The 144,179-nt window shown below is 38.3% G+C and overlaps 2 pseudogenes; both read right to left on the bottom strand.

Annotated features, from left to right (window-relative positions):
- Positions 1-37,852: 37,852 nt before the first annotated feature.
- On the bottom strand, positions 37,853-113,706 carry LOC147998301 (uncharacterized; annotated as a pseudogene).
- Positions 113,707-117,871: 4,165 nt separating this feature from the next.
- On the bottom strand, positions 117,872-119,140 carry LOC134484195 (igE-binding protein-like; annotated as a pseudogene).
- Positions 119,141-144,179: the final 25,039 nt, after the last annotated feature.

Below are 144,179 nucleotides of genomic sequence, written 5' to 3'. Positions count from 1 at the left end.
GGAATCAAGAATCATTGGTCCTTAACATCCCTTAAGATGAATATAATCAACATACCAATAAAAAGACATAAAGTAGGCACTTCCTGTGTTTACCGGAAGTCCCACACCCGCGGATCCTGGGATCGCGAATCCGGCACACACTGCCCACCCCTGCCCACATTCCTGGCCCAAGAGGAAACTGTATAAGGCTTATGGGTTCCCGTAGGGGAGGGCCCAGGAGCGGCAGGACCCCTGCGCCTGAGACACCGCTGGAACCTGAAGGAAACAGACAGGATAAACAGTTCTCTGCACCCAAAACCCGTGGAAGGGAAAGCTAAACCTACAGAGAGGCAGACACGCCTGGGAAACCAGAATAGACTGCACTCTGCACACATCCAGACGCCAGAGGAAAACACCAAACGCCATCTGGAACCCTGGTGCACGGAGGCTCCCGGAAAGAGTGGCGCAGATCTTCCCGGTTGCTGCCTCCGCAGAGAGAACTTAGGCAGTACCCCACGAGCAAACTTGACCCTCGGAACCACTGGTAAGACCAACTTTTACGCTGCAAGAAACCTCCCTGGTGAACTCAGGACACACAGAGGCAAAATTCCTCTAGGACCAGGCACTTCCTGTGTTTACCAGAAGTCCCACACCCACGGATCCCGGCCCGCAGCAGCTCTCTGCTCCCAAACCCCGTGGGAGAGAGACCTCACCGCCTGGTCAGGTGGGCACTCCCGAGGCTGCAGAGCGGAGGAGACCCCCAACACTGCCCACCTCTGCCCACATCCCTGGCCCAAGAGGAAACTGAATAAGGCCTATGGGTTCCCGTAGGGGAGGGCCCAGGAGTGGCAGGACCCCTGCCTGAGACACCGCCGGAACCTGAAGGAAACAGACTGGATAAACAGTTCTCTGCACCCAAATCCCGTGGGAGGGAGAGCTAAACCTTCAGAGAGGTAGACACGCCTGGGAAACCAGAAGAGACTGCACTCTGCACACACATCTCAGACGCCAGAGGAAAACACCAAAAGCCATCTGGAACCCTAGTGCACTGAAGCTCCCGGAAAGGGCGACGCAGATCTTCCTGGTTGCTGCCTCCGCAGAGAGCTCGTGGGCAGCACCCCGTGAGCAAACTTGAGCCTCAGTACCACAGGTAAGACCAACTTTTCTGCTGCAAGTGACCTGCCTGGTGAACTCAAGACACAGGCCCACAGGAACAGCTGAAGACCAGTAGAGAGGAAAAACGACATGCCCGAAGCAGAACACTCAACACGCCCGAAGCAGAACTCTCTGTCCCCATAACTGGCTGAAAGTAAACAGGAAAACAGGTCTACAGCACTCTTGACACACAGGCTTATAGGACAGTCTCACCACTGTCAGAAATAGCAGAACAAAGTAACACTAGAGATAATCTGATGGTGAGAGGCAAGTGCAGGAACACAAGCAACAGAAACCAAGACTATATGGCATCATCGGAGCCCAATTCTCCCACCAAAATGAACAAGGAATATCCAAACACACCAGAAAAGCAATATCTAGTTTCAAAATCATATTTGATCATGATGCTGGAGGACTTCAAGAAAGATGTGAAGAACTCCCTTAGAGAACAAGTAGAAGCCTACAGAGAGGAATCGCAAAAATCCCTAAAAGAATTCCAGGAAAACATAAATAAACAAGTAGAAACCCATAGAGAGGAGACACAAAAAACCCTGAAAGAATTCCAGGAAAACACAATCAAACAGTTGAAGGAATTAAAAATTGAAATGGAAGCATTCATGAAAGAACACATGGAAACAACCCTGGATATAGAAAATCAAAAGAAGAGACAAGGAGATGTAGATACAAGCTTCACCACCAGAATACAAGAGATGGAAAAGAGAATCTAGGGAGCAGAAGATTCCATAGAAATCATTGACTCAACTGTCAAAGATAATGTAAAGCAGAAAAAGCTACTGGTCCAAAACATACAGGAAATCCAGGACTCAATGAGAAGATCAAACCTAAGGATAATAGGTATAGAAAAGAGTGAAGAGTCCCAGCTCAAAGGACCAGTAAATATCTTCAACAAAATCATAGAAGAAAACTTCCCTAACCTAAAAAAAGAGATACCCATAGGCATACAAGAAGCCACAGAACTCCAAATAGATTGGAACAGAAAAGAAACACCTCCCGTCAATAATAGTCAAAACACCAAACGCACAAAATAAAGAAAGAATATTAAAAGCAGTAAGGGAAAAAGGTCATGTAACATGTAAAGGCAGACCTATCAGAATCACACCAGATTTTCGCCAGAAACTATGAAGGCCAGAAGATCCTGGACAGATGTCATACAGACCGTAAGAGAACACTAAGGCCAGCCCAGGTTACTATATCCTGCAAAACTCTCAATTAACATAGATGGAGAAACCAAGATATTCCATGACAAAACCAAATTTACACAATATCTTTCTTCAAATCCAGCACTACAAATGATAATAGAGGGTCAAACCCAACATAAAGAGGCAAGCTATACCCTAGAAGAAGCAAGAAACTAATCGTCTTGGCAACAAATCATAGAGGAGAAAAGCACACAAACATAACCTCACATCCAAATATGAATATAACAGGAAGCAATAATCACTATTCCTTAATATCTCTCAACATCAATGGCCTCAACTCCCCAATAAAAAGACATAGATTAGCAAACTGGATACGCAACGAGGACCCTGCATTCTGCTGCCTACAGGAAACACACCTCAGAGACAAAGACAGACACTACCTCAGAGTGAAAGGCTGGAAAACAACTTTCCAAGCAAATCGTCAGAAGAAGCAAGCTGGAGTAGCCATTCTAATATCAAATAAAATCAATTTCCAACTAAAAGTCATCAAAAAAGATAAGAAAGGACACTTCATATTCATCAAAGGAAAAATCCACCAAGATGAACTCTCAATCCTAAATATCTATGCCCCAAATACAAGGGCACCTACATACGTAAAATAAACCTTACTAAAGCTCAAAACACACATTGCACCACACAATAATAGTGGGACATTTCAACACCCTACTCTCATCAATGGACAGATCAGGGAAACAGAAATTAAACAGAGACGTGGACAGACTAAGAGAAGTCATGAGCCAAATGGACTTAACAGATATTTATAGAACATTCTATCCTAAAGCAAAAGGATATACCTTCTTCTCAGCTCCTCATGGTACTATCTCCAAAATTGACCATATAGTTGGTTAAAAAACAGGCCTCAACAGGTAAAGAAAGATAGAAATAATCCCATTCATGCTATCAGACCACCATGGACTAAAACTGGTCTTCAATAACAATAAGGGAAATATGCCCACATATACGTGGAAATTGAACAATGCTCTACTCAGTGATAACCTAGTCAAGGAAGAAATAAAGAAAGAAATTAAAAACTTTTTAGAATTTAATGAAAATGAAGGTACAACATACCAAAACTTATGGGACACAATGAAAGATGTGCTAAGAGGAAAACTCATAGCGCTGAGTGCCTGCAAAAAGAAACAGGAAAGAGCATATGTCAGCAGCTTGACAGCACACCTAAAAGCTCTAGAGCAAAAAGAAGCAAATACACCCAGGAGGAGTAGAAGGCAGGAAATAATCAAACTCAGAGCTGAAATCAACCAAGTAGAAACAAAAAGGACCATAGAAAGAATCAACAGAACCAAAAGTTGGTTCTTTGAGAAAATCAACAAGATAGATAAACCCTTAGCCAGACTAACGAGAGGACTCAGAGAGTGCGTCCAAATTAACAAATCAGAAATGAAAAGGGAGACATAATTACAGATTCAGAGGAAATTCAAAATATCATCAGATCTTACTATAAAAACCTATATTCAACAAAACTTGAAAATCTACAGGAAATGGACAATTTCCTAGACAAATACCAGGTACCAAAGTTAAATAAGGAACAGATAAACCAGTTAAACAACCCCATAACTCCTAAGGAAATAGAAGCAGTAATTAAAGGTCTCCCAACCGAAAAGATCCCAGGTCCAGACGGATTTAGTGCAGAATTCTATCAGACCTTCATAGAAGACCTCATACCAATATTGTCTAAACTATTCCACAAAATTGAAAGAGATGGATCACTCCCAAATTCCTTCTATGAAGCCACAATTACTTTTATACCTAAACCACACAAAGACCCAACAAAGAAAGAGAACTTCAGACCAATTTCCCTTATGAATATCGATGCAAAAATACTCAATAAAATTCTGGCAAACTGAATCCAAGAGCACCTCAAAACAATCATCCACCATGATCAAGTAGTCTTCATCCCAGGCATGCAGGGATGGTTTAATATACAGAAAACCATCAACGTGAAACATTATATAAACAAACTGAAAAAACAAAACCACATGATCATTTCATTAGATGCTGAGAAAGCATTTGACAAAATTCAACACCCCTTCATGATAAAAGTCCTGGAAAGAATAGGAATTCAAGGCCCATAACTAAAGATAGTAAAAGCCATATACAGCAAACCAGGTGCTAACATTAAACTAAATGGAGAGAAACTTGAAGGAATTCCACTAAAATCAGGGACTAGACAAGGCTGCCCACTCTCTCCCTACTTATTCAATAGAGTTCTTGAAGTTCTAGCCAGAGCAATCAGACAACAAAAGGAGGTCAAGGGGATACAGATCGGAAAAGAAGAACTCAAAATATCACTATTTGCAGATGATATGATAGTTTATTTAAGTGATCCCAAAAGTTCCACCAGAGAACTACTAAAGCTGATAAACAACTTCAGCAAAGTGGCTGGGTATAAAATTAACTCAAATAAACCAGTAGCCTTCCTCTACACAAAAGAGAAACAAGCCGAGAAAGAAATTAGGGAAACGACACCCTTCATAATAGACCCAAATAATATAAAGTAACTCGGTGTGACTGTAACCAAGCAAGTAAAATATCTGTACAATAAGAACTTAAAGACACTGAAGAAAGAAGATGAAGAAGACCTCAGAAGATGGAAAGATCTCCCATGCTCATGGATTGGCAGGATTAATATAGTAAAAATGGCCATTTTACCAAAAGCGATCAACAGATTCAATGCAATCCCCATCAAAATACCAATCCAATTCTTCAAGAGTTAGACAGAACAATTTGCAAATTCATCTGGAATAACAAAAAACCCAGGATAGCTAAAGCTATCCTCAACAATAAAAGGACTTCAGGGGGAATCACTATCCCTGAACTCAAGCAGTATTACAGAGCAATAGTGATAAAAACTGCATGGTATTGGTACAGAGACAGACAGATAGACCAATGGAATAGAATTGAAGACCCAGAAATGAACCCACACACCTATGGTCACTTGATTTTTGACAAAGGAGCCAAAACCATCCAATGGAAAACAGATAGCATTTTCAGCAAATGGTGCTGGTTCAACTGGAGGGCAACATGTAGAAGAATGCAGATCGATCCTTGCTTATCACCCTGTACAAAGCTTAAGTCCAAGTGGATCAAGGACCTCCACATCAAACCTGATACACTCAAACTAATAGAAGAAAAACTAGAGAAGCATCTGGAACACATGGGCACTGGAAAAAATTTCCTGAACAAAACACCAATGACTTATGCTCTAAGATCAAGAATCGACAAATGGTATTTCATAAAACTGCAAAGCTTCTGTAAGGGAAAGGACACTCTGGTTAGGACAAAACGGCAAACAACAGATTGGGAAAAGATCTTTACCAATCCTACAACAGATAGAGGCCTTATATCCAAAATATACAAACAACTCAAGAAGTTAGACCACAGGGAGACAAATAACCCTATTAAAAAATGGGGTTCAGAGCTAAACAAAGAATTCACAGCTGAGGAATGCCGAATGGCTGAGAGACACCTAAAGAAATGTTCAACAGCTTTAGTCATAAGGGAAATGCAAATCAAAACAACCCTGAGATTTCACCTCACACCAGTGAGAATGGCTAAGATCAAAAACTCAGGTGACAGCAGATGCTGGCGAGGATGCGGAGAAAGAGGAACACTCCTCCATTGTTGGTGGGATTGCAAACTGGCACAACCATTCTGGAAATCAGTCTGGAGGTTCCTCAGAAAATTGGACATTGAACTGCCTGAGGATCCAGCTATACCTCTCTTGGGCATATACACAAAAGATGCCCCAACATATAAAAAAGGCACGTGCTCCTCTATGTTCATCGCAGCCGTATTTATAATAGCCAGAAGCTGGAAAGAACCGAGATGCCCTTCAACAGAGGAATGGATACAGAAAATGTGGTACATCTACACAATGGAATATTACTCACCTATCAAAAACAAGGGCTTTATGAAATTCGTAGGCAAATGGTTGGAACTGGAAAATATCATCCTGAGTGAGCTAACCCAATCACAGAAAGACATACATGGTATGCACTCACTGATAAGTGGCTATTAGCCCAAATGCTTGAATTACCCTAGATGCCTAGAACTAATGAAACTCAAGACGGATGATCAAAATGTGAATGCTTCACTCCTTCTCTAAAAGGGGAACAAGAATACCCTTGGCAGGGAAGAGAGAGGCAAAGATTAAAACAGACACAGAAGGAACACCCATTCAGAGCCTGCCCCACATGTGGCCCATACATATACAGCCACCAATTAGACAAGATGGATGAAGCAAAGAAATGCAGAATGACAGGAGCCGGATGTAGATCGCTCCTGAGAGATACAGCCAGAATACAGCAAATACAGAGGCGAATGCCAGCAGCAAACCACTGAACTGAGAATAGGACCCCCGTTGAAGGAATCAGAGAAAGAACTGGAAGAGCTTGAAGGGGCTCGAGACCCCATATGTACAACAACTTCAAGCAACCAGCGCCCAGGGACTAAGCCACTACCTAAAGGCTATACATGGACTGACCCTGCACTCTGACCTCATAGGTAGCAATGAATATCCTAGTAAGAGCACCAGTGGAAGGGGAAGCCCTGGGTCCTGCTAAGACTGAACCCCCAGTGAACTAGACTCTTGGGGGGAGGGCGGCAATGGTGGGAGGGTTGGGAGGGGAACACCCATAAGGAAGGGGACGGGGGAGGGGGATGTTTGCCCGGAAACCAAAGAATTATTTTAAGTATTAAATAAATTTAAAAAAAAAGAAAAAAAAGACATAAAGTAACAGACTGGATATAAAAAGAATCCAGGATATTTCTGCATACAGGAAACACACCTAAGTGACAAAGAGAGACAGCAATTCAAAATAAAAGACTTAAAATAATATGTCGTAGCAAATGGTCCCGAGAAACAACCTGGAGTAACTGTTCTACTATCCAATAAAATAACCTGTAAACCAAAAGCTATCAACAAAGATGGGGAAAAAGACTGCACACTCATCAAAGGATAAATTCAAAAAGATGAATGCTCAATTCTGAACACATATGCCCCAAATGCAGAGGCACCCACATAGGTAGAAGAAACATTGCTTAGCTTAAAACACACATTAAATCTCACAGAATAATTTTGGGAGACTTTGACACTCCATTCTCATGGAAACAGAAACAAAAGAGAGACATAGTGAAACTAACAGAAGTTATAAAACAAATGTATTTAACAGATACCTATAAAACATTTCTCCTAAAAACAAAAAATATATACCTTCTTCACAGCACGTCATGGTACCTTCTCCAAAATTGACCATATAATCAGTCACAAAATAGACCACAACACATACAATAAAACTGTAAGTAAGACATAATCCAACTCTGTTTACATATTTCCTGCATTTCTTGCGAAAATACCAGCTGACAGTTTCAACATCAATTGGAAAACTGAGTGATTTATATAGAATATTTAAATGCCTTGGATAATTAAAGCAATGTTGATAATGAAGAGCAATGTTAGGGGGTTCATGCTTTCTTATTTCAATAATTATTATACATTGAAGTGATAAATAGGATATCGAGTGCCATATAAGAATGTTCTTTTAGGTCAATAGAATGTCTTAAAATATGTGTTCAGATTTATGTTCAATGATTTTTTTTCTATAGGAACATCCAGATAATTCATTTAGAGATAAAGAGTTCTCAACAAATACTTCAGCATCAACTAGACTTTTACACGCATAAGAATGAAGTTGTATACCTCACGGATACTGTGTACAAAAAAAGAATGATTGATAAATGAATCAAAACTGTACATGAAACACAAATGTATGTCTCAGATAAAAACAGAATAATAAATCTTTGTGACCTTCAGTAAGACAGAAGCCACTTAATTTGTTAGGAAAATTACACAGTATAAAGGGAAAAATTTAGAAATAAATGAGATCTCAAGAAGATAAAGCATTTTACTGGAAAAATGCATTCATTGAAAAGGTAGCTAACACAATAAGAAAAAATATAATAAATACACACACATACATATATAATGATTTATAATTTTATTATATAAGAACAATACTTTTAGGAAGGCTAGGCATACTACTGAAGGAAAATGAAATAAATCAATCTGAATCTAAATATATTAAATGATTACCTAAGAAAAGATACAATGTTAAAATTATAACATTCTAAAATACACAGAAAATACATCAAAATCCCTGTGAAAAACCATATATTTTATATTTAAGAATTAAAAAAGCTAAGCCTAAAATTTATGTATATACACAAGGTACAAGTTTGCCAAAAAGGAAAATTCAGAAATAAAATATTCGTTACTCATATCACATAATTTAAAATATGTAGTCATAATGTAATAATTTATAGTGTTCACAATATACGTGTAATTTTTTTATGAGTAGATGTTCCACAATTGTCCTCAAACAATTCTATTAGGGGAAAAGTTCTACTATTCAACAAGTATTGCTAGGAAAACCGGCCATTTAAGTAAATTTTTTGGAATCAGAATTGCCAATTTTCTTGTATATAAATAACAAGAATGAATAAACTGGGTAGTATAAAAATCTATGCCATTCATGCTTTAGCAGATGCCATAAGAAAGTACAAATGACCTCTTTTACGTCATTTTGTGAAAATTTGTAAAATGTGCATGTGATAGAGTATTTTGTTTCAGAATATATAGTTTTGTGAATGAATTATAGAGGAACAACATAATTAAATACTGGTCAAAGAATATGACTAGATATTTTAACAAAGATGATAGTCAAACGAATAATAGGCAAATGAAAAAACATTGAGTACATATTTAGTAACTTATAAAATAACATTTGATAACTTTATGAAATGCAATTTAATAGAAGATGCTATGAGAGTAAAGAAATTCATATATTCTATTTTTCATCTATATTAACTTGAGTATTCCTTATTTACATTTTGATTGTTATTCCCCTTCCTTGTTTCCTGGCCAACATCCCCCTAACCCATCTCCCTCCCCTTCTCTATGGGTGTTCCCCTCCTCATCCTCCCCAATTACCGCCCTCCCCCCAACAAAGATGTAGAACATTTTTTTAAGTGTTTCTCAGCCATTCGGCATTCCCCAGCTGTAAATTATTTGTTTCGCTCTGAACCACATTTTTAATAGGGTTATTTGTCTCCCTGCGGTCTAACTTCTTGAGTTCTTTGTATATTTTGGATAAAAGCCCTCTATCTGTTGTAGGATTGGTAAAGATCTTTTCCCAATCTGTTGGTGCTGCTTTTGAGCTCTCCTTGAGGGCAGCAAGCTGGAGTGCCTGCACCTCCTTTTCCCGGGGGCCCCCATGCACGTTAGGTGTTTTCCTCTGGAGTCAGAAATGTGGGCAGAGTGTAGTCTCTTCTGGCTTCCCAGCCATGTCTGCCCCTCTGAAGGTTTAGCTCTCCCTCCTACCGGATTTGGGTGCAGAGAACTGTTGACTGATTCCATTCAGTTCCGGGCAGTGTCTGGACTGCAGGGGACCTGCCGCTTGAGTGCCCCTATCTTCAGGTTCCCAGAGGTCCTATACAGTTTCCTCTTGGGCCAGGGATGTGGGCAGGGTTGGGGAGTATTGGAGGTCTCTCCCGCTCTGCAGTCTCAGGAGTCCCCACCTGTCCAGGTGGTGAGCTCTCTCTCCCAAGAGGTTTGGGAGCAGGAAACTGTGAGGTTGGCCAAATTCATATTTTCTTGAGATATGGTCTAACTATGCAACCTTGTCCATCATGTAATTCACTCTGTAGCTCAAGCTGGCCTCAATTTACCTGCCTCTGCCTTCTAAATACTTGGATTAAAGGAGCTACCACCATCGCTCAGCTCCAAAATTACACTTTAAAATCATTAGTAAGGAAGTAGAAAAATTGGAAATCTCATAAATGGAGTGACAAGTTTAGAAAACAGTTGTAAAAATCTCCATTATTTTAATATTGTTCTATTACTGTGATAAACTTCATGTCCCAAAGCAACTTGTAGAATAAATGCTTAGTTACAGCATCTATTTTTAGGTTACAGTTCATCACTAAAGCAACTCAGAGCAATAATTTAAGCAGTACCTGAATCAGAAACCATAAAGGGACAATTCTAACTTGCTTTGTTTCTGGCTTGTGCTCAATTACTATTCTGATATAGCCCTGGTCCACCTACTCAGTGGACACAGTAGACTGAGCTCTCCCATATCAATCATAAATCAAGACAATTTCTCAAAGATATAGCTATAGACCAATCTGACCTGGAAATTTTCCAATTGTGATTCCCCCAGATGATTTTCAGGTGTAAAACAGACTGATGAAACAATCTATGACACAATATCTATTAATATTTCCTAATCAAATAATTGAAGTAACCAGCCACTTTTTGACTTGAAATCTATTCATTGAGATAGAAATGATACCTGATACTGCTAAAGTAGTTAAGAATATGAGACTAAATAAGCTATGGGCCTAAGGGTACATAAAATACTACCATTTGTTAAGGAACACTGAAACAAAATTATTTGTAATGACATTGGTATATCCATAGATCTCTACCCTCAAAACACAAGCTTCTTCTTACTGCATACAGGCTATAGCATAGAGCTCCACAACTGGACAATATGTAGAGAATGAAAGCCCTTGGACCTTTCACTCCTAAATGAGATATCATCCCCGAATCCCTACTCCCAGGGCTCAAGAGTCTATGTGGAAGAACAGGTTGAAAGATTCATTCATTTTTATTCAAACTATCACACTTTGCTTATTTGGTACTGATACTTATTTTATCTATAAGTTCTTATACTATGTCTTCTGCTTGAGTCATTCTATACGTACAGTTTTTCTTTGAGTTTTCCAGTTGATATATTTGGTTTTGCAAATTTATCTTCATTTCAGATTTTGTCCTTTGTAATACTTTTATCTCTTCATTGAAATCAATTCTGAAGTCCTTCATTGCCCTTGTAATTTCCATAAACCTCATGTTCATGTTTTCTGGACATCCATCCACACATCTAGCCCCACCTCACCCACTCCAGCATCTCTCTTTCCTGGGGTATCAAATCTCTACAGGATTAGGTATATCCTCTCCCACTGAGACCAGACAAGGCAGTTCTCTACAACAGAGTAACTTTATTCATAAAAGCCAAAAGCTGGAAGAAAAAGGAGGTTCCTCAACTGAAGAATCAATACAGCAAAAGTGGTATGTTTACACAATGAAGTGGAATACTGTTCAGCTATTAAAAATGAGAAGATAATGAACTTTATAGGGATATGGGAGGGACTAGAAAATATCATCCCAAGCAAGGTAACCCAGACCCAAAAGGACACACATTGCATTCAACAATGAATGTATATTAGCCAAAAATCTATAAAATACCTAGGATATAAACCATGGACCATGGACCATGGACAAGAAGGAAGGCCCAAGTGAGGATGGTTAAATCAAACTTATAAGGGGAACAAAATAATTAGGGGAGGCAGATGGAAAAGGGAGCCTGGGTGGGAGAGGGGCAGGGAGGAAGGAAGGGGGCAGTATCAGATATGGAGGGAAACAAGAAAGAAGCCCAGAGGGCCAGGATATTAATGTAAATGAAGCTATGGAGAGTAGGCATCAGGGAGAATTTCTAGAAAGTCCCAGAGACCTAGGATGTGAGAAACTCCTATGATTCAAAGGGCACAACCTTAGCTGAAATGCCCAACAGAGGGGAGATGGAAGCAAAAGAGACTAATTCTAGTTGATAAACATGTACCCCAGTAGAGGGATAGGGACACACCCCTACCTTCCAAATTTTTAGCCCAGGTTTGTTCTGAAGTTGTTTTTTTTTTTTTTTTTTTTTTTAATCCTAAGTTTTCAGTAGGATGCAGTCATGATATTGCTCTGGTGGTTACTTGTCCTGTTGCTGATCCCATTTTAGGGATTCTTGTCTTAATTAAAGAACAAAATCCAACTAAAACTTGGAAAGAGAACAAAATCAAGGGTCATAGTTTGGAGAACCTAACCAAACAAAGCAAGAGCAGGTTAGACAAGGTATAAATTTGGACAGCCAGTGGGTGATGTAGATTCAAAAAGTCATGCATTTTGTGTCCAGGAAAATGTATAGAACCAACAGTGTGGGTCTCTAAACACCTATATAGGAGAAAGACATTTGAGGATAATTGTTTCTCATATCTCATTTGCATGTCTCCAGGTATTATGTGACATTATATCTGAAGATGTCGGTGCCTGCGTAGCCACGGTTCCGAGAACTGAGAGTAGACATGCAAGGTTTAAGAAAAAAACACATACTCGGGTCATTTGTATTATGAGAATGAAAAAATCTTTAACTTGATTCACCGAATATATACCCCAAGTTCATTGTGACAATAATCTATTTGTATATATATATATATATATATATATATATATATATATATATATTCATATAGGTTGAGAAAATTTTAAATGACAATCAAAAATAACCAGAACATTCAAAAAGGGAAAAAAAGGAAAGAAAAAGAAAATAGTGAATGTAAATAAAATTACTTTGGCTTAAGATGTCAAAAACATGAATGCTCTCTCAAGAAAATGATGTGCTCTTTAGCCTTTTTTTTGAAGAGCTTTTCCTTTTGTTTAACTTTTACAAGACTAATTCCAGGCATTCCACACCAATGAGATTCATATCATTGAATGGGGAGTTCTTCCTATTTTGAACAGAACACAGAAAGTCATGTAATTTAGTATATAAATCAATTATGCATAATCAATAAATGAATGGAGGATGAAAAACATCATGTCAAGAGTGTGGGTCTTATGATATTTTCTGATGACTATAGACTAATTTTAATCTTGTAACATGAAAGGCCTGGCACAGAATTACATCCAAAGACTTTCTTAGTCTCTGTGATCGTGATCTGTTTGAGAATACATTTATGTCTTCACAACACACCTTATATCCCTCTGTCAGGAATACAGACATATATCATTAGTACATACTTTTAATCCCTAATGCTGAAGAACTGATAATTTTGTAGAAGGAATTAGTCTTTACTTGAAAGTAATTTCTATTTGAGGAATTAAAAATCTGATGAATCAGAGAAAAAAATTGATAGAATGGGTAAGAGATACTCTTCTAACTGTTGGACTTACTACTTCCACATTGTTGTATCCCAGATTCTTGCTGTTTCTCTTGGAAACATGCAAATAGTTCATCTCCCTTCACAGTGGCTTCCTCCTCTCCCTCCTTATTCCTCTTCATCCTGGTCTCTCCTCTCTCCTTTCTTTTATCCAACCCCAACCAGGTAATTCAAAACCCATCTACCTCTAATTTCTACCATAATTGTATCCAATTTTATTTAACCAATAGTTTTATATCAAGGAACAATGAAAGTTTGCATAAAAAACCTTGTAAATGTGAGAATTCACTCATAGGCCTAAACCTAAATGTATGGAATTTAGCATATCTATACATAGCAAAAGACCAAACCTTAACAAAGAAAGTCCACTGAAGTTGCAGAAAGTAGAAAACTTCAGAGAGCTATATACTGAATAATCATACGGTCATCAAATTTATCTGCTGTCTTAAATCAGGAAATTGACTTTAAGAAATTTTTTCATGATATTAACAACTTTAGGCCTATTATTAGTTTCTATAATTATAACATTTTGCCTTATGGGTCAAATTTTTCACAAAGAGTGAGCACAGTCTATAAGCTGTTATTCGTGACTCTTTAATACACTTAAGATCCTGTATTTTAATAGGATTCCATGCTAGCCATTCATTTGGTGAATTTTCACTCTGTTCTGGCACTGTGACTGAGTAACTGGGAAAGCTAAAGGGGGTGGTCTTCTTTTTTCTCAATTTTGTTAAGAGGTGGCACCATAGGTTCAATGGACTGTCTTGGTCCTTCATTCTACCAAGTAACATAAGTTCCTACTTTGACATACCCTATTCTTTTACTTCCTCTGTCTCTTGTCTCTGTAACTTTTGTACTATCAAAGCTAATTTTTCTTGTTGTATAACTACATTTTTGTTGTACAAGCATATTTTGTTGTTATACAGTTAATTTTTCAGCCTTTTTGAGATTTTATCCTGTTGTACAGTTATTATTTTAACATTTTTGAGAATAAATATACAAAGATTGCATTGAAAATAAGAAGGGCTTTGTCTGGTGGTCACAGTTGCAATAAGTACTGAAATGGCTTTTTCAGGTAATATTTCTATCCTCTCATCTCTTACACTTTGACTTAAGGGATATGGAATAAAATTTCCCATTTTTTAAATTTTGAAAAATTCTAGAAGATAAATAAAACTGTCTTTTTGGGTGGATACCTATAATGATAATATATGCATTGTGCAAAGATATTTCTGTGTTCAGCCTTGCCTGCATAAGACAATTATTGGTTAAAATTAAAAGCATATGGCTTACAGAAAAAGACAGGATAGAAGGTGGGATATCTGGGAGAGAACTGTTGAAACAAATTAGGCACCAGAAGATTCACCACTGTGATAGCAAAAAAATTTGATATATGAAACTGAAGTTTGGTAATTTGCCATGTGCCAGAATTTAGATTAGTATTAATGGGTTAATGTAAACTAACAGCTAGTTGGTGTGCATGCCTAAGCTAAGGCCATAAGCATTGTAAAAATAAATAAACCTCTGTGTCATTATTCAGGAACTGAGGTACATATGAAAAAGCCATGAGGTTACAATTACTTTGATTTTCTCTCCCAGCGGCTCCTGCATCCTTTCTTGCTCTGGGCTTAAGGCTCATACAGCTTCAGAATCTTATATTCTTTCTGGGTATCCAGCCAACCTTGAAGAACTTATATTTCCTTTGCAGAGGATTCCAGGTGAATTTCTCTCTGCAGCTTTCTCTCAGATGTCTCCTGTTGTCAGCAATGTTCTCTCAGAAGTTTTTTACTTTCTGAAACTTTGGTGGGCTTTCTTTGTTGAGGTTGGGTCTTTTTCTTTGTATTTAAATGCTGAATTCTATACCTTAAGGTTTAGGCCTATGAGTGAATTCTCACATATATAAGCTTTTTTTATGCAAACCTTCCTTTTCCATTGATTTAAAATTACTGGTTAAATAAAATTGGATACCAACAATTAGTGGAGAGGTGAGAGGTAGATGGATTTTGAGTTACCTGTTTGGGGGTGGAGAAGAAAAAGGAGTGAGGAAAGACTAGGGGGAGGAAGAAGAGGATAGAAAACGAAGCTACCCTAAGGGGAGATGGACCATTTGCATGTGGCCAGGAGAAACTGCAAGTGTCCGAGGTACAGCACTGAGGAGATAGCCAACCCAACAGTTAGAAGAGTCTCTCTTACATGTTCTGTCATATCTTTCTCTAATTCATCACTTTATCTTCCCCTCAAATAGAAATTACATTCAAATAAGACTAATTTCTTCAAGAAAATAATAATACCTTCAAATTTATGGATTCAAATGTGTATTAATAAAGTCACATGTACCTTCCATTTTGAATTTGTGCCAGGAGCTGTCTCTGGGCTCTGGCTATACACCCAACCTGCCCACAGCCCACACCCGGAGGCAACTTCATCCCCCGAAGCTCTGACATACTCAGGATCTCAGGTGGGGCTCCAACCCACACCCAGATCCCTAGCATAACTTAGAAAACCTAGGATCCATGGAACATAGGAAGCCCTGACCAGCATAATGTATATGTAATTTCTGGTTTGTACCTGGACCAAGGAGCAAACCCTGGTCTTTGGTTCTCCACCCACAGCAGAGGCAGCTTGACTGCCAGGAGCTCTGACATACCCAGTATCTCCAGATCACAGGACCACTGATATAGCTGGACCGCCAGGAATTCTGATAAAACTAGGATCACAGGAATACAGGCTAAAAGGAGGGACAGGATCTAGTCAACAATAGCAAGGCCAGTTAATAGAACAGAAATGAACAAAACTTGGCAACATCAAAACCCAGCTTCCCCTCTACAACAAGCACTGGTTACCCCAAAATATATGAAAAGCAAGATTCATATATAAAATCCCATCTCAAAGAGATATAGGATGTTAAGAAGCACATAAATAACTCTCTTAAAGAAATACAGGAGAACACAGGTAAACAAGTAGAAGCCCTTATAAAGCAAACACATAGATCTCTTTAAAAATACAAGAAAATATAATCAAACAGATGGACATGAACAAAACCAATATAGATTAAGAGATTGGATACATAAACATAACCCAGCATATTGCTGCATAGGAAACACATTTCTGTGACAAAAACAAGAAATACCACAAAGTAAAAGGCTGGAAAAAAATTCCAAGCAAGTGGTCCCAAGGAACAAGCTTGAATAGCAATACTAATATCCATTGAAATAAACATTCAACAAAAGTTATCAATAAAAGATGGGGAGGTACACTACATACTCAGGAAAAGAAAAATCCTCCACGATGAACTCTCAGTTTTGAACATCTATGACCCAAATGCACACACATTTGTAAAAGAAATGGTACTAAAGCACAAAGCACACATTGAACCTCATACAGTAATATTGAGAGACTACAAAGAAGCAAATACTGGCAAGAGGAGTAAACTGCAATAAATAATCAAACTCAGGGCTGAAATCAACCAAGAACAAACAAAAGAGAACTATACTAAGAATCAGCAAAAATCCCTGAAAGAATTACAGGAAAACACAATCAAAGAGATAAAGGAATTGAAAATTGAAAGGAAAACAAAAAAGAAAAAGCAGAAAAGAGACAAGCCTGGATACAGAAAAACCAAGGAAGACACAAGGAAAAGTAGATACAAGCATCACGAACAGAATACAAGAGATAGAAGAGAGACTCCCAGGAGGAGAAGATTCCATAGAAAGCATCGACAAAACTGTCAAAGATAATGTAAAACGGAAAAAGCTACTGGCCCAAAGCATACAGGAAATTCAGGACACAAAGACAAGATCAAACCTAAGTATAATAGCTATATAAGAAAGTGAATACTCCCAACTCAAAGGACCAGTAAATATCTTCAACAAAATCATAGAAGAAAACTTCCCTAACCTAAAGAAAGAGAGGCCCATAAACAGTCAAGAAGTCTACAAAACTCCAAATAGATTGGACTAGAAAAGAAACTAGTCCTGTCACATAATAGTCAAAACACCAAATGCACGAAATGAAGAATACTAAAAGCAGTAAGGGAAAAAGGTCAAGTAACATATAAAGGCAGACCTCTCAGAATTACACCAGACTTCTCACCAGAGACTATGAAAGCCAGAAGATCCTGGACAGATGTTATACAGACCCTACAAGAACACAAATGCCAGCCCATGTTACTATATTCAGGAAAACTCTCAATTAACATAGATGGAGAAACCAAGATATTCGCCGACAATACCAAATTTACACAATATCTTTCTACAAATCCAGTCCTACACAGGATAATAAATGGTAAAGTAAACGTGAAGAGGCAAGCTACACATTAGACAAAGCACAAAATTAATCAATTTGCAAGAAAACAAAACAAAGAGAAGACAAGCAGAAAAACATAATCTTACCTCCAAATACGAAGATAACAGGAAGCAACGATCACTATTCCTTAATATCTCTCAACATCAATAGACTTAACTCCCCAATAAAAAGACATAGATTAACAAACTGGATATGCAATGAGGACCTTGCATTCTGCTGCCTACATGAAACACACCTCAGAGACAAAGACAGACACTACCTGAGAGTGAAAGGCTGGAAAACCACTTTCCAATCAAATGGTCAGAAGAAGCAAGCTGGAGTAGCCATTCTAATATCAAATAAAATAAATTTTCCATTAAAAGTCATCAAAAAAGATAAGGAAGGACACTTGATATTCATCAGAGGAATAATCCACCAAGATGAATTCTCAGTACTAAATATCTATGCCCCAAATACAAGGGCAACTACATACATAAAAGAAACCTTACTAAAGCTCAAAGCACACATTGTGCCTCACACAATAAGAGGAGATTTTAACACCCCATTCTCATCAATGGACAGATCATGGAAACAGAAATTAAACAGAGACATAGACAGACTAAGAGAAGTCATGAACCAAATGGACTTAACAAGTATTTATAGAACATTCTATCCTAAAACAAAAGGATATACCTTCTTCTCACCACCTCATGGTACTTTCTCCAAAATTGACCATATAATTGGGCATAAAACAGGCCTCAATAGATACAGAAAGATAGAAATAATCCCTTGAATCCTATCAGACCACCACGAGATGAAGCTGGGCTTCAACAACAATAAGGGAAGAATTCCCACATATACATGGAATAATGCTTTACTCAATGATAACCTGGTCAGGGAAGAAATTAAGATAGAAATTAAAGACTTGTTAGAATTTAATGAAAATGAAGGTACAACATACCCAAACTTATGGGATACGATGAAAGCTGTTCTAAGAGGATACTTCATAGCTCTGAGTGCCTGCAGAAAGAAACAGAGAGAGCTTATATCAGCGGCTTGACAGCACACCTAAAAGTTCTAGAATAAGAAGAAGCAAATACACCCAGGAGGAGTAAAAGGCAGGAAATAATGAAACTCAGAGCTGAAATCAACCAATTAGAAACAAAAGATCTAAACAAATAATCGACAGAACCAAAAGCTGGTTCTTTGAGAAAATCAAAAAGATAGATAAACTCATAGCCAAACTAACCAGAGGACAGAGATGTTTGTCCAAAGTAACAAAATCAGAAATAAAAAGGGATACATAACAACAGAATCAGAAGAAATTCAAAAAATCACCTGATACTACTACAAAAGCCTATCGTTGATAAAACTTGAAAATAGTGAGGAAATGGACAATTTTCTAGACAGATATCAGGTACAGAAGTTAACTCAGGAACAGATAAACCATTTAAACAACCTCATAAATCCTAAAGAAACAGAAGCAGTCATAAAAAGACTCCAAACCAAAAAGAGCCCAGGTCCAGATGGGTTCAGTGCAGAATTATACCAGACCTTCACAGAAGACCTCATACCAATACTATCCAAACTATTCCACAAAATTGAAACAGACAAAACACAACTGAATTCCTTCTATGAAGCCACAATTACACTTATATCTAAACCACACAAAGACCCAACAGAGAAAGAGAACTTCAGAACAATTTCCTTTACGAATATCAATGCAAAAATACTCAAAAAATTCTGGCTAGCCAAATCTGAGAACACATCAAAACAATTATCCATCATGATCAAGTAGGTTTCATCCCAGGCAGGTCTGCAGGGAAGGTTTAATATATGGAAAAATATGAACATAATCCACTATATAAACAAACTGAAAGATAAAAACCACATGATCATTTCATTAGATGCTGAGAAAGCATTTGACAAAATTCAACACCTCTTCATGATAAAAGTCCTGGAAAGAACAGGAATTCAACCTAAACATAGTAAAAACCATATACAGCAAACCAGTCGCTAATATTAAATAAAATAAATGGGGAAAAATGGAAGCAATCCCACTACAATCAGGGACTAGACAAGTCTGCCCACTCTCTCCCTACTTATTCAATATAGTACTCAAAGTCCCACCCAGAGCAATCCAACAGAAAAAGGAGATCAGAGAGATACTGAAAAGGAAGAAGTCGAAATATCACTATTTGCAGATAATATGATAGTATATTTAAGTGATCCCAAAAGTTCCATCAGAGAGATACTAAACCTGATAAACACCTTCAGCAAAGTGGCTGGTTATAAAATTAAAACAAATAAATCAGTAGCCTTCCTCTACACAAAAGAGAAATAAGCTGAGAAAGAAATTAGGGAAACGGCACACTTCCTAATAATCCCAAATAATAGACTTTAACCAAGCAAGTGAAAGATCTGTATGATAAGAACTTCAAGCCTCTGAAAAAAGAAATTGAAGAAGATCTCAGAAGATGGAAAGATCTCCCATGCTCATGGATTGGCAGGATTAATACAGTAAAAATGGCCATTTTACCAAAAGCAATCTACAGATTCAATGCAATCCCTATCAAAATTTCAATCCAATTCTTCACAGAGCTAGACAGAACAATTTGCAAATTCATCTGGAATAACAAAACACCCAGGATAACTAAAGCTATCCTCAATAATAAAAGGACTTCCATGGGAATCACAATCCCTGAAGACAAGCAGTATTACAGAGCAATTGTGATAAAAACTGTATGGTATTGGTACAGAGACACTGGCAGATAGACCAGTGGAATAGAATTGAAGACCCAGAAATAACGCCACCCCTATAGTCACATGATCTTTGATAAAGGAGCCAAAACCATCCAATGGAAAAAAGTCAGCATTTTCAGCAAATGGTGCTGGTTCAACTGGAGTTCAGCATGTAGAAGAATGCAGATCAATCCATGCTTATCTCCCTGTACAAAGCTTAAGTCCAAGTGGAACAACGACCTCCACATTAAACCAGATACACTCAAACTAATAGAAGAAAAAGTGTGGACACTGAACACTGGAGAAAATTTCCTGAACAAAACACAAATGGCTTATGCTCTAAGATCAAGCATCAACAAATGGGATCTCATAAAACTGTGAAGCTTCTGTAAGGAAAAGAGCAGTGTTGTTAGGACAAAATGACAACCAACAGATTGGGAAAAGATCTTTACCAATCCTACAACTGATAGAGGGCTTATATTGAAAATATACGAAGAACTCATGAAGTTAGACTGCAGGGAGACAGGTAACCCTATTAAAAATGGGCTTCAGAGCTAAACAAAGAATTCACTGCTGAGGAATATCAAATGGCTGAGGAGAACCTAAGAAAATGTTCAACATCTTTAGTCATAACAGAAACGCAAATCCAAAGAGCCCTGTGATTACTCCTCACACCAGTCAAAATGGCTAAGTTCAAAAACTCTGGTGACAGCATGTGTTGGCAAGGATATGGAGAAATAGGAACACTCCTGCATTGTTGGTGGCATTGCAGACTGGTACAACCATTCTGGAAATCAGTCTGGAGGTTCCTCAGAAAATTGGACATTGAACTACCTGAGGATCCAGCTATACCTCTCTTGGGAATATACCCAAAAGATGCTCCAAAATATAACAAAGACACATGTTTCACCATGTCCATAGAAGCCTTATATTTAATAGCCAGAAGCTGGAAAGAACCCAGATGCCCTTCAACAGAGGAATGAATACAGGTAATGTGGTGCATCTACACAATGGAATACTACTCAGCTATCAAAAACAATGACTTTTGAAATTCATCGGCAAGTAGATAGAACTGGAAAATATCATTTTGAGTCATGTAACCCAGTAACAGAAAAACACACATGGTATGCACTCATTGATAAGTGGATATTAGCCCAAATGCTCGAATTACCCTAGATGCACAGAACACATGAAACTCAAGAAAGATGACCAAAATGCAGATGCTTCACTCCTTCTTTAAAAGGGGAGCAAGAATACTCTTAGGCGGTGATAGAGAGGCAAAGTTTAGAACAGAGTCTGAAGGAACGCCCAATCGGAGCCTGCCCCACATGTGGCCCATTCATATACAGCCACCAAACAAATAAGATGGATGAAGCAAAGAAGTGCAGGCTGACAGGAACCGGATGTAGATCTTCCCCGAGAGACACAGCCAGAATATGGCAAATACATACGTGAATGTCATCAGCAAAGCACTGTACTGAGTACAGGACCCTTGTTGAATGAATCAGAGAATGGACTGAAAGAGGTGAAGGTGCTTGAGACCACATATGAACAACAATGCCAAACAACCAGACCTTCCAGGGACTAAGGCACTACCCAAAGAGTATACATGGATTGACCCTGGGCTCCAACCTCATAGGTAGTAATCAATAGCCTAGTAAGAGCACCAGTGGAAGGGGAAGCCCTTGGTCCTGCCAAGACTGAACCCCCAGTGAATGTGATTGTCAGGGGGAGGGAGGTAATGGGGGAGGATGGAATGGGGAACACCCATAGAGAAGGGGAGGGGGAGGAGTTAGGGGGATGTTGGCCCAGAAACCGGGAATGGGAATAGCAATAGAAATGTAAATAAGAAACACTCACGTTAATAATGATTAAAAAAAAAAAAAACAGCCTGAGTGAGGTAATCTAGACACATAAGAACACACATGGTATTTACTCACTGATAAGTGAATATTAGCCCAAAACTCAGGATATAACCCACAAACCATATGGAGTTCAAGAAGAAGGAAGACCAAAGTGTAACTGCTTTAATCCAAAAAAGAATGTGGAACAAAACGTACAAAACAGGAGGTGGAGGGAAGGAGGGTTATGGGATAGAGAGAAGAGGGGAAGGGGAAAAAGGTGAGTTGGCTCAGGTATTGGAAAAGACAGGATAGAAGTACAGAGGGTCAGGAAAATGAACAGAGTTCTGTAGCAGTGCGGGATGGGGAACAAGGGGGTAGAGACTAGAAAGTCCCATACTCCAGGGAAATGAGAGGCTCATAAGACCCAAAAATGATGACTTTAGCAAACATACCAGACAAAGGTGAGATACAACTTTTAGAGAACACTTCCAGTAGATATGTTTTGGACACTCCAGGGTCCCGTACAGTGTTTGACCCCTACAGTAAAGCCCTGCTTGTGCAGGTAGAAGACTTGTTCCTAACAAAGGAACATCCTGGCCCTGAAGCGACAAACCTGGGTGGTACACCTGGGCCATAATTGGTTCCTGTCTTTTGTTCCTCTTTCTTTGGTCCTGAGGGTGTAAGCCGGTTTTTCCACTGCACTTCCTGGATTTTTCCACCAGGTGAACTTGGAGTATATATTCAGTGAACAAAGTAAAAGACTTGCATTCTCGTTAACATGAATGACCCGAATATGTGTGATTTTTCTTAAACCTCAGAAGCCTACGCCTGGCTTTAGGTACTGTGGTAGTGTAGGCATGGACATATAGGTACAGCCTCTAGGTGAGGGATGGAACTACCCACACATCTCAACATTTGTAAAACAAAACTGTTCCTGTCCAAAGGAAAGAGAGGGACAAGAAAAATGAAACAGAGACTGAAGGAAAGGCCATCTAGATACCATACCTAGAGATCCATTCCATCTGTAGGTTGACATCATTAGGCAAGTGAAGGCAGGTACAGGATAGAAAGAGGCCTGTCATTGGATGAGAAGGAAGGTTGGGTGGGAGAAAAGTTTTAGCGAAGCAGAGGAGACTGGAGCTAGGAGTAGGCGGCTGAACGAATATGATGGTGAATGATTTCTCTCTGTACATTTTACAGGTTGTTATGACTATTCTTAAGGGATGGAAGTGTACAGGATTTTGTGTTATCTAGATGGGCAAATTATATCTTATCTACGTGGGTGGTTTATAACCCTTTCAATTGGTTGTAAATTTATTTTGTGGATATATTGTAGATGGAGAATTTAACATGTAAATCTGATTGTTGGGTTATAGCTTGTTGAGTCTTGATTTTACTGAGTGGCTAGAACCAGAGAGTTGTGACTAGAAGAGAGCCACCAGGAGAGATACTTATCTCAGATAAATTAGTGCTAGTTCCAATGACCCTTTGGAGCCAAAACTAAGAACTGCCAGGTATGCATGAGAACCAGCTCCTATGCTTTTATATTTTTACCGCAACAACATCTGCAGACACCAAACCCCCACACTATTGCTGACACCAAGAAATCCTCTGCTGACAAGAATCTTGTATTGCTCTTCCCTGAGAGTTTTTATCAGCACCTGACCAATACAGATGCTGATACTCACCATCAACCATTGAATTGAGCCTAGGGTCCCTAGTGAAAGAGCTAGGAGAAGGATTGAAGGAGCACAAGATCATTTCAACACCATAAGAACAATATCAACTAACTGGACAACCCAGAGCTCCCAGGGACTAAACCACCTACTAAACAGTATACATGGAGGCATCCATGGCTGCAGCTATGTATGTAGCAGAGGATGGCCTCATCTGATATCAATGGGAGGGGAAGTCATTGGTCCTGTGGATGCTTGATGCCCTAGAGTAGGGGGATGCTAGAGCAGTGAGGTAGGAGTGGGTGAAAGGGTGAAGGTATAGAGGCAAAGGGCAGGAGAGAGAAGGAGGAATGGTAATGGGGGATTTGTGGAGGGTTAACCAGAAAGGGGGATATCATTTGAAATGTAAATGAATAAATTGGTTTTTATATGGGAAAAAGTGTAATAATTATGTATCTGTACTCCTGCCTGATGGATTAAATGTATATATTAAGTACATGTCTGTATTCCCAGCCACATCACAGATACCAAGAAGGACTTTGGATGTGATTCATTGCCAGACCTGCCATGTCGCTGGATTAAAATTCCTCTACAGTCTTAAGAAAACATGAAAAGACCCACACTATTGACAAGATGCTTTTCCTTCTCCATTCATTTATTCATTATGCATAATTGACTTATATATAAAATTACTTATCTTTTAGTGTTCTGTTCAAAAATTGCCCCAGTGTAGGGGAATGTCAGGGAAGGGAAGTGGGAAGGAGTGAATGGGTGGGTGAGGAAGTACCCTCATAGAAGCAGGGTAGGAGGGGGATGAGATATCGGGTTTCTGGAGGGAAAGCCAGGAAAGAGGACAACATTTAAAATGTAGGTAAAAAAGGCAATAATAGGAAAAAATAAAAGATAAGAAAAACAAACAAAAACTTGCAAGAATTCCCGTTCAATGAAATAAGTCTCATTCATTCATATGAAATGTATGGAGCAGGTTTGTAAAATTCAGCAAAAGAAAAGCTCTTCATGAGTCTGAAGGTTAAAAAACACATTAGTTTCTTGAGAGGGTATATTCTTATTTATTTACCATGGCATTCACTATAGTTTTTTTCTTCATCTCTTTCTCTCTTTTTTCAATGTTCCAGGTAGTTTTGATATGTCATTTAAAATTTTCTGGTTCTATATTTTAAGACGAAAGTGTATAATGCTCTTTCTTTTGAATTTATACTTAGAATATATATATATATATATATATATATATATATATATATATATATATATATGATTATAGACACTAAGTCAATGTGATAGGTGAAAATTCTACAGTCAAGGAAATTTATTCTAATTTATTAAAATGATAATAATGGATCAACTAGTTAAAAAAAATGAAGTGTTTTAAGTGCTGTGTGGAATACTAAGCAGGCTGAATTGTCCCGTAAGTTAGCATCCTCTCATATGTAAGACATCTGGGTTTCTTTGAATAAACTATCACCTCATTTGACAATTCTTTTGCTTATATTTGGCCCAGAAACATTTCTGGTTCAGATATAAAAGACAAGATAAAAGTTTGTCTTCATTGATTTATTAAGGTAAAGATACAAGCAAGAGAAAGTAATGTAAACATAAGTAAACAACATGGTATTCTATGAGTTAATGTCTTAATTTTCCTATAATTCTACTTCCCTACCAAAGAGGCTACTTTGACAGACCATACTGTTAGACATAACACCATTAGTTTTGCTGATCTCCACAACTTATTTAATCATTAGATTGCATTAGTGTCTCAACAATAATAGTTGGGCATTGAATCCAAAAGTGATTTATACTTTTTGTACACAAGTGATAAGTTTCTGGATTGCTCAATTAGACCTTGGTCACACAACACCATGTGCTCAACTGAAAAGTATATACCTGACCATGAAAATACATTAACGTCTAATAACAAAGTAAAGGTTATATATATATAGAACTCAGTGAGGCCATGGTTCAAGTTAACAACTGCAAGTCCAGAAAATCAGTTTGTAAGTGGCTAGTTCCTTCAATTTAGAGACTGAATGTTTATTTTGTATTTATCTTAACTTAATACTAGATGCTCTCTTGACTAACAGAAGGATCTTATCTATGAATTTGTCCATTTTCACTTATATGAAAAAAATTAGACATGTTTATTGACACTTGACAAATTCGAGGATTATATAAAAATCCAGATAAAGATATTAATGAACATCTTCCATTTTAGAAGTCATTTCAATAAACAATCAACATAGTGATTTTTTTCTTGATTATTTTCCACATATATGTGAAAATTTTGCCTTAGTTAGGACTTAATTGCTATGAAGAGACACCATCACAAAGGCAACTCATAAAGAATTGGGTGTGTATTAAGATTGCAGCGGTTATGGATTATCATCATGGTGGGAATCATGACAGCTTGCAAGCACATGTGGGACTGGAGGGGCCAAGAATTCTACATCTCAATCTGTAGGAAGCAGAATCAGACTGTATCACTGGGTATAGCTCACACAGAGGAAAACTCAAAAGGTTACCTATACAGTGACACACAAGGCCACACCTACTCCAGCAAAGCCATGGCTTCTAATAGTGTCACTCCCTCTTGGACAAGCATTCATGCATGAGTCTATGGAAACCATTCCTATTCAAACCACTCAAGTGGGCATATACCTCAATGCCTCAATGATAAGTGACACAAACTATCTATTGGCCTTGACAAAATATCTACTACTTACTCAATATATAACAAATTACACACACACACACACACACACACACACACACACACACACACACACACATATGAAGCAATTTTACAAATGGATTTAAAAATAACAAAACAGTTCTAATTAACTCCCTATTTCTGTGGAAACAGATTATTTAACCTCAGTATCCATACCTAATTCTAATGCAATTTTTTTATAATCCAATGAATAAGTACTTTTACAAGAGTTTTCTGTTGTATCAAGCCTAATTCTGTTTGTGACTAGATATTGAAGGTTAAAATATATCTAGTCTTATAATTTTTAGTGAGAAAACTAACAGACTGTTAGTCTGTATTTTAGTGCCCCCAAAAGAATATAATTTACATATAGACAAGCACATACAAATGAAGATAGTCAAGAAATGTGAAAATATGTATACTGATATGACTAATAAACAAATTGAAATGTAGTAAATATCATATCAGTGGAAAGAAGGAAGATAAATAACTCAGGGACAGTACTTTCTATATAATGTGTTCAAAGTCAGATTGGACTATATGAATACTGATATTAAAAAGACCAATCAACAGACCAGCAACCCTTACCACCAAAAATCCCCATACAGAAAAGCAAAGCAAAATAAAGTGAAACAAAACGTGAAGGAAAAAGTAGAATTCAACTATCACTGCATAACTTTTGGGTGTGTCTTTCTAATCAATGTTCTTTTCTAGGATTACCATCTTACATAGTTACTATAAAGTGAATAACCGATGGCCAGAAGTCCACCAAAATTGCAATTATTTTCTCTTCCCAAGAAACCAATTTTGTGACTTGCCCAATTTGATACTGTTTACTTTCTTGCCTTTTCTTTGGTTGTATCACAGTGCGGAACCATGGACATTACTGAATCAAAATTCCTGTTACCATGTTAGTTTTCAAAAAACACACAATTATATAGCATAATGCTCATGCCGTTTCACTTAGCAATCAAAATCATGGGTGAAAAAATTCTGCATATAATTGCTTTGTTTGGATGCTTTGTACTTTTCACATAATACAAATTAATATAATTCAGTCACAAATAGTCTTCAAAATTTTTATCCAAATTATATGAATACTGGCTAAAGTGTTTCTTCTTTGTAGCATGTAGACCATGTCATCATGTGGTTTGCTGAATCTACAAATCTTGCTGTAACTTGTAGCTTCCATCTCATTTCTCTCACTATTCTGCTAAGCTTTGCTTCCTGGCAGTAATTAGAACCTTCTGAAACTATTGATAATGGTGAAACCATCAAATGCCTTTTCTCATTTAGCATGATTTTGACCACAACTATTACATACCAAGACATTCTGTCTCCAAAGATTCCTTCATTTTTGATCCAAAAGTTGAAAATTAATTGTAATTGCCAAAACCATTGGGACATCTACTGGTAGCATTCCTTCTAGGCTCCACACAACAGTTACCTAGCAACAGTCCCATAGGACTGGTTTGCTATAACAGGGACTCTTTGGTTTCTCCATCTGTCTACCCCTTTTCTTAATCTGATACCCCTTACACTCTCTGAGCCTCTCTCCCTCTCCCCTTTCCCCCTGCCCTGTTCCCTCCAAGTGTTTCTTGCTGGCCTCTTCTCTTCTCTTCTCTTCTCTTCTCTTGTCTTCTCTTCCCTCTCCCCTTCCTCCCTCCATCCATCCCTCCCCCTTCTCTCTCTCCCTCCCTCCTCTCTTTCTCTGCCTCTATACATGCCCTGCACAACTCCCTTTTTCCATGCTCCCAAATAAACTCTATTCTGTACTCTATTGATCATATAGCTACTACCTCAGGGGTGATAGAGATGTCTTGGCATGGGCCTCTTGAGGTACCCCCTGCCACCTCATAATAGGAAGGTCTACAAAACATATTCTTGGATTTACAAAATGCTTCATTTAGAGCTGAGACTTGAATTTATAAACTGGCAGGTTCACATTATCCACCGTTCCCACATGGACTTTCCAGCCATCAGATCACTAGACCTCACCATCCAATCACTAGCAAATTGGTAAGCTTCCCCCAAACCCACTAGTCAGTGTAAATGGCCCTTGGTCACAAATGAGGGCTGGCCACCCTCTAGTATCCTCAGGGTTCAAGGTATCCACAGTTTTTATGACTGGCCTTTCTCTCTGACTCCTTGTCTTAGGAACTCTACCATTGAATGAGCTATTTCTCTTCTTGATATGGTTTCCCTCTCGCTTACACTGCTGGAAAATCCTAGGCCTAGGTAGACCATTCAGCAGCTTGAGCACTCACCCCACAACTCAGCTCCTAGGTTACCTCATGAAGACCTGGTATTCTAGGCTTGCTGTCTTCTACTTGTTATTAATTTATCTTCAGGTAGCAGCAAGTGGTAAGATTAATAACTTCTACTTTCACTCAAAGGGAATATTTTCACTGCTATTTTAATGCTCCCTACTGGCATGCCTCTTGGTCTTAAAGGATTCTAAATTCACACACCAAATTTAGGCCCAATAACCAGTATATAATAACTCTAAGTGGCCACCAACCTTCACTTGATTCAACTAGCTTGCTCTTCACTCTTTCTCTCTGCTCCCCAGTACTGTCTCCCTACTCCTTCAGACTTAACTCATTTTCCCATTCCCCAACTCCTGGTACCATATTCTGCCGATCCCCCACTGTCAGCAATTTGCTGCAGTAGGCATCTTACATTTCTACTTCCTGTGACATTTTTATCTCAGATTTATTTCCATTCTGCTGTGCACCAGCTTTAAGCTAGCTGTGGTGGATAAAGGGATTCTTTGCACCTTCTGCCACTATCCTGAGACCTGATGGCAGCAGAGGCTGTTTGCAGCACAGTGAGAGATCTTTCACAGGAATATAATGATAGGCCTGCCAGGCAACATGTGTCTATTTGTCTCTTTGTTTATCTGTCTCTGCTGATTCATAGTCATGTTTCTAAAGATAAATGTGATTCTATTCTAGGGAATAACAAACAGCTCACTTTCCTCCATAGGCAGAGCTATCACTTCAGAATGGTTTTTATCTAAGCATGGTCACATGGCAGTAGCTGCAGTACTCTCTTGGTTAAAGGCATTCTCATGACTATCCACCATCACTGTAATGGAAAGTCCCCACTTCACTGCTGTCTGTAGGAGAAAAGCCTGATAGATGTTTCCAAAGATACTCTTCTATTAAGATAAAGATTTCATATAGTTTCTAGCCTGCCTCCATAACTAATACATTAATTTAATAAAGATTTACAACAGTAAAAAAAGGTTAAAGATTACTGCCTTAAAAATGTTTAGCCTTGTTTTTGATAATGTTACTACTGTCATTAAGCTACAATGTACTCCCTTTTTTGCTAGATACACTCTAGACCAAATAATTGAAAACAGACACACATTGTCTAACTCAGATATCATTAATAGATAATAGCTCTGAATCTTTTTAGAAATCTACTAAGTGTAACGTTAAATGTTTAAGCTTTTCATTTCAGATAGAGACTCCTAAGTCCTAACAGTGACATCCCAAGGTCTCCAAGAAGATATGGTCACATTGACAAAGGAGTCTACCTGGAGCATGATACAATATCTACTAAGAAAAATGGCTCTATTTCCTTGCCCCCTGCCAGGACTTGGCCTAAACTGTGGACAAACAGAGGTCATCCAGAGAATTAAATATCCCATCTTACATAAGAAAAGGTGAGTCACTTCTTCTATGTTCCTCTTTCACAGGAAAAAGCTTCTCATTTCTGGTCCTGTTGGTCAGACTACCTTTGCCTGAGTTGCGATGGAGACCACAGGGGCCTGGCGAATCAGTATAGGTAGTGGACTATAGACTAACCTATGTCATTTTAATTAATGTATCACATCTAGATAATAATGTATTCTTCCCAGATTTCTGATTACAGACAGCCAAGCTAAGTACAGCTTGAGGATTAGAAAGAAGACCTCTAGCTCCTTAACCCAAGGTAAGCCACCAACATATTAGCTCAATTAGTTAATTAGGTAAGGCTACCACATCTCTTATCTAAAAGACACAGAGGTTTGCATTGCTCAAATCTTCATAATAACAAGTTCAGATGTAACCTTTCTCAGATGTAAGCTTTCTCTACTTTCTCATCTTAACTAAATTTCCAGTGACTAAATGTTTCATATTTCCTCCCCTTGCTATTCCAATGCTATATTGAGACCTCAAGAGTTTAAAATACTAACATCAACCAATGGAATTATTATAAATTAGCTGAACTCCAATAAAATATTCTACTATATGATTCAACTTTTATAATCATAAGTTTAGTTTCTTTTATTTGTATTTAACGATAGATTTAAGGTGTTTCTCATGTTAAACTATATGATAAGCTATAATATTCTCAAGGTCATCAAGAATTTTGAGTTTCCTTTTATTGTCTTTTAAATGTAAATTTAAAAATGTTTCTCATTATGCTTAATTCATGTATGTTCAGTCTCCTAAAGAGAAGAAAAAGGTCTTTCTTTTCCCTTCTGCTCCACAAAAGGTTTTGTCTTTCCTAAGCTCACCTTAAAGACTGTTCATACTGTTAACAAATTTGTCTATTCTAAACTTATAAGCTTCAGAAAACACATTCAGATCTATCTTTCATGGACCAAACATGCTTTCCCTGGATAAGTAACCTGCCAATCAATAGTCTAAGTTTCTATCTGTTACCTATTTTAGAGGGTGGGATTACTTTCCTGTTCTCTGGTTTCAGGTCTCCCCTCAACAACCAAGACCTAACGGTTTTAAAGTTTTCTTTCAAATATTCTTAACTTTATTTTCTGCCTCTAATGTGTATATATGTTTCAGCATCTTGTCAAGTCCAGAAGTTTAGTCAAAAATCTACATCCGTAACAGCTCCAGAGAAGAAACCCACGGATGCTCCAGACTACTCTCACAGACAAGGATGCTTCTTCTGAAATTGCATCTTTCAACTCACAAATGGTTCCATAGGCCCCAGAGAGGGAAGAAATAACTAAAAGGATTTCCTAAGACTTGACCAACATAATCATCTCCATTTTATTAGGTTTTCCAGAGACATACCCTGCCAAAGTCATCAGGAAGCAACTAAAGATCATGACGACCCTGTTCCTGTTTCATCATCACCTCTCTAGTTTTTCCTTTTTATTTATAAATAAAAACCAAAATGGAAGAATGTTAGTATTTCTTCTAGGCTCCACCCATCAGTTGCCTAGCAACAGCCAGATAATGCCTGACTTGCTATAAAATGGACTGTTTGGCCTTTCCCTCTACCCTTGTCTCTACCCCTTTTCTCTTTCTCTAACCCATTTTGCTATCTCTGACCCATCACTACCAACCCCCATGTGATCCTAGCTGGTCTCTTCTCTTTCTCTCTTTTTCTCTCTTTCCTCTTCTCTTTCTCTCTTTTTCTCTCTCTCTCCCGACTTTCTTTGCCTCTACTCCCTTCACAACCCTCTTTACACTGCACCATACCACACTCTACAAAATGTATCCCTGTATTTACAAAACACATCATCTATCTTCTCAACAACTGTGTACCTCATTACTAAATTAATTATGTCTTTTCCCACTGTCACCATACCTATTACTATCATAGCTTGCCACTAACGCCAAGACCATTAAAGTCTTCATTAACTAAATTATTACTGTTACTAAAATGAACTCCATAACTACCACCAATGTTCTCAGAAGCACTTTGATTACATGAAACAGAGCCATCTTACTTTCACAAGACTTTTCACAGATGTAGCAATTTATATTATGGAAACAATGGATCTATTATTGATGAGATCTTAGTCATCATAATACAAAAAATATAGAACTTCTCTTCCCTGTCTCATTTTGTCATGATTTAATTAATCAAAATTTCTCATACTATGCAACATAGTCTCATAAATGATTTGTTTCAGTGTCTTCTTTAAAATCAACAACCAAGATATTTTCTCACAGATAAGTAGGCATGTGGTCTTTGAGAACCTTCTCTTTATATAGTTCTTTGTTCCACAACTCCACTGAATACTTGGCATAGACCAACACTCATAACTACATGTAGCTCCTCCAAGGAAGTAATAACCCCAAACCATTTGATTTCTCATTACTACTGTTGTTGATTTTTCTCCATTGCTCAAAATGGTTCTTTAGATTTTCATCAATGAGTTTTATTTTCTATCTTTTTAACTCAACATTTTTCTTTCTGTTTTTTTTTTTTTTCATATAATATATTTTGGTCCAATTCTTTGCCTTCCTCCAACTCCTCCAAGGTCATCAGTCCTTTTTAAATTCAAAGCCCTGATGAAAAACTTCCACAACTATTCACACACCTTTGTAAATTGATGTAAATATGACAAGAGAGAGATGAGAGTCTTCTTACACTACCAACAGGCAGAATGGAAGCTGGTAAAAGACATGCCCAAGGTATTATTTCTACTTTATTTTCAACCAATAGCTACACAATAAGATTATCCTTATCTAAAAATATTTCACTAAGGATTCTTTTATTTGTATATGTTTCCATATTCTATAATCTGATGCAATTTTGGTTTCTTTATTTCTTTTCTTTCTTTTTTTTTTGTTTTTTTGGTTTTTTTTGTTTTGTTTTGTTTTCTTGATACTGTACTTATGATGCAGTTCAATGTTGGCCAAAGACTGTCAGTTAGAGTCAGAGATAGATGCAGTTCTAATAGAAAAGAGCTTTGCTGGTATTGTCTTCTTTATCAGAAGCTCATACATTTTTCACACTTAAAATTATCAGGATATTTTGATGTTCTTTGGGTAGATTTTCTGGGTGATACACATAAATTTTAATTTTACTAATCTTTTAGTGTTGATAATCTGTACTAATTTTATAAAAAGGCATGCTTTTGTTACTTTGCTTTTTAACTCCATAATTGTTATGTCAAAAATAAACAATAATTGATTTTTTTACAATTTTTTATAACTTTCAAATAATTAATTTTTATGTTTTATTTTTTGAGAAAGTTGAAATTATTTCAATATTATTATGAAACTATACATAAATGAATTTAATAATCTAAATGTGCTTTGATTTTTATGTTTAGGAAGGCTCTGAGTGTACATTGTTTGTCCACTGGATCCTGTTCATGTTAGCTCTTATATCTTTTTGACCTGATCTTCACCAACTTTTTCATGGCTTCATACTATATGACATGTCACAGTGTTTTAGGAGAAATTTATATATTCTGTTACATACTTAGCATTATTGTTAAGATAATGTCTTCGTCTGTTTTACTTTGCTTAGCATAAAAATTTCCAGGAGTAATAAAGATTAAACACAGCAGTCTGCACTGGCACAATGGAAAGGAAATCTTAAGAACAGGTCACAGTTTTTGAAGGTTACAGCTCATAAAACAGCAAATTCATTTGTTCTTGACTAAATATTTTTTTCTTAGAGTAGGCTACCTCTTAGATTCATTCCATTAGGAATATGGCAAAAAGAGCTTGGCATACTTTTGCTAAAATTCTGTACATGGCAAAGATTTAAACATCTAACCTTCCTCCCACAGTCTGTAGACATGTTACCAAAGTTAACCTGGGAAACAAAGGGATTTATTTAAGATTTCTTACAGAGCAATGGGTAATAGGATATTAACAGGAACATCTGTGTCCTTAAAGTAGCTACAAAAGACAGTCTGCACCTAGCATGACTGATGACTCCCCCAGTAGCTCTGTAGATGGAGCTTCTTCCCCTTGCATTGTCCATACTGATACACTATAACTTTTCTCTATTATTTCAAGGCCATGTGTAATTAGAGCAGAATTACATAAAACTGCTTCAGAGTGGTGGCTGTATACCCAGGTGAGGATCTCATAATCTCATCTGAGATAACCTCAAAAGACCGTGACCCAGCCATGACAATATTTTGAGATGGAACCTTGCTTAACTCCATAACATGGATGCAGTGTAGCTTAGAAGATAGTCATGTACAACAGCTACAACTCATAAAACAACTTTTTGGCATTGTCTATATGATGCTGATACTGGCAGCATGCAGCATGCAGCATGCAAGATGCAAACGGTGTGTGTATGTGTGTGTGTGTGTGTGTGTGTGTGTGTGTGTGTGCATATGTTAAAGGGATCCATTAGACAGGCAAAATATGTTTGAGAAGAAGGGAAGGGGAAATAAAGGTGCATCTCTCAGAGTGACAGGGACAAAGTAAGCTGAAACTTATCAGTATAATTCTTGAGCTACTTCTAGCAAAGGAAACACATTTAGGTAAACTGACAGAAGAGTTTAATGAAGCACTCATTAAACAACAAAAATTGAAGGAGTAGACCAGGTCAGATATTTCTCATTTTTTACTGAAGAGCTACTTTCTATTCTTCCTTGCCGAATATTGTGCCCTAAAGAAATAAAATGAGCAATGTACCTACAGTGAATTGTCTACTTTGATTTGGATCCATATTTAGGTTGTAGAAACGGGTACCAATGTCAAGAAGCATACACTATACACACACACAAACACACACTATACACACACACAAACACACACACAGACACACACACACACACACACACAGACACACACACACACACACACACACACACACACACACACAGAAGATAGGGACATTCGGTTCTTGTTTTGCCACTTTTATTTACCTACTACATGTTTAGAAAGCTAAGTTTGACAAGTGCTCCGTTCATCTGACTAGAACTGCTAGTTATCACTCTTTGTATGTCTTTTATACCTGGTTATTCTGGTTGAAATCAGATGGGGAGCTCTTGGGTGAAAGAAGGGGACTAGGAGTGTTACCAGAGTAATTTCATTCAGAAATTGGACCATGACATCCCTCACAATCTAGGTTTAGCCATCAATATTCAATAGATTATATAGTTAGACAAGTAATAGTTCAAGAGAGAGGAATCACATTTATTCATTGTGTAAAGAAATAATGATGTCCAAACATACCCCCAAACCTATTTCTAGGTTCATAAAGTAAAATTTAGTTTTAAATGAAGAACGTGACATGCATAAGCATGAAGTAGAGGTCAAGGTGTGTTTCCTCCCACCAATAATTGACCATTAGTCTCTAGTCTCTTTTATGCATTAGTCTAAGTTCATAGAACAGTGTGAACTTTCCAGGAAACAAGCATCTCTGGTTTGAACCAAATCCCCAGAGTTTTCTTTTTCCTATTACAATTTCCCAAAGGAAACTTGATTTTCTTGAGGATTTTCCTTCATATAATCTGTTAACCAACTGGAAAGAAACAAATGTCTATTTACAGTATGTTCATTTCAATCATGGAAGTTCTACATTGGCCTTTTGAGGGTTCATCAAGTTAGTTACAGTGGAAGAGCAGAACATGAGTGGGAGAAGTAATAAAGAACCACAAATAAATAATATACTGCTTTCTTTGAGTTGTGCATTCACTATGTCAGAAAAATTGATGACCATGTTTGTGTTTTTTTTATGAGTTTAAACTATGTGCAAAAGAAATAATTTCTTGAGGTTTGTTGGTTTCACTGCCTGCAGTTTTCCATGTAGGCTATGTTCCACTAATACTTACACATTGGCAAAATCATTTCTTTATGCCAATATTTATTAATATTAATGATTATTTCATTCACTTTCAATCAAACAACATATAGAGTCTAAAGAAGGACTACAAATGGATAAAAATGCTATAACAAGAGTTGAAAGAATTCAAGAGGCCTTACTGAAGAGAAGAGAAGGAAAATGCAGATGAAAAGAGAATAACAACAAGGGTTGAATGTGTTAGACAGTAACTTCCTTTAAGCTAATCTTCAACATATCAGTCTTGAAGTGGACCTCATAGTTGTAGAAGCAAGATATATTCCAATAAATGGCATAGAAGTGAGGTACTGGACCACAAGACAATGGAACCAAGGTATAGAAGATGGTGTGGGCAGACAAATAGATGAAGTAGAAGTGATAAGTTGAGTAGGCAATGTCAGCAGTGAGGACTCCATGGAAATAAAGTGAGAGAGATTATTCAGAATTCTCTGTATGTCACTTCCTTAGCAAAATCTTGTCAAAAAGTAGGTAGCTGGAGGCTAATGTTATGTGTTTTCTTTATGGAGCTTAGGGAAGCATGTTCTTGTTGTACTCTTAGTCTCCTATGTACTACAGGTTCTATAGATTGATTTTTCTCATTCAATTTAAATATACCCATGTGTTGATATTAGGCCAATGTTCTCTGACAAGTGGTAGTAGTTGCTTTTCTACTGTTATGATTAAAAAACATAATAAACAGGGTAACATAGTTTTTAAAAATGAAGTGATTTTATCTTGTTTGTTTAGAAACGTAGGGCGGAGGCAGCAGGCATGGAGGTAGGAAGAAGAATTTGAGGTTTCATATCTTGAAGAAGTACAAAATGGAAAACATAAATTGGAAGTCAGCAAGCAGGTTGTCCCCTAGTAACATACTTTCTAAGCAAGTTTACAACTCTGTAACTTCCCCACACAGTGTCATCATCAACTAGGAACCAAATGATCAAATAACTGAGAGTATAAGGGATATTTCTAATTAAACAAATATATTTTACTGCATGATACTCACAGGCTCATGAGCATAACATAAAGTAATACATATTTGCTGTCATTGCATAAATCCACATAGTCATAAAACTTCAAAGCCAAAATTACTTTGAGACCCAAATAATCTTTTTCTAAGGTCCAGGTGTTTATTTCCCTTACAAGTAGGATGGTTCACAAACACAATACAAGGGGTTCAGCAGTGTCTGGGAGAGAAGTATCCCAGGCCTCTTAGAGTAAGAGGATCTTGGCCTTAATGTATACTGAAATTCAGTAGGTCTTGGGAGTGAAGCTGGATCCAAGGCCATCTAAGGGACAGGCCAAAGTGACATGAAGCCTACATCTTGGGGCCCAGCCATGAGTTTCCATGCCAAACCAATGGAAGGTATTTTCCCTTGTCAGGGCCCAAAGAGACAGACAGTTCTATTCTTTCTCTTCCTCAGGGAGCTACTTTGGTGACATATTTGATTCTAACCATTTTAAGTGGTAACCGGATTGGCCTGGTTCCAACCAATATGGGAAGGTGTAAAAGGCTCAGGAAGGTACAGTATGGATTAGGTGACAAGATGGGGTAGATGATGTCATCAGAAGCATGTTACTGGTGGGAATAGTTACTAAACTTCTAGGCAACCTAGTCCAGACTATGCAGGCAGGTAGGGGGGTGAGCAGTGATTATTGTTTGGCATTGATGATGTCCACAAATTCAATGTGAGACATTGTACTGAGAGATGTACCGCCCATGAGGAAGACATCCACATCAGGCCAGCTTGCCAGCCATTTGCAGGTTGCTCCAGTCACAGAACCTCTTTAAATGATCAGGGTGCACTGAGTCACCCCATCAGAGACATGGATTTCAGCCATCCCTGGAGCTTCTCATGTACTTCCCAGGCCTTTTGAGGGGTTGCAGTCTTGCCAGTCCCAATGGCCCATACAGGTTCATAGGCCAGGACCATCTTGTTCCAGTCCCTCACATTATCTGCAATGACCTTGGTTTGCTTGAAAACATTTTTAGTGATGCCAGTTTCCCTTTCCCCTAAATTCCTCAAATGCAGGAAATCACTCCAAGTGATTTCTGCCCAATCAACTCGTCTGTTTCCCCAAAGACGTGCTGTTTTTCCGAGTGCCCCAGCACCACCCAGGTGTCTCCTAAGTCTTTGAATCATTCCAGAGCTGATTTCCACAACCAAGGTTGCATTGGCCACTTTGTAGGAGTTCTATGCAGCCACAGCAATTTTGCGATCCAGTTAGTACCTAGCAAAGTTGATGTAGGTCTTGGTTGTGCATAAATCACCTCGGTGTCTACTAGCACATTGACTGTGTTCAGGGTGCGGATGAGTTCTCTCAGGTACTTCTTCCTCCCATTCATCTTCCAGTTACCCTTCACGAAGAACTTCCTGGAAGGTGAAGTTCCAATAAGCTCAAGACTCAGAATGTCTATATGCCAAGTAACCTTTTAACTGTAACCCCTTATAAAAATCAAAATGCAAATTACATATTTCAAACACAAAATGATGAATAACATACATTTCAATTACAAAAGGGAGGAATCAGATACATTGTGGCGAAATACTAAATCAAGGCAAGATTGAAAACCATCAAAGTTAACACCAAATTAAGTTTCCATGTTCAGTACTAGGGACTTGAATTTTTAAGATCTTAGATGACTCTGCCATACTAGTTTTATGACTTGACTTATGTGTCCTTCACTGCATGATTTCTACTCCTTTTACATAGCTCTCTTTGTCAGATACCTCATTGTCATTACATAACCAAACGATATCTTTGTACATTCGCTGCAAGGGTTCATCTTCGCAGCTGCATAGAGTAAGTGTTCACTAGCTATTACCTTCTTAGAGATATAAATTAAGGATTTGATTGCCACCTGTCACCTGGACTCATTAGCTTCTTGAAGCCACAGAGGAAGAATAAACAGCCCCTGCACTCTTACATTCTTCCTGTCACCAAATCCAGACTGACATAGAAAATACTGCTAACTTTTGCTGACTGGTAGGAATGGACCCTTTTTATTTCATGTAAGCTGGGGGGGGGCTTCTTACCTTGAGAAGATACTTGAATTTGCTCAGATGCTATTCAGGAGACCTTTTGTTAATGATGCTAATACCTTTCTTTTCACACAAGTCTCTGTAAGAGTTTGATGTCCTATTTCTTATTGAACTATATATTTTGTATTTCTTTCTGTTCCACAAGGATTTTTTGCAGACCCTCCTAACATTAATTAATAATAATTACATCACAGATTCAATATTTCATTACCTTAAAAAAGCCTCTTTCCATTCAGATTTCCTTTTGTTCCCTGGGGATAACCCAGTACCTCAGCTCTTCATACCCAAATCCCACCAGGAAAGAGCTGGTCTCCCAAAAGTGCTGACACACCCAAGATTCCTGTTTCACAGTCTCAGGGGAGAGACAAGCTCCAGTCAGAGACATCAAAACCAGTTAACACCAGAGTCATGAGAGGCAAGCACAAGAATCAAAGCAACAGAAACCAAGGATACTTGGGATCGGCAAAACCTAGTTTTCCCACCAGAGCAAACCCTGGATACACAAACACACCTGAAGAGCAAGATTCTGATTTAAAATCACATCTCGTCATGATGATACAGGACTTTAAGATATAAATAACTACCTTAAAGAAATATAGAAGAACACAGGTAAACAGATAGAAGCACTTAAAGAGGAAACACATAAATCCCTTAAAGAAATACAGAAAAATACAACCAAACAGGTAAAGGAATTGAACAAAACCATCCAGGATCTAAAAATAGAAGAAGAAACAATAAAGAAATCACAAAAGGAGGTAATCCTGGAGATAGAAAATCTAGGAAAGAGATCAGGAGTCATCAACAACAGAATGCAAGAGATAAAAGAGTGAATCACAGGTGCAGAAGATATCATAGAAAACATTGATGCAACAGTCAAAGAAAATGCAAAATGCAAAAAGCTCCTAACCCAAAACTTCTAGGAAATCCAGGACGCAATGAGAGGACCAAATCCAAGGACAGTATGTATAGAAGAGAATGAAGATTCCCAACTCAAATGGTCAGTAAATATCTTCAACAAAATTATAGAAGAATACTTCCACAACCCACAGAAAGAAATGCCTGTAAAATATACAAAAAGCCAATAGAACCCCCATTGGGGTAAATAAAAAAAATGGATTCTTTTATCACACACTCGTGCCAGCACAGTAGGGCCACATGGCATCTGAGGGATATTTTCATCTGTCAGCACAGCATCTCACCAGCTAGCTAAGCTCCATCCCATATCACAGTGTGACTGCTTCTCTCTGAGCCCCACAGAAATCTCTTTACCCATCTAGTTCCCAAGGCAGGTTGCTGCCATGCCAGTTCCATAGAAATTTCAATTCCATGATGGGCCTACTGCATCCCACCACCACATACTCTCTTTAACTCAATTAAGTTGCCCAATGAAAGAATATAACACACAATAACCTCTGATCTAATTGATAAGATATAATCTGCCCATTTAGACAGCACAAAATTTTCACACCCATCCCTTAAAAATGATCATAACAACCTGTATCTATGCCAGAGAAGAATCTTAAATTTGCAACTTTGTTCTCCCAGCTTCTCCAGCTCTGTCTTTCCTTTCTAAAACGTATCTCCCACCCATCCTTCCTTCTCATACAATGACAGACCTCAATCTATCCTGTACCTGCCTTCTTGCATAAAGAAATCAACCTAAAAACCCCAAAAGCATGGGACCAGGAAAGAAGTTTTTCTCATCACATGATAATCAAGACACCTAATGCACAAAACAAAGAATATTAAAAGCAGTAAGGGAAAAAGGTCAAGTAACATATAAAGGCAGACTTATCAGAATTACACCAGACTTCTCACCAGACAGCATGAAAGCCAGATGATCCTGGACAGATGTCACACAGACTCTAAGATAACACAAATGCCAGTCCAGGCTCCTACATCCACCAAAACTCTCAATTACCATAGATGGAGAAACCAAAATATTCCATGACAAAAACAAATTTACAAAACCCAAAAGAAGATAGCCACATAAACATAATTCGATCTCAAACAACAAGTAAAGGAAGCAACAATCTCTGGTCCTTAATATCTCTTAACATCAAATGACTCAATTCCCTAATAAAAAGACACAGACTAACAGACTGGATGCTTAAACAGGACTCGGGATTTTGATGCATACAGGAAATGCACAACAATGAAATCTAGGAAAAATCTACATAGATGAAAGCTCAATTCTGAACATCTATGCTCCAAATGCAAGGACACCCACATTCATAAAGGAATCTTTGCTAAAGCTCAAAGCACACAATGTTCCTCACACAATAGTGGTAGATTTCAATACCACAATCTCATCAATAGAAACATGATCGTGGAAACAGAAACTAACGTAGAGACAGTGAAGCTAGCAGAAGTTATGAATCAAATTGATTTAATAGATATCTTTAGAACATGTCATCCTAAAATAAAAGACTGTACTTCTTCTCAGCACAGCATGGTACCTTCTCTATAATTGACCATATAATTGGTCACTAAATAGGCCTCAACAGATACAAGAAGATTGAAAAAATTCCATGCATTCTATCAGATTACCATGGACTAAGGCTGGTCTTTAATAACAACAACAAAGAGAAAGTCCATATGCACATGGAAGCTGAAAAATCCTCTACACAATGATTACAAGGAAGAAATAAAGAAATGAAGGACATTTTAGAATTTAACAAAAATGAAGACACCACATACCCAAATTTTCGGAACACAATGAAAGCAGTGCTAAGAGGAAAACTCAAAGCTCTGAATGTCTCCAAAAATAAACTGGAAAGGATATACACTAGCCACTTGTGTAGCTTTTAGCACATCTAAAATCTATAGAACAAAAATAAGCAAATACACTCAAGAGAAGTAGATGGCAGGAAATAATCAAGTTCAGGACTGAAATCAACCAAGTAGAACCAAAGAGAAGTATACAAAGAAGCAAAAAAAAAAAAAAAAAAAACAAAAACAAAACTAGGAGCTGATTCTTGGAAAAATCAACAAGATAGATGAACCCTTAGCCAGACTAACCAGAGGGCACAGAGAGAGTAGCCAAATTAACAAAATCAGAAATGAAAAGGAAGAAATAATAACAGAAACTAAAGAAACCCAAAAATTCATTGATCTGGCTATGAAAGCCTATACTTAACAAAATCGAACATCTGAATGAAATGGACAATTTTCTAGACAGACCACTGGTCCTTGTACAATACTCAAGTCCAAGTGAATCAAGGACCTCCACATGAAACCAGATACACTGAAACTAATAGAGGAAAGATAAGGAAGAGTCTCAAACACATGGTCAATGGGGAAAATTTTCAGAACAGGACACAAATGGCTTATGCTCTTAGATTAGCAATCAACACTTGGTTACTCATAAATTTGAAAAGCTTTTGGAAAGTTAAAGGACACTGTCAATAGGACAAAAGGGCAACCAACAGATTAGGGAAAGAACAACCAAATAACCCTATTAAAAATGAGATACAGAGCTAAACAAAGAGTTCTCAACTAAGGGATATCAAAGGGCGGAGAAATACCTAAAGAAGAGTTTGACATCCCTAGTCTTCAGGGAAATGCAAATCAAAATGATCCTGAGATTCCACCTCACACCAATCAGAATGCCTAAGATAAAAAACTTAGGTGATAGCAGATACTGGTGAAGATATGGAGAATGATGAACACTCCTCCATTGTTTATGGGATTGCAATGGTACTATCAATCTGGAATCAGTTTGGAGGTTTCTCAGAAAATTGGACATAATACTACCTGAGAACCCAGATATACAACTCCTGGGCATATACACAATGATGCTCCAACATATAACAAACACACATGTTCCACTATGTTCATAATAGCCTCATTTATAACAAGTAAAATCTGGAAAGAACCCAGATGTCCCTCAATGGAAGAATGGAAACAGAAAATGTGATACAGTTACACAATGGTATACTGCTCAGCTATTAAAAACAATGAATTCATGAAATTTGCAGGCAAATGGTTGGAACTATTAAATATCATCCTGAGTGAGGTAACCCAGTCACAAAAGAACACACATGATATGTACTCACTGATAGATGGATATTAGGCAATAAGTTTGGGATACTCAAGAAAAAATTCACAGACCATATGAAGCTCAAGGTGATGGAAGACAAAAGTGTTGATGCCTCAGACCTTCTTAGAAGGGAGAACAAAATTACCCACAGGAGGTAGAGGGTTGCAGGAATTTTGGAGGAAGAGCTTTGTGTGAGGGGTAAGTGGTGGAGGATGGGATCAGATATGGGTGGTGATGAGGATGATATACAGAGGGTTTGGAATTTGAACAGAGGTGCGTGGTAAAAGGGGATGGGGAACTGGTGGTAACCATCACAAAGTCCCAGATGGTAGGAAAGCAATAGGCTCCCAGGACCCTACAGGGATGAGATTAGCTGAAATGCCCAACAAAGGGGAGAGAGAACCTGCAAAAAAATATCCAGAGGTTTGGCATAGGTCCCCAACTGGGGAACGGGAACACTCACTCCTCTCCAAAGTTTAGCCCAGAATTGCTCCTGTCTAAAGGTAGTACAAGGACAAAGTGTAGAGCAGAAACTGAAGGAAAAATCATCCAGAGACTGCCCCACCTGAGTATCCATTACATATATAGACAGTAAACCCAGCCACTACTATGGATGCTAAGAAGTGCAGGCTGACAGAAGCCTGATACAGCTCTCTCCTGAGAGGCTCTGCTAGAGCCCTACTGATACAGATGAGAATGTTTGCAGCTAACCATTGAACTGAGCATGAGGATTACAGTGGAGGAGTTGGGAAATGACAGAAAGACCTGAAGGGGTTTGTAACCATATAGTAAAAACAACAATATCAACCAATCAGACCACCCAGAACTCACAGGAACTAAACCACCAAAGAGAACACACAGAGTGACCCTTAACTCTAGCCATATATATAGCAGAGGATGGCCTTATCTGGCATCAATGGGAGGGGAGGCCCTTGGTCTTGTGAAGGCCAGATGCCCCAGTTTAGGGGAATGCCAGGGTCATGAGATATGAGTGTGTGGGTGTATATGGAAACACCCTCATAGAAGAAGGGGGATGGGGAATGGGATAGGGATCTTGTGGGTGGCAAATGGAAAAAGGAGTCATTTGAAATGTAAATAAATAAAATATCCAACAAGAGCAACAACAAGAAGCAGGGACTTTAAGACCGAAGACGCTCATAGTTTTATAGGGTCATATCACTTACAAGGGAATCCACAATCTTTTCTGGAATGATTCTGGGGCATTGGAACATCATGTGATAGCCAGACATCTGTCTTCAAGTATGAACTTGCAACATTAGCCTAGACAATCATCACAAAAATAAGAATAAGAAAAGAAACAAAAAGGTCACTTTCATTGAAAACAGTAGATTGCTTTTAAATTTAGTCTCAGACAAATCCCCATGACAATAGAAGACAGCCAGATTCTGTGCTAAACTATAACTAGAATAACCCCTAGTCTAGTTGCTAATATTGTTCCCCTGTAAAGGGATAGGGCTTCATAGTTCCCAGTTTTCTCAACACTACTATCTTCCAAGCCCATATTAGGATTGAGCTGTTTCTTTTCTTTCTTTCTTTCTTTTTTTTTGCGTTTCATATCTTGCATATTCCTCCAAAAACATTGTGGTTGATTTCTTCATAACAACATACTTGCCTTCTGGTACTAGTTACTTATGTGTTTTTCTTATAAAATTCCAGGACCAAGGCAACCTCTAGGGAAAAGTGTTTACCTTCAATTGTGGTTCCAGAGGTTTAGCTTCTATAATTATGTGGCAGAGAAAGCAAGCAAGAGGCAAGACATGAAATGCAAGAAGGTCAGAGCAATCTTGATCAATAAACTTGAAGCATAGTGGGAAAATTGAAAGTCAGGTGACATCTGAAACTCTCAAAGCCTGCCTCAACTTGCATACTTCCTCCAGGAAGACTAGGTATCTTATAAATCCCCAAAGAGTTATAGCAACTTAGATCCAAGTGTGCATATGCCTGAAACTATGAGTGATATGGATATTCCTTGCAATCTCACAAAGAATGTTTTTACCATCTACATTCCCATAAGGAATTTAGACTTCTGAGCTACTAATGTAATGTATCACTGCCTTCATATAGTACTCTTGTGATGCTCTTGTCCGAAGTTCCAAAATCTTCAATAGTTTCTCTCAAACTACCTGAATAAATCCCCAAATATCATGGTAAAATTAATAAATGTATTCCAAGTTTTTGTTACCATATTCTCTATTAGTTACCTTCCTGACTTTCTTGTCACTCTGACCTAATTCTAAGAAGTTAAGAGAGTAAGGAATTATTTTGCCTCACTGATTTAGGCCATGTATTACTTCCTGGGAGAGAAGAAATGCTGATAGACAGCTCCATAGCACTATATACATACAAATCCTGAAAGTGAGAGAAAGGCCTGGCCTATGACACTCATAACTCACTATCACTGACTTAGTTTCTCCAGACATATATTATCATATATAATTGTCAAAATCTCTTAAAGGGTGTCACCAGCTGAGAACCAAGTATTTAAACACATAATCATATGGAGCATAGATATTCAATGAATTGAATAATGATTTCTCACATTAAGAAGGACAATACAATCTATTTTCTTCTATATATTAATTTATGTATTATTACACAAAAGAAATTATAGACTAGATTTAATCTGTATAAGCTATATTCCACAGAAACTGAGTTGTTCATTTCACATTCATATCTACTGGTTATGTTTATTTAGCAGAATAATAGCACTTGATTTTTTGGGGGCCCATGACCTCTCTAATCTCAAATTATTCTTATCATTAAGAATATAAGGCATGTGTTCCATCTTAATGGAGTTGCTATTAAACCAGTCAAAAAGTGGTAGGTTATTTCCCTAATATTCATACTACTGTTGCTTAAATGGGACTATCATACAGACAGGCCATTATATATCACACAGTCATTGTTGTATTATACTGATGATTACTCTGCTCCTCTGACAGCAACTGTCCCTTTTTTTTTAAAATACTAGTCAGTAGAAGTGAAGATTCTAGCTTTATACCAGCCTGATTTCTTCATGTTTGATAATGAAAGTATATGGTATCTTCAGTAATAGGGTCACATTCATGCTGTCAAGGAGAGTCTACAGTTTTGGTGGTATCTTTGGTTAATGACTCAAAATATGCAACTTATTGCTGGTAGTTGGAGTTTTGATGGCAGAGGAGGGGCGGGTTGATTGATGGTTTACTATGGGAAGTGTCTTCCACAATATGGTGTGTCTCCACTTATATTACTTTTATATGTGTTTATATTTTAGGCAGATTCTACAATAGTAAGCATTCATATGTTTTTTCAAAAGGCATTTATTAGGGATTGGGGATTTAGCTCAGTGGTAGAGCGCTTGCCTAGGAAGCGCAAGGCCCTGGGTTCGGTCCCCAGCTCCGAAAAAAAGAACCAAAAAAAAAAAAAAAGGCATTTATTGTTAGTTGTCATACCCATCTTCCCTCTCTATGCTTCTTTCCCATCCCACATTCCCTTTAATCCTCCTATACTTCCTTGCTCCTTATTCTTTTAAAACACTAAATTCTATATCTTCCTTCATTGGAAGATCCATCCTTACACTTGGTTATTTACTATCCAATATCGGTTGAGATTCTAAATAAACTACAGATATTTAAAGAACCAAGACCAACATTCACATATTAAAGAAAATGAAATTTTGGTATTTCTGTGATTGAGTTACCACCCTCAGGTTGAACGTTTCTAACTCTACCCTGTACATTTAACGATTTTACATTTCTTAACTGCTGAATAATATCCCATGGCATACATGTACCACATTTTTATTTTAAATTCATTTGTTGGTGGATATCTAAACTATTTCCAACGTCTGGCTATTATGGATAATGAAGCAATGTTCATAACAGAGGAAGTATCTCTGTTTCAGGATGCAGAGTTCTAAAAAGAAGATAGGAAAAAATATTGGCCAATTTCTCAAAACTTCTATTTTAACTGGAAGATTTTATATTATTCTATTTTTCAGGAATTGGACTTGTATTGAATTATGATAATTACTTATTTTTCCATTTCACAGGTTATATGTAGAGAAATGTCTCCAGTACTATGAAGAGATTTGGGCTTTGAACATTTCTCATATTCCTTGATAAAATCCTTTTTTTTTTATTAACTTCAGTATTTCTTATTTACATTTCAAATGTTATTCCCTTTCCCAGTTTCCGGGCAAACATCCCCCTAATCGCTCCCACTCCCCTTCTTTATGGGTGTTCCCCTCCCCAACCTCCCCCCATTGCCGCCCTGCCCCCAACAATCTAGTTCACTGGGGGTTCAGTCTTAATAGGACCAAGGGCTTCCCCTTCCACTGGTGATCTTACTCGGATATTCATTGCTACCTATGAGGTCAGAGTACAGGGTCAGTCCATGTACAGTGTTTAGGTAGTGGCTTAGTCCCTGGAAGATCTAATTGCTTGGCATTGTCGTTCATAAGGGATCTCGAGGCCCTTCAAGCTCTTCCAGTTCTTTCTCTGATTCCTTCAACGGGGGTCCTATTCTCAGTTCAATGATTTGCTGCTGGCATTCGCCTCTGTATTTGCTGTTTTCTGGCTGTGTCTCTCAGGAGAGATCTACATCGGCTTCCTGTCGGCCTGCACTTCTTTGCTTCATCCATCTTGTCTAATTGGGTGGCTGTATATGTATGGTCCACATGTGGGGCAGGCTCTGAATGGGTGTTCCTTCTGTCTCTGTTTTAATCTTTGCCACTCTATTCCCTGCAAAGGGTATTCTTCTTCCCCCTTTTGAAGAAGGAGTGAAACATTCACATTTTGATCATCTGTCTTGAGTTTCATGTGTTCTATGCATCTAGGGTAATTCAAGCATTTGAGCTAATAGCCACTTATCAATGAGTGCATACCATGTGTGTTTTTCTGTGATTGGGTTACCTCACTCATGATGATATTTTCCAGTTCCAACCATTTGCATATGAATTTCATAAAGTCATTGTTTTTGATAGCTGAGTAATATGCCATTGTGTAGATGTACCACATTTTCTGTATCCATTCCTCTGTTGAAGGGCATCTGGGTTCTTTCCAGCTTCTGGCTATTATAAATAAGGTTGTTATGAACATAGTGGAACACGTGTCTTTTTTATATGTTGAGGCATCTTTTGGGTATATGCCCAAGAGCGGTATAGCTGGATCCTCAGGTAGTTCATGTCCAATTTTCTGAGGATCCTCCAGACTGATTTCCAGAATGGTTGTACCAGTCTGCAATCCCACCAACAATGGAGGAGTATTCCTCTTTCTCCACATCCTTGCCAGCATTTGTTGTCACCTGAGATTTTGATCTTAGCCATTCTCACTGGTGTGAGGTGAAATCTCACGGTTGTTTTGATTTGCATTTCCCTTATGACTAAAGATGTTCAACATTTCTTTAGGTGTTTCTCAGTCATTCGGCATTCCTCAGCTGTGACTTCTTTGTTTAGTTCTGAACCCCATTTTTAATAAGGTTATTTGTCTCCCTGCAGTCTAACTTCTTGAGTTCTTTGTATATTTTGGATATAAGCCCTCTATCTGTTGTAGGATTGGTAAAGATCTTTTCCCAATCTGTTGGTTGCCGTTTTGTCCTAACCACAGTGTCCTTGGCCTTACAGAAGCTTTGCAGTTTTATGAGATTCCATTTGTCGATTCTTGATCTTAGAGCATAAGCCATTGATGTTTTGTTCAGGAAATTTTTTCCAGTGCCCATGTGTTGCAGATGCTGCCCTATTTTTTCTTCTATTAGTTTGAGTGTATATGGTTTGATGTGGAGGTCCTTGATCCACTTGGACTTAAGCTTTGTACAGGGTGATAAGCATGGATCAATTTGCATTCTTCTACATGTTGACCTCCAGTTCAACAAGCACCAATTGCTGAAATGCTATCATTTTTCCATTGAATGGTTTTGGCTCAATGTCAAAAATCAGGTGCCCATAGGTGTGTGGTTTCATTTCTGGGTCTTCAATTCGGTTCCATTGGTCTATCTGTCTGTCTCTATACCAATACCATGCAGTTTTCATCACTATTGCTCTGTAATATTGCTTGAGTCCAGGGATAGGGATTCCCCTTGAAATCCTTTTACTGTTAAGAATAGTTTTAGCTATCCTGTTTTTTTTTTTTTTTTGTTATTCCAGATGAATTTGCAAATTGTTCTGTCTAACTCTTTGAAGAATTGGATTGGTATTTTGATGGGGATTTCATTGAATCTGTAGATTGCTTTTGGTAAAATGGCCATTTTTACTATATTAATCCTGCCAATCCATGAGCATGGGAGATCTTTCCATCTTCTGAGGTCTTCTTCAATTTCTTTCTTCAGAGTCTTGAAGTTCTTATTGTATAGATCTTTTACTTGCTTGGTTGAAGTCACAGCAAGGTACTTTATATTGTTTGGGTCTCTTATGAAGGGTGTTGTTTCACTAATTTCTTTCTCGGCTTGTTTCTCTTATGTGTAGAGGAAGGCTACTGATGTATTGGAGTTAATTTTATACCTAGCCACTTTGCTGAAGTTTTTTATCAGCTTTAGTAATTCTCGGGTGGAACTTTAGGGATCACTTAAATATACTATCATATCATCTGCAAATAGTGATATTTTGACTTTTTCTTTACCCATCTGTATCCCCTTGATTTCCTTTTGTTGTCTGATTGCTCTGTCTAAAACTTCAAGGACTATATTGAATAAGTAGGGAGAGAGTGGGTAGCATTGTCTAGCCCCTGATTTTAGTGAGATTGCTTCAAGGTTCCCTCCATTTAGTTTAATGTTAGCAACTGGTTTGCTGTATATGGCTTTTACTATGTTTAGGTATGGGCCTTGAATTCCTATTCTTTCCAGGACTTTTATGATGAAGGGGTGTTGAATTTTGCCAAATGCTTTCTCAGCGTCTATTGAAATGATCATGTGGTTTTGTTCTTTCAGTTTGTTTATATAATGGATCATGTAGATGGTTTTCCGTATAATAAACCATCCCTGCATGCCTGGGATGAAGCCTACTTGATCATGGTGGATGATTGTTTTGATGTGCTCTTGGATTCGGTTTGCCAGAATTTTATTGAGTATTTTTGCGTCGATATTCATAAGGGAAATTGGTCTGAAGTTCTCTTTCTTTGTTGGGTCTTTGTGTGGTATAGGTATAAGAGAAATTGTGGCTTCATAGAAGGAATTCGGTAGTGCTCCATCTGTTTCAATTTTATGGAATAGTTTGGATATTATTGGTATGAGGTCTTCTATTAAGGTCTGATAGAATTCTGCACTAAACCCGTCCGGACCTGGGCTCTTTTTGGTTGGGAGACCTTTAATGACTGCTTCTATTTCCTTAGGAGTTATGGGGTTGTTTAACTGGTTTATCTGTTCCTGATTTAACTTCGATACCTGGTATCTGTCTAGGAAATTGTCCATTTCCTGAAGATTTTCAAATTTTGTTGAATATAGTCTTTTATAGTAAGATCTGATGATTTTTTGAATTTCCTCTGAATCTGTGGTTATGTCTCCCTTTTCATTTTTGATTTTGTTAATTTGGAAACACTCTCTGTGTCCTCTCATTAGTCTGGCTAAGGATTTATCTATCTTGTTGATTTTCTCAAAGAACCAAATTTTGGTTTTGTTGATTCTTTCTATGGTCCTATTTGTTTCTACTTGGTTGATTTCAGCTCTGAGTTTGATTATTTCCTGTCTTCTACTCCACCTGGGTGTATTTGCTTCTTTTTATTCTAGAGCCTTCAGGTGTGCTGTCGAGCTGCTGACATATGCTCTCTCCTGTTTCTTTCTGCAGGCACTCAGAGCTACGAGTTTTCCTCTTAGCACAGCTTTCATTGTGTCCCATAAGTTTGAGTATGTTGTACCTTCATTTTCATTAAATTCTAAGAAGTCTTTAATTTCTTTTTTTATTTCTTCCTTGACCAGATTATCATTAAGTAGAGCATTTGTCCAACTTCAACATATATGTGGGTGTTCTTCCCTTATTGTTACTGAAAACCAGTTTTCGGTCGTGGTGGTCTGATAGCACACATGGGATTATTTCTATCATCCTGTTCCTGTTGAGGCCCGTTTTTTTTGACCAATTATATGGTCACTTTTGGATAAAGTACCATGAGGAGCTGAGAAGAAAGTATATCCTTTTGCTTTAGGATAAAATGTTCTATAAATATCTGTTAAGTCCATTTGGTTAATGACTTCTCTTAGTCTGTCTACGTCTCTGTTTAATTTCTGTTTCCATGATCTGTCCATTGATGAGAGTGGGGTGTTGAAATCTCCTACTATTATTGTGTGAGGTGCAATGTGTGTTTTGAGCTTTAGTAAGTTTTCTTTTATGTATGTAGGTGCCCTTGTATTTGGGGCATAGATATTTAGGATTGAGAGTTCATCTTGGTGGATTTTTCCTTTGATGAATATGAAGTGTCCTTCTTTATCTTTTTTGATGACTTTTATTTGAAAATTGATTTTATTTGATATTACAATGGCTACTTCAGCTTGCTTCTTCCGACCATTTGCTTGGAAAGTTGTTTTCCAGCCTTTCACTCTGAGGTAGTGTCTGTCTTTGTCTCTGAGGTGTGTTTTCTGTAGGAAGCAGAATGCAGGGTCCCTTTGCGTATCCAGTTTGTTAATCTATGTCTTTTCATTGGGGAGTTGAGGCCATTGATGTTGAGAGATATTAAGGAATAGTGATTATTGCTTCCTGTTATATTCATATTTGGATATGAAGTTATGTCTGTGTGCTTTTCTTTGTTTTGTTGCCAAGATGATTAGTTTCTTGCTTCTTTTAGGTTATAGCTTTCCTCCTTTGTTGGACTTTACCATTTATTATCCTTTGTAGTGCTGGATTTGTAGAAAGATATAGGGTAAATTTGGTTTTGCCATGGAATATCTTGGTTTCTCCATCTATGTTAATTGAGAGTTTGCAGGATACAGTAACCTGGGCTGGCATTTGTGTTCTCTTAGGGTCTGTATGATATCTGTCCAGGATCTTCTGGCATTCATAGTTTCTGGCGAAAAGTCTGGTGTGATTCTGATAGGTCTGCCTTTATATGTTACTTGACCTTTTTCCCTTACTGCTTTTAATATTCTTTCTTTATTTTGTATGTTTGGTGTTTTGACAATTATGTGACTGGAGGAGTTTCTTTTCTTGTCCAATCTATATGGAGTTCTGTAGGCTTCTTGTATGCTTATGGGTATCTCTTTCTTTAGGTTAGGGAAGTTTTCTTCTCTAATTTTGTTGAAGATTATTTACTGGTCCTTTGAGCTGAGAGTCTTCACTCTCTTCTATACCTATTATCCTTAGTTTGATATTCTCATTGAGTCCTGGATTTCCTGTATGTTTTGGACCAGTAGCTTTTTCCGCTTTACATTATCTTTGACAGTTGAGTCGATGATTTCTATGGAATCTTCTGCTCCCGAGATTCTCTCTTCCGTCTCTTGTATTCTGTTGGTGACGCTGGTATCTACAGCTCCCTGTCTCTTCTTTTGGTTTTCTATATCCAGGGTTGTTTCCATGTGTTCTTTCTTGATTGCTTCTATTTCCATTTTTAATACCTTCAACTGTTTGATTGTGTTTTCCTGGAATTCTTTCAGGGATTTTTGTGACTCCTCTCTATGGGCTTCTTCTTGTTTATTTATGCTTTCCTGGAATTCTTTTAGGGATTTTTGTGATTCCTCTCTGTAGGCTTCTCCTTGTCCTCTAAGGGAGTTCTTCACATCTTTCTTGAAGTCCTCCAGCATCATGATCAAATGTGATTTTGAAACTAGATCTTGCTTTTCTGGTGTGTTTGGATAGTCTGTGTTTGCTTTGGTGGGAGAATTGGGCTCCGATGATGCCATGTAATCTTGCTTTCTTTTGCTTGGGTTCCTGCGCTTGCCTCTCGCCATCAGATTATCTCTAGTGTTACTTTGTTCTGCTATTTCTGACATTGGCTAGACTGTCCTATAAGCCTGTGTTTCAGGAGTGCTGTAGACCTGTTTTCCTGTTTTCTTTCAGCCAGTTATGTGGACAGAGTGTTCTGCTTTCCGGCGTGTAGTTTTTCCTATCTACAGGTCTTCAGCTGTTCCTGTGGGCCTGTGTCTTGAGTTCACCAGGCAGGTTGCTTCCAGCAGAAATGTTGGTCTTACCTGTGGTCCCAAGACTCAAGTTTGCTCATGGGGTGTTGCTTATGAGCTCTCGGCGGTGACACCAACCAGGAAGTTCTGTGCCGCCCTTTCCGGGAGCTTCCGTGCACCAGGGTTCCAGATGGCATTTTGTGTTTTCCTCTGGAGTCAGAGATGTGGGCCAAGTGTAGACTCTTCTGGTTTCCCAGGCATGTCTGCCTCTCTGAAGGTTTAGCTCTCCCTCCCACGGGATTTGGGTGCAGAGAACTGTTTATCTGGTCGGTCTCTTCAGGTTCTGGTGGTGTCTCAGACACAGTGGATTTCCTGCTCCTGTGCCCTTATCCATGGGAACCCAGAGGCCGTATTCAGTTTCTTCTTTGGCCAGGGATGTGGGCAGGGGTGGGCAGTGTTGGTGGTCTCTTCTGCTCTGCAGACTCAGGAGTGCCCACCTGTCTCAGCAGTGAGCTCTCTTTCCCACGGGGTTTGGGATCAGTGAGCTGGAGGCAGGGAGCACGAGATTCCCTTGAAAGAATTCTTAAAGTATTGTATTTTCAATATTTTTACTGGATATCTTAATTATTTACATTTCAAATATAGGATTTTAAATAGAATTAGCATTTATTAGGAGGTAAAATGTTATTGTAGATTGTATATACTAGAAATAAAACCCTAATATTAGGAATGAGTTGCATGTTTTTTGTTTTGGATTTTTGTTTTCATTTTTGTTTATCTTTTGTTTTGTTTTGTTTTACTTTGTTTTGTTTTGTTGGTTTGGCAAAAGCAATTCCATAGTCTATGCCCCCACATGCTTACAGGCTATTTTTGAAGACACTGTATATTTTATGGAGTGCAATATAGAAAAATTGATCTGGCATAAAGCTGTAAGCTTCACCCTCCTATTGATTAGTGTTCACCATTCTCATCCAGAACCAACATTTGTGAGCTACAATAGTGACCTGACTGGAAAAGATTCTCACTGGTTCAATATTGGCATAATGTTATGAGATCACATTTTGAATTTGTAAATTGCTATGAGCTAAAAGCCATATTTAACGCTGTTAATAATGGCCAAAACATGAGACTTGATATGTCACAGGCTCTACTGAAAATTTTACCAGTATTATAAACAATGAAAGCAACAAAATGACTCCTAATTACAGATTCCTATATTATACAAATTTTCAACCACCATCAGAGAAATTTCTTCCTATAAAAGATGATAATTATCACAGAGATTCACACTATATAATATGCACACAGAGTTACATTGGAGTACTTAGACATAAATGTGATGTATTTTTAATACCCAACCTGTAAAGGCTCAATAATGTATATCTATCTATAAGAAGGTAGAACGATTCTTAAGAACAAGAGGTGTTGGATGACTCCAAGAACCCAGTATTTTCAACACACAACTGTGCATATGCATGAACTCACTGAGATTGTGAGAACATGCATAAGATCTGTACACATATAAGCTAGACAAAATATCAGCATGGGTAAGAGGAAGTGAACATGAATACCGGTCTCTAGACAAGGAGTCATTTACAATGGTTAGCTCCCATTAGAAAGAAAATCCATTTACTATAATGTAGAAAAACTTGGTATAGTGTTAATAAACCAGGGTAGGCTTGATGCTCATGCTTTTTTGTATCGGCACTAAGAAAAAAGTACAGAACAGTCGCAAGGGTAGGCAAAGAGAAAGAAAATAAAGTTGAGTGGGTAGGATGGGAAATCTTGAAGGAGTCAGAAGATGGTAAATAATATGAGAAAAAAAGTATAAGAAAACTTTAAAAAAGAAAAATATAGGAAAAAGGCTTTATTTTTATTTGACTCTCTCTCTCTTTGTGCGTGTGTGGGGGGGTGGGTGGGTGAATGTGCCCATTCATGCATATTTGCACATGTGTGCACAAGTCCATGTATGCATGTGCACATTCATGTCTCTGTGTATATATCTATGTATCTATATATAGTTATGTTCCTGTGTATACAGACTGTATTAGTTAGGGTTTACATTGCTAGGAAGAGGTATCATGATCAAGGCAACTCTTATAAAGCATAACATTTAATTGTGGCTAGATTTCAGGTTCAGAGTTTCAGTCCATTATCATCAAGCCAAGAAGCATCACAACATCTAAGGAAGCATGGCATTGGAGGAGCTGATCATTCTACTTCTAGTAGTTCAGAAGGCAAACAGGAGAAGACTGGTTTCCACATGGCTAGAAAGAAGGTCTCTAAGCCCACACTCACAGTGACACAGTTCCTCCAACAAGGCTACACCTAATAGGCTAGGCATATTCAAACCACCACACAGGCTGACAGAGAAATATGAGGACATCTCCATATCTTCTGGAGTTACAGGCAGATGCAAGCTACATGGCATGGATGATGGGTACTGCATTCAGATCCTCAGCAAGAGCAATATATACTCTATAACTATTAAGACATTTCTTGTGGTCATGTGATATATTTTTGAACTATTTTTGTGTGAAATAAAACATTCCTTACATCCACAAAATTCTATTCTTTCCTTCTCTTGAATTCTGTATAACCAAGGGTGAAATTTTTATTATGGTGAGAGCATATATAAAATGACATATTCAGTCCTGATTGTGAAGTACATTGATATTTCTCTTCTTTGTTTGTTAAGTTCCTCAGAGAAATGTCTATAACAATGTCAGAATAGTCTGTGGCTTCTGAAAGTTCCTGTGTGAAGAAATCTAACAATATTGAAATGTGTTCTAGAAAAAAAAAAGAAGTTTTAAATATTTGGGTTACCCGAGTCAAAGTTGTATTAAATAAAAATGTTCTGACAGTTGAAGAAATGACAATTTAAGTTTTTAGGGATACATTAAACCCAACTTTATTACTTTCAGATAATATCTCGTATATAGGAGAAGGCTCCCAGTCAGCTTAAAAAGTTAAGTGAAAACATAATATCTTTTTTTTTTACATTTTATTTATTTTTTTTATTAACTTGAGTATTTCTTATATACATTTCGAGTGTTATTCCCATTCCCGGTATCCGGGCAAACATCCCCCTCCCCCCTCCCCTTCCTTATGGGTGTTCCCCTCCCCCCATTGCCGCCCTCCCCCCACCAGTCTAGTTCACTGGGGGTTCAGTCTTAGCAGGACCCAGGGCTTCCCCTTCCACTGGTGCTCTTACTAGGATATTCATTGCTACCTATGAGGTCAGAGTCCAGGGTCAGTCCATGTATAGTCTTTAGGTAGTGGCTTAGTCCCTGGAAGCTCTGGTTGCTTGGCATTGTTGTACATATGGGGTCTCGAGCCCCTTCAAGCTCTTCCAGTTCTTTCTCTGATTCCTTCAACGGGGGTGCTATTCTCAGTTCAGTGGTTTGCTGCTGGCATTCGCCTCTGTATTTGCTGTATTCTGGCTGTGTCTCTCAGGAGCGATCTACATCCGGCTCCTGTCGGTCTGCACTTCTTTGCTTCATCCATCTTGTCTAATTGGGTGGCTGTATATGTATGGGCCACATGTGGGGCAGGCTCTGAATGGGTGTTCCTTCTGTGTCTGTTTTAATCTTTGCCTCTCCCTTCCCTGCCAAGGGGATTCTTTTTCCTCATTTAAAGAAGGAGTGAAGCATTCACATTTTGATCATCCGTCTTGAGTTTCGTTTGTTCTAGGGATCTAGGGTAATTCAAGCATTTGGGCTAATAGCAACTTATAATGAGTGCATACCATGTATGTCTTTCTGTGATTGGGTTAGCTCACTCAGGATGATATTTTCCAGTTCCAACCATTTGCCTACGAATTTCATAAACTCGTTGTTTTTGATAGCTGAGTAATATTCCATTGTGTAGATGTACCACATTTTCTGTATCCATTCCTCTGTTGAAGGGCATCTGGGTTCTTTCCAGCTTCTGGCTATTATAAATAAGGCTGCAATGAACATAGTGGAGCACGTGTCTTTTTTATATGTTGGGGCATCTTTTGGGTATATGTCCAAGAGAGGTATAGCTGGATCCTCAGGCAGTTCAATGTCCAATTTTCTGAGGATCCTCCAGACTGATTTCCAGAATGGTTGTACCAGTCTGCAATCCCACCAACAATGGAGGAGTGTTCCTCTTTCTCCCCATCCTCGCCAGCATCTGCTGTCACCTGAGTTTTTGATCTTAGCCATTCTCACTGGTGTGAGGTGAAATCTCAGGGTTGTTTTGATTTGCATTTCCCTTATGACTAAAGATGTTGAACATTTCTTTAGGTGTTTCTCAGCCATTCGGCATTCCTCAACTGTGAATTCTTTGCTTAGCTCTGAACCCCATTTTTTAATAGGGTTATTTGTTTCCCTGCGGTCTAACTTCTTGAGTTCTTTGTATATTTTGGATATAAGGCCTCTATCTGTTGTAGGATTGGTAAAGATCTTTTCCCAATCTGTTGGTTGCCGAAAACATAATATCTTAAGGATATGTACTAAATTTCTCTTGGGTGAAGTTTTTAATCTAAGTCTGAGATGTTGTAATGAAATCTTTTAGAGTTCCTACATAATGCAAATCTCTCTGTTTAAATAGATACATAAACTTATGCAAGATTACATATAGCCTATAATTGATTTAATTATAGCGAAAAATATACTAAAAAATTCAGATTATGTCTTTTGGAATGGAAGTATTCATTACTCATGAATTTTTACTAATTTAGGTAGATAATGGTTAAATAATAAAACATTTCATAGATGGATGGTCTAAGTACATAATGTATTTGAAGTGGATGACTTTATGTGACAAGGGTAGATAAAACTGTGAGGTTTTGAGACCAGGGGTGTCCTGCCCAGGACAAAGCATCTAACTGATTAACTATTTCAAGATATACATGTACACTGCAAAATAAATCTTTTCTGCACTGAAGCATCTTCTATAGAAATTAAGACTCGTGAGCTATTAAGAGAAAAGTTATCAAGTTAAATAAAAGCAAGTTTTAAAAATTCTACCCTGAAATAGACAGGGAAGTATATGTGGCTTTTGAGGAGAGATTTTATGTGACTTAACTTCCATCTTAGATGACACTAAGCCCTGAAGTTTTAAAAGTGGGAAAATTATGAGGTGGAACTGTTAAGAAAAATATGTCATAATCTGTGGGTTTGAGTTTTGAGATATCTACTGGAATGTAAGTAGTATTAGAAAAATCATATGTATAAGTAGATCAAGCATATGCTAAACAGCAATAATGGAAAAGCACTTCATGTTGGATGTTTTCAATTTGTTAGTGTAGAGAGAGGCACTCTCCATGTTTTTCTACCCTGCTCTGTAACCTAAGTATATGAACCATGAAAACTACAGTAAGTAGGATGTATTATCAGAAAGACGTTTTTAAGCTTTGCAAATTTGCATCAATAGCGACAAATTCAAAAATTAAAATTAAAATATCAAGTTGTAGATAATTGGTTCCTGGTTTTCATTCTTTCTTTGCCCTCTTAATGTACCAAATTTAGCAATAGTTCAATTTATCTAATCACAATTTCTTTAATTGTCTCTATTTTATAGTTTCTCTCCTGTTTATCCTTGTACTATGCCCAAATCAATGTCTGACTTCTTGTTACTTTTCCTACCACTTGCTATCATTGTTTGAATGTCCCCTCCAAAACAAAAATTATTTAGCAATATAAAATACAATAAATGTTCAATTAAAAGGTAAGTAGAGTGTAAGCATTCCATTTGTGTGTGTGTGTGTGTGTGTGTGTGTGTGTGTGTGTGTGCGTATGTATGTTAGTATAACTGGCCAAGTTCACCACTTCTTTCCATTTTAGTCTTTCCTTTTTCATGGTTCAGAAATAATCTTAACTAGATCTTGCACCTGAAACTTGTCTTTCATTCCTTCAGAGTGAACAGCCAGTAATTAGACATTTGTGTGTGTGTGTGTGTGTGTGTGTGTGTGTGTGTGTGTGTGTGTGAGTGAGTTCAAGAACAGTAAGAACTAATTATAACAAGTGGAGTAAACCATCTAGCATAACATTTTTGAATGGTAAGATTATTCATTTATTTCTTAGTAAATTTTGCCTCAGAAAATTTTGTTACATCTAATACTGAATGGAAAATAATACATCTTTTAGAAGAAGCCAAATAAGGTTCTAAATTGTGACAACTGCAAGTCTATGTGAATATAGTCACTGTTAAAACCCTAAAATATTGGAAGAAGGGTAAATGTTATATACATTCTGGTTTGTTTCTTCTACCTTAAAATCTATTGAATGTTCCCCTTTTCGTTGAATCCAAGTTAAAGTTCAGGTGCAGGAAGGTTCAAGATACATAATCCATACAAATTCTCCTTTTATACTAACAAACACACACACACACACACACACACACATAAACACACATCACACACACACAGAGTGAGAGAGAGAGAGAGAGAGAGAGAGAGAGAGAGAGAGAGAGAGAGAGAGAGATACATATATGAATGGAATGTTGTAATCTGTTTAACTTTTTAAGGGAATGTCTCCTGAATTATTAAACAGGGCTCATAAATTTGGATACTGACATTGAGAGATACACACACATAGAAGTTAATCTTTTTACTGCTGTATTAAGATATCGTATTGTCAGGAGCCATGTAAGAATGAATAAAGTCAAGCAGGGTATCTTCCAGAGGTGTTTCACCATGAAACGATGATGAACAAATCTTTGGGATCAAGGCCGAAGAGACAAGCATCAGGCACTGATTCTTGCAGGTGATATGCCTTTCCTGTCCTTATAAAATTAATATAATATGATCTCTAGGCATGAGCCTAATATACTGGCCTTTTTTTTGGCAGATCAATGAAGATGTACTGTCTCATAATTTTGCTATAAAGACAAACAGATGATTTTGTAATTTGTAAGGATGATTCTATAAAAATTCTTGAAATTTTAATAGTAATTATTAACCCCTTTATAACTGAACTGTTCTTTCAAATATGGAAACTCCAGAAAGACTCTAAATATCTTCATAAACCAGAGTTAATTGCTTTTGAGGTAGAAAACAGGCATTTACAACTTATATAAGTTAGAACAGTAAAACACTTAACCAAAGGGAAGGATTTATTATAAATTCAAGGAGAGGAGAAAAAAATACTAAATAGATTATCTATATAAAAACTTCAATGCTAACTTACAAACAAAAATTATAGTTTTAAACTCTCAATGAACCTGTGGAGATAGTGATTGATAATGAATGTCCAGCTGGATTACTAGTCTTTGCTTGCTTGCTTGCTTGCTTGCTTGTTTTTGAGGTTTTTTTTAACTAAATATTTTTTGTTTACACTTCAAATATTATCCCCTTTCCCGGTTTCCCATCTTAAACTGCCTATCCCATTACTGCCCCACCTTCCTCTATGAGGGCCTTTCCCCAAGAAACCACTAACCCCTTCCCACCTATCAGCCCTGACAGTCCCTTACACTTGGGCATCCAGCCTTGGCAGGACAAAGGGCTTCTCCTACCTTTGGTGTGCAAGAAGGCCATTAATTCTACATATGCAGCTGGAGTCAAGTTTGTGTCGAAGTATACACTTAAGATGGTGGTATAGTCCTTGGGAGCTCTGGTATTGTTGTTCTCATGGGGTTTCAAACCACTTTATCTCTTTCAATTCTTTCTCTATCTCTTCCAATGGGGAACCCATTCCCACTTCAGTGGTTGGCTGGAAGCATCTGCCTCTGTATTTTTAATGCTCTGGCAGACTATCTCAGGAGACAGCTATATCAGGCTCCTGTCAGCATGCACATCTTGGCATCAGGAATATTATCTGGGATTGGTAGCTGTATGTGTATGGGCTGGATATCCAGTTGGGACAGGGTCTGGATGTCCATCCTTCAGTCTCTGCTCCAAACTTTGTCTCCATATATCCTTCTAGGTATATTTTGGTTCCCCCCTTTAAGAAGGACTAAAGCATCTGCATTTTGATCTTCCTTCTTCTTGAGATTTATGTTATCTGTGGATAGTATCGTGGGTATTCCGAGCTTTTGGACTAATATCCACTTATCAGTGAATGCATATCTTGTGTTTCTTTGTAATTGGGTTACCTCACTGAGGGTGATATTTTTTAGTTCCATCCATTTGCCTATGAAATTCATGAAGTTATTGGTTTTGATAGCTGAGTGGTATTACATTGTGTAGATTTACCATATTTTCTGTATCCATTCCTCTGTTGAAGGGCATCTGGGTTCCTAGCTTCTGGCTATTATATATAAGGCTGCTATGAACATAGTGGAGTATGTGACATTGTTGTATGCATCATTTAGGTATATGCCCAGGAGTAGTATAACTGGGTTCTCAAGTATTGCAATGTCCAATTTTCAGAGAAATCTCCAGACTGATTTTCAGAGTGCTTGTACCAGCATGCAATCCCACCAACAATTGATGAGTGTTCCTCTTTCTCCACATTCTCTTCAGCATCTGTTGGCAACCTGAGTTTTTGATCTTAGCCATTCTGAATGGTGTGAGGTGGAATCTCATGGTTATTTTGATTTGTATTTCCCTATGACTAAGGGTGTTGAACATTTCTTTAGGTACTTCTCAGAAATTCAATATTCCTCAGCTGAGAATTCTTTGTTTATCTCTGTACTCCATTTGTAATAGATTTATTTTATTCTCTGGAGTATACCTTCTTGAGTTCTCTGTATATATTAGATATTAACCCTCTACCAGATGTAGGATTGGTAAAGATCTTTTCCCAATCTGTTGTTTGTCATTGTGTCCTAATGACAGTGTCCTTTGCCTTATAGAATCTTTGTAATTTTATGAGGTCCCATTTGTTGATTCTTGATCTTAGAGCATAAACCATGGGTGTTCTCTTCAGGAAATTTTTCCTAGTGCCCAGGTGATCAAGACTCTTCCCCACTTTTTCTTCTACTAGTTTGAGTGTATCTGCTTTGATGTGGAGATTCTTGATCCACTTGTAGTTGACTTTAGAAAGGGGAATAAGAATGGATCAATTTGCATTTTTCTACATACTGTTCTCCAGATAAACCAGCACAATATTTGAAAATGCTATCTTTATTCCACTGGATGGTTTTAGCTCCTTTGCCAAGATCAAGTGACCATAGGTTTATGGGTTCATTTCTGGGTCTTCAATTCTATTTCACTGGTCTATCTGTCTGTCTCTGTACCAACACCATGAAGTTTTTATCACTATTGTTCTGTAATACAGCTTGAAGTCAAGAATGGTGATTCTCACAGAAGTTCTTTTATTGTTGGGGACAGTATTCACTATCCTGGGTTTTTTGTTATTCTGAATGAATTTGCAAATTGCTCTTTTCTACTCTATGTAGAATTGTGTTGTAATTTTGATGGGGATTGTATTGAATCTGTAGATTGTGTTTGGCAAAATGGCCATTTTTACTATATTAATCGTGCCCATCCATGAGCATGGGAGATCTTTCCATCTTCTGAGATCTCCCTCAATTTCTTACTTCAGAGAATTGAAGTTCTTGTCATACAGATCTTTCACTTGCTTGGTTTGAGTCACATGGAGATACTTTATATTATTTGTTATTCTTGTGAAGGGTGTCATTTCCCTGATTTCTTTCTAAGGAAGTTTATCTTTGAGTAGAGGAAAGCTACTGATTTGTTTGAGTTAATTTTATATTCAGCCAATTTGGTTAAGAGGTTTATCAAACTTATAGTTCTCTGGCAGAACTTTTTGGGTCACCTATGTATACTATCATATCATCTGAAAATAGTAATATTTTGACTTTCTCCTTTCCAGTTTGTATCACTTTGACCTCCTTTTATGGTCTAATTGCTCTGGCAAGGCCTTCAAGTACTATATTGAATAAGTAGTGAGAGAGTTGGCAGCTTGTCTAGTTCCTGATAATAGTGGGATTGCATCAAGGTTCTCTCAATTTAGTTTGATGTTAGCTACCGGTTTGCCGAATATTGCTTTTACTATGCTTAGGTATGGGCCTTGAATTCCTGATTTTTCCAAGACTTTTAACATTAAGGGATGTTGAATTTTATCAGATGCTTTCTTAGCATCTAATGTGATATTCCTGTGTTGTTGTTGTTTTTGTTTCTTTGTTTGTTTGTTTGTTTTGTTGTGTTGGGTTTTGTTGGGATTTTTTGTTTGTTTGTTTAGTTGGTTGGTTGGTTGTTTTTTTTTTTTCAGTTTCTTTGCGTATTGGATTATTTTGATGGATTTCCATATATTGAACCATCCCTTCATCTATGGAATGAAGCCTCCTTGATCATGATGGATGATTGTTTTGATGTGTTCTTAGATTCAGTTTGTGAGAATATTGTTGAGTATTTGTGCATCAATATTAATAAGGGAAATTGGTCTGAGGTTCTCTTTCATTGTTGGGTCTTTGTGTATTTTAAGTATAAGCATAATTGTGGCTTCATAGAAGGAATTGTGTGGTGCTTCTTCTGTTTCTATTTTGTGGACTAGTTTTGACAGTATTGTCATGAGGTCTTCTGTAAACGTCTGACACAATTATCCACTACACCCCTTTGCTCCTGGGTGTTTTTTCATTGGGAGACTTTTAATAACCGCTTTTTCTAAGGGGTTATGGGGTTGTTCAAATGGTTTATCTGTTCCTGATTTAACTTTGGTACCTGGTATCTGTCTAGAATATTATCCATTAAATACAGATTTTCCATTTTTGTTGATTATAGGCTTTTGTGGTAGGATCTGATTATTTTCTCAATTTCCTCAATTCTGTTGTTTTGTCTCATTTTTCTTTTCTAATCTCTTTTTTTTTTAAATTTGGATACTCTCTCTGTTTCCTCTGGTGAGTCTGGCTAAGGGATCTACCTTACCTTGTTGATTTTCTCAAAGAACCAGCTCCTGGTTTTGCTGATTCTTTGTATAGTTCTTTTTGTTTCTACTTGGTTTATTTCAGCACAAAGTTTGATTATTTCCTGCTGTCTACTCATCTTGGGTGTATTTGCTTCATTTTGTTCTAGAGCTTTCCAGTGTACTGTCAATCTACTAGTATATATTCTCTCCAATTTCTTTTTGAGACACTCAGTGCTATAAATTCTCCTCTTGCACTGCTTTCATTCTGTTCCATATGTTTGGGCATGTTGTGCCTTCGTTTTCACTAAATTTTAAAAAGTCTTTAATTTCTTTCGTTATTTCTTCCTTGACAAAGTTATCATTGAGTAGAGCATTGTACAACTTCCATGTATATGATTTTATTATTTTTATTGAAGACCAGCCTTAGTCTATTGTGATCTGAAATGTTCATGGGATTATTTCTATCTTGTTGTATTTATTGAGACCTGTTTTGTGACTTTTTATTTGGTCAATTCTTCTAAAGGTACCATGAGGTGCTGAGAAGAAGGTATATTCTTTTGTTTTAGGATGAAGTGTTTGATAAATATCTGTTAAATCCATTTGGTCCATAACTTCTTTTAGTTTCTCTATATTTCTGTTTAGTTTCTGTTTCTATGATCTGTCCATTGATGAGAATGGAGTGTTGACATCTACTATTATTTTGTGAGGTGCAATGTGCACTTTGAGCTTTAGTAAGGTTTCTTTTATGAGTGTTGGTGCCCTAGCATTTGGAGAATTGACATTTAGGATTGAGAGTTCATCTTAGTGGCTTTTTCCTTTGATGAATATTTTGTCCTTCCTTATCTTTTTGGATAATGTGTGGTTGAAAGTCGATTTTATTCAATATTAGACTGTCTACTCCAGCTTGTTTCTTGTAACCATTTGCTAAGAAGATTCTTTTCCACACTTTTACTTTGAGGTATTGTCTGTCTTTGACACTGAGCTATGTTTCTATACAAGAAAATGATGGCTCTTTACACATCCAGTCTGCTAGTCCTTGACTTTTTAAGTGGGTAATTGAGTCCATTGATGTTGTTTCCTTTTATTTTAGTTATAAGCAGTGTATACCTTTGCTTGTGTAGTTTCCCTCCTTGTGTTGGAGTTTTTCATCGGTTATGCTTTGTAGGGCTGGATTTGTAAAAAGATATTGTGTAAATTTGATTTTGTTATTGAATATCTTGTTTTCTCCATCTATGTTAAATGAGAGTTTTGCTGGATATAGTAGCCTGGGCTAGCATTTGTGTTATCTTAGGGTCTGAATGAGATCTGTGCAGTATTTTCTGGCATTCATAGTCTCTGTTGAGAAGCCTGGTATAATTCTGATAGCTCTGCCTTTATGTGTTACTTGACCTTTTCCCCTTACTGCTTTTAACATTCTTTCTTTGTTTTGTGCATTTGGTGTTTTGACTATTATGTGATAGGAGGAATTTCTTTTCCAATAGATACAATCTATTTGGTTCTCTGTAGGCTTCTTGTATATTTATGGGCATCTTTTTCTTTAGGTTAGGGTTGTTTTCTTCTATAATTTTATGAAGATATTTAATGGCCTTTTAATTTTGGAATCTTCACTCTCTTATATACCTGTATTTTAAGGTTTGATCTTCTCATTTTGTTCCAGATTTCCTGGGTGTTTTGAGTTAGGAGCTATTTGTGGTTTACATTTTCTATAAAGGTGGTATCAATGTTTTCTCTGGGGTCTGCTGCCCCTGGGATCTTCTCTTCTGTCCCTTGCATTTTGTTGGTAATTCTTGTATCTATGACTCCTGATGTCTTTCCTATTTTTGATTTTTTTATATCCATGTTTGTCTGCCTTTCTGATTTCTTTATTGTTTCTATTTCCATTTTAGATCCTGAATGGTTTTGTTCAATTCCTTCATCTATTTCATTATGTTTTCCTGTAATTCTTTAAGGGGTTTCTGTGTTTCATCTTTAAGGCTTCTACCAATTTACCTGTGTTGTCCTCTGTTTCTTCAAAGGATTTATTTATTTCCTTCTTAAAGACCTCTAACATCATCATGAGATGTGATTTTTCTGTTTTTTTTGGAGTAACCAGGGCTTGCTATTTTGGGGGTACTGGGGTCTGATAGTGATGAATAACCTTGGTTTCTGTTGTTTAAGTTCTTGCCCTTGCCTCTAGCCTTCTGGTTATCTCTGGTATTAGCTGGTCTTGCTGTCTCTGACAGTGGCTTGTCCCTCTGTTTCTTGGTACAGAGAGCTGTGGCACCGGGTCAGCTCCATCAGAAGGATCCTGTCGCAGGCTGCTTCTTTGGTTCCTGTGTCATAAGGGCTCTAGGGAGGTCCTTTGAAGCTGAAGTGGTAGTCTTACCTTTGCTCTCAAGTTTGTCAGCACTCTTGGAGGCCAGCTTTCTCCTGGCTCAATCTGGGTACCGAGATTTGTGGAACAAGATCAGCTCTGGGTGCAGTCAGAAACTGGAAGGATCCTGTCCCAGACTTTTCCTAGGTTCCTGTGGCAGAAGGTCACCAAGATACCAGGCAGATTCCTCTTGGGCTGGAGAGTTTGTGGAAGTGATGGTCTCACCTATGCTCTCAGGATTTTCCACACTTCTGATAGTTCAGCTATCTTTCCCAGGGATCTGGGTACAGAAAGCTGTGGCACTTGGTCAGCTCTGGGCACAGGTGGAAACTGGAAGCTAAATAACTAATCTTAATTGAACCACATGTAAACATTTCTTCTGTAAATTTCATATTTAATTTATGAATAAAAGTTATGTTTAAACTTTTGGTGTACTTTTTCGATAATTGAAATATCATTTGATCATGTAGTCTGAGAAAACATAAGGATCTGAAAACAATGGGATGAAACAACAGAGTAGAATAACTTAAAATTAGAGAGAGTAGACTAACTTAGAAATTAAGAGTAGAGTAGTTTAGAAATAAAGAGAGCAACTTAAAAATTAAGATGCCATATATCTTAATTTTTTTTCACATTTTACTTTTACTTTCCCTTAGAAATAAAGATGAGAATCCTTTAGAAAAGTATCTTTCTTCTCTCTTCCTGTGAACAACTTTGTCTAGCTCACAAGGAGTTAAACTCTCAGCTTTAAGGCTGAGGAAATGTGGAGAAAAGAACAAAGAACCTCTTAATCTCCACTAGTTAAACAGCAGGTGTTCATTTACCAAGAGACCTGCAGCTTGTATCATCTAGAGTAATTTAAGTCAGGATAAGTAAACAGATCAACATTATTATACAAAGCAACCTTAATCTCTCACTAGACCAAGTCTTCCACCTTCCAATTCTCTGGCATCCTATATATAAAATACAGAAAACAACAAAAAGTTCTGATGGAAACTGTAATTTAATTAAATCTGGTGATGATGCTGTGTAATTGTCAGCAGTGTACATGCACAAAAGATGAGCGAAAAGATTCTGGTAGATATTTGTGCTAAGGTTTCACTGATAAGTATTAGCAAATCTTGAGTAGGCCATAAAAACTGTAAATTTTTCTGAAGTGTTAAAAAAGACCCAGAAAACATTGGAATAGAATTTAGTATGCAAACACCTATATTCTTCATAAAGAATTAGAAATCTACCATTGATGATTGAAAGTTACATAACATCCTTTATGTCACTGTGTTAGATTTTCCTAAATTCAAGAAGAAAACATATTTCTCTCCTTGGGAGTAGAGTCAACCTCTAATTAAAGGAGAGCTGTAATATTCAGACTTTCATTGTAACAATAAAAAAAATGCTGTTTGTCAGCTGGTCGTAAATATCTTTAATACATTTATTATATTTGTTAGTCAAAAAGAAAATATAAAGGATGGTATGATGGTTCAGCCATAATGGTGCTTTCCATCAAAACTGGATGACTACAGTTTTATCTCTCTTATATACATTGTGGATGAAGAGAATTTCCTCTGCAAAGTTGTCCTTAGAACTTCACATGTACTTATGCCGTACACACCTATACACATGTGCACATGTATACATGCACACAAACTAAGAATAATTCTAATGTAAAACAATATCTGCCTTTGTTTTATGACATAAGAAAAAGTCAGTTTTTATATAAATTCTCTTGCCATATTCAAATATAATATTAAATTATCCAATTATATAGAATGAATAGATTTTTTCTTTATGAAAAAACCAAAGTAATCTAGAACTAAAATATAAAAATGGACTTTATATTTATATAACTGTTATGACCTGGCAATTAACAATTATATATCTACACATTGTCTGAACAAAACAAAAACATGCTGTTATCATGTTCATAAACAATTAAAAATGTAAAACAACTTCATTAATACCTAATGCTAATTCAGTATTTAGTGAATGAATGCTTTCACAATGAAAATAGTTCCATTTACATGCAGGTATAAATCTGTCAAGGAAAAAAAAAAGCTTTGCATTGACATCTCACTTTACCAGTACTGAAAACGGCAGAATAATTGTCTTAAATGTCATTTATCCTAAAATATTTATTATTTGAAATGTATTAGGTCCCTCACAGGTAGTGGTAAAAATATTATTTTTCCTTTTTTGGGCAGAATGACATTACATACTGACTCATAGAATATACTCCAATAGAAAATGCTAACATAACATATGCATAACATACACTTAGAATTAAGACCACATTCTCTTTGATTCAAACAGTGTCAGTTCTACTGCTCTCAAAGATCCACAGCAAACTACCGGTAGAGAAATCAAGTTATTATGATTTACTTCAACATGTGATAATGCAGAGGAAGAAAGTAAGTACATTCTCCAGGTTGGAAGGCAGACAAAGTCTAGCCTTGTTGAAAATGTCTGGACTTAACAGTCTTGTTACACATTTTTTATTTCTTTGCTCACTTCTGGGATGGTGTTTTATGATTTACTTCTAGTATAGATAAAGTCTTCCGTAAGGGTCTGAGAGAAATTAAATATTTTAGATGTGATTTTAAAGGTGTAAATATTAACACCTATTAAATTATTTTTATTATGTTTTATTAAGTTTCGTAATCATCACATTACTTTTACATCCATTATCCTTATTCATATTGAATTTATTCTTGGGGAAATTGTTGTTTGTTTAAAACTTAAAAAATTTGTAAAGCTCTATAAATCAAAACAGTCTATATTCTAAGGGTAAAATCCTTTTTAAGAAAAGTTATGAATCTGTTCTTTTTCACCCATACTCAAAACTCCACAGTCCAGATGGAAAAACCATCATTTTAGGCAAGTCATCTGCCACACTTATAGCATGTGCAGCTTTCAAACTCGAAATTAACATGCTTGGAGAAAATGGACTTGAAAAGAGGCTGCACCTGGTTTAATCTTGCATCATTAGCACTCACTTTCTGAGTAATCATTTCAATACTGTAGAAGACAGAAACTAAATAGATTTTATATTCTTGGGGGTTAGAGGGAAAACAATGAAAAAAATTTCTGTCAGTAATTATCTTGAAAATGTAATTTTATTAATTTAAAATAAGTACTATCTGTATCTGACATTTTCATGACCCTGCTGGGTACAGTTGGTGAATCATTATATTATAAAATCAAAGAAATTGTAACATTTGTAGAAATAGTAGTTCTTTTCAATCAAAATATTCACATGATGCCTCTTTTAAGTATGATGTATCCATGACATACCTTAAAGTATATTTTTTCTGTAATTTGGCAGTAAGAATTAAACTGAATATTCTTGGTAATAACTTATTTAATAGTACAACTTGAGTTTGTTTCTCAGATATCTAAATGCTTTCAATGAATCTGTAATTTAAATATATATTCGGGGAAAGGAAATAACATTTGAAATGAAAATAAAAACATATCCAAAAAAAAAAAAAAAGAATCAGAAGGAATGGATGGGTGACATAAAAATATGTGGCACAAGAAAAGTATGTTACCTAATTTGATCCTTATAAACACTTTCATATTTCACCATTACAAACTTACAACATTCTAGTTTAAAGAACTTGACATATTTTTTGTTGCTACTAGCAATGGCAGTGTAAACTAACACAGGTTCCAGATATCTTTCAGATACTGGATCACCAACCAGGCAGCATATACGAGCTGAGATGAGGCCCCCCAACACATATACAGCAGAGGACTACAGGGTCTGGGTTCAGTCAGAGAAGATGCACTTAACTTTCAAGAGACTGAAGTCTCCAGGGAGTTTACAGGACTGATGGCACCACTGAGTGGGGTGGGACATCCTGGTGGACACAGGACTGGGTGGGGAGGAGGTATGGGATGTGGAACAGTTGGAGGGTGAACTAGGAAGGGATTAAAATCTGGAGTGTAAAAATACATAAATGCATAAATACACAAATAAATAAATGTAAAAGAATTATTAACAAGAGCTAAAATGAATAAACTTTGATATAACAAAATTAATTGCAGATATTGTCAAAAAAGGAGAAAACAAGGGGGAATCAGGTTTATAGAGCAAGTTATCAGTCAATTACATTTATTCAAGATTTCACTGTGGTATGGACCAAGATGAAGATTTTAAGTGCTGAGTATTAACAAAAATGCATGGTTAATTTACTATAGCAGATATATATAAAAGTGGTAAAGACTATTCCAAAATTTTAGATGGATATTAGAAAGATTGTAAAACAGGCAAAGATATATTTTCCTCGGGTTGAGGAACACAGTCTAATAAACTACGAAGAAAGTATTGAGGCATCGACAGATACCAATTTTGGAAAGTTACAATTGAACTTCAACTTATACCAAGCAATTTTCCTATAAGGAATTTATACTCTAGAGATAATTACACATGCATAAGGTGCCTAATATAAAAGGTTATTCATTACAACCATTAAGATGGGAGTAAGCGACACAGGTCTTCCTGGTTGCTGCCGCTGCAGAGAGCCCGTGGGCAGCACCCCGCGAGCAAACTTGAACCTCGGGACCACAGGTAAGACCAACTTGTCTGCTGCAAGAGAGCTGCCTGGTGAGATCGGGACACACAGAGGCAGAGTTCATCTAGGACCAGGCACGTCCTGTGTTTGCCTGAGGTCCCATGCCCTCGGATCCCAGCCCGCAGCAGCTCTCTGCTCCCAGACCCTGTGGGAAAGAGACCGCACCGCCTGATCAGGTGGGCACTCCTGAGGCTGCAGAGCGGAAGAGACGACCAACACTGCCCACCCCTGCCCACATCCCTGGCCCAAGAGGAAACTGTATAAGGCCTCTGGGCTCCCGTGGGGGAGGGCCCAGGAGCGGCAGGACCCCTGCCTGAGACACCGCCAGAACCTGAGGGAATCAGACCGGATAAACAGTTCTCTGTACCCAAATCCCGTGGGAGGGAGAGCTGAACCTTCAGAGAGGCAGACAAGCCTGGGAAACCAGAAGAGTCTGCTCTCTGTGCACACATCTTGGACACCAGAGGAAAACACCAAAGGCCATCTGGAACCCTGGTGCACTGAAGCTCCCGGAAGGGGCGGCACAGGTCTTCCTGGTTGCTGCCGCTGCAGAGAGCCCGTGGGCAGCACCCCACTAGCGAACTTGAGCCTCAGGACCACAGGTAAGACCAACTTTTCTGCTGTAAGAAAGCTGCCTGGTGAACTCAAGACACAGGCCCACAGGAACAGCTGAAGACCTGTAGAGAGGAAAAACTACACGCCCGAAAGCAGAACACTCTGTCCCCATAACTGACTGAAAGAGAGGAAAACAGGTCTACAGCACTCCTGACACACAGGCTTATAGGACAGTCTAGCCACTGTCAGAAATAGCAGAACAAAGTAACACTAGAGATAATCTGATGGCGAGAGGCAAGCGCAGAAACACAAGCAACAGAAACCAAGACTACATACCATCATCGGAGCCCAATTCTCCCACCAAAACAAACATGGAATATCCAAACACACCAGAAAAGCAAGATCTAGTTTCAAAATCATATTTGATCATGATGTTGGAGGACTTCAAGAAAGACGTGAAGAACTCCCTTAGGGAAAAACAGGAAAACATTAATAAACAAATAGAAGCCTTCAGAAAGGGATCACAAAAATCCCTGAAAGAATTCCAGGAAAACACAATCAAACAGTTGAAGGAATTAAAAATGGAAATAGAAGCAATCAAGAAAGAACACATGGAAACAACCCTGGATATACAAAACCAAAAGAAGAGACAAGGAGCTGTAGATACAAGCCTCACCAACAGAATTCAAGAGATGGAAGAGAGAATCTCAGGAGCAGAAGATTCCATAGAAATCATTGACACAACTGTCAAAGATAATGTAAAGCGGAAAAAGCTACTGGTCCAAAACATACAGGAAAGCCAGAACTCAATGAGAAAATCAAACCTAAGGATAATAGGTATAGAAGAGAGTGAAGACTCCCAGCTCAAAGGACCAGTAAATATCTTCAACAAAATCATAGAAGAAAACTTCCCTAACCTAAAAAAAGAGATACCCATAGGCATACAAGATGCCTACAGAACTCCAAATAGATTGGACCAGAAAAGAAACACCTCCCGTCACATAATAGTCAAAACACCAAATGCACAAAATAAAGAAAGAATATTAAAGGCAGTAAGGGAAAAAGGTCAAGTAACATATAAAGGCAGACCTATCAGAATCACACCAGACTTCTCGCCAGAAACTATGAAGGCCAGAAGATCCTGGACTGATGTCATACAGACCCTAAAAGAACACAAATGCCAGCCCAGGTTACTGTATCCTGCAAAACTCTCAATTAACATAGATGGAGAAACCATGATATTCCATGACAAAACCAAATTTACACAATATCTTTCTACAAATCCAGCACTACAAAGGATAATTAATGGTAAAACCCAACATAAGGAGGCAAGCTATACCCTAGAAGAAGCAAGAAACTAATCGTCTTGGCAACAAAACATAGAGAAAGAAAGCACACAAACATAACCTCACATCCAAATATGAATATAACGGGAAGCAATAATCACTATTCCTTAATATCTCTCAACATCAATGGGCTCAACTCCCCAATAAAAAGAAATAGATTAACAAACTGGATACGCAACGAGTACCCTGCATTCTGCTGCCTACAGGAAACACACCTCAGAGAAAAGGACAGACACTACCTCAGAGTGAAAGGCTGGAAAACAAATTTCCAAGCAAATGGTCAGAAGAAGCAAGCTTGAGTAGCCATTCTAATATCAAATAAAATCAATTTTCAACTAAAAGTCATCAAAAAAGATATGGAAGGACACTTCATATTCATCAAAGGAAAAATCCACCAAGATGAACTCTCAATCCTAAATATCTATGCCCCAAATACAAGGGCACCTACATATGTAAAATAAACCTTACTAAAGCTCAAAACACACATTGGACCTCACACAATAATAGTGGGAGATTTCAACACCCCACTCTCTTCAATGAACAGACCATGGAAACAGAAATTAAACAGAGATGTAGACAGACTAAGAGAAGTCATGAGCCAAATGGACCTAAGGGATATTTATAGAACATTCTATCCTAAAGCAAAAGGATATACCTTCTTCTCAGCTCCTCATGGTACTTTCTCCAAAATTGACCATATAATTGGTCAAAAAACGGGCCTCAACAGGTAATGCGTGCTATCGGACCACCACGGCCTAAAACTGGTCTTCAATAACAATCACGGAAGAATGACCACATATACTTGGAAATTGAACAATGCTCTACTCAATGATAACCTGGTCAAGGAAGAAATAAAGAAAGAAATTAAAAACTTTTTAGAATTTAATGAAAATGAAGGTACAACATACCCAAAGTTATGGGACACAATGAAAGCTGTGCTAAGAGGAAAACTCATAGCGCTGAGTGCCTGCAGAAAGAAACAGGAAAGAGCATATGTCAGCAGCTTGACAGCACACCTAAAAGCTCTAGAGCAAAAAGAAGCAAATACACCCAGGAGGAGTAGAAGGCAGGAAATAATCAAACTCAGAGCTAAAATCAACCAAGTAGAAACAAAAAGGGCCATAGAAAGAATCAACAGAACCAAAAGTTGGTTCTTTGAGAAAATCAACAAGATAGATAAACCCTTAGCCAGACTAACGGGAGGACACAGAGAGTATGTCCAAATTAACAAAATCAGAAATGAAAAGGGAGACATAATAACAGATTCAGAAGAAATTCAAAAAATCATCAGATCTTACTATAAAAACCTATATTCAACAAAACTTGAAAATCTTCAGGAAATGGACAATTTCCTAGACAGATACCAGGTACTGAACTTAAATCAGGAACAGGTAAACCAGTTAAACAACCCCATAACTCCTAAGGAAATAGAAGCAGTCATTAAAGGTCTCCCAACCAAAAAGAGCCCAGGTCCAGACGGGTTTAGTGCAGAATTCTATCAAACCTTCATAGAAGACCTCATACCAATATTATCCAAAATATTCCACAAAATTGAAACAGGTGGATCACTACCGAATACCTTCTACAAAGCCACAATTACTCTTATACCTAAACCACACAAAGACACAACAAAGAAAGAGAACTTCAGACCAATTTCCCTTATGAATATCGACGCAAAAATACTCAACAAAATTCTGGCAAACTGAATCCAAGAGCACATCAAAACAATCATCCACCATGACCAAGTAGGCTTCATCCCAGGCATGCAGGGATGGTTTAATATACGGAAAACCATCAAGGTGATCCATTATATAAACAAACTGAAAGAACAAAACCACATTATCATTTCATTAGATGCTGAGAAATCATTTGACAAAATTCAACACCCCTTCATGATAAAAGTCCTGGAAAGAATAGGAATTCAAGGCCCATACCTGAACATAGTAAAAGCCATATTTAGAAAACCAGTTGCTAACATTAAACTAAATGGAGAGAAACTTGAAGCAATCCCACTAAAATCAGGGACTAGACAAGGCTGCCCACTCTCTCCCTACTTATTCAATATAGTTCTTGAAGTTCTAGCCAGAGCAATCAGACAACAAAAGGAGATCAAGGGGATACATATCGGAAAAGAAGAAGTCAAAATATCACTATTTGCAGATGACATGATAGTATATTTAAGTGATCCCAAAAGTTCCACCAGAGAACTACTAATGCTGATAAACAACTTCAGCAAAGTGGCTGGGTATAAAATTAACTCAAATAAATCAGTTGCCTTCCTCTATACAAAAGAGAAACAAGCCGAGAAAGAAATTAGGGAAACGACACCCTTCATAATAGACCCAAATAATATAAAGTACCTCGGAGTGACTTTAACAAAGCAAGTAAAAGATCTGTACAATAAGAACTTCAAGACACTGAGGAAAGAAATTGAAGAAGACCTCAGAAGATGGAAAGATCTCCCATGCACATGGATTGGCAGGATTAATATAGTAAAAATGGACGTTTTACCAAAAGCAATCTATAGATTCAATGCAATCCCCATCAAAATACCAATCCAATTCTTCAAAGAGTTAGACAGAACAATTTGCAAATTCATCTGGAATAACAAAAAACCCAGGATAGCTAAAGCTATCCTCAACAATAAAAGGACTTCAGGGGGAATCACTATCCCTGATCTCAAGCAGTATTACAGAACAATAGTGATAAAAACTGCATGGTATTGGTACAGAGACAGACAGATAGACCAATGGAATAGAATTGAAGACTCAGAAATGAACCCACACACCTATGGTCACTTGATTTTTGACAAAGGAGCCAAAACCATCCAATGGAAAAAAGATAGCATTTTCAGCAAATGGTGTTGGTTCAACTGGAGGGCAACATGTAGAAGAATGCAGATCGATCCATCCTTATCACCCTGTACAAAGCTTAAGTCCAAGTGGATCAAGGACCTCCACAACAAACCAGACACACTCAAACTAATAGAAGAAAAACTAGGGAAGCATCTGGAACACATGGGCACTGGAAAAAATTTCCTGAACAAAACACCAATGGCTTATGCTCTAAGATCAAGAATCGACAAATGGGATCTCATAAAACTGCAAAGCTTCTGTAAGGCAAAGGACACTGTGGTTAGGACAAAACGGCAAACAACAGATTGGGAAAAGATCTTTAGCAATCCTACAACAGATAGAGGCCTTATATCCAAAATATACAAAGAACTCAAGAAGTTAGACCACAGGGAAACAAATAACCCTATTAAAAAATGGGGCTCAGAGGTAAACAAAGAATTCACAGCTGAGGAATGCCGAATGGTGGAGAAACACCTAAAGAAATGTTCAACATCTTTAGTCATAAGGGAAATGCAAATCAAAACAACCCTGAGATTTCACCTCACACCAGTGAGAATGGCTAAGATGAAAAACTCAGGGGACAACAGATGCTGGCGAGGATGTGGAGAAAGAGGAACACTCCTCCATTGTTGGTGGGATTGCAAACTGGTAAAACCATTCTGGAAATCAGTCTGGAGGATCCTCAGAAAATTGGACATTGAACTGCCTGAGGATCCAGCTATACCTCTCTTGGGCATATACCCAAAAGATGCCCCAACATATAAAAAAGACACGTGCTCCACTTTGTTCATTGCAGCCTTATTTATAATAGCCAGAAGCTGGAAAGAACCCAGATGCCCTTCAACAGAGGAATGGATACAGAAAATGTGGTACATCTACACAATGGAATATTACTCAGCTATCAAAAACAACGACTTTATGAAATTCGTAGGCAAATGGTTGGAACTGGAAAATATCATCCTGAGTGAGCTAACCCAAACACAGAAAGACATACATGGTATGCACTCACTTATAAGTGGCTATTATCCCAAATGCTTGAATTACTCTAGATGCCTAGAACAAATGAAACTCAAGACAGATGATCAAAATGTGAATGCTTCACTCCTTCTTTAAAAGGGGAACAAGAATACCCTTGGCAGGGAATAGAGAGACAAAGATTAAAACAGACACAGAAGGAACACCATTCAGAGCCTGCCCCACATGTGCCCCATACATATATAGCCATCCAATTAGACAAGATGAATGCAGCAAAGAAGTGCAGGCCGACAGGAGCCGGATCTATATCGCTCCTGAGAGACACAGCCAGAATACAGCAAATACAGGGGCGAATGCCAGCAGCAAACCACTGAACTGAGAACCGGACCCCTGTTGAAGGAATCAGAGAAAGAACTGGAAGAGCTTGAGGGAGCTCGATACCCCTTATGAACAACAATGCCAATCAACCAGAGCTTCCAGGGACTAAGCCACTACCTAAAGACTATACATGGACTGACCCTGGACTCTGACCTCATAGGTAGCAATGAATATTCTAGTAAGATCACCAGTGGAAGGGGAAGCCCTTGGTCCTGCTAAGACTGAACCCCCAGTGAACGTGTTTGTTGGGGGGAGGGCAGTAATGGGGGGAGGGTGCGGAGGGGGACACCCATAAAGAAGGGGAGGGGGAGGGATTAGGGGTATGTTTGCTTGGAAACCGGGAAAGGGAATAACACTAGAAATGTAAATAAGAAACACTCAAGTTAATAAAAAGAAAAAAATAAGAAAAGAAAAAAAAATTAACGGAAGAAATTAGTTCTTAAAAAAAAAAAAGATGGGAGTAAGCAAATAAATTATTACAAGGCCATACACAGGAAGATTGCATGAATATGAAAAATAATAAAGATGTCATATGTGTGTGTGTGTGTGTGTGTGTGTGTGTGTGTGTGTGTAAAAAGATTTTCAAAATATATTGGTCATTGGAAAAATTATTCAGATTAAGAGGGGAGTGATTAGTGTATTACCATTTGTGTGAAGGATGGGAGTTTACACTAAGATAGGTAAGCAAGATCTTGATGTTTGTTTGAGTTCATTATCTATGGGATGGAAAACCCCAAATCATAGTGTTTATAACATGTGGAAAAGAAAAATTGATAGAGGAAAATGGAGAAGCTTTTTATTACACACCTTTTCATTTGTGGAGTTGTATATATGAGAATGTACTACTAATACATGTTTTTAAACATTTATTTTCTAACTTTCACACAGGTATTCAAGGATTAAACTCAAAATAACTTGAAAAAACATAAAAGAATAAATTAAACTTGTGTTCACTACATTGTATTGTGAAAAAGCAAAATGTGAGAAGAAAACAATATGATTAATAAAGAACGTGTGCATCAAATTTACCTAAGCAATGTTAATATGGTTGGGGTTTTCTTCACACAGTAATTTTTGTTTGAAAAATCCATTATGGTATGTGTTATAACATTGCCTTCAGAGCATTTTTGTGATTTTTTTTCTGGAGTGTTCTGAAATATATAAATAACAAGTTAATCTTTTGTTACTGAATCTTATCAAATTATCATGCCAAATAGCTAATTCTTATTTAATATACTTTGTTCATGGGAAAACATTTGTGGAAGAACCAGCATGAAGCAATACTTTTCAAACTATTCCATAAAATAGAAATATAAGGAACACTACCCAAGTCACAATTAGACTTATACCTAAACCACACAAAGATGCTACAAAGAAAGAGAACTTAAGAGCAATTTCCATCATGGGTATCAATGGAAAAATACTCAATAAAATTCTCCCAAACTGAATCCAAGAACACATCAAAATATTCATTCACCATGATCAAGTAGGGTTCATCCCAAAGATGAAGGGATTATTCAATATATGGAAATCCATCTAAGTAATCCACTATGTAAAGAAACGGAAAGGAAAAGAAAAACACATAATCAGGTAAAAAAATTCAAAACCAATCATGATAAAAGTTTTGGAAAAATCAGAATTTCAAGACCCATAACTTAGCATAGTAAATGCAATATACAGCAAACCAGTAGCCAACATCAAACTAAATGGAGAGAATCTTGAAGCAATCTCACTAATATCAGGATCTAGATAAAGCTGCCCACTCTCTCCCTACTTATTCAGTATAGTAGTCCAAGTCCTACCCAGAGCAATTAGACATCAAGAACAGGTCAATGGGATACAAATTGGAAAGGAATAAGTCAAAATATCTCTATTTGCAGATGGTATGATAATACTTAAGTGACCCCAAAATTTCCACCAGAGAACTACTACTACAAACCTGATAAACAACTTCAGCAAAGTGCCTGGATATAGAATTAACTCAAACAAATCAGCAGCCTTCCTCTACTCAAAGGATGAACAGGATGAAAAAGAAATTAGGGAAATGACACCCTTCACAATTGTAACCTTTTATGATAGTCACAACTAATATAAAATACTTTGGTGTGGCACTAACGAAGCAACTGAAAGATCTGTATGACAAGAACTTTACATCTCTGTAGAATAAAAAATGAAAAATATCTCAGAACATAGAAAGCTCTCCCATGCTCATGGATTGGCAGGATTAATATAGTGAAAATGACCATTTTGCCAATAGCAATCTGCAGATTCAATGAAATCCCCATCAAAATTCCAACTCAGCTCTACATAGAGTTACAAAGAGCAATCTGCAAATAGATTTGGAATAACAAAAAGCCAAGGATGGTGACAACTCTTCTCAAAATAAAATGACTTCCGGGGAAATCAACATCCTTGACCTCAAGCGGTCTTCCAGGGAAATTGGGATACAAAAACTGCATGATACTGGTACAGAGACAGGCAGGTAGATCAGTGGAATAGAATTAAAGACACAGTAATGAACCCACACAGCCCTGGTCACCTGACTGTTGAAAAGTAGTCAATGGAAAAAAGACAGAATTTTCAACAAATGGTGCTCTTTCCACTGGAGTTCGGCATGTAAAAGAATGCAAATCAACCCATTTTTTTAATTTGGTAATGTTTATTTACACTTCAAATGTTATTTTCTTTCCTGGTTTTCTGTCCATAAGTCCCCTACCCCTTCCCCTTCTTCTATAAAGGTGTTCCCCTTCCCAACTGCCTCCTCTTTCTGCTTCCCTACCCAGGCATTCCCAGACACTGGGGGGTGCAGCTTTGGCAAGACCAAGGACTTCTCCTAATATTGGTGCCCAACAAGGCCATCCTCTGATACATATCAAGCTGGAGCCATGGGTCTGTACATATATAGTCTTTAGGTAGTGGCTTAGTCCCTAGGAGCTCTGGTTGGTTGGTATTATTGTTCTTATGGGGTTTCAAGCCTCATTAGCTCCTTCCATCCTCTTTCTAACTCCTCCAATGTGGACCGATTTCTCACTTCAATGGTTGGCTGCAAGCATTCCCCTCTGTATTTGTCATGTTCTAGCAGAGCATCTCAGGAGATATCTACATCAGGCTCCTGTCAGCATGAACTTCTTGGAATCAGCAATATTGTCTGGGTTTGCTCGTTGTATGTATATGGGCTGGGTCCCCCAGGTGGAGCAGGCTTTAAATGGTCATTCATTTGGTCTCTTCTCCAAACTTTGTCTCCTTAACTCATCCTATGAATATTTTTGTTCCCCTTTTTAAAAAGAACTGAAGCGTCTGCATTTTGGTTGTCCTTCTTCTAGAGCTTCATGAGATCTGTGGACTGTACCTTGGGTAATTCGAGTTTTTGGGTGAATATCCACTTACCAGTGAGTGCATACTATGTTTGTTCTTTTGTGATTGGGTTATCTCACTCAGGGTGATATTTTGTAGTTTCAACCATTTTCCTATGAATTTCATGAAGCCATGTTTTTCGATAGCTCATAAATAATAATCCTTTGGGTAGATCTACCAGATTTTCTATATCCATTCCTCTGTTGAAGGACACCTGGGTTCTTTCCAGCTTCTGGCTATTATAAATAAGGCTGCTGTGAACATAGTGGAGCATGTGTCCTTGTTACATATTGGAGCAACTTTTGTGTATGCACCCATAGAAGGGTATACCTGGTTCTTCAGATAGTGCAATGTCCAATTTTCTGAGGACCCTCCACACTGATTTCCAGAGTGGATGAACCAAATTGCAAACCCACCAACAATGGAGGGGTGTTGCTTTTCCTTCCCATCAGCATCTGTTTTCACCTGAGTATTTTATCTTAGCCATTGTAACTGGTGTGAAGTGGAATCTCAGGGTTTTCTGATTTGCATTTCCCTGATGAATAAGGATGTTGAACATATCTTTTGGTACTTCTTAGCCATTTAATATTATTCAGTTGGGAATTCTTTGTTTAGTTCTGTACCCCATTTTTAATATGGTTCTTTGGCTATCTACTCCACTGATCTACCTGCCTGTCTTTTTACCATTACCATGCAGTTTTATCACTATTGCTATGTAATATGAGGTCAGGGATAATGATTCCTGCAGAAGTTCTTTTGTTGTTGAGAATAGTTTTCACTATCCTGGGTTTTTAATTACTCCAAATGAATTTGCAAATTTCTCTTTCTGACTCTATGAAGAATGGAGTTGGAATTTTGATGTGGATTTCATTGAATCTGTAAATTGCTTTTGGCAAAATGGCCCCTTTTCACATATTAATCCTACCAATCCAAGAGCATGGGAAATCCTTCCATCTTCTGAGAATTCTTCAGAGACTTGAAGTTCTTGTTATACAGATCTTGCACTTGCTTAGTTAGAGTCACACTGAGGTATTTTATGTTATTTGTGACTATGGGGAAGGGTGTCATTTCTCTAATTTTTTCCTCAGCCTGTTTATCCTTTGAAGAGTAGAAGGTTACAGATTTGTTTGAAATAATTTTATAACCAACTTTGGTGGAACTTTTAGGCTCACTTGTCATCAGCAAACAGTGATATTTTGACTTCTTCCATTCTAATATGTATCCCTTTGACCTTCATTTGTTTTCTAATTACTCTGGCTATAACTTCCAGTACTATATTGAATAAATAGGGAGAAAGTGGGCAGCCTTGTCTAGTCCCTGATTTTTAGCTTGATGTTGGCTACTGGTTTGCTGTATATTGCTTTTAAGATGTTTAGATATGGACATTGAATTCCTGATCTCTCCAAGATATTTAACATTAAGGGGTGTTGGATTTTGCCAAATGCTTTCACAGCATCTGTTGAGATGATCATACCATTTTTTCTTTGAGTTTGTTTACACAATGCATCACATTGATGGATTTCGTTATACTGTACTATCCTTGCATCCCTGGGATGAAGCCTACTTGATCATTCTGGATGATCATTTTGATGTGTTCTTGGGTTCGATTTGTGAGAATTGGATTCAGTATTTTTACACCATTATTCATAAGGGAAATTGGTCTGAAGTTCTCTTTCTTTATTGGGTCTTTGTGCAGTTTATGTATAAGTGTAATTGTGGCTTCATAGAAGGAATTTGGTAGTGCTCCATCTGTTTTTATTCTGTGGTATAGTTTGCATAGTACTGGTATGAGGTCTTATATGAAGGTCTGGTAGAATTCCAAACTAAGCCCATCTGGTTCTGGGATCTCTTTGCTTGGGAGAGTTTTACTAACTGCTTCTATTTCTTAGGGAGTTATGGGATTGTTGAGATGGTTTATCATATCCTAATTTTCTTTGTGGTACCTGGTGTTTGTCTAGTAAATTGTCCATTTCCTCCAGATTTTCCACTTTTGTTAAATAGAGTCTTTTGTAGTAGGATCTGATGATTTTTAGAATTTCCTCTGATTCTGTTGTTTTATCTCCCTATTCATTTCTCATTTTGTTAATTTGGATATACCCTCTGTGCGCTCTAGTTAGTCTGACTAAGGATTTATCTTGTTGATTATCTCAAAGAACCAGCTCCTGGTTTTGTGGATTCTTTGTATAGCCTTTTGTTTCTACTTGGTTGATTTCAGTCCTGAGTTTGATTATTTCCTGCTTTCTACTCCTCTTGTGTGTATTTGCTTCTTTTTGTTCTAGAGCTTTCAGGTGTGCTGTCAGGCTGCTAATGTATGCTTTCTCCAGGTTTTTTTTTTTAGAGGCACTCAGAGTTATGAGCTTTCTTCTTAGCACTGCTTTCATTGTCTCCCATAAGTTTGCATATGATGTGCCTTCATTTTCATTAAATTCTAAGAAATTTTTAATTTCGTTCTTTATTTCTTCCTTGGCCAAATTATCATTGAATAGAGTGTTTTTCACCTTCCATGTATACGTGGGCTTTCTGTCATTTTTGTTGTTATTGAAGATCAGCCTGAGTCTGTGATGATCTGATAGAATGCGTGGGATTACTTCTATCTTCCTGTTTCTGTTGAGGCCTGTTTTGTGACTGATTATATGGTCAGTTTTGGAGAAGGTATCATGAGATGCTGAGAAGAAGGTATATCCTATTGTTTTAGGAGAGAATGTTCTCTAAATATCTCTTAGATTCATTTGGTTCATAACTTCTGTTAGTTTTTCTATGTCTGTGTTTAGTTTCTGTTTCCATGATCTGATGAGAGAGGGGTTTTGAAACCTCCGACTATTATTGTATGAGGTATGATGTGTGATTTGACCTTTAGTAAGGTTTCTTTTATGAATGTAGGTGCCCTTGCATTTGGAGCATAGATATTTAGGATTGAGCATTCATCCTGCTGGATTTTTCCTATGATAAATATGAAGTGTCCTTCCTTATCTTTTTAATGACTTTTTGTTGAAAGTCAATTTTATTCGATATTAGAATGGCTACTTCACCTTATTTCTTTGTACAATTTGTTTTGAAAGTTTTTTCCAGCCTTTCACTCTGAGGTAGTGTCTGTCATTGTCTCTTAGGTGTGTTTCCTGTATGCAGCAAAATACTGGGTCTTCTTTATGCATCCAGTCCTTTAGTCTATGTCTTTTTATTGTGTAATTGAGTCTACTGATGTTAAGAGATATTAAGGAATAGTGATTCTGCTTCTTGTTATTTTTTTTTTTTGTTAGAGGTTTGTGTGTCTTTCTTCTTTTGGATTCCTTGCAAGGAGATTACTTTCCTGCTTTTTTTTTAGGGTGTAGTTTTCCTCCTTGTATTGAAGTTTTCCATCTATTATTGTGTGTAGTGCTGGATTTTAGAGAGCTATTGTGTAAATATGGTTTTGTCATGGAATATCTTGGTTTCTCCATATGTTTTAATTGAGAGTTCTCCTGGATATAGTAGCCTGGACTAGCATTTGTGTTCTCTTAGGTTCTGTATGACATCTGCTCAGCATCTTCTGGATTTCATAGTATCTGGTGAGAAGTCTATGAAATTTTGAAAGGTCTGCCTTTATACGTTGTTTGACCTCTTTTTTCATTACTGCTTTTAATAGCCTTTCTTTGTTTTGTCCATTTAGTGTTTTGACTATTATGTCATGGGAGGAATTTCTTTTCTGGTCCAATCTATTTGGATATCTGTATGCTTCTTTTATATTCATGGGCACCTCTTTCTTTAGGTTAGGGACTTTTTTTTTTTTTTGTATAATTTTGTTGAAGATATTTACTGGACCTTTAAGTTGGGTGTTTTCACTCTATTATATACCTATTATGCTTAGGTTTGATCTACTCACTGTGTCCTGGATTTCCTGCATGTTTTTGGCTAAAAGCTTTTTGTCTTTTACGTTATCTTTGATGGTAGTGTCGATGTTTTCTATGGGATCTTCTGCTCCTGAGATTCTCACTTCTATCTCCCTTATTCTGATGGTGATGTTTGCATCTATGACTCTGATCCCTTCCCTAGGTTTTCTATCACCAAGTTTGTCTCCTTTTGTGCTTTCTTAATTGTTTCTATATCCGTTTTTATCTCCTGGATGGGTTTATTCATTTTCTTCTCTTTTTTGGTTGTTTTTGCCAGTAGTTCTTTAAGGGATTTTTGTGTTTCCTCTTATTTTTTCCTCCATCTTTATTAACTGGGGTATTTCTTATTTACATTTCAATTGTGATTCCCTTTCCCGGTTTATGGGATAACATCCTCCTAGCCCCCTCCCCATCCACTTCTATATGGGCGTTCCCCTCCCCTTCCCATCCTCACCCCATTACCACCCTCCCCCAACAATCATGTTCACTGGCAGTTCAGTCTCAGCAGGACCAAGGGCTTCCCCTTCCACTAGTGCTCTTACTAGGATATTCAATGCTACCTATGAGGTCAGAGTCCAGGGTCAGTCCTTGTATAGTCTTTAGGTAGTGGCTTAGTCCCTGGAAGCTCTGGTTGGTTGGCATTGATCTTCATATGGGGTGTCAAGTCCCTTTAAACACTTTCTTTCTTTTCTCTGATTCCTTCAACCAGGGTCCGGTTCTCGGTTCAGTGGTTTCTGTTGGCATTCGCCTATGTATTTGCCATATTCTGGCTGTGTCTCTCAGGAGAGAACTACATGCAGTTCCTGTCAGCCTTCACTTTTTGCTTCATCCATCTTATCTAGTTTGGTGGCAGTATATGTATAGGCCATGTATGGGGCAGACTCTGAATGGGTGTTCCTTCTGCCCCTGTTCTAAATTTTGCCTCCATATCCCCTACAAAGGGTATTCTTGTTCCCCTTTTAAAGAAGGAGTGAAGCATTCGCACTTTCGTCATCCTTCTTGAATTTCATGTGTTCTGTGCATCTAGGGTAATTCGAACATTTGGGCTAATAACCACTTATCAATGAGTGCATGCCATGTGTGTTTTTCTGTGATAGGGTTACTTCACTCAAGATGGCATTTTCCACTTCCATCCATTTGCGTATGAATTTCATAAAGTCATCGTTTTTGATAGCTGAGTAGTATTCCATTCTATAGATGTACCATATTTTCTGTATCCATTCCTCTGTTGAAGGGCATTTGGGTTCTTCCCAGCTTCTGGCTATTATAAATAAGGCTGCTATGAACATAGTGGAGCATGTGTCTTTGTTATATGTTGGGGCTTCTTTTGGGTATGTGCCCAAGAGAGGTAAAGCTGGGTCCTCAGGTAGTGCAATGTCCAATTTTCTGAGGAACTTCCAGACTGATTTCCAGAATGGTTGAACCAGTCTGCAATCCCATCAACAATGGAGGAAGGTTCCCCTTTCTCCACATCCTCGCCAGCATCTGCTGTCACCTGAGTTTTTGATCTTAGCCATTCTGACTAGTGTGAGATGGAATCTCAGGGTTGTTTTGATTTGCATTTCCCTTATGTCTAAAGATGTTGAACATTTCTTTAGGTGTTTTTCAGCTATTTGGTATTCCTCAGCTGTGAATATTTTGTTTAGCTCTGAACCACATTTTTTTTTCTTAATCTTTATTAACTTGAGTATTTCTTATTTACATTTCAATTGTTATTCCCCTTCCAGGTGGTTTCCAGGACAACATCTCCCTAGCCCTCCCCATCCCTTTCTATATGGCCTTCCCCTCCCCATCATCCCCCCATTACCACCCTTCTGCCAACAATCAAGATCACTGAGGTTTCAGTCTTGGCAGGGCTAAGGGTTTCCCCTTCCACTGGTGCTCTTACTAGGCTATTTATTGCTACCTAGGAGGTTGGAGCCCAGGGTCAGTCCATGTAGAGTCTTTGGGTAGTGAGCCACATTTTTTAATAGTGTTATTTGTCTCCCTGCAGTCTAACTTCTGGAGTTCTTTGTATATTTTGGATACCCTCTATCAGTTGTAGGATAGGTAAAGGCCTTTTCCCAATCTGTTGGTTGCCGTTTTGTCCTAACCACCGTGTCCTTTGCCTTACAGAAGCTTTGCAGTTTTATGAGATCCCATTTGTCGATTCTTGATATTAGAGCATAAGCCATTGGTGTTTTGTTCAGGAAATTTTCTCATGTGCCAATCTGTTCGAGATTCTTCCCCACTTTTTCTTCTATTAGTTTGAGTGTATAGGTTTGATGTGGAGGTCCTTGATCCACTTGGACTTAAGCTTTGTACAGGGTAATAGGAATGGTTCCATCTGCATTCTTCTACATGCTGACCTCCAGTTGAACCAGCACCATTTGGTGAAAATGCTATCCTTTTTCCATTGGATGGTTTGGCTCCTTTGTCAAAAATAAAGTGACCATAGGAGTGTGGGTTCATATCTGGGTCTTCAATTCTATTCCACTGGTCTATCTGCCTGTCTCTGTACCAATACCATACAGTTTTTGTCACTATTGCTCTGCAATGCTGCTTGAGTTCAAGAATAGTGATTCCTCTGGAAGTCTTATTATTGGTGAGGATAGTTTTAGCTATCCAGGGTTTTTTGTTATTCCAGATGAATTTGCAAATTGTTCTCTCTAACTCTATGAAGAAATGGGTTGGAGTTTTCATGGGAATTGCATTGAATCTGTAGCTTGCCTTTGGTAAAATGGCCATTTTTACTATATTAATCCTGCCAATCCATGAGAATGGTAGATCTTTTCAACTTCGAGATCTTCTTCAATTTCTTTCTTCAGAGGCTTGAATATCTAATTATACAGATCTTTCACTTGCTTGGTTAAAGTCACATCAAGATATTTTTATTATTTTGGAGTATTATGAAGGGTTTCGTTTCCTTAATTTTTTTCTCGGCTTGTTTCTCTTTTGTGTAGAAGAAGGCTACTGATTTATTTGAGTTAATTTTATACCCAGCCACTTTGCTGAGGTGTTTATCAGATTTAGTAGTCTGATGGATCTTTCGGGACCACTTAAGTATACAATCATGTCATCTGCCAAGAGTGATATTTTGACTTCTTCCTTTCCAATCTGCATGCCTTTGATCTCCTTTTGTTGTCTGATTGTACTGGCTAGGACTTTGAGGACTATATTGAATAAGTAGAGAGAGAGCGTGGGCAGCCTTGTCTAGTCCTGGATTTTAGTGGGATTGCTTCAAGTTTCTCTTGATTTATTTTAATATATGCTAATGATTTACTGTATATGGCTTTTACTATGTTTACGTATGGTCCTTGAATTCCTGTTCTTTTTTTTTTTAAGTTTTATTCATTTATTATATATAAGTACACTGTAGCTCTCTTCAGATACACCAGAAGAGGGCATCAAATTCCCTTTACACATGGTTGTGCACCACCATGTTGTTGCTGGTAATTGAACTCATGATCTCTGGAAGAGCAGTCGGGTGCTCTTAACCACTGAGCCATCTCTCCAGCCCCCTTGAATTCCTGTTCTTTCCAGGACTTTTATCATGAAGGGGTGCTGAATTTTGTCAAATGCTTTCTTAGCATCTAATGAAATGATCATGTGGTTTTAATATTTCAGTTTGTTTATATAGTGGATTACGTTGATGGTTTTCCATATATTAAACCATCCCTGCATCCCTGGAATGAAGCCTACTTGATCATGATGGATGAATGTTTTGATGTCCTCTTGGATTCGGTTTGCAAGAATTTTATTGAGTATCTTTGCATCGATATTTATAAGGGAAATTGATCTGAAGTTCTCTTTCTTTGTTGATTCTTTGTGTGGTTTATGTATAAGAGTAATTGTGGCTTCATAGAATGAATTTGGTAGCCCTCCATCTGTTTCAGTGTTGTGGAATAGTTTGTATAGTATTTGTATGAGATCTTCTATGAAGGTCTGATAGAATTCTGCACTGAACCCATTTGAACATGGACTCTTTTTGGTAGGGAGACTTTCGATGACTGATTCTATTTCTTTAGGAGATATGGGGTTGTTTAAATGGTTTATTTGTTCCTGATTTAACTTCGGTACCTGGTATCTGTCTAGGAAATTGTCCATTTCCTGCAGATTTTCAAGTTTTGTTGAATATAGGCTTTTGTAGTAGGATCTGATGATTTTTTGAATTTCCTCTGGCTCTGTTGTTATGTCTCACTTTTCATTTCTGATTTTGTTAATTTGGACATACTCTCAGTGTCCTCAGGCTATTCTGTCTAAGATTTATCTATCTTGTTGATTTTCTTCAAGAACCAGTTTTGGTTCTGTTGATCCTTTGTTTAGTCATTTTTGTTTCTACTTGGTTTATTTCAGCTCTGAGATTTATTATTTCCTGCCTTGCTGCAGACCATCCAAGGGAGTGTGTCAGCAGAGGGACCTAGGCTTGGAGTTCAGGTAGAGAATGGATTCGGTGTGACATACAGACACAAACTCGAGGTGTATGCTGCTGCAAAAAACTTTACTTTGTGCCACAGATTTAAGCAGTTCGAACAGGTACATCATAATTGGCAGTCATCCAGCTCTTATTCATCATCCCACCAATTGTTCCGTGCAAGAAGGACAGCAGAACGTACAGTCTAGGAAACAATTCTCGGCCTCAAACAATAGTATAGAAAACTGCAGTTATACTGCCAGACTTGTGGGCACCAGGTATGCATTCATCATGTACCTTTATTTTAATAAAGTTTAAACTCTATATTTATGGCCCCTCAGATTAGTAAGGAAACTTTTATAACCATAGTTAACTCTTGATAAGTTTGTTCAACTTGTTGGAACTTGTCTATGATCTTTCTAAAAGAATAGTTACTGTTTTGAATCATGATAAACAAAACTTATCCAAAAAGGGGGGGGAAAGGCTATTCTGGAACAGTCATGTTGTTAGGTACTGCAATTACTTTCTTTCCTATTTACTGGGAGCTAATGGGTATAGCAGTAGAATTCATCACAGCCATTGAATTCATCAGGATCATGATTGTATGAGATGTTTTTGTCTCTGACCTTTCAGTTCCTGAGACATCTGAAGGTACATGACCATCTTCCCACAATGCTATATTCTTAAAATCAGATATTGATGACAGGCTTAAAATTGCTAAAATCAACAAGGCTAGAACACAGAAGGCACCTCCACTCCAAGTATAGACCTGAGTCATCATCTATTTGTAGGGAGACTGCCAGGGATCTCCAGGAGGCCAAGACATTCTAGTCACATGCCTATGTTCTTGATAGAAATGAAGCATAAGAACTTCATGTCACACAGAATCTACTGGAGTGGGTGTGGCACTGCCTTCTACTCCTCCTGGGTGTGTTTGCTTCTTTTTTGTCTAGAGCTTTTAGGTGTGCTTTCAAGCTGCTGATATGCTCTCTCCTGTTTCTTTCTGCAGGCACTCAGAGCTATGAGTTTTCCTCTTAGCACAAATTACATTGTGTCCCATAAGTTTGGGTATGTTGTACCTTCATCTTCATTAAATTCTAAGAAGTCTTTAATTTCTTTCTTTGTTTCTTCCTTGACCAGGTTATCATTGAGTAAAGCATTGTTCAACTTCCATGTATATGTGGACGTTCTTTCCTTACTGTTACTGAAGACCAGCTTTAGCCCGTGGTGGTCTGAAAGGACGCATGGGATTATTGCTATCTTTCTGTATCTGTTGAGGACTGTTTTATGACCAATTATATGGTCAATTTTGGAGAAAGTACCATGAGATGGTGAAAAGAAGGTATATCCTTTAGTTTTAGGATAGAATGTTCTATAAATACCTTTGAAATCCATTTGGTTCATGACTTCTCTTAGTCTGTCTATGTCTCTGTTTCATTTCTGTTTCCATGATCTGTCCATTGATGAGAGTGGGATGTTGATATCTCCTACTATTATTGTGTGAGGTTCAATGTGTGCTTTAAGCTTTAGTAAGGTTTATTATATATATATATATATATATATATGTGTGTGTGTGTGTGTGTGTGTGTGTGTGTGTGTGTGTGTGTGTGTTCTTGTATTTGTCGCATAAATATGTAGGATTGAGAGTTCATCTTGGTGGATTTTTCCTTTGATGAATATGAAGTATAGTTCCTGATCTTTTTTAATGACTTTTGGTTGAAAATCGATTTTATTTGATATTAGAATGGCTACTCCAGCTTGCTTCTTCAGACCATTTCCTTGGAAAGTTGCTTTCTAGACTTTCACTTTGACGTAGTTTCTGTTTTTTTCTCTGACATGTGTGTCCTGTAGGCAGCAAAATGTTGGGTCCTCATTGAATATCCAGTTTGTTAATCTGCGTCTTTTTATTGGGGAATTGAATACATTGATTTTGAGAGATAATAAGGAATAGTGATTGTTGCTTCCTGTTATATTCGTGTTTGGATGTGAGTTTATTTTGTGCTTGTCTTCTCTTTGTTTTGTTTCTTAACGATTAATTTCTTGCTTTTTCTAGGGTGTAGCTTGCCTCCTTGTTTTGTGCTTTACCATTAATTATCCTTTGTAGGACTGGGTTTGTAGAAGGATATTGTGTAAATTTGGTTTTGTCATGGAATATCTATGTTTCTCCGTCTATGTTAATTTAGAGTTTTGCTGGATACAGTAACCTGGGCTGGCATTTGTGTTCTCTTAGTGTCTGTATGACATCTGTCCAGGATCTTGCTTTCATAGTGTTTGCTGAAAAGTCTGGTGTAATCCTGATAGGTCTGCCTTTATATGTTATTTGACCTTTTTCCCTTTAAAGTTTTTAATATTCTTTCTTTATGTTGTGCATTTGTTGTTTTGATTATTATGTGATGGGAGAAGTTTCTTTTCTGGTCCAATCTATTTGGAGTTCTGGAAGCTTCTTGTATGTTTATGGGCATCTCTTTCTTTAGTTTATGGAAGTTTTCTTCTATGATTTTCTTGCAGATATTTACTGGTCCTTTGATTTGGGAGTCTTCACTCTCTTCTATACCTATTATCTTTAGGTTTGATCTTTTCATAGTGTCCTGGATTTCCTGTATGTTTTGGACGAGTAGCTTTTTCTGTTTTACATTACCTTTGATATTTGTGTCGATGATTTCTATGGAATCTTCTGCTCTGGGTATTCTCTCTTCTATCTCTTGCATTCTGTTGGTGATGCTTGTATCTACCACTCCTTTGGTTTTCTATATCCAGGGTTGTCTCCATTTGTGCTTTCTTTATTCCTTCCATTTCCATTTTTAATTCTTTCACCTATTTGATTGTGTTTTCCTGTAATTCTTTCAGGGATTTTTGCATTTCCTCTCTATAGGCTTCTGCTTGTTTATTTGTGTTTTCCTGCATTTCTTTAAGGGAGTTCTTTTGCCTTTCTTGAAGTCCTCCATCATCAAGATCAAATGTGATTTTAAATCTAGATCTTGCTTTTCTGATGTGTTTGGATATTCTGTGTTTGCTTTGGTGGGAGAATTGGGCTTCAATGGTGCCATATATAGTCTTGGTTTCTGTTGCTTGGGTTCCTGAGCTTGCCTCTTGCCATCACGTTGTCTCTGGTGTTATCTTGTTCTGCTATTTCTGACAGTGGTTAGACCGTCCTATAGGCCTGTGTGTCAGGAGTGCTGTAGTCCTGTCTTCCTGTTTTCTTTCAGCCAGTTATGTGGACAGAGTGTTCTGCTTTCGGGCGTGTAGTTTTTCCTGTCTACTGGTCTTCATGTGTTCCTGTGGGCATGTGTCCTGAGTCCACCAGGCAGGTAACCTTGAGCAGAAAAGTTGGCCTTACCTCTGGTCTCGGGCCTGCAGTCGCTTCTCAGCTGGGTTTTAACTCTCCTTAAGGGCAGCAACCAAAATGGCCAGCCTGGCGTTCACTCAGGGCCTTGTGCACAGGGGGCCCAGTTGGAGCTAGGAGTTTCCTTCTAGAGTCAGAAGTGTGGGCAGAGAGTAGTCTCCTCTGGCTTTCCAGTTGTTTCTGCCCCTCTGAAGGTGTAGCTCTCCCTCCCATGTAATTTGGGTACTGGGAGCTGTTTGACCAGGTCCCTTCAGATCTGGGTGGTGTCTGGACTGTAGCATTGAGTGCTCCTATCTTCTTGTTCCCAGAGGCCCTATAGAGTTTTCTCTTAGGCCAAGGACGTGGGCAGGCGTGGGCAGTACTGGAGGTCTCTCCTGCCTTGCAGTCTCAGGAGTACCCACCTGTCTGGGCGGTGAGCTCTCTCTCCCATGCGATTTGGGAGCAGGGAGCTGTGGGCCAGGATCAGCGAGGTTTGGGCCCCAGCTAGAAACCAGAAATGCTCTTGTTTCCTCTTTAAAGACTTCTAGTTGTTTACTTGTGTTGTCCTGTATTTCCTTAAGGGAGTTATTTATGACCTTCTTGAAGTCCTCCATCATCATGATGAAATGTAATTTTAAATCTAGTTCTTGCTTTTCTAGTGCGTTTGGATATCCAGTGTTTGCTTTGGTGAGAGAATAGGGCTATGATGATGCCACATACTCTTGTTTTCTCTTGCTTGGGTTCCTGCACTTGCCTCTTGCCATTATGTTGTCTCTGGTGTTAGTTTGTCTTGCTGTCTCTGATAGTGGCTTGACCCTCCTTAGGTCTGTTTGTCAGCATCCTGTAGTCCCATTTTCTTTCTTCCAGTTCTGGTAACAGAGACCTCTACTCTCAGGTGTGTTGGTGTTCTTGGCAACTGGTTTTCAACTCTAGGAGCAGGGAGAAACCTGAAGGGTCCTGCCCCTGATTACTCCCAGGTTCCTTTGCCCAGGGGGCACAGATGGCACTAGATGATTTCTTCTTGGGTCAGGAATGTGGGCAAAATTTTGATGTCTCCTCTGAGTTTTCATGATTGTCCATACTTCTGAAGGTCCAGCTCTCTCACCCATGAGATTTCTGTGCAGGGAGCTGTGGGATCAGTTCAGTTCAGTTCAGGGCACATCCAGAAACTAAAGTGTTCTGTCCCAAAGGACTTCTGCCTTTGTGTGTCCTAAGTCCACCAGGAAGATCACTTGGTGTACAAACATCGGTCTTACCTCTGCTCTCAGTTGTGTAGGTACTCCTGGCAATTGTCTTTCAGCACTTGGCACAGGCAGAAGACTAAAGGGTCCTGCTCTTGACACCTTCAAGGTCCCTGTGCCCAGTGGGCACAGATGGCACTAGACAATTTCCTCTTGGGTCAAGTGTGTGGGCAGAAAGTAGCTTTATCCTCTGAATTCTCAGGAGTGTCCATGGTCCTGAGGGTGTAGCTCTCTCTCCCTAGGGATTTAGGTGCAGGGAACTCTGGGACTGGTTCAGTTCAGTTCCAAGCACAGCCAGAAAACAGCAGGTCCTTGCTGCTGACTTCATCTATATTCCTTTTTTCAGAGGCACTATACAATTTCCTCTTGGGCTAAGGATGTGGGCAGAAGTGGCAGTCTGTCCTGTGGTCTCATGATTGTCCGCACTTCTGGGAGTTCAGCTCTCTCCCCCTAAATCTCCCACTATCATTGTTAGAAGTGCAATATGTACTTGGAGATTTAGTAAAGGTTTCTTTATGATTGTAGCTGCCCATTGCATTTGAAGCATAGACATTCAGGATTGAGAGTTCATCTTGGTAGATTTTTCCTTTAATGAATATGAACTGTCCTTTCCTAACTTTTTTGATAACTTCTGATTCTTTAATGAAATATCTTTTTACTCAACAATGTACTCAACTTATTTTTGAAAACCAGATTCTCCAATTAATGTTCTTAAAGTTGTTTATTTTAAATTGTAAGCAAAGCATTGTTGCTTACCTACTTTGGAAAGATTTAGCAGAAAATTATCTGGAAACACTTGTTCAGCTTAAGTGGGCTTCCAAATGATATCGTATGGATTACTTTAAACTCCACTGCAGCTAATAAAGTGTTAATACAAGGCAAATCCTTTCACAGTTTAAAAATCTTTCCAATTAAAACTTTGTCATATCTTTATACAGCTCCCTCATGAAAGTTTTTATTTCAGCATATCCTTATCTTAACAGAGCAATTGTCATTGAAAAAGTGAAGTTCTAAAACTATTAGAAAAAAAAGCAATAACCTTGAGGCTAGAAGTTTCATTGAATATTTCATAACTTCCACTGACCATATGAATTGATAGTCACTAAATCTAAATATGTTGTGTATTTAACTTCCACAAAATGTGTAATAAAATTATTGACTTGTATGGCTACGGTATAATGCTTCATGAAAGGGAAAGTAATATTTGCAAACCATTACTGAGTGTAGTATTTTGTATATCATTGAAATAATGAATTATTAATTATTCAACATATACTAAAGGGAATAAAACAATTAAATAATCATTAGTTACTAGTTGAGTAAGTCAAACACCAAAAACAAAAAGCCCTGTGTTTATTTTCATAATCCATTTTCATTCTATTCTCAATGCTTTCTGTGCACAGGTTTCAAGGTCAATCACTATTGGAGCTTGCATTTATTACATTCTTTATGAAGAAAATTAACTTGTTAATATGAATTTGTCTTTTCCATCTATTTCATGAAGTAATATTTGTCATCTTTCTTCCTCAATTAACTATGTCTTTTCAATTTTTTATTTATTCTTAACTTATTTTAAGTAAAGTTACATGAATCTACTTCAGTTTTAAGACAATTTTATATTTTAGTTACTGCTTCCTATTTATTACAGCCTCAATGAAGGGTAATAGGTTGAATAATCATAGGACTGACTGATACTTACCTTTTTAACTTTGGAGAAATAGGTGATAACACAGGAAAGCAATATTAGTAGTGAATATTTGACTTTTATGTCCTTGGGGATAAATACAATTTCCTGTTTGAGTTCCCCAAACAATACATATATTTTTTAAACTATAAAGACTTTAATCTCTTAAATTTTACTCTATTGGTAAAGTGACTACTTTTGTTGACCTTTGAAAGTATAAGTAAGTTAGTTGAAGGTTGTATTATACTTCAGAATATGCTATAGTTTTAAATTTCTGATTACTGTGTCTGAATGGTTTAGTATATAATGATTTTACATAAAACTTGCATCATTTCTTTAAAATTTCCAAATATGTCTACTGGTAATCTACATTTTCTTTTTATGGACGGTGCTTGGATTAAAATAAATTACTGCTTGTTTGTCTATTTGTTTGTTTCTAAAAGCTGCTTTATGAATATTAAGATGACTGCTAAAATTATAATTATTTCCTTTAAGAGGAATAAGCATACATGTAGGTTATACTCCCTGTCTGAATAGTTATTTCCACAGGCAACATATGTGAGCTTCTTTACAGCTGTAAGAAATAGTGTTGTGTTCTGCAGCATTTTGAGATATTTGTCTTCATCAAATTTTCTGCTTGATTCTTTTTGTCATTTAGATAAATGTCTTCTCCATAAATCTGTCACTGGAGTATAAGCTCTGGATTGACATAAAAGGATCTGAGAAGTTAATACATCTTCATGATGAAAAAGAAAAGCTAAATAAACTGAAAGCTTAGCTTCTCCTACATATACCAAATCATCTTGCATTTCTAAATACCTGCCTTTAGAGAAACCAGATTATTAGAGAAAACTACAAAAAGCTAGCCAATAATAACATGGCTCAGGTTATTACACTGTAGACAGAAACACAATTCAGCAGCATCCAGGTGTCTCATTTTACCTAATGGTAAATCTCAAAAAAACAGTGGTTGATTCTACAGTTGGGTGTCACAAGTTCACTGAAAGTTGAAAGAGTGGGCAGACCACTATAAAATGCTTTTTTTTTTCCTCATTCACATCCTTTTGCCATGGCACTAAATGCTAATTTGCCTGCATTTTTTTTTACCAAATACATTATTATATCTGTAGTGCTAGGGAAGTTTAGTGAACACCAAAGACCAGAAAGGATCCTACACAATGCAGTCAAACCAGGGCATTTACTTGGGCTAGCTCAGGCCACTCAGTGGCCAACACCCAGGATGCTTTTGGTGGAAAAAGGAACCCTGAACATCTAAGGGATAAAGTTTTATAAAAAGTGGCAAATGGGGGTCAGGGGGCAGGGGTGTGTGGAAGTGTTTCTAGCCTGGCAAGCTTAAAGTTGGAGTATTACTATGGCCTTTGGCCTAATTGGCTTGTACTGGGAGTCCAAGAACAAATTTAACTTTTGCTTCCCTCTGCTTTGGTGGTTGTTAGACAGGGGGCAGGCTTCCTGAACATGCTGAATTTGTTGGGGTTATCCTAGAAACTGGAGCTAGGCTCTGGTTTTGTTGGGGAGTAGGACTTGGAAACTAATGTTAGCTACTGGCATCTTAGTTTACCTGAGTTCAAGTTCTCTAAAATGGAGTCTGAACTTGAAAGATTTGGTCTCTCATATCCACCTTTCAACTAAAAGCACAATATATATTCAAAACTCAAACTATAGTTTAAAAATAATCAATAATCAGATAATGAGTTTGATAGAATAGAGACTTTTGAACTTTTAGACTGAAAAAAAAAACACCACTATATAAATATGGCTGTTTTATTAATGAGAATGTAAAAAATATATGCCTAATGTATGCAGTCTTATCAAATCATAAGCAAAAAAAGTAAAACATAAATATAAAACAGTAATAAAATACAGAACGATTTGAAAAGATTCAGTAATTGTGTAGATATGGCTGAAGCAAGAATTTTTTATTAAGATATCTCAACAAACACTTCCAAATTTGCAACATATCAAAGCTTTGGAATTATCTCATCATTTACAATAATTATAGGCTATGAGGCATATTATATTGGAGGACAAAAAGAAAATAAAAAAGAAAACACAATATGAGACTATATAAAGACATGTGGGTGGAAAAATTTCCCAAACTATTGTCATCTATAAGAAAGATCACATTAGTTATCCAACACTGGGCAGTGAATTTTGAAAACATAGACATATAAGTAACAGTATGTAGAATGAGTCAGATATATTTATGTATTGAGAACGGTGGATAGCATTTGAAATGTATATCAATAATATAACAATACAAAATTTTTAAAATAAAGGTAAATTAAGAGAAATTGCATTGATATCAGAAGATGACAAAAAGACCAATGGAACCTAAGGATATGATTTTAGTGGTAAATTGCTTATCTAGCATGTACGAAGCTCTGAGTTCAATAGCCACAGCAAAAACATTAAAAAATAATGTTTAATTTAAAAAAAGCAAGGAAGGGAAAAATCTCATGGGGAATCAATACTAGACAAAGAACTTCGGGAACTATGAAATGCTGAGAGTGTGAAAAGTAGTCTTCTTGGTTATCCAGTAATAAATGATTACCCCTGGGCAGAAAAACCAGAAACATTATATAGATTAAGGTGGATATATTTATGCATTAAGGAATACATGCACACATATAACAAGGATTAAATTAAAAATGAGGCAATGAATTTCAAGGAGATACGTATATACAGGAGGATTTGGAAGGAGGAAAGGAAAGAGGAAATTAGATAATTACATTACAACCAAAAATCATTTTTAAAAGATATAAGTCTAGAAAACTACTAAGCATAAAAAATACCTAACATGTATGCTTAGTCATTCCATATTCAAAGTACAAATAAGATCAAAGACAAAGAAAATAATGTAACAAAAAATTGATATAAAGAAAGGGAAAATTATCTTGAAAAATGTTGGAGGCAAAGGCACTGTATTTATAATTACACTTTAAATGTGAGTAGAATTGTCACTTTCTCATACAAACAAGATTAAATTTTCTTCCTTTGCTCTTTTTTTGCCAGTAGATCTACTTATTTAAATTTCAATCATTCAGGTTATCTACTGTTTTGTAAATATTGGCTGGGGTAATTTTGTTGGTTTAAGGAGAATGGCCCAGTAGGCTCATATATTTCAATTTCTGTTTCCCAGTTAGCTGAATTGTAAGGAAAGGAACAGTGTGTTGAAGAATGTGCAGCATTGTTGGAAGTGGTATGTTACTGGGAGAGGGTTTTTGAGGTTTTAAAAGCCAATGCCAAATTCAGTTGCTCTTTTTCCATCCAGCATCTCCTACCAATAATTCTGGCTGACAGGTCCAGATTGGCCATATGTCTTCACATCATACATGGACCTATCAGTTCCCTTTACTCTAAGTAAATAAATCTAAAATTTGATGAGGAGATTGACCCTATACATGGCAAACATGTTTGTTCCAAAGCTATAAACTGTCAGCTTTACTTTCATTATTAAGGTAACTAATTTAAAATTAGAAAATGAAGACCCAGTGCTAGGCCACGTGAACGACTTACAACTCCAAGCCCTTCAGGGAAGTGGATTTACGTTTATAGACGTCTTTCTGTAATGTGGGAGTTCTATGTATTTAACTGCATATTTTTTAACTTGTAATGACCTTGTTCCCACCTGCTGTTTCTGACACTTTTTTCCTGCTTTCTAATTCTTCAATGGGTAAAGAAAACAAAGATAGATATTGATAGTGAATGGACTCATTCATATAGGGAGGGATAAGTGGAACTCTGTACTTAGACTCAAGACCTTTTCCATACAGTAAAAAAATTATTTAAAAGATTATCAAAGATAAATATGGCGACCGTCCTTTCTTTTTTCTTTTTTTCTTTCATTTTCATTTCTTTAAAATATTGTAAATACATGTATATATGAGTATGGCTTTTCCGTGTAATTAAAGAACATATTGAGTTCAGAAGAAGGCATTGGATGTCACTGGAGCTGCAGTTTCAGGGGGTGTGAAGAACATGGCATGGCTCCCAGACATCAAATCTGGTTCATTGCAATAGCAGTGCACATTCTTAACCACTGAAACACCTCCCTAGGCAGATTTCCCTGTTTTAAAAGATAATTTAGAATTATGAGAAAGCAGTATTATATTGAGGCGACAACACCTGTAAGGCAGTCACAGTTTGAGAAAAGACAAAAAAACAGTTATCAAATGATGAAATTTATACACATGCACACACACACACACACACACACACACACACACACATAATATATATACAAGATTTTTCTTTGTCAGTGCAACACTGAGATATGAAAAAATTTAAAATATCAATTGATTATTGTAAGTATGTTGGGAAATTTCTACTATAGAAAGTGAAGGTGCCTGGAACTGAACTGATACCATCCCACAGTATCCTACATCCAAATCCCATGGGGAAGAGAGCTGAATACCCAGAAGTGCAGACCATCCTGAGATGGCAGAACAGAGTGCCACTTCTGACCACCTCTGCCCACTTCCCTGGTCCAAGAAGAAACTGCATAGTGTCTCTGGACACAAGAATATAGGAATAGTCAGCCTCCTGTACCAGCGGTTCTGGTCTATGCCCAGAACTGAACTGAATTGAACCGAATTAAATAACATAAGGAAGGGCACTTCATATTCATCAAAGGAAAAATACACCAGGATGAACTATTGGATAATCCTGAATATCTATGCAAATGCAAGGGCACTGAAATTCATAGCAGAAAAATCACTAAAGCTCAAAGCACACAGTACACCGCACACAATAATAGTGGGAGACTTTAATATCCCATTCTTATCAGTGTACAGATCATGGAAACAGAAATTGAACAGAGACACAGAAACTTACCCAAGTTATGAACCAAGTGGATTTAACAAATATCTATAGAACATTTCATCCTAAAACAAAGGAATTTACCTACATCTCAGTACCTCATGGTACATTCTCCAAGCTTAGCCATATAAGTGGTCATAAAACATCCCTCAACTGATACAAGAAGATTGAAATAATCTAATGCATCCTATTAAATCACCACCGACTAAGGCTTGTCTATAGTAACAATATAAATGATGGAAAGCCCACATATACATGTAAGCTGAACAACATTCTACTCAATGATAATTTGATCAATGAAGAAATAAAGAAAGAAATTAAAGACTTTTTAGAATTTAATGAAAATGAATGTACAACATACCCAACCTTATGAGACACAATGAAAACAGTGCTAAGAGGAAAAATCATAGCTGTGAGCACCTCTAAAAAGAAACTGGAGGGGACATACACTAGCAGCTTTACAGTATACCTAAAAGAACTAGAAGTAAAAGAAGCAAATACACCGAAATGTAGTACATGGCAGGAAATAATCAAACTGAAGGGTAAAATAAACCAAGTAGAAACAAAAAGACCTGTAGAAAGAATCATCAAAACCAGGAGCTGGTTGTTTGCCAAAATCAAAAAGATAGACTTAGCCAGACTAAAAAGAGGGCACAAAAACAGTATTCAGATGAACAAAATCAGAAAGGAAGAAGGAGACATAACAATAGATTCTGAGGAAATTCAACAAATCATCTGATCCTACTGTAAAAGCCTATATTCAACAAAAGTGGAAAATCTAAATGAAATGGACAATTTTCTAGATACACTCTAAGAACCAAAGTTAAACCAACATCAGATAAACCATGTAAACAGTCCCATATCTCCTAAAGAAATAGAAGTAGTTATTAAAAGTCTCCCAACCCAAAAAAGCCCAGGACCAGATGGGTTTAGTGAAGAATTCTATCAGACCTACAGAGAAGACCTAAAACAAATATTTTCCAAATTACTCCACAAAATATAAAAAAGAAGGAATACTGTCCAATTCATTCTATGAAGGCAAATTATGATTGTACCTGAACTACCCAAAGACCCAAGAAAGGAAGAGAACTTCAGACCAATATCTCTTATGAATATGGACACAAATAATACTCAAAAGAATTCTTGCAAACAGAATCGAAGAACACATCAAAAGGGTCATCCATCATGATCAAGTAGGCTTCATCCCAGGGATGCAGGGATGGTTCAATATACAGAAATCCATCAACATACTCCACCATATGAACAAACTCAAAAAAAAACATACATGATCATCTCATTGCATGATGAGAAATTATTTGATGAAATTTAACACAGCATCATGTTAAAAATCTTGGAAAGATCAGGAATTCAAGGCCCATACCTAAACGTAGTAAAAGCAATATGCACACAACAGTAGCTACCATCAAACTAAATGGAGAGAAAGTTGAATCAATCCCACTAAAATCAGGGACAAGACAAGACTGACCATTCTTTACCTACCTATTCAATAGAGTACTCAAAGCCAGAGCCAGAGCAATTGGACAAAAAGAGAGGTCAAAGGATACAAATTGAAAAGGATGAAGTCCTAATATCACTATCTGCAGATGATATGATAGTATAGTTATGAGACCCCAAAACTTCCATGAGAAAAATCCTAAATCTGTTAAACAACTTCAATAAAGTGGCTGGATATAAAATTAACACAAACAAATCAGTAGCCTTCCTCAACTCAAAGGATGAATATTCTGAGAAAAAAATAAGGAAAAAATAGTCATTAATAATATAAAATAACTTGGTGTGATTCTAATAAAGCAAGTGAAAATTTGTATGAAAAGAACTTCAAATCTCTGAAGAGAGAAAAGCAAGAAGATCTCAGAAGATAGAAAGATCTCCCATGATCATGGATTGGCAGGATTAATATTGTAAAAACTACAATCTTGTCAGAAGCAATAAACTGATTCAATGCAATCATCATCAAAATTCCTACTCAATTCTTCATAGAGTTAGAAAGAGTAATTTCCATATTTATTCTGAATAACAAAAAACTCAGGATAGGGAAATTATCATCAAAAATAAAAGAGGTTCTGGGGCAATCATCTGATGTCAAAGTGACCACAGAGCAATAGTAATAAAAACTGTTTGCTTCACTCCTTCTTTAAAAGGGGAACAAGAATACCCTTGGGAGGGAATAGGGAGGCAAAGTTCAGAACAGAGGCAGATGGAACACCCATTGAGAGCCTGCCCCACATGTGGCCCATACATATACAGCCACCAAACTAGATAAGATGGATGAAGCAAAGAAGTGCAGGCCGACAGGAACCGGATGTAGATCTCTCCTGAGAGACACAGCCAGACTATGGCAAATACATAGGCGAATGCCAGCAGCAAACCACTGAACTGAGAACAGGGCCCCTGTTGACAGATTCAGAGAAAGGTCTGAAAGAGCTTGAAGGGGCTTGAGACCCCATGGAAACAACAATGCCAACCAACCAGAGCTTCCAGGGACTAAGCCACTACCCAAAGACTATACATGGATTGACCCTGGGCTCCAACTTCATAGGTAGCAATGAATAGCCTAGTAAGACCACCAGTGGAAGGGGATGCCCTTGGTCCTGCCAAGACTGAACCCCCAGTGAATGTGATTGTTGGAGGGAGGGCAATAAGGGGGGGGGAGGATGGGGAGGGGAACACCCATATAGAAGGGGAGGGGATGGGTTTAGGGGATGTTGGACTGGAAACTGGGAAAGGGAATAACAATTGAAATGTAAATAAGAAATATCCAAGTTAATAAAGATGGAGGGGAAAAAAGAGCCTACTGGCTTCACGGATGTACAAAAAAAAAAAAAAAAAAAAAAAAAACCTGGTATTGGTAGAAAGACAGGCAGATAAATCAATAGAATAGGAGAATAGGATTGAAAACCCAGAAATGGACACACAAAGCTATGGTCTCCTGATCATTGACAAAGGATTTAAAATCATCCAATGGAAAATAAGGTTGCATTTTCAAAAATGGTGATGGTTCAATTGGAGGTCAGCATGTAGAAGAATGCAAATCAATTCATTCTTATCTCTCTGTTACAAAGCTCAAGTCCAAGTGAATCATGGACCTCCACATAAAACCGGATATATTCAAACTGATAGAAGAAAAAGTAGGGTAGAGCCTGGAACACATGGGCACTGGGGAAAATTCCTGAACACCACATCAATGGCTTATGATCTAAGATCAAGAATCGTCTAATGGAGCTTCATAAAATTGCAAACCTTCTATAATGCAAAGTATACTGTCATTAGAAAACAATGGCAACTAACAGATTGTGAAGATAGATTTATCTATTTTACTTCTAATAGAGTGATATTATCTAATATATATATTATATCTAATATATATATATATATATATATATATGTTAGACTCCAGTAAATCAAATAACTCTACTTAAAAAATAGGGTACAAACCTAAACAAAGAATTCTATGATGAGGAATATCAAATGGCTGAGAAATACCTAAAGAAATGTTCTACATCCTTAGTCATCAGGGAAATAAAAATCAAAACAACCCTGAGATTCATCATCAAACCAGTTAGAGTGGCTAAGATTAAAACATCAGGTGAAAGCATATGCTGTCAAGGATGGAGAGAAAGAGGAACACTTCTTCATTGTTGGTGGGATTGCAAGCTGGTACAACCACTCTGGAAATCAGTCTGGAGGTTTCTCAGAAAATTGGACATAGTACTACCTGAGGATCCAGCTATATCACTCCTGGGAATATACCCAAAAGGTGTGCCAACATATATAATCAGGACACATGCTCCACTATGTCCATAGCAGTCTTATTTACAATAGCCAGAGGTGGAAAGAACCCACAGAGTAATGGATAGAGAAAATGCTATTCATCTATATAACAGAGTACTACTCAGCTATTAACAAAAATAACTTCATGAAATTCATAAGCAAATGGATGGAACTAGAAAATATTCATCCTCAATGAGGTAACCCTCTCTCTCTCTCTCTCTCTCTCTCACACACACACACACACACACACACACACACACACACACACACACGGTATGCACTCACTGATAAGTAGATATTAGCTCAAAAACTTGGATTACTCAAGATAAAATCCACAGACCACCTGAAGCTCAAGAAGCAAGACAATCAAAGTGTAGATGCTTCAGACATTCATAAAAGGGGGAACAAAAATATTCATAGAAGGGGATATGGAGACAAATTTTGGAGAATGAAGTAATGACCATTCAGAACCTGCCCCTCCTGAGGATCCATTACATATACATACAGCCACCAATCCCAGAAAATATTGCTGATGCCAAGAATTTCATTCTAACAGGAGCCTGATATATGTGTCTCCTGAGAGTCTCTCTCAGAGCATGAAAAATAACAGAGTTGGATGCTCACAGGCAACCATTTAACTGAGAATGGAGACCCCATTCGAGGAATTAGAGAAAGGATTGAAGTAGCTGAAGGGTTTTGCAACTGTATAAGAACAGCAATACCAACCAACTAGATTTCCTCTAAACTAAACTACTGTTCAAAGTGTACACATGGAAAGACCCATGGCTCTAGCTGCAGATGTAGTAGAGCATGGTCTAGTAGGGTACCAATGTGAGAAGCACTTTGTTTTGCCACGTCTGGGCAACACCACCCTCCCAGTGTAGAGGAATATCAGAGTTGGGAGGTGAGAAGGGGTGGGTGGATAGGAGCGGAATATCTTCATAGAAGAAGGGGGTAGAGGCATAAGATAGGGGGTTTATGGAAGGGAAACCAATAAAGGGGATAACACTTGAAATGAAAATAAAAAATATCTAATTATGAGAATATTTATCCATATGGATACAGAAAATATGGTACATTTACGCAATGGAGTACTACTCAGCTATAAGAAACATTGACTTAATAAAATTCACAGGCATATTCATGGTACTAAAAATATCATCTAGAGTAAGGTAACATGGTATATACACACTGATAAGTGTGTATTAGGCAAATAGCTTGGAATATCCATAATACAACCTACAGACCATATGAAGCTCAACAAGATGTAATATCACTTTGTGGATACTTCAGTCCTTCTTAGAAGGGGGAAACAAAATAATCACAGGACGTAGAGGGATGAAGGTACTTGGGAGGATTAGAGGGGGCTGAAGGGGTTCAGGATTAGTTTGGAAGGAGACAGGGGATATGTTCAGCAGATCTGAAATTTGAACAGAATTCTGTAGTAGTGGGAGACGGGGACCTGGGGGTAACTACCAGAAAGTCTCAGATGTCAGGAAAGCAAGAGGCTTTCAGGACCCAAAAGGAATGACATTAGCTGAAGTACCCAACAAAGGGGAGAGAGAACCTGTAGAGACCATATCTAGAGGTTAGGTATGGCCCCTGATTGAAGGATGGGGCCACCCACCCATCGCTAGGATACTAATCCAGAATTGCTCCAGTCTAAAGGAAATCTAGGGTAAAAAGACTGAAGCAGATACTGAAGGAATGATCATCCAGAGTCTGCCTCATCCCATTTGTAGACACCAAACCCAGACACTATTGTTGATACCAGGAAGTGCTTGCTGACAGTAGCCTAACTTACCTGTCTTCTGAGAGTCTTTGCCAGAGCCTGATGAATACAGAGGCAGATGCTTGCATCCATCCATCTGAGTGATAATAGGAACCACAAGGGGGGAGTTAGGGGAAGAACTGAAGGAAGTGAAGGGGTTTTCAACTACATAGAAGAACAATATCAACTAATCAATCTCCACAGAGCTCCCAAGGAATAAACCACCAATCAAAGAGTACAAATGAAGGGATCCATTGTTCCAGCTGTATATGTAGCAGATTGCCTTACCTGGCATCAATGGGAGGGGAAGCTGTGAAGCTTCTATGCCCCAGTGTAGGGGAATACTATGGCAGTTAGGTGGGAGTGGGTGGACGGGTGAGCGAGTATAGGGCTTGTTTGCGGTTTCAAAGGGTTAGTCCATTATCATCTGGACAAGGAAACATGGAAGCAATCATGCTACCATGTTACTGAAGAAGTACCTGAAACTACACCCTAGGAAGCAGGCAGAGAGAGGGGGAGAGAGAGAGAGAGAGAGAGAGAGAGAGAGAGAGAGAGAGAGAGAGAGAGAGAGAGCAGACCTAGTGAGGCCTTATGAAACCTGAAAGTCCCCCTGACAGGGTACAACTCCTCCAACAAGGACAAACCTCCTGATCCTTCCCATGAGTCACCAACTGGGACCCAAGATACAAGTATGTGATCCTTTGGGAGGCAATCTTAACCAAATGACCACAGTATGCTTCAAGTTTCTCTTTGTCATTGTTTTTACTTTCAATAATTTGACTATACTTTACCAAAATGTGGACCTCCATGAATTCCTTTTATTTAAAGTTCACTGAGCTTCTATGTGTGCATTAATGTTTTCCATCAAATAGAAATTAGAAACTTAAGCTATTCCACAATATCACAATATTGAAGTTCCCTTTTCTGCTCTCATTTCATTTACACATATGCTGTAGCACTTGGTGGGGAATCCATGTCATAAAAATAATTTTATTATGTCAAGTTTTCATATATTTACAATATGCACTTGATCATATCCATCTATTTATATCTCCCACTGGTGCTCCTTAGTGAATTCACAACATTTACATCCCTGTCATGTTTTATATGGGCAAGTCATCACTTACAATTGTTAAATTAGTCCACTGTGGTATAGAAAACTAACTGAAGTAGTGGAGAGCTTAATAAAACTCAATCTCCAGAGTCCATGTCTTAACCATTGTGAAATACCTGCCATTTGCCACATTCTCTCATGAGTAAAGTAAAAAAAAAAATCATGAAGATATATATCAGAAATAAAAGTGTCAAGATAACTTTGTTAATTTAACTGGATACTACAGTTACATCAAATTCAATATTATTGTTACTAGACCACAGACTTCACTTCTCAAAATAGAGAAGTGGCAGAGATTATAGCTACAGAGGAGTAAATGTAGGACAACTGGGACATTGTTACCAGAGAGGCATAAGAACTGACAATGTCGAGTGAGTTCAGATCCCAGGAATATCAGAGACTTGAGATTAGCAAGAGTTGAGCTGCTCCCTATCCATTTCTGTACCTGTCTGGAACACATAACTACGACTTCCCACTGATGACCAAAGCAATCAGTCATGTAATGAAAACACCTGCACAAGCAAACAGAGGATCACTAACATCCCAAACCTAGCCAACTGGAAACACCAAATCCTAACCCCCCCCCCCCCAATTTCTCAATATTGGTAAAGTCTCTATTTACATGCAGTAAATAAAGCACAGAATTTATCTCAGCAAGGATCCTCTGAGAGTGGCTGTTTTTAATGAGATGTAAGATTGGGGAAAAGTTCTCTCGACTGAAGCTTCCAATGCGGGAACATGGAGTCGCTTGGCTGGTCAGGCTCACACAGTAGACTCCTCCACTATCTCTGGTACTATCGCTGTTGCTGCTGCAGTGTAGCAGAGGAAAGACCCAGGACCATGGCTACCTGCCCTTCACAGGCCACCCAAATCTCTTTGCTTCTCTTCTAAGAGCTTTAACACTTCAGGTATTCTAGGCTACACTGAGGCGTTTGGGACCTATTTTTTCTCATCTGGCATCACAGTTTAGACAGACAGAGGATGACTGAAAAGTTTATTTGTAAAACCTGGGATCTGTTCGAGATAGGACTACAAAAGAAGAAAATGTAATGCAAGGCTTCCTTCCAGTCTTCTTCCTGTTCTTTTGATAATTTTATTTATTTAAAATTCAAATATTGTCCCCCTCCCTGTTTCCCCTCAACAATCTCCACTTATCAATGAGTGCATACCATGTGTGTTTTTCTGTGATTTGGTTACCTCATTCAGGATGATATTTTCCAGTTCCATGCATTTGCCTATAAATTTCATAAAATCATTGTTTTTGACCACACTTTCTGTATCCATTCCTCTGTTGAAGGGCATCTGGGTTCTTTCCACCTTCTGACTATTATAAATAAGACTGCTATGAACATAGTGGAGCAGGTTTATTTGTTGTATTTGGGGGTATCTTTATGGTATATGCCCAAGAGAGGTATAGATGGATCCTCAGGCAGTGCAATGTCCAATTTTCTGAGGAATCTCCAGACTGATTTCCAGAATGGTTGTACCAGTCTGCAATCCCACCAACAATGGAGGAGGGCTCCTCTTTCTCCTCATCCTTGCCAGCATCTGCTGTCGCCGGAGTTTTTGATCTTAGCCATTTTGACAGGTGTGAGGTGAAATCTCAGTGTTGTTTTCATTTGCATTTGCCTTATGACTAAAGATGTTGAACATTACTTTAGGTGCTTCTTAGCCATTTGGCATTTTTCAGCTGTGAATTTTTGTTTAGCTCTGAACCCCATTTTTAATAGGCTTCATAGAAGGAATTCGGTAGTGCTCCATCTGTTTTAATTTTGTGGAATAGTTTGGATAGTGTTGGTATGAGGTCTTCTATGAAGGTCTGATAGATTTCTGCACTGAACCCATCTGGACCTGAGCTCTTTTGAGTGGGGAAAATTTTATTGATTGCTTCTGTTTCTTTAGGAGTTATGGGGCTGTTTAAATGGTTTATTTGTTCCTGAATTTACTTCAGTACCTGGCATCTGTCTAGGAAATTGTCCATTTCCTCCAGATTTTCAAGTTTTGTTTAATATAGGCTTTTTTAGTAGGATCTGATGATTTTTTCAATTTCCTCTGACTCTGTTGTTATGTCTCCCTTTTCATTTCTGATTTTGTTAATTTGGACATACTCTCTATGTCCTCTGGTTTGTCTGGCTAAGGGTTTATCTATCTTGTTGATTTTCTCAAAGAACCAGCTTTTGTTTCTGTTGATCCTTTGTATAGTCCTTTTTGTTTCTACTTGGTTGATTTCAGCTCTGAGTTTGATCATTTTCTGGCTTCTACTCCTCCTGGTGTGTTTGCTTCTTTTTGTTCTATAGCTTTTAGGTGTGCTGTCATGCTGCTCATATATGCTCTCTCCTGTTTCTTTCTGCAGGCACTCAGAGCTATGAGTTTTCCTCTTAGCACAGCTTTCATTGTGTCCCATAAGTATGGGTATGTTGTACCTTCATTTTCATTAAATTCTAAGAAGCCTTTAATTTCTTTCTTTATTTCTTCCTTGACCAGATTATCATTAAGGAGAGCATTGTTCAACTTCCATGTAAATGTTGGCATTCTTTCCTTACTGTTATTGAAGACCAGCTTTAGCCTGTGATGATCTGATACGACACATTTGATTATTTCTATCTTTCTGTGTATGCTAAGGCCTGTTTTATGACCAATTATAGGGTCAATTTTTGAGAAAGTACCATGAGATGGTGAGAAGAAGGCACATCCTTTTATTTTAAGATAGAATGTTCTATAAATATCTGTTAAATCCATTTGGTTCATGACTTCTCTTAGTCTGTCTATGTCTCTGTTTAATTTCTGTTTCCATGATCTGTCTATTGATGAGAGTGGGATGTTGATATCTCCTACTATTTTTGTGTGAGGTTCAAGGTGTGCTTTGAGCTTTAGTAAGGTTTCTTTTATGTATGTAGGTGCCCTTGTATTTGGAGTATAGTTATTTAGGATTGAATGGTCATCTTGGTGGATTTTGCCTTTGATAAATGTCAAGTGTCCTTCCTTATCTTTTCTGATGACTTTTGGTTGAAAATCGATTTTATGTGCTATTAGAATGGCTACTCCAGCTTGCTTCTTCAGACCATTTGCATAGAAAGTTGTTTTCCAGACTTTTACTCTGAGGTACTGTCTGTCTTTGTCTCTGAGGTGTGTTTCCTGAAGGCAGCAAAATGTTGGGTCCTCAATGCATATCCAGTTTGTTAATCTTTCTCATTTTATTGTGGAACTGAGTCCATTTATGTTGAGAGATATTAAGGAACAGTGATTGTTGCTTCCTGTTATATTTGTGTTTGGATGTGAGATTATGTTTGTGTGCTGTTTTGTTGCAAAACAATTAGTTTGTTACTTTTTCTAGGGTGTAGCTTGCCTCCTTGTGTTGTCCTTTACCGTTTATTATCCTTTGTAGAGCTGGGTTTGTAGAAAGATTTTGTTTAAATTTTCCTCTGTTTTTATTGTTATATTTTCCTTTTTCTTTTCCAATTTTGTAATTGGATATTGTCTCTGTGCTCTCTGGTTAGGTGTACTAAAATTTTATCTATCTTCTTGATCTTCTCAAAGCACCAGCTCCTGGTTATGTTGATTCTTTGTATAGTTCTTTTTGTTTTCACTTGGTGGAAACTTGGTTGTCCCCTTTGTTTTGATTTTTTCCTGCCATCTATCCCTCTTGGGTGAATTTGATTCTTTTTGTTGTAGAGCTTTTAGGTATGCTGTGAAGCTGTTAGTGTCTGTTGTCTCCAATTTCTTTTTGGAGACTCTCAGAGCTATGAACTTTTCTCTTAGCACTGCTTTCATTGTATACCATAAATTTGGGTGCCTTCATTTTCGTTAAATTCTAAAACGTCCTTCATTTCTTTATTTCTTCCTTGACAAAGTTATCGTTGAGGAGATCATTGTTCAGCTCCCATTTGCATGTGACCTTCTTTTGTTTATGCTATTGAAAACAAGCCTTAGTCCTGAATGATTTGATAGGAAACATGGAATTATTTCAATCTCCTTGTATGTATTGAGGCTAGTTTTCTGACCAATTATGTGGTCAGTATTAGAAAAGGGGCCATTAGGTGTGAGAGGAAGGTACATTCTTCTGTTTTATGATGAAATGTTCTATAGATAGATACCTGTTAAATCCATTTGGTTCATAACTGCTGTTAGTGTCACTTTATCTCTGTTTATTTTCTGTTCCCCTGATCTGTCTATTGACAAGAGTAGGGTGTTGAAGTCCCCTACAGTTATTTTTGTGGTGGAAAGTGTTCTTGGAGCTTTAGTAAAGTGTCTTGAATGAATGTGGGTGCCCTTGCATTTGGAGCATAGATGTTCAGAATTCAGAGTTCACCTTGTTGGATTTTTCTTTTGATAAATATGAAGTGTTCTTCCTTTTCTTTTTTGATAACTTTTTGTTGAAAGATGATGTTATCTGACATTAGAATGGCTATTACAGCTTGTTTCTTTGGACCATTTGATCAGGAATTTTTTTCCCAGCCTTTTACTCTGCAGTAGAGTCTGTCTTTGTTACTACATTATGTTTGCTGTGTGAAACAACATGTTGGGTCCAATTCATGTATCCAGTCTCTTAGTCTATGTCTTTTATTTTGAGGGGGGATTGAGCCCATTGATGTTAAGAGACATTAAGGAATAGTGATTTTTCCTGTTATTTTTGTTGTTAGAGGTGTTATAATGTTTGTGTGGCTCTCTTCTTTTGGATTTGTTGCGAGAGGATTGCTTCCTTGCTTTATCTAGTGTGTACTTTCCCTCCTTCTGTTGGAGATTTTCATCTATTATCCTTTGTAGGGTTATATTTTTGACAGATATTGTGTAAATTTGTTTTTGTCATGGGATATCTTGGTTTCTCTATCATTGGTAACTGAAAATTTTGCAGGATATAGTAGCCTTGTCTGACATTTGTGTTCTTTTATGGTCTATATGATATCTGTCATATACTCTGTTGAAATATAAGGTGTAATTTTGATAGTTCTGCCTTTATATGTTATTTGACCTTTTTTCTTAGTGTTTTTATTATTCTTTCTTTGTTTTTGTTTTGTTTCTGTGTTTGATGTTTTATCTATTATGTGAGGGAAGGACATTCTTTTCCAGTTGAATCTGGTTGGAGTTCTGTAGGTGTCCTGCGCTATCGTCTCGCCAGCAAGAACGCACGCGGACACCAGGATCCTTCTGCAGCAAAGCGTTTATTGCACCTTAAAGAGGAGGAGACCCAGGGCCCAGAAAGGCGCTGCTTATAAAACCCTAGCATGGCGCGTCCACACCTGATTGGACGCTTACCCATGATCTCACTGGCACGCACCAGGGTGGGCAAAGACTTGGCGCGAACACACTCTTGCACATGCGCGCACAGCTTGTTTCCTGAAAAGAGGTCGGGCTGGTACAGCAGAAGCCAGCGCCATCTTGCGATGGTGAATGCTATCACGGCTTTCCACATCACCCCCTTTTTGTTTTCTTAGAATGAGGCTGGTCTAGGCCTCTGCAGTTACATCCATCTGCTGTGGCCCCTGTCTTAGGTCGTTCCACCAATGTCACAGCCTTACCCGTCATAGGGTAACCCTATCGCCACCGGGCCCCATGTGTTAGGTTGGTCTGTGCATGAGGAAAGTTGCCCGTCTCTGGATACCGGAGTACCGTGTGACAGTAACTGCTAAATTGCCTAGGGCGAACTCTACAAAAGAGGCCAGCCAAAAAATGAATTAGTGGGGAAGTCATGATCACCCTATCACGTGCAATGAGGAAACCTCAGCGATGTGCAAGGGCTGATGAATGATCGTTGAGTCTCTCTCATCCCAGTGCAATGGATCCACAAATCCGTGGGGTGCAAGAGCAGAGAACTCAGATGCCGACTAATTCTTGAGCATAGATAACCAAATTTCAGGGGAGGCCCCTTGTTCAATGGCCACAAGTGCTTGAGTGATAATGACCTTGTTACGTTTCTGTTGAGATCTGAGTTTGCAAACCAACCATAGCATGAATGCTAATCCACAGCATAGGGCTGCACCCAACAGAGCCACCCCCACCCATTCTTTGAAGTGAGAAAAGGCTGAAGAAATCCAGGAAGAGAGTCCCTCCATCAGCGACAGGTCCACTCGTGTTGAGTTGATAGCCAACACTGCTGCCCTCAAAGACTCAAGAGTCTCGTCAAATGCTGCTGAACAATTTCCTGCAAGGTACAATGACAATCGTCTAGACAGATTAGCTGCTCGGGTAAAATTTTCATATTGTACGCTGGTAATGCAAAGCGCCCCAAATTTTCTCTCACATCAAAATTGGGCCAATTGAAAGAGAATATCAAATCTTTCCTCTACCAGGTCGAGGCATTGGTTAACAACCATTAATCCGCCCTTCAACTGGGCACTAGCGGAGGTATGAAGATCAACAGCATCCGCCACTGTGGCTGACAATTGATTCAGGGCTGTGCCTGTTTGGACTGTGGTTGCCATGGCAACCCCAGTGGAAGTTGCAGCAACTGCACTAATGGAGATAGCCACCACAATGGCTGCAGTTATACCAAAGTCTCTCTTCTGCCTGAACAAGGACAAGGTAGAAGGGGTTTCCACGGGGACTGGAACCTACTGTGGGACCCTAGCAACCATGGCACGATTAGCCCACTTTGAATTCCAACACTGTGACATCCTACAAGAATCATTGGAACAGGCTTCAAATGAATCATTTGAAAGGATAAACAAGAAAGGGGGGTAAACACAGACTGGGGTAGGTGGATAAATAATCTGGTTCACCAAACTTTTATTGAACCTAGTGATTTCCATAGTAGCATTGGTGTGGACAGTCGTAGTCCCATCGGGCGCTTGGATTTTGATGTTCATATACTGGGAAGTGTTCTTAAGACCAGTAAAGGAGGCCTTTCCAACGGCTTGTCCCTGGACGAAGACCAAGGGATTAAGATCCGTGCAACTACCATTGACCCCACAAAGCACCCACTTATCAAAAGGGTTCCGTTTGAAGTTCTGTTTAAAGCGTCCTTGTATAGTGGACTCCTCTCCTGAGCCACCTCCCATACCGGGGGAGAGGGAAAAAGTTCTATCCCGATCTGCCCAACGAGTAAAGGATGATTGACAATCAGGCCAGGGAGGCATCAGCCCCTCATTTCCGGGGCAACAATAGGGGGCTATTCTGGGTTGACGGGGGCGTTCTCCTTCTGTGAGGTTAGGTGATGGAAATGTACCATTAATCCATACTGGCTCCTGGCAGTAGGTCATTCTTGTGATTTTACCTCTGACTTACTGGTATCCTGGGATAAATTCACCCTGCCCGCATTGTGAACATCAAACATACCCAAGGCCTGACCTGTAAGTGCGATGCATCCCCCTGTTTCCTCAAGCTGAAAAGAGAGAGAGCCCTGTTCTGATAAGGAACGATTTTCCCCCAGAGGAGCCCAGGTAGGATCATATGGTAAGTACGGCAGTCCTAAGGTTTTGTTGGTCGTGAAAAACTTAGGGAAAACAACTGCATCATGACGGACAGGTATGGGCTTCGGAAAGGCAGACAAAATTGCCCATTTGTATTCTCCCAATATACTAGGAACCCAGATCCAAAGAGGCATTGGGAGGGCTAGGGGTAGTTTCCAAGGGGTCCATCCGGGAGTTATCTCCAGGTGTCAGAATTCTTCGTGTCTGTCATTCTGGTAGCCAGAACGGATTGTCTTCATCCTGCAGGAAAACACAAACAGCTCCCTTGGATCTTATTAATATAGGATCCGGGCCTTTCCATAGACCAGTCAAAACATCTTTCCATTTTACCATCTCTTTTGGTCTATCAGGCTCTGAACAGTGACGTTTGGCTGCAGTATGGCCTTGGGCATCAAGATTTAAAAAATTAAGGGTGAAGAGTGCCATGGAAACAGCTACTCTTGGTACTGAGGGTAGAGCCTCCTCGACTCCCCCTTTTTGTTTAATTAAATAGGATTTGAGAGTGTGATGGGCACATTCTACAATGCCCTGCCCTTGAGGATTATATGGGAGACAAGTCAGATGAGTCACTTCCATCTGGCAGCAGAACTGTTGAAATTTTTGAGACGTATAAGCTGGTCCATTGTCTGTCTTAAGGAGTTTGGGTTTACCCCAAGCACTCCATGCCTCGAGGCAATGTTGAATTACATGCGAGGCCATTTCCCCTGTTAGAGGTGTAGCAAACATGATGCCAGAGCATGTATCAATAGAAACATGTAGATACTGAAGTCTTCCAAAGGAAGGGATATGAGTAACATCCATTTGCCAGACCTGCAGCGGTCAGATTCCCCATGGATTAACTCCCACATGGGGTACAGGCAAGAATTGACAACAATTTTGACATTGAGTAACTATCTCCCTAGCTTCTTTTCTAGTCAGAGCAAATCGGCAGCGTAAAGTTTCAGCCATCACATGAAATTGTCTATGAAATTCTTTTGATACATCTAATTGTGGGGACAAGGCAACTGCAATCACTCTTGTAGCTTGGTCTGCTAGGTCATTTCCTTGGGACATTGGACCAGGAAGGCCCGAGTGAGCTCTAATATGTGTTATAAATACAGGGGATCTCCTGCCAAGAAGGGTAGATTGCATTTGTTGAAAAATTTGAGCAAGTTTGCTGGAAGGTCTAATTAATCCAGCCACCTCAGGAACCTTAACTGCATTGACTACATAGGAGGAACCTGATACAATGTTAATCAGGCCCGGGAAGGCCTCGAGGACCTCCAGCACCACTAAACATTCCACAACTTGGGGTAAGGTTTCATTATATTGCTTAGATACTACCTTATTATTGACCACATAAGCACCTACACCAGTTTTTGACCCGTCTGTATACTCTACAGCCCCATCAACAAGTGGTTCCTGAGACATTATGTGTGGGAACACAATGACTTGGCTTAAGGCAAATTGTAGGATCGGGTGTTTTGGATAATGATTATCAATCTGTCCAGCAAAGGAAGTAACTAACACTGCCCAAGCATTTGAGGTAGCAGCTAAAGTTTGTACCTGAATGGCTGTGAATGGTACTACCAGAATTTTGGGTTCTTTTCCAAAATGAGTAATAGCTGCCTTCAACCCGCGTAGTGAGAGCTGAGCAACCGCATCGGGATAGCAGTCAATAATCTTAGCAGGAGATGCATTGGGATGGATCCACAATAAAGGCCCATTTTGTCACAAGGCAGCTGTTGGTAATTGTATAGATTTGAAAACACATAAATCAAAGGGCTTGGTTTCATCAATGCGCTGTAATTGAGCATCCTGTAAGGCACTTTCTACAACTTGTAAGGCCTGGTTTGCGGCTGGCGTCAATGCTCTCAGAGAGGAGATATGAGAGTCCCCTTCCAAAATATCAAATAAAGGTTTCAACTCAGCAGAGGGAAACTTTAAGAACTGTCTCAGCCAATTTATATCTCCCAATAATTTTTGGAAATCATTTAAGGTATGTAAATGATCTCTACGAATCTCTAATTTCTGAGGAACTATTTTTTTCAGGATAAATGAGAGATCCCAGAAATAAGCCAATTTCTGCAATTTGAACCTTTTCTGTAGCGACTTGTAGTCCCCGTTGCCCCAATGTTTTGATTAAGATTGGATGTGAGGGGGGTTGGGGATTTAGCTCAGTGGTAGAGCGCTTGCCTAGCAAGCGCAAGGCCCTGAGTTCGATCCCTAGCTCCAAAAAAAAAAAAAAAAAAAGAAAAAAAAGAAAAAAAGAAAAAAAAAGATTGGATATGAGGTCTGTAAGGTTGTTAAATCTCTATGGCAAATGAGAATGTCATCCATGTAATGGATCAAAAGCAAAGATGGAAATTGCTTCCTTATAGGTTCAAGGGCTAGTTGCACATATAGTTGGCACATAGTGGGGCTATTGGCCATGCCTTGAGGCAGAACCTTCGACTGAAATCTTTTATCAGGTTCAAGATGATTAATAGCTGGTATAGTAAATGCAAACCTCTGTCTGTCTTGTGGGCACAAGGGGATGGAAAAGAAACAATCCTTAATATCTATAATTATTATCTTCCATTGTTTAGGTAAGGCGGAGAGCAAGGGTAGGCCTCGTTGGATCGAGCCAAATAAACTCATATGTGCATTAATGGTTCTCAAATCATGGAGAAGTCTCCACTTTCCTGATTTTTTCTTTATCACAAAAATAGGAGTATTCCATGGTGAAATAGAGGGTTCTAAATGACCAAGCTGTAATTGTTCATTAACCAACTTAGTGGCAGTTTCCAATTTTTCAGAGGATAGAGGCCATTGAGGAACCCATATGACTTCCTCCATGAGACAGGGTGTAGGCATAGAACCCTCAATGGCCCCTAGGAAAAACCCAGGCCCGGTCTTCCTACAATACCTTCTTGTGGAACCGGTTCTAATCTTTCTTGTTCTTCTCTTCCTAATCCCTTCCCCTCCTTGTAACCCATTCTCTTCATAATCTCAACAGCTCGTTGAGAATACTCATTGGTCAATGTTAGTCCTAGACCCTGTAAGATATCCCTCCCCAAAAGATTAACAGGAAGAGGGAGGACATAAGGAATGAACCTTCCTGATTGGCCTTCTGGAGCATGCCAGATCAAGGAGCGTGAGCTGATAGTGGGACTGGCCTCATACCCTAGTCCTTGTAAGGAATGGGATGATCGAATGACAGGCCATGCCTTAGGCCACCAGCTGGAGGAGATAATACTCTTATCAGCCTCTGTATCTAAAATTCCCGCAAAAGTTTTCCCTTCTATATTCAACTCTAAAGGGGGTCTGGAATTAAGGTCCATTATTAAATAGGCAGAATCAGTCCTGGAAGAGCTAAGCCTCGCAGTGTCTCTAGGGACCCCAGAAGAAAGAAAATGATCATGTAAACTTGGAAGGATAATCAACTGGGCAATCCTGAGGAGTTGGAAAAAATGCCTTGAGGGCAAGAGCAGAGAACTTGAAGTTCTCCTGAGTAATCTTGATCTATTATTCCAGGGTGAACAATAAGTCCCTTTAAGGTTAAGGAAGATCGACCCAAAATAAGGCCGACATTTCCCACGGGTAGGGGGCCTTTGTAGTCGGTGGGAACAGGTTGCACACCCATCTGTGGCATTAGCATGAACTGGGTGGTGGAACGGTGGTCCACTCCTGTTGAGCCTTCTGTAGCTCTGCGGACCATGGTGTCTGTTTGCTGTGAGCTGGGGTCACATATGTTTTGGAGCCCTGAGACTTGGGGCCCGGATACCCCTTTTTTGGAGTGTTTTCGACTCCTTCTGCCTGGGGAGGTCTGGGCTGAATAAGCCTGCCTCTGATATCTCTAACTGAGCGACACTCACTGGCCCAATGATAGCCTTTCCCACACTTAGTACACAGTCCTGGTGCTCTCCTCTTTGTGAGGGCCTGGCACCCCCTTTTTAAATGTCCTAGTTTGCCACAGTTATAGCAGACCTTGTGATCACCTGTACCTGAGCGCTTTTGGCCCTGTAGGATAGCAGCCGCAAGGCCGGCATTGGTAAGCGGGCCTCCAAGTTCTCGGCAAACTCTCAGCCAGTCCTGTAACCCTTTGCTCTTCCTAAGTGTAATAGCTGCTCTGCATTCCTGTGTGGCTTGCTCATAGACCAACTGTTCCACTAAAGGCATTGCTTGTTCAGGGTCTCCAAAGATCCTGCCTGCTGCCTCTGTCATCCTAGCCACGAAGTCTGAGAATGGCTCCTGGGGGCCTTGTATGATTTTTATTAAGTGTCCCCCAGACTCTCCCTTCCTGGAAAGTGACTTCCACGGCTTAATGGCAGCAGCGGAGATTTGAGCATATGCTCCCCAGTTGTAATTTGTTTGATTATTGGCATACTACCCTTGTCCTGTTAGCAGATCAAGTGTCCAATTTCTTTGATCGCCTTCAGCAGTGCAATTGACTTTTGCCTGCGCCTGAGAGGCATCATACCACAAGGCTTTCCATTCCATATATTGCCCCATATTAGGGAGCGCAGCCTTCACTGTTGTCTGCCAGCCTCCTGGAGTCATGGCCAGAGTGGCAAGCCTTTTGACTTGAGAAATAGTAAAATTGGCACTAACTCCGTAGTTACGGACCGACTCGGCAAGTTCCTTAATTTGAATATATTTTACTGGTGCATGAACACGGCCTCCATCGGCAGCCTCAAACACCGGAAATGCCTGGCATATCTTTTTCTGTTCATCTCTAGTGAGGAAGGAATCTGAGTAAAATCTTTCCATATAAGGTGGAGGGGTGCTGGGCCTATAGGCCAGGAAACTGCATGGTTTCCACCTCCCACTTTCTTCTGTTTTTTACCCAAGCTGTTAGCTCGTCGTTCATCTGGGTGGTATCTTTCTTCTTCATAGCGAGCTGCCTCATCTTCTAAATCCTCTTCCTCAGAGGGCTAAGCTCGTCTGTTTCTGAACTATCAAGCCCCAAAGCCTCTAACTCCTTTACCAGATAAAGGCTTTTCTTTTTTGGAGTTTTCTCCTGCTTTCCCTGTTTCTCTCCCAGAGCGTCCTTTCCCCTATCTCTTGCTTCCTCGGATCCAAGGTCCTTGGAAGGGCCTCTTTTCTTAGGGGCACCTTTCCTTCTTAAAGTTTCTAGTCTATTACCTCGCTCTGTTTCTGACATGCTCTCCTGTAACTCCTATAATGCCCCCTGTCCTGCTATTGCTTTTGGGCGGCATTTCTCATTTTCTAGGAACGATTTCACCAGTTTCCATAATGCCATGGTCCCCACTTTCAATTTCCCATTCTGTTGTTCCCTAACTAAATTCCTCTTAATTTCTCCCAGGAGGCGAGGGTCAATGACCCTGAACACGCGTACCAAGGTTCTACGCAATCGACCTCTTTAACAAAACATTCCAAGGTTTTTGTAGAGACTTTTAGCTCGCGCTGCTTTAAGACAGACTGCAGCGCTGTGACCACTGAATGTGAAGCTCCCATACTGCTCCCTTATCTACAGGAGTAGCTTAGACATAGGAGAGGCACCGCGGCTTATCTACATCCATCTGACTGTGTCTAGCGGCAGCCGCAAAATCGGCTAACACGACCACTGATGGAAACAAAATGAAACCAAAAGAAAAAGAATGAACGCTGTCAAAACAAGGATGAGAGCTTCCACTGTGCCTTCTAATGGGGGAGAGAGATGAGAGAGATCAAGACCAAACATGCCTCTCAGAGCCTACCTTCGTCCTACAGTTCTGAATCCTCTCCTCGAGCGGAGGGTCTCCTCAGCGCCGGCGATGGTGAGGCATTTGTCCCGGGTCTCAGCACCAAATGTCCTGCACTATCGTCTCGCCAGCAACAACGCATGTGGACACCAGGATCCTTCTGCAGCAAAGCATTTATTGCATCTTGAAGAGGAGGAGACCTGGGGCCCAGAAAGGGGCTGCTTAGAAAACCCTAGCATGGCGTGTCCACGCCTGATTGGTCGCTTACCCATGATCTCACTGGCATGTCCCAGGGTGGGCAAAGACTTGGCGCGAACACACTCTTGCACATGCGTACACAGCTTGTTTCCTGAAAAGAGGTCGGGCTGGTACAGCAGAAGCCAGTGCCATCTTGTGATGGCAAATGCTATCGCGGCTTTCCACATGTAGGCATCTTTTATGTACATTGGCATTTCTTTCTTTAGATTAGGGAAATTTTCTTCTAGAATTTTGTTGAAGATATTTACTGGCCTTTTAAGTTGGAAATTGGTGCTCGCTTCTATACCTATTGTCCTTAGGTTTGGTCTTTTCATTGTTTCCTGGATTTCCTGCATATTTTGGGTTAGGAGGTTTTTGCTTTTTTAATTTTGACTATTGTGTCAGTGTCTTCTATGGTATATTCTGCCAGTTGAATCTCTCTCCGATCTCTTGTGTTCTGTTGGTTTTGCTTTCATTTGTGACTCCTGATTTCTTTCCTTAGTTTTCTACCTCCAGGGTTGTCTCCCTTTGTGATTTATTGATTTATTGTTTATGTTTCCATTTTCACATCTTGAATGGTTTTGTTCAATTCCTTCTCCTCTTTGGACATGTTTTCCTATAACTCTTTAAGGATTTTTGTGTTCCCTCTTTAAAGGTTTCTATTCTTTTACCTGTGTTGTCCTGTATTTCTTTAAAGGAGTTATTTGTGTCCTTCTTGAAGTCCTCTATCATCTTCATGAGACGTGACTTTAAATCCAAGTCTTGCTTTTCTGGTGTGTTGTGATATCCAGTAATTGCTTTGGTGGAGAACTGAGTTCTGATGGTGCAAACATTCTTGGTTTCTATTGCTTAGGTTCTTTCCATCTGGTTATCTCTGATGTTAGTTGGTCTGGTATCTTTAAGCGTAACTTGTCACCCCTGTAAGCCTGTAAGCCTGTCAGTCTGTAAGTCTGTGAGTCTGTGAGCCTTTGAGCCTGTGAGCCTCTGATCTTAGAAGTGAGGGAGCTCTTTTTATATGAGCTCTCTCTGGGCAAATTTGGATCTTGAGGGCTATTGGACAGTCTTAGCTCTGTGCGAAGATGGAGACTAGAAGGTTCCTGTGGTAGGCTGCCCTGTGGCTCCCACATTCTGTGAGGTCTCATAGGGGTTTCTCCTTGGATAGTCACTGGAGAGAAAGTGGGGTCCAACCTGTGTGTTTACAAATGGAGTGAGAGTACTCCTGACAGTCCATCTGGGATTTTTGGATCTGAGGACTGTAGAACAACCCAAACTCTGTGTCTCTATCACCATGTACACTCCTGGTTTTGGGTCAGAGACTGTTTCCCTCTCTTTAATTAATAAGGGATAAACACAATTATGACACATTTTCATTAGTACTTTTCTCTGAGATATTGTATATATAAGACAAAGGGCATTTTACTATGTCACTGTGTCATTCATCTTAAACTTCTGAAAGATGCTGAATATAGGCATAAAATCTGATGTGCTATAGGGCTATTTCAACTAGACTCATTCTCCTTGCAATACTGTGAAAAAAGTAGCCTTATTAGATATTTGTCTCTCCTCATAAAAACCTTTACAATGACTAGAACTCTGCTGACTCTCAAAAATCTGAACAAAAGAAGTCTCTAACAATAATGTGAAGTGTAAAATCCCCCTGGCAGAAGCAGAAAAAAATTATTGCTCAAGATTAGCATTGCAGTCAAATTTGGTTAGTTAGTTATAGGCTCTTAATATAACACTTTAAATTACTCCAGGCAAATTGCAGAGTGATTTTTCCAAGAGAAAATAACTAACAAGATAGAGAAAATTTAAACTCCTTGTGAGAATAACACTGCAGCATACTGATAACTCCTGGGAAAAAATAAGGTATTTGCCAATAATGATCAAAGAATGAATTATTGTCTCACTATTCATTAAACATAGATTCATGTCAGTTCAAAACTGTCATTCAGAGATCTCACAACCACTTCCTCATTAATATAGGCATTAAACAAAACAAAAACTCCAGGTATCATAGGGTATTGTAGGTTAATCAGACCTGCCATTGGTGAAATATTTTTGCTGGGCATTCTTCTTGGCTGTTGAAGACAAAAATCAAATAGTACAATAAAATCTTTGTGTATTCTAAAGTCCTTTTAAATGAGTTACTTTGGTATCTTTAACACTGACCATAATCAATTCTGTATGCTTTGTTTCTTTGATCCTTTCCTTATCTCCTTTTTGCTGTGTTATCCTTTATTTCTACTCTTTGGGGTCCTTTCTTCATACTATTTCCCTAAGTAAAAGAAACATATTGTAATATATTGAAAGAACCAATTTACATCCTAGAAAGAAAATATTTGTCTATGATAATATGTGTATGCTTCTTGTACAATTTAGTGGAAGTATATATGTAGGTATGCATGGATGTTTATGCTTCTCTGTGTGTGTTTGTCTCTGTGTCTGTCAGTGTGTTGCTTTCTTAGGCCAAAATATATGTCCAATGTCTTTTTCTGATTGTTTTCTACCTTGTGTATAAGTGAATATATATGTATGTGTGGAGGTGACTTATTAATTGTGTAATGCTCTCGATTTGGCTAACCTGGCTGGCAAATAACCCTTAACATTCACTTGTCAATAAACCAAAAGCTTTATTTTTACAATTATAACATGTGTTCTCTCATAATCAGATTTTTACTGGGGAATCTAAACTCATATTATATTGTGTAACATGCACTCTGCTAATTAAACTATATCCTTATTTCAGGAAAACACATACATATAATACTTACATACATATACGCATACATACATGTGTGTTGTATTATTATTAAGGCAAAGAATATATGTATATGATATATATTAATGATACGACCTAAAAGTATTGTAGAAAAATCTCTACCAATTTCTGGACTGAGCATAGCATATTTTCTCATGTATATACTAAGAAAAGTAATAGAAATTTAGAAAAATACATGTAAGATATCAAGAGGACAATCTAAGTCTTGATGTAATCCCTGTATTCTCTATAAATTAGTGAAGTTTGTCAACTTCTCAAATTTTCCTGAGTAGCTAAAGCTAAACACTATTAATAGTATTTCTCACTTCTCTTGTCATTGTTGACAGAGTCTGTGAACAAATTTAGTTAGTGATTTGGCTAGGAATTCCATATTCCATACTATTGTTTTTGACAAATAGCAGATATTTAATCCTATCAGTTTTCTTTTCTATATCGCTGAAAATGTTCTGTTACAGTTAAGTGGCTGTTAAACATGAGGTGGGATCACAGTCTTAGGAAAAGCTTGGATTTCTTAAATGAATCATGAAGGGCTTGAGAGTGTTAAGAAAGATTAGTCACAACTTACAAGGTATTAATAGTTTGTAAGTCTCTCAGAAGCTGTCCTCAGCACAATAGACACTGACTAAAATTTTGTGTCCATTTTGATCTTCCTGTAGTGTTAGCTCACTTTTCATAGCAATCAATCTCACATTTCTATTATGAACCATTTCTAGAGAGAATGTCTTGTGTACTCTATAAAAGCATCAGAAATCAATAGAAAGATGATAGCCTATTTGCTGAGGCAGGAAATAGGAGGTAGAATTCTGGTAGGGAGATAACTCTAAGATGGGGTCAGGAGTGGAAAGAGATTCACACCAAACTCTGAGCAAGGTCACATGGAGCTGAGGAGAAGCACCTAGTCTGATGATAGATTTAGACTAGATTAAGTAAGATAATTGAGTTATAGGTTAGTAGGAGCAAAACCAAGCTTAAGGCCTAGGCATGTATTCATATATAATGGTGATTGTAGTTGTTATTTCTTAGAATAAATAGCCCAAGTGGAAAAGTATGTGGTTATAAACATTAATTAGTCCTGTCTGATTTCAATGCTCTAATTGTTTCTGACTTCCATTGATTATTTTTTAGTATATGATTATCTGCCTTTTATCTGCTTTGAAACTTAGTGATATTTTCATATGTATTTTTCCTGTTGATTTCATCATCCAGTTTCATCTTCAGTATCTACTCTATACTTCTGCTTTCATTTGTTATATATATATATATATATATATATATATATATATATATATATATATATATATATACGAATGAGACTCACTTCTAATTTTATAGCCAATACCAGGTATACGGACATATATGAATAAATATGAAAATCTTGTATCCATCCATGAAATCAAACATATGTTATTTGTCTATATGAGCCTGGCATACTTAGCTTAACATATTGACATCTAGTTACTTCCATTTTCCTTAAAATGCCACGTTTTTACTTTTATTCATGACTGAATAAAATTCCATTGTGTATATATACACCAAATTTTTCACTATCTGTTCTTCTGTTGATAGAGTTGTTCATTTTCAAAGCTATTGTGAAAACAACAGACACATGCAAGAATAGATGTACAAATATTTTTGTTGTAGGAATTAAAAATCTGAAAAGAATATACACAGGAGGGTATCTAAGTAATATAGTAGTTATAATTTTGGATATAAATAGTTATAACGTACTAGTTATAAATTTGCTTTCAGAGAAAGAAACCTCCATATTGGTTTCTATATTGGCAGTACATATTTACACTTCCATCAGTGTCCTATGGAACAATAATTTATAATCATAAGAAATGGTGTTGGCATAATACTTGGGAAATGGTGAGAGAGAAGTAAAAACTATGCTTATGCATATTTAAGTCAATCATATAAGCAGACTCAGATATGAAAGTCATATAATCATCTAATTAGATATTGAAAAGGCACATAAAAAACCCAACACCTCTTCAAGATAAAAATACTGAAAAGACTAGGGATTCAAAGGACCCATATCAGTACTGTAAAGGCATTTATAGGAAGTCTAAAACTAGCATTAATCTAAAAATAAATCTCATCAAAATATTTTTATTAAAATCAGGAACAAGAGAATGAGGTCCACTCTCTCCACATCTACTCAATATAATACTTAAGGGCTTAAAAATTACCTGGGTTTCTTTATTATTATTATTCTTTTTTTCACTGTTATTTCCATTTATTTATTTATTGTAATGCTGGGGGTGCTGACACAGAGCCTTGGACACAGTAGGCAGTTGCTCTACCACTGAGTTTCATGCCCAGTAAATGGTTTTATTTATTTTTATAGGATATTTTTATTTACATTTTAAGTGTTATCCCTTTTCCCAGTTACCTGTCCATAAACCCCCTATCCAATCAAACCCACCACTTCTTCTATGAGAGTGCTATACCTCCCGTCTACCAACTCCTTCCCCCTCCTGCCCTGACACTTCACTCCAATGGGGAGTCCAGCCTTGGCAGGACCAAGAGCTTCTTCTCCCATTGGTGCCCAATAAGGCCATCCTCTGCTACATATGCAGCTGGAGCCGTAGGTCTGTTCATCTGTATTCTTTGGGTAATGGTTTAGTCCCTGGGAGCTCTGGTTGGTTGATGCTGTTGTTATTATGGGGTTGCAAGCACTTTCAGCTCCACCAGTCCTTTCTCGAAATCCTCCAATGGGACCTCCTATCCAGTTCAATGGTTCCCTGCTAGCATTCACCTCTTTATTTGTCATCCTCTGGTAGAGCCTCTCAGGAGACAGCTATATCAGGCTCCTGTCAGCATGCACTTCTTGCCATCAGCAATATTGTCCGGGTTTGGTGGCAATATGTATATGGGCTGGAGCCCAAGGTAGGGCAGTATCTGGATGGACATTCCTTCAGTCTCTGTTCCAAACTTTGTCTCAATATTTCCTTCTATGAATATTTTTGTTTCCCTTTGTAAAAAGTCCTGAAGTATTCACATATTGGTGGTCCTTCTTCTTTAGCTTCATGTGGTCTGTGAATCATATGTTAAGTAATCTGAGCTTTTGGGATAATAGTCACTGATCAGTGAGTGCATAATATGTATGTTGTCTTGAAACTGGGTTACCACACTCATGATATTTACTAGTTCTATTCAATTGCCTATGAATTTCATGAAATCACTGTTGTTAACAGCTGAGTAGGACTCCACTGTATAGATGTACTACATTTTCTCTACCCATTCATGCAGCTGGAGTCATGGGTCTGTCCATGTGTAGTCTTTGCATAGTGGTTTAGTCACTTGAAGCTCTGGTTTGTTGGTGTTGTTGTTCTGATGGTGTTGCAAGCCCCTTCAGCTCCTTCAATCCTTTCTCTAATTCCTCCAACAGGGACTCCATTCTCAGTTCAATGTTTCCTGCAAGAATTCACCTCTATATTTGTTATATGCTGGTTGAGTCTCTCAAGAGACAGCTATATCAGGCTCCTGTCAGCATGTACTTCTTAGCTTCATCAGTAATATCTAGCTTGGTTTCATCAATAATATCTAGTATATAAGTATGGGCTGTACACCCATGTAGAACAGACTCTGAATGGCCATTTCTTCAGGCTCTACTTCAATTTTTTCTCCATATCCCCTCCTATGAATATTTTTGTTCCACCTTTTAAGAAGGATTGAAGCATCCACACTTTGTTCATTTTCCTTCTTGGGCTTCATATGGCCTATGCATTGTATTTTGGTTAATTCTAGCTTTTGGGTTATATCCACTTATCAGTGAGTGCATTCCATGTGGGGTTTTTGTGATTGAGTTACCTTAATAAGGATGTTTTCTAGTTTCCTCCATTTGCCTATAAATTTCATGAAGTCATTGTTTTGACTGCTAAATTATATTCCATTATGTCGATACACCACGTTTTCTGTATTCATTCTTCTGTTGAAGGGGATATGGTTTTTTTTCAGCTTCTGGCTATTGTAAGGCTGCTATGAACATAGTGGAGCATGTAACTTTGTTGTATGTTAAAGCATTTTGGGTAAATGCCTAGGAGAGGTATAGCAGGGTCCTCATGTTGTGCAATATACAATTTTCTGTGAAACATCCAGAATGATTTTCAGACTGGATGTATCAGTTTGCATCCCACTGATAGGCAAGTGTTCCTCCTTCTGCACATCCTCATCAGCATCTGTTATCACCTGAGATTTTTTTTAATTTTTTTAATTTATTTAATACGTAATAATAATTCTTTGGTTTCCGGGTAAACATCCCCCTCCCCCCTCCCCTTCCTTATGGGTGTTCCCCTCCCAACCATCCCCCCATTGCCGCCCTCCCCCCAACAGTCTAGTTCACTGGGGGTTCAGTCTTAGCAGGACCCAGGGCTTCCCCTTCCACTGATCACCTGAGATTTTTATTTTAGCCATCTGACTGGTGTGAGGTAGAATCTCAGGATTGTTTTGATTTGCAATTACCTGATGACTAAAGATGTTGAACATTTTTAGGTACTTCTCAGCCATTTGATATTCCTCAGCTGATTATATTATTTGTTTAGCACTGCACCCCATTTTTAATAGGGTTATTTGTCTCTCTGGAGTTTAACATCTTGGGTTCTTTGTATATTTTGATATTAGGTCTCTATCAGATGTAGGATCTTTTCCCACTCTGTTGGTTGCCATTTTGTCCTAATGAAAGTATTCTTTGTCTTTTACAGAAGCTTTGAATTTTTATGAGATCCCATTTCTCAATTCTTGATCTTAGAGCATAAGCCTTTAGTGTTTTGTTCAGGAAATTCCCCCCAGTGCCCATGTGTTCAAGGCTCTTTCCTATTTTTTTCTTCCATCAGTTTGAGTATATCTGGGTTTATGTTGAAGTCCTTAATCCACTTCAACTTAAGCTTTGTACAGGGCAATAAGAATGGGTTAATTCTGTATTCTTCTTCATGCTGACTTCCAGTTGAACCAACACCATTTGTTGAAAATGCTATCTTTTTTCCATTACATGGTTTTAGCTCCTTTGTCCCTCAAGTGACCATAGGTGTGTGAGTTCATTTCTGGGTCATCAATTCTATTTCACTGATCTACCTATTGATTTCTGTACCAATACCATACAGATTTTTATCACTATTGCTCTGTAATATTGCTTGAGGTCAAGGATGCTGATTTCCCCCAGAAATTCTTTTATTGTTGAGGATAGGTTTTACTATCCTGTTTTTTTTTTTTTTTTGTTATTCAAAATGAATTTTCAAATTGTTCTTTCTAACTCCGTGAAGAATTGAGTTGGAATTTTGATGGTGTTTGCATTGAATATGTAGATTGGTTATAGCAAATTGGCCTTATTTAATATATTAATCCTGCCAATCCATGAGCATAGAAGATCTTTCCATCTTCTGATACCTTCTTTGATTTCTTTATTCAGAGACTTGAAGTTCTTGGCTTACAGATATTTAATTTGCTTGGAGTCACACCAAGGATATTTTGTTATTTGTGACTATTGTGAAGAGTGTCATTTCCTTAACTCATTCTCAGCCTGTTTATCCTTTGAGAAAAGTAAGGCTACTGCTTTATTTGAGTTAAATTTATAGCCAGTCACTTTACTGAAGTTGTTTATTAGGCTTCGTAGTTCTCTGGTTGATCTTCTAGGGTCACTTAAGTATACTATCATATCATCTGCCAATAGTGATATTTTTACTTATTCCTCTCAAATTTGTTTCCCTTTGGCATGCTTTTGTTGTCTGATTGTGGTGGCTAGGACTTCAATATTCAATATAGGTTGAGTACTATATTGAATAAGTATGGAGAGAATGGGCAGCCTTGTATAGTCCCTAATTTTAGTGGGATTCTTCAAGAAAAACTCGTTTTAGTTTGATGTTAGCTATATATTGCCTTTATTATCTTTAGGTGTGAGCCTTGAATTCCTGATAATTCCAAAACTTTTAACATGAAGAGGTGTTGAATTGTGTCAAATGCTTTCTCGGCATCTAATGAAAAGACAATGTTTTTTTTTTTCTTTTAGTTTGTTTACTTAGTAGATTGCATGGATGGATTTCCATACAATGAACCGTTCTTGCATCCTCGTGATGAAGCCTACTTGGTCATGATGGATGATTGTTTTGATGTCTTTTTGGATTTAGTTTGCGAAAAGTTCACAGAGTATTTTTTTGCATAGATATTTATAAGAGAAATTGGTCTAAAGTTCTCTGCCTTTGTTGGGTCTTTGTCTGGTTTCCGTACAGGCATAATTGTGGCTTCTCCTGATCTCTTCCCTAGGTTTTCTATCTCCAGGGTTGTCTCCCTTTGTGCTTTCTTTATTGTTTCTATATCCATTTTTAAATCCTGGATGGTTTTGTTAATTCCTTCACCTGTTTGGTTGTATTTTCCTGTAATTATTATTATTATTTTTTTGCTAAAAGATAATTTTCTTTTATTTAAAGGCATCTCTATTACGTTTTTCTTCCATTTTTATTAAATTAGGTATTTCTTTTTTACATTTCAAATGTTATTCCCTTTCGTGGTTTCCTGTCCATCAGCCCCTTATTCCCTCTTCCTCCCCTTCTATATGGGTGTTCACCTCCCCATCCATCCCCCATAATGCTCCCCAAGATTACACTGGTGTTCCAACCTTGGCAGAACCAAGGGCTTCCCCTCCCAGTGTGCCTCAATAAAGCTATTCGCTGCTACCTATGCACTTGGAGCCCAGGGTCAGTCCATGTATAGTCTTTGGGTAGTAGTTTAGTCCCTGGAAGCTCTGGTTAGTTGTCATAGTTGTTCCTATGGGGTCACAAGCCCTTTAAACTCCTTCAGTCCTTTCTCTAATTCCTCCAATGTGGGCACTGTTTTCAGTTCAGTGGTATGCTTCTGGCATTCGACTCTGTATTTGACATGATTTGGCTGTGTCTCTCAGGAGAGATGTATATCTGGTTCCTGTCAGTGTGCACTTCTTAGCTTCATCCATCTCATCTAGCTTTCATGGCTTTATATGTATAGGCCACATGTAGGCATCCTCTGAATAGCCATGCCTTCAGTCACTGCTCTAAACTTTGCTTCCCTATCCCCTCCTATGGATAATTTTCTTTCTTTTAAAGAAGGAGTGAAGAGGGGTTGGGGATTTAGCTCAGTGGTAGAGCGCTTGCCTACCAAGCGCAAGGACCTGGGTTCGGTCCCCAGCTTTGAAAAAAAGAAAAGAAAAGAAAAGAAGGAGTGAAGCATCCACAATTTGGTCATCCGTTTTGATTTCATGTACTCTGTGCATCATGGATAATTCAAGCATTTGGGCTAATATCCACTTAGTAATACCATGTGTGTTTTTCTGTAATTTGGTTACCTCACTCAGGATGATATTTTCCAGTTCCAACCATTTGCCTACGAATTTCATAAAGTCATTGTTTTTGATAGCTGAGTAGTACTCCATTGTGTAGATGTACCATGTTTTCTATATCCATTCCTCTGTTGAAGGGCATCTGGGTTCTTTCCAGCTTCTGGCTATTATAAATAAAGCTGCTATGAACATAGTGGAGCACGTGTCTTTGTTATATGCTGGGGCATCTTTTGGGTATATGCCCAAGAGAGGTAAAGCTGGGTCCTCAGGTAGTGCAATGTCCAATAGTCTGAAGAACCTCCAGACTGATTTCCAGGGTGGTTGTTCCAGTTTGCAATTCCACCAACAATGAAGGAGTATTCCTCTTTCTCCACATCCTCACTAACATTTGCTGTCACGTGAGTTTTTGATCTTAGCCATTCTGACTGGTGTGAGGTAGAATCTAAGGGTTGTTTTGATTTGCATTTCCCTGATTACTAAGGATGATGAACCTTTCTTTAGGTGCTTCTCAGCCATTCAATATTCCCCAGTTGTAAATTCTTTGTTTAGCTCTGTAACCCATTTTTAATAGGGTTATTTGGCTCTCTGTAGTCTAATTCATGAGATCTTTGTATATTTTGGATATTAGCCCTCTATCAGTTGCAGGATTGGAAATGGGCTTTTCCCAATCCATTAGTTGCCTTTTTGACCTAATGACAATGTCCTTTCCCTTCAGAACAGATTTTTGCCAACAGGAAATACACCGCAGATTTCCTGTAACTCTTTAAGGGATTTTTGTGTTTCCTCCTCAATGGTTTCTACATGTTTACCTGGGTTGTCCTGTATTTCTTTCTTTTTCTTTTTTTTTTTTTTTTGCATTCTTCAAGTGTCATCTTTAATTTTTTTTCTTTATTAACTTGAGTATTTCTTATTTACATTTTGATTGTTATTCCCCTTCCTGGTTTCTGAGCCAACATCCCCCTAACCCCTCTACATCCCCTTCTGTATGGGCTTCCCCTCACCATCCTCCCCACATTACCACCCTCTTCCCAACAATCACATTCACTAGAGCTTCAGTCTTGGCAGGACCAAAGGCTTCCCCTTCCACTGGTGCTATTACTAGGCTATTCATTGCTACCTATGAGGTTGGAGTCCAGGGTCAGTCCATGTATAGTCTTGGGTAGTGGCTTAGTCCCTGGAAGCTCTGGTTGGTTGGCATTGTTGTTCATATGAGATCCCGAGCCCCTTCAAGCTCTTCCAGTCCTTTCTCTGATTCCCGCAAGGGGGGTCCTGTTGTCAGTTCAGTGGTTTGCTACTGGCATTCGCCTATGCATTTGCTATATTCTGGCTGTGTCTCTCAGGAGAGATCTGCATCCGGTCGCTGTTGGCCTGCACTTCTTTGCTTCATCCATCTTATTTAGTTTGATGACTGTATATGTATGGGTCACAAGTGGAACAGGCTCTGAATGGGTTTTCCTTCTGCCTACGTTCTCAACTTGGCCTCCCTATTCCCTGCCAAGGGTATTCTTGTTCCCCTTTTAAAGAAGGAGTGAAGCATGCACATTTTTGTCATCCTTCTTGAGTTTCATGTGTTCTGTGCATCTAGGGTAATTCAAGCATTTGGGCTAATAGCCACTTATCAATGAGTGCATACCATGTATGTCTTTCTGTGATTGGGTTAGCTCACTCAGGATGATGTTTTCCAGTTCCAACCATTTGCCTACGAATTTCATAAAGTCGTTGTTTTTGATAGGTGAGTAATATTCCATTGTGTAGATGTACCACATTTTCTGTATCCATTCCTCTGTTGAAGGGCATCTGGGTTCTTTCCAGCTTCTGGCTATTATAAATAAGGCTGCAATGAACATAGTGGAGCACGTGTCTTTTTTATATGTTGGGGCATCTTTTGGGTATATGTCCAAGAGAGGTATAGCTGGATCCTCAGGCAGTTCAATGTCCAATTTTCTGAGGATCCTCCAGACTGATTTCCAGAATGGTTGTACCAGTCTGCAATCCCACCAACAATGGAAGAGTGTTCCTCTTTCTCCCCATCCTCGCCAGCATCTGCTGTCACCTGAGTTTTTGATCTTAGCCATTCTCACTGGTGTGAGGTGAAATCTCAGGGTTGTTTTGATTTGCATTTCCCTTATGACTAAAGATGTTGAACATTTCTTTAGGTGTTTCTCAGCCATTCGGCATTCCTCAACTGTGAATTCTTTGTTTAGCTCTGAACCCCATTTTTTATAGGGTTGTTTGTCTTCCTGCAGTCTAACTTCTTGAGTTTTTTTGGATATTTTGGATATAAGCCCCTCTATCTATTGTAGGATTGGTAAAGATTTTTCCTAATCTGTTGGTTGGCGTTTTGTCCTAACGACAGTGTCCTTTGCCTTACAGAAGCTTTGCAGTTTTATGAGATCCCATTTGTCGATTCTTGGTCTTAGAGCATAAGCCATTGGTGTTTTGTTCAGGAAATTTTCTCCAGTGCCCATGTGTTTGAGACGCTTCCCCACTTTTTCTTCTATTAGTTTGAGTGTATCTGGTTTTATGTGGAGATCGTTGATCGACTTGGACTTAAACTTTGTACAGCGTGATAAGCATGTATCAATATGCATTTTTTTCATACTGATCTCCAGTTGAACCAGCACCATTTGCTGAAAATTCTATCTTTTTTCCATTGGATGGTTTTGGCCCCTTTGTAAAAAATCAAGTGACCATAGGTGTGTGGGTTCATTTCTGGGTCTTCACTTCTATTCTACTGGTCTATCTCTCTGTCTCTGTACCAATACCATGCAGCTTTTATCACTATTGCTCTGTAATACTGATTGAATTCAGGGATACTGATTCCCCCTGAAATCCTTTTATTGTTGAGGATAGTTTTAGGTATCCTGGGTTTTTTGTTATTCCAGATGAATTTGCAAATTGTTCTGTCTAACTCTCTGATGAATTGTATTGGTAATTTGATGGGGACTACATTGAATCTGTAGATCCTTTTTGTTAAAATGGCCATTTTTACTATATTTCTCCTGCCAATCCATGAGCATTTGAGATCTTTCCATCTTCTGAGGTCTTCTTCAATTTCTTTCTTCAGATGCTTGAAGTTCTTATTATACAGATCTTTTACTTGCTTGGTTAAAGACACACTGAGGTATTTTATATTATTTGGGGCTATTATGAAGGGTGCCATTTCCCTAATTTCTTACTCGATTGGTTTCTCTTTTGTGTACAGCAAGGCTGCTGATTTATTTGAGATAACTTTATACCCAGCCACTTTGCTAAAGGTGTTTATCAGGTTTAGTATTACTCTGGTGGAAATTTTGGGATCACTTAAATATACTATCTTGTCATCTGCAAATAGGGATATTTTAACTTTTTCTTTTCCAATCTGTATCCCCTTGATCTCCATTTGTTGTCTGATTCCTCTGGCTAAAACTTCAAGAACTATATTGAATAAGTAGGAAGAGAGTGGGCAGCCTTGTCTAGTCCCTGATTTTAGTGGGATTGCTTCAAGGTTCTCTCTGTTTAGTTTAATGTTAGCTACTGATTTGCTTTATATGGCTTTTAGTATGTTTAAGTATGGGCCTTGAATTCCTATTCTTTCCAGGACTTTTATCATGAAGGGGTGTTGAATTATGTCAAATGCTTTCTCAGCATCAAATAAAATGATCATGTGGTTTGGTCTTTCAGCTTGTTTATATAATGGATTAAATTTATGGTTTTCCATATATTAAACCATCCCTGAATGCCTGGTATGAAGCCTACTTGATCATGGTGGATGATTGTTTTGATGTGCTCTTGGAATTGGTTTGCCAGAATTTTATTGAGAATTTATACGTCAGTATTCAAAACGGAAATTGGTCTGAAGTTCTCTTTCTTTGTTTGGTCTTTGTGTGGTTCAGGTATAGGAGTATTTGTGGCTTCATAAAAGGAATTCGGTAGTGCTCCATCTGTTTCAATTTTGTGGAATCATTTGGATAGTATTGGTATGAGTTCTTCTATGAAGTTCTGATAGAATTCTACACTGAACCCTCAACCTGGGCTCTTTTTGGTTGGGAGACATTTAATGAATGCTTCTAATTCCTTAGGAGTTATAGGGATGTTTAAATGTTTTAAACATTTAAATGTTCCTGATGTAACTTCAGTGCCTTGTATATGTCTAGGAAATTGTCCATTTCTTGCAGATTTTCAAGTTTTGTTGAATATAGGTTTTTATAGTAAGATCTGATGATTTTTTGAATTTCCTCTGAATCTGTTGTTATGTCTCCCTTTTCATTTCTGGTTTTGTTAATTTGGACACACTCTCTGTGTCCTCTCGTTAGTCTGGCTAAGGGTTTATCTATCTTGTTGATTTTCTCAAAGAACCAACTTTTGGTTCTGTTGATTCTTTCTATGGTCCTTTTTGTTTCTACTTGGTTGATTTCAGCTCTGAGTTTGATTATTTCCTGCCTTCTACTCCTCCTTGGTTTATTTGCTTCTTTTGTTCTAGAGCATTTAGGTGTGCGATCAAGCTGCTGATATATGCTTGAGAAACAGGAGAGCTGTTTCTTTCTGCAGGCACTCAGAGATATGGGTTTTCCGCTTAGCACAGCTTTCATTGTGTCCCATAATTTTGGGGATGTTGTATCTTCATTTTCATTAAATTCTAAGAAGTCTTTAATTTATTTCTTTATTTCTTCCTTGACCAGGTTATCATTGAGTAGAGCATTGGTCAACTTCCATGTATATGTGGGCATTCTTTCCTTATTGTTATTGAAGAATAGCTTTAGCCCATGTTGGTCTGATAGGACGCATGGGATCATTTCTATCTTTCTGTATTTATTGAGGCCTGTTTTATGGCCAATTATATGGTGAATTTGGGAGAAAATACAATGTGGTGGTGAGAAGAAGGTATTTCCTTTTGTTGTAGGATAGAATGTTCTATAAATATCTGTTACGTCTATTTGGTTCATGATTTTTCTTTTTTTTTTTTATTAACTTGAGTATTTCTTATATACATTTCGAGTGTTATTCCCTTTCCCGGTTTCCGGGCAAACATCCCCCTCCCCCCTCCCCTTCCTTATGGGTGTTCCCCTCCCAACCCTCCCCCCGATTGCCGCCCTCCCCCCATAGACTAGTTCACTGGGGGTTCAGTCTTAGCAGGACCCAGGGCTTCCCCTTCCACTGGTGCTCTTACTAGGATATTCATTGCTACCTATGGGGTCAGAGTCCAGGGTCAGTCCATGTATAGACTTTAGGTAGTGGCTTAGTCCCTGGAAGCTCTGGTTGCTTGGCATTGTTGTACTTTTGGGGTCTCGAGCCCCTTCAAGCTCTTCCAGTTCTTTCTCTGATTCCTTCAATAGGGGACCTATTCTCAGTTCAGTGGTTTGCTGCTGGCATTCGCCTCTATATTTGCTGTATTCTGGCTGTGTCTCTCAGGAGCGATCTACATCCGGCTCCTGTCGGTCTGCACTGCTTTGCTTCATCCATCTTGTCTAATTGGGTGGCTGTATATGTATGGGCCACATGTGGGGCAGGCTCTGAATGGGTGTTCCTTCTGTCTCTGTTTTAATCTTTGCCTCTCCCTTCCCTGCCAAGGGTATTCTTTTTCCTCATTTAAAGAAGGAGTGAAGCATTCACATTTTGATCATCCGTCTTGAGTTTCGTTTGTTCTAGGGATCTAGGGTAATTCAAGCATTTGGGCTAATAGCCACTTATCAGTGAGTGCATACCATGTATGTCTTTCTGTGATTGGGTTAGCTCACTCAGGATGATATTTTCCAATTCCAACCATTTGCCTACGAATTTCATAAACTCGTTGTTTTTGATAGCTGAGTAATATTCCATTGTGTAGATGTACCACATTTTCTGTATCCATTCCTCTGTTGAAGGGCATCTGGGTTCTTTCCATTTTCTGGCTATTATAAATAAGGCTGCGATGAACATAGTGGAGCACGTGTCTCTTTTATATGTTGAGGCATCTTTTGGGTATATGCCCAAGAGAGGTATGGCTGGATCCTCAGGCAGTTCAATGTCCAATTTTCTGAGGAACCTCCAGACTGATTTTCAGAATGGTTTTACCAGTCTGCAATCCCACCAACAATGGAGGAGTGTTCCTCTTTCTCCATATCCTCGCCAGCATCTGCTGTCACCTGAGTTTTTGATCTTAGCCAATCGCACTGGTGTGAGGTGAAATCTCAGGGTTGTTTTGATTTGCATTTCCCTTATGACTAAAGATGTTGAACATTTCTTTAGGTGTTTCTCAGCCATTCGGCATTCCTCAGCTGTGAATTCATGTTTAGCTCTGAACCCCATTTTTTAATAGGGTTATTTGTTTCCCTGCGGTCTAACTTCTTGAGTTCTTTGTATATTTTGGATATAAGGCCTCTATCTGTTGTAGGATTGGTAAAGATCTTTTCCCAATCTGTTGGTTGCCGTTTTGTCCTAACCACAGTGTCCTTTGCCTTACAGAAGCTTTGCAGTTTTATGAGATCCCATTTGTCGATTCTTGATCTTAGAGCATGAGCCATTGGTGTTTTGTTCAGGAAATTTTTTCCAGTGCCCATGTGTTCCAGATGCTTCCCTAGTTTTTCTTCTATTAGTTTGAGTGTGTCTGGTTTGATGTGGAGGTCCTTGATCCACTTGGACTTAAGCTTTGTACAGGGTGATAAGCATGGATCGATCTGCATTCTTCTACATGTTGCCCTCCAGTTGAACCAGCACCATTTGCTGAAAATGCTACCTTTTTTCATTGGATGGTTTTGGCTCCTTTGTCAAAAATCAAGTGACCATAGGTGTGTGGGTTCATTTCTGGGTCTTCAATTCTATTCCATTGGTCTATCTGTCTGTCTCTGTACCAATACCATGCAGTTTTTATCACTATTGCTCTGTAATACTGCTTGAGTTCAGGGATAGTGATTCCCCCTGAAGTTCTTTTATTGTTGAGGATAGCTTTAGCTATCCTGGGTTTTTTGTTATTCCAGATGAATTTGCAAATTGTTCTGTCTAACTCTTTGAAGAATTGGATTGGTATTTTGATGGGGATTGCATTGAATCTGTAGATTGCTTTTGGTAAAATGGCCATTTTTACTATATTAATCCTGCCAATCCATGAGCATGGGAGATCTTTCCATCTTCTGAGGTCTTCTTCAATTTCTTTCCTCAGTGTCTTGAAGTTCTTATTGTACAGATCTTTTACTTGCTTGGTTAAAGTCACACCGAGGTACTTTATATTATTTGGGTCTATTATGAAGGGTGTCGTTTCCCTAATTTCTTTCTCGGCTTGTTTCTCTTTTGTATAGAGGAAGGCAACTGATTTCTTTGAGTTAATTTTATACCCAGCCACTTTGCTGAAGTTGTTTATCAGCTTTAGTAGTTCTCTCATGGAACTTTTGGGATCACTTAAATATACTATCATGTCATCTGCAAATAGTGATATTTTGACCTCTTCTTTTCCGATATGTATCCCTTTGATCTCCTTTTGTTGTCTGATTGCTCTGGCTAGAACTTCAAGAACTATATTGAATAAGTAGGGAGAGAGTGGGCAGCCTTGTCTAGTACCTGATTTTAGTGGGATTGCTTCAAGTTTCTCTCCATTTAGTTTAATGTTAGCAACTGGTTTGCTGTATATGGCTTTTACTATGTTTAGGTATGGGCCTTGAATTCCTATTCTTTCCAGGACTTTTATCATGAAGGGGTGTTGAATTTTGTCAAATGCTTTCTCAGCATCTAATGAAATGATCATGTGGTTCTGTTCTTTCAGTTTGTTTATATGATGGATCACGTTGATGGTTTTCCGTATATTAAACCATCCCTGCATGCCTGGGATGAAGCCTACTTGATCATGGTGGATGATTGTTTTGATGTGCTCTTGAATTCGGTTTGCCAGAATTTTATTGAGTATTTTTGCGTCGATATTCATAAGGGAAATTGGTCTGAAGTTCTCTTTCTTTGTTGTGTCTTTGTGTGGTTTAGGTATAAGAGTAATTGTGGCTTCGTAGAAGGAATTCGGTAGGGCTCCATCTGTTTCAATTTTGTGGAATAGTTTGGATAATATTGGTATGAGGTCTTCTATGAAAGTTTGATAGAATTCTGCACTAAACCCGTCTGGACCTGGGCTCTTTTTGGTTGGGAGACCTTTAATGACTGCTTCTATTTCCTTAGGAGTTATGGGGTTGTTTAACTGGTTTATCTGTTCCTGATTTAACCTCGATACCTGGTATCTGTCTAGGAAATTGTCCATTTCCTGAAGATTTTCAAATTTTGTTGAATATAGGTTTTTATAGTAAGATCTGATGATTTTTTGAATTTCCTCCGAATCTGTAGTTATGTCTCCCTTTTCATTTCTGATTTTGTTAACTTGGACACACTGTGTCCTCTTGTTAGTCTGGCTAAGGGTTTATCTATCTTGTTGATTTTCTCAAAGAACCAACTTTTGGTTCTGTTGATTCTTTCTATGGTCCTTTTTGTTTCTACTTGGTTGATTTCAGCTCTGAGTTTGATTATTTCCTGCTTCTACTCCTCCTGGGTGTATTTGCTTCTTTTTGTTCTAGAGCTTTTAGGTGTGCTGTCAAGCTGCTGACATATGCTCTTTCCTGTTTCTTTCTGCAGGCACTCAGCGCTATGAGTTTTCCTCTTAGCACAGCTTTCATTGTGTCCCATAAGTTTGAGTATGTTGTATCTTCATTTTCATTAAATTCTAAAAAGTTTTTAATTTCTTTCTTTATTTCTTCCTTGACCAGGTTATCATTGAGTAGAGCATTGTTCAATTTCCACGTATATGTGGGCATTCTTCCCTTATTGTTATTGAAGACCAGTTTTAGGCCGTGGTGGTCCGATAGCACGCATGGGATTATTTCTATCGTTCTGTACCTGTTGAGGCCCGTTTTTTGACCAATTATATGGTCAATTTTGGAGAAAGTACCATGAGGAGCTTTAGGATAGAATGTTCTATAAATATCCGTTAAGTCCATTTGGCTCATGACTTCTCTTAGTCTGTCGACATCACTGTTTAATTTCTGTTTCCATGATCTGTCCATTGATGAGAGTGGGGTGTTGAAATCTCCCACTTTTATTGTGTGCAATGTGTGTTTTGAGCTTTAGTAAGGTTTCTTTTACGTATGTAGGTGCCCTTGTATTTGGGGCATAGATATTTAGGATTGAGAGTTCATCTTGGTTGATTTTTCCTTTGATGAATATGAAGTGTCCTTCCTTATCTTTTTTGATGACTTTTAGTTGGAAATTGATTTTATTTGATATTAGACTGGCTACTCCAGCTTGCTTCTTCTGACCATTTGCTTGGAAAGTTGTTTTCCAGCCTTTCACTCTGAGGTAGTGTCTGTCTTTGTCTCTGAGGTGTGTTTCCTGTAGGCAGCAGAATGCAGGGTCCTCGTTGCGTATCCAGTTTGTTAATCTATGTCTTTTTATTGGGGAGTTGAGGCCATTGATATTGAGAGATATTAAGGAATAGTGATTATTGCTTCCCGTTATATTCATATTTGGATGTGAGGTTATGTTTGTGTGCTTTCATTCTCTTTGTTTTGTTGCCAAGACGATTAGTTTCTTGCTTCTTCTAGGGTATAGCTTGCCTCCTTATGTTGGGCTTTACCATTTATTATCCTTTGTAGTGCTGGATTTGTAGAAAGATATTGTGTAAATTTGGTTTTGTCATGGAATATCTTGGTTTCTCCATCAATGTTAATTGAGAGTTTTGCTGGATACAGTAACCTGGGCTGGCATTTGTGTTCTCTTAGGGTCTGTATAACATCAGTCCAGGATCTTCTGGCCTTCATAGTTTCTGGCGAGAAGTCTGGTGTGATTCTGATAGGTCTGCCTTTATATGTTACTTGACCTTTTTCCCTTACTGCTTTTAATATTCTTTCTTTATTTTGTGCGTTTGGTGTTTTGACAATTATGTGACGGGAGGTGTTTCTTTTCTGGTCCAATCTGTTTGGAGTTCTGTAGGCTTCTTGTATGTCTATGGGTATCTCTTTTTTTAGGTTAGGGAAGTTTTCTTCTATGATTTTGTTGAAGATATTTACTGGTCCTTTGAGCTGGTAGTCTTCACTCTCTTCTATACCTATTATCCTTAGGTTTGATCTTCTCATTGAGTCCTGGATTTCCTGTATGTTTTGGACCAGTAGCTTTTTCTGCTTTACATTATCTTTGACAGTTGAGTCAATGATTTCTATGGAATCTTCTGCTCCTGAGATTCTCTCTTCCATCTCTTGTATTCTGTTGGTGAAGCTTGTATCTACAGCTCCTTGTCTCTTCTTTTGGTTTTCTATATCCAGGGTTGTTTCCATGTGTTCTTTCTTGATTGCTTCTATTTCCATTTTTAATTCCTTCAACTGTTTGATTGTGTTTTCCTGGAATTCTTTCAGGGATATTTGCGATTCCTCTCTGTAGGCTTTTACTTGTTTATTAATGTTTTCCTGTGCTTCCCTAAGTGTGTTCATGTCTTTCTTGAAGTCCTCCAGCATCATGATCAAATATGATTTTGAAACTAGATCTTGCTTTTCTGGTGTGTTTGGATATTCCATGTTTGTTTTGGTGGGAGAATTGGGCTCCGATGATGGCATGTAGTCTTGGTTCTGTTGCTTGGGTTCCTGCGCTTGCCTCTCGCCATCAGATTATCTCTAGTGTTACTTTGTTCTGCTATTTCTGACAGTGGCTAGACTGTCCTATAAGCCTTTGTGTCAGGAGTGCTGTAGACCTGTTTTCCTCTCTTTCAGTCAGTTATGGGGACAGAGTGTTCTGCTTTCGGGCGTGTAGTTTTTCCTCTCTACAGGTCTTCAGCTGTTCCTGTGGGCCTGTGTCTTGAGTTCACCAGGCAGCTTTCTTGCAGTAGAAAATTTGGTCTTACCTGTGGTCCCGAGGCTCAGGTTCGCTCGTGGGGTGCTGCCCAGGGGCTCTCTGCAGTGGCAGCAACCAGGAAGACCTGTGCCGCCCCTTCCGGGAGCTTCAGTGCACCAGGGTTCCATATGGTCTTTGGCTTTTTCCTCTGGCGTCCGAGATGTGTGTGCAGGGAGCAGTCTCTTCTGGTTTCCCAGGCTTGTCTGCCTCTCTGAAGGTTTAGCTCTCCCTCCCACGGGATTTGGGTGCAGAGAACTGTTTATACGGTCTGTTTCCTTCAGGGTCCGGTGGTGTCTCTGGCAGGTGTCCTGCTGCTCCTGGGCCCTCCCCCACGGGAGCCCAGAGGCCTTATACAGTTTCCTCTTGGGCCAGGGATGTGGGCAGAGGTGAGCAGTGTTGGTGGTCTCTTCCGCTCTGCAGCCTCAGGAGTGCCCACCTGACCAGGCGGTTGGGTCTCTCTCTCACCGGGTCTGGGTAGTAGAGTCATGATTTTTCTTAATCTGTCTATGTCTCTGTTTAATTTCTGTTTCCATGATCTTTCCATTGATGAGAGTAGGGTGTTGAAATCTCCTACTATTATTGTGTGAGGGGCAATGTGTGGTTTGAGCTTTAGTAAGGTTTCTTTTATGTATGTAGGTGCCCTTGTATTTGGAGCATAGATATTTAGGATTGAGAGTTCATCTTGGTAGATTTTTCCTTTGATGAATATGAAGTGGCCTTCCTCATCTTCTTTGATGACTTTTAGTTGAAGATCATTTTTATTTGATATTAGAATGGATATTCCAGCTTGCTTCTTCAGACCATTTGCTTGGAAATTTTTTTTTTCTGGCCTCTTACTCTGAGGTAGTGTTTGTCTGTGTCTCCGAGGTGTGTTTCCTGTAGGCAGCAGAATGCAGGGTTCTCATTGCATATCCAGTTTGTTAATCTTTGTCAGTTTATTGGAGAGTTGAGACTGCTGATGTTGAGAGATATTAAGGAATACTGTATCCTGTTATATTCATATTTGGATGTGAGATTATGTTTGCGTGCTTTTCTTCTCTTTGTTTTGTTGCCAAGATGATTAGTTTCTTGCTTTTTCTAGGATGTAGCTTGCCTCCTTTTGTTGGGATTTACCATTTATTATCCTTTGTAGTGCTGGATTTGTAGGAAGATATTGTGTAAATTTGGCTTTGTGATGGAATATCTCGGTTTCTCCATCAATGTTAATTGAGAGTTTTGCAGAATACAGTAACCTGGGCTGGCATTTGTGTTCTCTTAGGGTCTGTATGACATCTGCCAGTATCTTCTGGCTTTTATAGTCTCTGGCGAGAAATCTGGTGTGATTCTGATAGGTCAGCTTTTATATGTTACTTGACCTTTTTCCCTTACTTCTTTTAATATTATTTCTGTGTTTTGTGCATTTGATGTTTTCGATGGGAGGGGTTTCTTTTCTGGTCCAATCTATTTGGGGTTCTGTAGGCTTCTTGTATGTTTATGGGCATCTCGTTCTTTAGGTTAGGGAAGTTTTCCTCTATCATTTTGTTGAATATATTTACTGGTCCTTTGAGATGGGAGTCTTCACTCTCTTCTATACCTATTATCATTAGGTTTGATCTTCTCATTGAGTCCTGGATTTCCTGTATGTTTTTGACCAGCACCTTTTTCTCTTTTACATTATCTTTGACCATTGTGTCGATGATTTCTATAGAATCTTCTGCTCCTGAGAGTCTCTCTTCTATGTCTTTTATTCTGTTGGTGATGCTTTTATCTACGGCACCTTGTCTCTTTCTTTGGTTGTCTACATCCAGGGTTGTTTCCCTGTGTCCTTTCTTTATTGCTTCTATTTCCATTTTTAATTGCTTCATCTGTTTGATCATGTTTTCCTGGAATTCTTTCAGGGATTTTTGTGATTCCTCTCTATAGGCTTCTACTTGTTTATTTATGTTTTCCTGCATTTCTGTAAGGGCGTTCTTCATGTCTTTCTTGAAGTCCTCCATCATCCTGATCAAATGTGTTTTTAAATCTAGATCTTGCTTTTCTGGTGTGTTTGTATATTCAGTGTTTGCTTTGGTGGGAGAATTGGGCTCCGATGTTGCCATGCAGTTTTGGTTTCTGTTGTTTGGTTTCCTGTGCTTGCCTCGCCATCAGGTTGTGTCTTGTGTTACCTTGTTCTGCTATTTCTCACAGTGCCTTACTGTCCTACAAGCCTGTGTGTCAGGAGTGCTGTAGACTTATTTTCCTGTTTTCTTTCAGCCAGTTATGGGAACAGAGTGTTCTGCTTTCAGGTGTGTAGTCTTTCCTGTCTACTGGTCTTCAGCTGTTCCTGTGGGCCTGTGTCCTGAGTCTACCAGACAGGTTGCTTGGAGCAGAAAAGTTAGTCTTACCTGTGGTTCCACATCTCAAGTTGCTCCTGGGGTCTGCTTTTGAATTCTCCATGAGGGTGGCAACCAGGTGGGCCTGTGCCGCCTTTCGCAGGGCCCCCATGCACTGGGGTCCCAGATGGCATTACGTGTTTTCCTCTGGAGTCAGAAATGTGGGCAGAGTATAGTCTCTTCTGGCTTCCCAGGTGTATCTGCCCCTCTGAAGTTATAGCTCTCCCTCCCATTGGATTTTGGTGCAGAGAAATATTGACTGGGTCCCTTCAGGTCTGGGCTGTGTCTAGACTCTGGGAGACCTGCGGCTCGAGTGCCCCTATCTTCTGGTTCCCAGAGGCCGTATACAGTTTCCTCTTGGGCCAGGGGTGTGGGCAGGGGTGGGCAGTATTGGTGGTCTCTCCCGCTCTGCAGTCTCAGGAGTGCCCACCTGTCTGGATCGTGAGCTCTCTCTCCCAAGGGGTTTGGGAGCAGTGAGCTGTGGGCCAGGATCTGTCCTGTATTTCTTTAAGGAAGTTATTTATGTCCTTCTTAAATTCCTCTATCATCATCATGAGCTGTGATTTTGAATCCAAATCTTGCTTTTCTTGTGTGTTCTGATATCCAGTAATTTTTTTGGTGGGAGAACTTTATTTTGTTGATGTCAAGTACTCTTTGTTTCTGTTACTTAGGTTCCTGCACTTGCCTTTTGTAATCAATTTGTGTATGTTGTTAACTTGCTTTGCTCTTTCCCACAGTGGCTAGACCCTCCTCTAGACCTGTGTGTTAGCAATACTGTAGACCTTTTTTAATTTCAGTTGGTTCTAGAAACAGAAATCTGTCCCTGGAATAAAAGTCCAAGAGGGTCTTGGTGCAGGAGTGTTGGTCTTACCTCTGCTCTTAGGTTTGCATGCACACCTGGTGACTGACTGACTTTCAGCTCTCAGTGCAGGCAGAAACTGGGAGTATCCTGCCTCTGACTGTTCCTAGCTCTCTCTGTCAAGAGAGCACAGAAGCCACTAACAGGTTTCTTTTGGGTCAGAAATGTGGTCAGAAGTAGTTGTCTCCTTTGGTTTCTCAAGATTGTCAGCACTTCTTAGAGTCCAGCTCACTACCCCACAGGATTTGGGTGC

The sequence above is a fragment of the Rattus norvegicus genome, chromosome X, assembly GCF_021556685.1.
Source record: "Rattus norvegicus strain SHRSP/BbbUtx chromosome X, alternate assembly SHRSP_T2T, whole genome shotgun sequence".
Taxonomy (NCBI): Eukaryota; Metazoa; Chordata; class Mammalia; order Rodentia; family Muridae; genus Rattus; species Rattus norvegicus.
Note: the sequence above shows the minus strand (reverse complement) of the source record. Positions and strands in the feature narration are given on the sequence as shown.